We start from the raw sequence: 144,179 nt of genomic DNA, 5'->3' as shown, positions 1-144,179 counted from the left end.
GTAATAGAAACAGAACAAATATCTTCAAAATCAGTTCAGAAAAAAAAAAAAAAAAAAACTTCCTCTTAAGAGATACAGTTTAAGAATAAGGACCAGGAAAGAATAAAATGAGAGGAAGAAAATGACATGAAAATATTAGTCAAAACAAACCTGGGAAAATTGTGCTAGTAATAATCAAAATAGAATTTAAGAAAATAAAACAAAATGTCCTTGTGAGAAATTAAATGGGTCATACCTAATCATGAAAGCAGTATCTCATCAACAAACATACAACTGTTGTAAAATCTACTCACTGAATAACATGGTCAAGATTAGAGCACAGTGAACAATCTTTTAAAACATTATCCAAATAATTGATTAACCAGGTCACATCCTCCAACTTAAATGAAAATAAATTAGGAATAAATAATTAAAGATATATCTCTCAAACAAAAACAATTGAGACTTTCCAAACAATTTATGGGTCAAAGAAGAAATAGCAATCAAATTAGAAAAATTTAAGATCTGAATATTAATTAAAAACTACATACTAAATGTTGAGACAGACAGCTAGATTAGTACTTAGAAGGAAAAATATAGCCTTATATTAAGAAAAACCTTTAAAAATTATTGCAGATAATATAGAAAGTTAATGTTTACTATTCAGCAATAGAGGGGCCAATAAGAAAAAAAAAAATCATGAACAGATAATGAATAAAATAAAAGAAGCTCAAACTCAACAGAAATCAGGGAAATGCAAATTAAAACCAAAAGGAGACACCATTTCCATTCCTAAATAGACAAACATTTAAATGTTTTAAAGTAGGAATATCAAGGATGTGGAAATGAGAACTCACATATTTCTGGTGGTAATTAAAATTTGTATAAACACTTTGGAGAGCAATTTGGTAGTATCTACTAAAGCTAAAAATGAAAATTGAATGTTCAATCTAGCAATTCAAATCCTAGATATATATGCCTAAGGAATTCTCATACACGATAAAAGATATTTAAAAAAATGTTCACTGAAAGAGGTTTTATGATACTGAAAAATGTAAAATAACTAAAATGCTCATCAATATGCTAAAGTAAAATTTAAATTCTTACGTACTTGTTAAATGCTTTATATAGCAAAATACTATTCTATACTGAAAATGAGTGAATTAAAACAACATGGTTACATTTCACAAATATGATACTGGGCACAAAAAAGCAATACTAAAATGATTCACAAATTATAAAATCATTTATGGATAAATTTAAAACACAAAACAGCACTATATACTGTTTATACACAGAGACATAGTAAATATTTGAAAAAGGAAAGAGGCTTGAGTGTTAAGTGGGCACAAGGGCTTTGATTATATTTGTAATTTTTTAACTAATAAAAGATCTGAAGTAAGTTTAAAATACTATTTAGATCAAAATTTGTTGATGAGTACATGAGTGTTTTTGTAAGCACTCCCTTTACTTCCCTGTGTGATGAAATAACAATAATTTCCTAATAAAAAATAAAATAAAAAAATAATAAAATAAAGCAACAAATTTTATGATCAGCTAGTACAGAACTATTATATTCTTCTCAGACTCTGAGAAAATATTCTATGTGTCATAAGGTATGTATTTTAAATTAAAGATATGTGTATTGCCTCTGCCCAAAATATAATTGAAATTATTGACACAGTTTAAAGATAAGTGAAGAATTCAAATTTGACACACAAAAATAACGATATCTTTTATTAAATTTTATAATGAGGTAAAGTGTAGACAATGTGAGAAATTTCACTGTGAGGTAATTCATCTTCAAATCTTTTGTCTAAAACTAGTCTGATAAAAACAATGTTCTGTTCTTGAGACTGAGCTTTTCGCTTGTGAAGATCAATCTGACACCCTTCTTGCACATTATTCAAACACTTAATCCAATATATTCTATGCCACTGATAACAAATGTGGTTAAAGAGTCCATCTGACAAAACATTTTGTACAAGTTTGAATTAAGCTCTGCCTCAAGACACACATATCTGTCTTGCTTCCTGATTATCCTCTTGTTTTTCAAATTATTAAAGCACATAAACCAAAAGACCAATGGTTGCAAATAGGAGTTACAGCATCTGTGACAGATTTTCGTCATCTGCTTCAGGCTAGTTCTTCAGATGAGCTATTAAATCATTGAAATTTGGGTCAAGTGATTTCTGTTCAAGTAAATTGTTAGCCCAAATAAGTACATTGGTGCTTTCTGGAGGAACTGCAGAAGATTAATTATTAGAGCACTTCTAGATTTTTGCATCCTGTCTAAAACATACTTTTGCATTTATGGACTTCAGGGCTATCTTAAGTCACAGTGAGGTAATGGATATGTTGACAGGGACAGTAACAACTCTTCCCCAGAGATACAGGGTTTCTGTCCACCTCAGTGATGGAGCAATGTCTCTGGGCAACATACACTACACAGATGCTATGAGTTCAAAGGAACTAGTAAGCTGTAAACAGAAATACAAACTCTGAGCCTGCTTGCTGCTGTTGCTGCTTAGTCGCTGCAGGCATGTCCAACTCTGTGTGACCCCATAGATGGCAGCCCACCAGGCTCCTCTGTCCCTGGGATTCTCCAGGCAAGAACACTGGAGTGGGTTGCCATTGTCTTCTCCACTGTGCCTGCTTACACATGGCTTAAAATCTATTGATTCAAAAAATTGTAATCATTTTTTAAAAATATAGATCTTATTTGTATATTAAACATTGGTAAAGCAAGTACACCATCCGTGCACTGAGCACAGACATGGAGGGATGGGAAGACCAAGGGTCATTTAACACCCATAATATATAAATATACAGCAGTCTCCTGAAGTGCCACATATTCTTGACACAGTAAATGTACATAAGGCATATGAGGTATTCAAAATGTAAGAGGTTGTGATTAATCAAGGGCTTCCCTGGTGGCTCAGTGTTAAAGAGTCTGCCTGTCAATGTAGAAAATGTGGGTCTGGTCCCTGGATCAGGAAGATCCTCTGGAAAAGGAAATGGCAACCCACACTAGCATTTTGCCTAGGAAAGCTCACGGACAGAGGAGCTGGGTGGGCTATAGTCCATGGGGTCGCAAAGAGTCAGACACAACTTAGTGACTGAACAAGAACAAACAACAGATCAAATGTTAGTGACACTCATCCCAAATTCATATACATGCAAATAACATCCATAGCTGTTCATCCAGAAACTGGCATCTACAGCAGTGTGCACATGCCCCTTAGCATCCTAGATAGAGTATATTGCCTTGGACAACTTTGGTATCTTAGGGACCCTTCCTTAAACCTCAGTTCTGATGCTCTTAACCAAGCCATTGGTGGGGAAGGCTAATCTACTCAAGAGGGAGAAACTACAGATATGTTCAACTGAAGATTAAGTACTAAAGTCCATCTAGCCCGCTTGCCCTTTGTTCTAAGAAGAACATTAACTGAACTCACTCTTTTCCTTTGTTTCCAATTGAATATGCCAGCTGATTTGAGCATCTGAATTTTGTCTGTATGTCTCTTTGTTTAACGACCTCTGGGAAAGTTAAGACAACTCCCCATGTGACATTCAACTGCAGAGAAAAAGTACCATCTATTGGTCACTAATTTAGATCATACATCTTATTATGAAGGACAGAGCCTTCAACCTCTAAGTGAATCTTCTCCCAAGTGGTGCTGCAACTGAGTCTTCATTGGTTCATTCAGTTCAGTTCAGTTCAGTCGCTCAGTCGTGTCCAACTCTTTGAGACCCTATGGACTGCAGCATGCCAGGCATCCCTGTCTATCATCAACTCCAGGAGTTTACTCAAACTCATGTCCATGGAGTCAGTGATACCATCCAACCATCTCGTCCTCAGTCATCCCCTTCTCCACCCACCTTCAATCCTTCCCAGCATCAGGGTCTTTTCAAATGAGTCAGTTCTTTGTATCAGGTGGCTAAATTACTGTAGTTTCAACTTCAGCATTAGTCATTCCAATGAATATTTAGGATTGATTTCCTTTATGATGGACTGGTTGGATCTCCCTGCTGTCCAAGGACCCTCAAGAGTCTTCTCCAACACCACAGTTCATTGGTTTATTATACTGTCTTCAAAGGCGGGTTGCTTCAGGCAGCTAGTTTCCCATGATACACAAGTGAATCCTATTGACCTGAGTCCATTTTAAAAATGTCTTCGTGTCTTATAACTGAATCTACTCTTCAGACACCTTGTCGCATGAATCACCATGATGGTGTACCGTAAAGTAAATCAGAGGCATGGTAACAAGGAAGACAAATCCATAGGCAGAATAATTGTCTATCCCACAATGAATAGTTACAGCTCCCATAAGGGAAAGAATACCATGTCTTTATCTGTCATCAGATAAATTATTGTTACCCTGGGCATGGTTCAATGTATTAGCATTTATACCTGGGGTTGGCAGCTTGGGTACTCAGTGTCAGTTCAGTCACTCAGTCTTATCTGACTCTTCGTGTCTGTACTCAGCATTGGCCATATCAAATTTGCCCTGTTGTTTAACCTGTGCTTAAGTTACATCATTCCTGTTGTGAAATCTTTTTCATGACACCATTGAGCAAGCAAGAGATGGTACCTGATTTAAAAAAAAAAAAAAAATTACTTAACAGTCATACAATCGGTAATTGTATTCATGAATTATTGAGCGGTTCCTCATCTAGGAATGTCTTCTAAGGAGAAATCACTTTGGGACAGGAATACCCCACGTAGGCTCTGCCAGTTCTGAAAGCTCCTTTCACATATCTCTTCCCTATGCACACTAAGTCACTTCAGTCATTTCCAACTCTCTATAAACCCAGGGAATGTAGCCCACCGGGCTCCTCTGTCCATGGGATTCTCCAGGCAAGAATACTGGAGTGGGTTTTATGCCCCCCTCACGGGGATCTTCCCACCCAGGGATTGAACCCATATCTCTTATGTCTCCTACATTGGCAGGTGGGTTCTTTACCACTAGTGCCACCCGGGAAGCTCTATACTTCTTGTCCCTCTACCTCCTTATTATCATTTCTCCAAATTGCACCCATAATTTGGCAACCTTTGTTCCCAAGCAGAGTAAGCAAACAGATGCACCACTCAAATTTCTGTGCACTTGAAAGACTTCTCTCTGCTTTAGCTATTCTGGGAAACGGGTATGACTAAAGTGGCAATGCAGCAAAATAAAATCCATTGAGCAGGTAAAAAATTGCTCGAGTGACAAATTTGAGCATTCAGCCAATCTTATATATTCCATTTCCAATTGCTGTAGGTGGTTTGTAGCCCGAGCTCAAATTTATTGAGTTGATAGAAAAAACATGATCTTCACGGTTTCATGACCACGTGGGAGTCCAATGGTCAAGTGTTTGAGCTTTTTCAGCATCTTTCAGCAAGGAAGGATCTTTTCTTCAAAAGAAGATTAATAATTTCAGGAAGAAGACATGATTTTGTTTTAAAACCCCAAAGATCTACATTATTCTCTCAGATACGCAAGATTTTCCAAAACCCATGACCATCTGCACACACACTTTAGGCACTACTGAGTTTGCTGAATCCTTCTGTCGAGTGGCAGAGAGAACAGCTTGCACCACAGCCTGGATAAGGTGTAGAATCTCCTCTTGTTCTGCAGCAAACCGAAGACCCACAGCCATAGTGATTACTCTGTAAACGTTTTGAGGAAGCGCCTTCAAAAATGGCGCCTGTTGCTTTTAGACATCCAAGATGGCGGAATCCAAGATGGCGGCCACCCAAACGGGGACTGTTTCTTTCGAAGGGACTTGAAGACGTCCCCCACTGAACTCTCAGGATTTTTAAAAAGATGACAGGTCCTGAATTTTCATGGGGAGGGGGGATTTATCCTACTTTCTGTCATTGTTGTTGTTTAATTGCTCAGTTATTTCCCACGCAGTGTGACCCCATGCACTGTAGCCTACCAGGCTCCTCTGTCCATGGGATTTTCCAGGCAAGAATACTGGCATGGGTTAATATTTCATTTTACAAGATCTCACATGCTGTGGAGCAGCAAAGCCCTCGCACCACAACCATTCAGCTTGTGCTGTGGAGCCGGAGGGAGGGCGGGGGTGGGCAGCACAAGTACTGAAGATCCTGCACTGTAGAGCCTGTCTCCACAAGAAGAGGGATCATGTCGATGAGAAGCCCGAGTGTAACTGGAGGTTACTCCCTGCTCCTCACAAGCAGAGAAAAGTCCACGCAGCGAAATAGACGCAGCACAGCCAAAATAAATACATACAATTAAGAGAGAGAGAGAAAAGAAGCTAAAATGAGTCAGATGATAAACCACTTCTAAAGTTTTATCCCCCAAGTCCCTGATTCTATAGATAGGCTGAGGAATTTCTTGCATCTTGACTTCATTTTGTGTCAACAACCCATCACTTATATAAGCCCTCTTGACTTCTTAGGCCAGCATATTGGATGCAGATTCTGGTATGTGCAGTCATACTGGTTAATTTGGCTCAATATGTTTATCCTTTTTCCCGTCTGGTACACCTCCTTTCAAATCTATTTGCCACACACATTCCTCAGGTCTCTGCTGATAATGAAAAATAACCAACTATTGCCATTTTTAATGTTTTCAGATTTTCCTCCTGGCTCACACTTTGTATTTGACCTCTACTCACACACTGGGAACCAATTCAAACCTTAAGTCTGGAGGCAGTGAGGTGGTAATGACAAGCTATGAGGAGAAATGACGTTCCTTACACATTAGGTACTTCAGGTGAGTTAGCTCTCCAATAAAGGAAAAATCAGTCTAATAGAATAGAGATGAGGAGGCATCCGCAGATTTAGACATGCAGTGTGGTTATGAGAATCTAAATCCGTCTAATATTCCCATTCAAATTCTCTGGGTTCTCAACCTTTCTCATCCAATGCTGTCAATTTCAGAGAGAGCCTGGTAAGGCTGTGATTCAGCACTCATTACAATTTAGCAATAAACAAGGTCAGACACTGCGTGCGTGTTTTTGCCAACTTCAGCTACGAGATATAAAAATTATAGTAAGTAGTCATGGACACTTCCTGGGCTCCTGACTTACCTTGAGCAAAGTATTTAAAACTCTGAATTTGTTGTTTTCCTTCTTTACAATCTTCAGGCAAGTCAGAGAGAGCCAGCCTACCTTACAATTATTATATTTATATTTCCATCATAAAATTCTATTGAAGAAATCACAAAACCTAGACTTTCATAAGTACTTCATTCCAGATGACCTCAGGTAATAATTACAAGCCAAGAATCAGCAGTGTTTTATTGTGCACTGACAAGATTGTCTCTTTCATATTGAACCATTTTTTGCTTGTTTGCTTTTTGTTTTTTTGCATGCACATGTGTTTAGCGGTGTCCTACTGTTTGTGACCCTATGGACTGTAGCTCACCAGGCTTCTCTGTCCACGAGATTCTCCAGGCAAGAATACCAAAGTGGGTTGCCATTTCCTCCTCCAGGGCATCTTCTTGATCCAGGAATCGAACCCACATCTCTTGCACCTCCTGCATTGGCAAGCAAGTTCTTTACCCCTGCACCACCAAGGAAGTCCTACTCAGCAAGATTCAGATCAGATCAGATCAGTCACTCAGTCGTGTCCGACTCTTTGCGACCCCATGAATCGCAGCACACCAGGCCTCCCTGTCCATCACCAACTCCTGGAGTTCAATCAGATTCACGTTCATCGAGTCAGCAATGCCATCCAGCCATCTCATCCTCTGTCGTCCCCTTCTCCTCTTGCCCCCAATCTCCCAGCATCAGAGTCTTTTCCAATGAGTCAACTCTTCGCATGAGGTGGCCAAAGTACTGGAGCTTCGGCTTTAGCATCATTCCTTCCAAAGAAATCCCAGGGCTGATCTCCTTCAGAATGGACTGGTTGGATCTCCTTGCAGTCCAAGGGACTCTCAAGAGTCTTCTCCAACACCACACTTCAAAAGCATCAATTCTTCTGCGCTCAGCCTTCTTCACAGTCCAACTCTCACATCCATACATGACCACAGGAAAAACCATAGCCTTGACTAGATGGACCTTTGTTGGCAAAGTAATATCTCTGCTTTTGAATATGCTATCTAGGTTGGTCATAACTTTCCTTCCAAGGAGTAAGCGTCTTTTAATTTCATGGCTGCAATCACCATCTACAGTGATTTTGGAGCCTAGAAAAATAAAGTCTGACACTGTTTCCACTGTTTCCCCATCTATTTCCCATGAAGTGATGGGACTGGATGCCATGATCTTCATTTTCTGAATGTTGAGCTTTAGGCCAACCTTTTCACTCTCCACTTTCACTTTCATCAAGCGGCTTTTTAGTTCCTCTTCACTTTCTGCCATAAGGGTGATGTCATCTGCATATCTGAGGTTATTGATATTTCTCCTGGCAATCTTGATTCCAGTTTGTGTTTCTTCCAGTCCAGCATTTCTCATGATGTACTCTGCACATAAGTTAAATAAACAGGGTGACAATATACAGCCTTGAAGTACTCCTTTTCCTTACAATGGTATGGACCTAACAGAAGCAGAAGATATTAGGAAGAGGTGGCAAGAATACACAGAAGAACTGTACAAAAAAGATCTTCACGACCCAGATAATCACGATGGTGTGATCACTGACCTAAAGCCAGACGTCCTGGAATGTGAAGTCAAGTGGGCCTTAGAAAGCATCACTCAACAAGATTAGACAATTCCAAATTTACATCCTCATATAAAGTAGATCTGCAACCAGTTTTGGAATTAAGTACTTCATCTGATGAGATAAAATGCAAGAAAATGATAGCTTCAAGTTGTTGGATTCTTGCTCTCTGACATTTGGCTTTGGGACCAGGGACCAGGCTTGATCACTCAAGAGCTTTTGTGTAGCAGAGTTTTATTAAAGTATGTAAAGGGACAGAGAAAGCTTCTGACATAGACATCAGAAGGGGGACAAAGAGTGCCCCCCTCGCTAGTCCTAGAAAAGGGAACTATATACTTTTTCAATTGGCTATTACAATAAATCAAAAGAATGTCTCAAGGTTGTAAAGATCTTACTAGACCCATTCCCACAATTTACATTTTAAAATGACAGGATTAGAACTAATAAGAGAAAGATCTTACCAGACACACTCCCATAATATGAATTTTAAGATGACAGGATTAGTCAGAATGTTCTCAAGAAGGAAAAACATGTCTTCCAGTAGGATACTTTGTTGTCATTGGTACCGAGTTTAAGGGAAAACAAATCCTTGAGCAAGGTCAGTAGTTTTGTTGTGCAATCATTAGCTCTGGGCTTAAAGGGGAAAAAAGTTTGTCCTTTCCTTCTCCATGAGAATTCCAGACCCCTATCTCCTCTTTGAGAGCCTCAGACCCTTTTCTCCTCCTTGGGGACCCTGGACTTCTTATCAACCTGCCTAGGAATTGACACTCTCAAAATGAAAAGGATTCCAGGTATTTTAAGCAAGAGAGGAGCTAATACAAATATGAAGTGTGTATAAAATCAGTTAAAGAGCCTGGGGGGGTGGGCGGTGGTGGGGGTGAGGAAAGAAATCCACAGCCATTTCTTACACTATTATTTACATTGGTGCAAAAGTAATTGCGGTTTTGGACCCTGAATTTCAAATCATTATAACTAGATTCAAATATACCTTTATTAATAAAATAGGAACCATTGCAATCAACACATTTTTGACAATGAGAAATAAGTTTGTTTATTCCTACAGCATAAAAATCCATGCCTCAGGATTTGATGGACTCTCGGAAAGCGTTTTATGCATCAGGCTGGTTATGAAAACGTTTTCCCTGCAAAAAGTTGTCAAGATACTTGAAGAACTGGTAATTGGTTGGAAAGAGGTCTGGTGAACATGGCAGATGAGGCAAAACTTTGTAGCACAATTTGTTCAACTTTTGAAGTAATGGTTGTGTAACTTAAGATTGGGCATTTTCTCAGAGAAGAACTGGGCTCTTTCTGTTGACTCATGTCGGCTGCAGGAATTGCAGTTTTTACTGGAGCTCATCAATTTGTTGAGCACACTTCTCAGATGTAATGGTTTCATCAGGATTGAGAAAGCTGTAGTGGATCAGATGGGCAGCAGACCACCAAACAGTGACCATGACCTTCTTTTGGTGCAAGTTTGAATTTGGGAAGTGCTTTGGAGCTTCTCCTTGGCCCAACCACTGAATCAATCATCACTAGTTTTCATGTAGTGATGACTGTTGTCACTTTTCATCACAAGTCACAATCTGATCAAGAAATGGTTTGTTGTTGTTGCATAGAGTAAGAGGAAGACAACACTTCAAAACGATCATTTTTTTTTTGGTTTGCACTCAGCTCATGAGACACTGTCATGAGCTGGGAATCCTTGATAGCTAACTCAGTTGGTAAAGAAGCCACCTGCAATGCAGGAGACCCCGGTTCGATTCCTGGGTTAGGCAGATCTGCTGGAGAAGGGATAGGCTACCTACTCCAGTATTCCTTGGCTTCCCTTGTGGCTCAGCTGGTAAAGAATCTGCCTGTAGTGTGGGAGACATGGGTTTGATGCCTGGGTTGGGAAGATCCCCTGGAGAAGGGAATGGCTGCCCACTCCAGCATTCTGGCCTGGAGAATTCCATGGACCATATAGTCCATGGGGTCACAAAGAGTCTAACATGACTGAGCGATTTTCACTTCTCTTCACTCCATGAGAAACATACCAAGCTTTTCCACCATTCTAGGTGCTTCAAATGTCTAACGATCATAGAATGGTCGACGTTGAGTTCTCAGGCGGCTTCTCATGTAGGTGTAAGAGGATCAGCTTCAATCATTGCTCTCACTTGGCTTCTCTGATGGTTCAGATACTAAATAGTCTTCCTGCAATGCAGGAGATGTGGGTTTGATTCCTGGGTCAGAAAGATCCCCTGGAGAAGGAAATGGCACCCCACTCCAGTATTCTTGCTTAAAGAATCCCATGGCCAGAGGAGCCTGACTGGCTGCATTCCATGGGGTAGAAAACATCAGCTACCGATGGGGGGCCACTACGCTTCTCAACTTCAAGGCTCTTATCTCCTTTGCAGAACCTCTTGAGCCACCAGTGCACTGTACATTTGTTATCAGTCCCTGGGCCAAATGCATTGTTGATGTTGTGAGTTTTCTCCACTGCTTTACTATCCATTTTGAACTCAAATAAGAAAATTTTGCTTGAATTTGTTTTTTGTGTAACATTACCATAGTCTAAAAACATATATAAACTAAACAGCATGTAGTAAGTCATTGGGCTTCCCTGGTAGCTCAACAATGCAGGAGGCCCTAGTTTGATTCCTGGGTTGGGAAGATCCCCTGGAGAAGGGATAAGGTACCCACTCCAGGGACTTCCCTGGTGTCTCAGATAGTAAAAATTCTGCCTGCAATGCAGGAGACCTCAGTTTGATCCCTGGGTTGGGAAGTTCCCCTGGAGGAGGGCATACAACCCACTCCAGTATTCTTGCCTGGAGAATCCCTATGGACAGAGAGGCCTGGCGGGCTACAGTCCACGGGTCACAAAGAGTCAGACACGACTGAGTGACTAAGCACACACACACACACACACAGTAAGTCATTAGCAAAAAGCATAAAGCAAAAATTTCACATTAAAATGGTGTATAACACAGCCACATTTATTTAAGAACGTATTCCAAAATCAAATGGCAAATTTCAATAATGCAAAACTGCAATTACTTTTGCACCAATCTAATATATCCAAGAACACTCTGCTGTAGCCTTTATCCTGAGAGCAGACCCTCCTGCTACTGCTTTTTGACCTCAGTGAAGTTCATGACCAGACGCTGGAACACTGAGTATGGCAATCATGCCTGACCTCTACCTAAGCCCAGACATCCAAAGGCAGACTTCACTTCGACTTCACTTCAGCCTTGGAAGGTGTATAATAAATTGAGAATGATGAATACCACACCAACTGACCATATTTAGGACTTGTCTAAAAGAGTTGACTCTCAGAACTTGCCATGCCAACAACAATCACTGTATTCCTTCTTTTATCCTTCAAGGCTCTTATGTATTTTAAAAGTCTTCTCTACTTTTAGTTTTTACTTTAGTGGGTTTTAGCAGAAATAAATTATAGACTAAATACATTGTAGAAGGGAATTAGAGTATTGCCACCCCCGTGATAGAGAATTGCACTAGGTATCAAACGAGCTTTACCTGTATTTAAACTCATTTAGCCCTTGCACCAGATCTACTAGGAATGCTGGCTACAGTTTAAACAACTTGCCCAAAGTCACATGATTAGTAAGAAGCCAGGTCAGGATTTCCACACCTCATCTGTGCTATAGATAAGCCTAAGGTGATCTCTACACTTTAGAAATATTCACACTAATTATCTCACGCTCTTTGTGATAAAGACGAGGAGGCAGCTTGTCATGAAGTATTTGCCAGGTCATTTCGGTTGTTTGCTATGTTCTAATCAAGGGGCTTCAATGTCTTTGCGAAGAAGCTAGACTCTAATAGAAAAGACTGAGCCTGATCACTGAGAATCCAGAACATGTATAAAGATGTAGTAATATTCACAAGACACATTATTTAAAAGTAGGAGATTTATGGCAGCCAGTGGTTCTGGGCTTCCCAGGTGGCATTAGTGATAAAGAACTCGCCTGCCAATGCAGGTGTCCTACGGTGGCAGGATCAATCCCTGAGCTGGGAAGATCTCCTGGAGGAGGGCATGAACACCCACTCCAGTATCCTTGCCTGGAGAAATCCCATGACAGAGGACCCTGGTGGCCTAGGGTCTATAGGGCTGCAAAGAGTCAGACATGACTGAAGCGACTTAGCACAGCACAGCACAATGGTTCTGTGATGGCAAAGACCTTAATGAGACAACTTAGTCTTCATTATCATTATTAGTGAATTCAGCCTCTTCTAATTTGCTACTGGAGAGAAACCTGTCAGTGGCTTTTCCGAGGATTAAATAAAACAAAATCTCAAGGTATCTAACACTTGCTACACATACACTTTTGTGACTAAATTTTACTTCCCAGGGGAATCTGGGTCATGATCTTCATTAAAAGCTGGTAATTGCATGACTGCATGTACCCAGAAGGATGGTTGGGTCATTAATCCTTGGAGTGCCTTGCTATACTGATAAAATGTATAATTTTGGAAATAAAGAGATCAGGTTGGTCATTTTTAGATTTCCTTGGTTTTATCTGCAGAACGGTCCACCACCTTACAGTGGGCTTCAGTTATCTCATCTTTAAAGTGGGTGATGCCCTTGATGATAGCAACAGTCTGTAAATATGGATTCTCAATATTCACTCTAATTCTAGCAATAATCACGAGAAAACTCAAAAGCTCTCCAACAGGGGTGGAGGCAACCCATTCACTGCTACCATTCTTTGGGCGCCTTAAAAAGTAAGTAGCTGGAAGTAAATCATAAGTTTCAGAATTATTGGTGGGGCCCCATCTTCTGTTTGTGTTATAGAAAGCAAATGTAGTACCTTGAATACCTGATGGCCTTTAATATTCATCTTTCCATCCATAAGGGTAAACTGCTATCAAGAGGAGTAAAAGTATAAACCACTTTAGATAGGAAATTCAATTTGCTTTCACTCCTGTCAAGATTTTGTCGACCTAATGAGAAGCTATGTTCGTAAACAACTTGCCATCTGCTGAACTGAATTTGTCAAGGAGTATTGAGGCTGGAAGAAGCAAATAGGACAATGGTGAATGAAAGGGGCCATTTTCCCAGTTTCCAGAGGTTGATTGAGAAAATCAGGGGATCCTGCAGGGATAGTTAAGAGAACATTGTTGTTCTACATAATATAAGAGAAATGTAGAGAAAATTGTTACAGAGTAGCAGCTGCCTACTTTGGGAATTCTTTTTATTTCATTTGAGTTTTCATCTATTCACAGGAGACACTTCTCTTAACACAACAATCATTTTTATTATCTTTTTCATAGATATTTTTATTTTCTTATAGAATTGATAAACTTGGTTTCACATGGCTTCAAATAATTGAATGCTGACTATTTTTGTTTCTTATACTTTGTGTTTTTAAATTTTCACTCAGGGTACATCAGGGTGAGTTTCTTAGAAATTTGGCAGTCATCAGAGAAGGGAAAACACCAAATACTGATTAATCAAAATAAAGTTGCTGTAAAAATAAAGCAAAACTTGGGCCATGCATAGGTTCATGGACATCATTTAAATATACAGAATTAAGCAGTCAGAAGTTATAACATGAAGTTAGTTATACTTTACGTTTTTCAACAAGTAAGAGACACCTTTAAGTTTAGCCTCACCCTTTCATAAAATGATAGTCGGACCTGCAGTGAAATTTAAACCTTGAGCAGGAGGCTCAAGAAGGAGGCTGCCAGGGAAGGCTGCCAGATTAGCATGCAAAAGACTTATTTGCAAGGACTCTTGCAATCCGCAGCTGTGAAAGGGATGAATAAGAAGGAAGGTCAGGGTAGGGGGAGAAGTGAAGCTGCTATGAAATCTTAAATGAAGCCTAAACTGAACCTGCAGTCCATTTGTAAGAAGACTTGACCACTCTGAGCTGATCCAAGTTGCAGTAAAATACCCAGACCAAGACAACAGTCACCAGGCAATGGTGCTGTTGACCTGGAGAAGAGGATAGAGGTGAATATTCTTTCTTGGCTGTTGTTTAGTCACTAAGTCATGTCCAGCTCTGTTTGCCACCATCTGGACTATAGCCCACCAAGCTCCTCTGTCCATGGGGTTTCCTGGGCAAGAATACTTGAGTGGGTTGCCATTTCCTTCTCCAGGGATCTTTCCAACTCAGGGATCAAACCCACATCTCCTGCACTGGCAGGCAAATTCTTTACCACTGAGCCACCAAGGAAGGCCCCCTCTCTCTTTAGACTCAAGCTTTCCACCAACAGCACTGAGCTCTTTCTGGACAGCTGGCCACACAGGCATATCTTGCTCTCCTTAATGTTGCTCTCTAATTTGGCACCCCTTCTGGTGGCTATTCATCTTAGTGGCCTCTGCTCCAAACTTCTCCATCTTTCCTCTCTCCATCTATACTCAGTTGTCTTGTTCCATCCTCTACTGCTAATTGTTATGTTGGGATAAGACACATATCCCCAACTTCCATCATAATAGCTAGTAAATGCTCCACTTCTTGAAAATTTTGGCAGCATGAAATCCTTTTAGTAATGATGCCTGGTATCAAGGGAATGAAGACACTGGTGGCAACTCCAAGCAGAGTGGAGGATGATGGAACAAAGAGGAAAAACAGGGAATTTAAACACCTTTTAAATGGCATAACTATGGGCTGCATATGGCTTCCCTGGTGACTCAGAAGCTAAAGCATCTGCCTGCAATGCAGGAAACCTGGGTTCGATCCCTGGGTTGGGAAGATCCCCTGGAGAAGGAAATGGCAACCCACTCCAGTATTCTTGCCTGGAAAATCCCATGGATGGAGAAGCCTGGCAGGCTACAGTCCATGGAATTGCAAAGAGTTGGACATGACTTGAGTGGCTTCACTTTCTTTCTTTTATGGGCTGCCTAGAGTTAAACTTACTGATACACCATTGAGAGATTACATCATGTGAAATTTGCAAACATGCCTCACCAGCTCTCCCAGAGACATCTACAGAAATGCCAAAGGAAATGACTATGTTTTAAATCTTAAAGTAATAATTCAAGCAATAGATGAGCATACCCAAACTATGGCAGCATTGATGGGTCCCTGCTCAGTTTCATCACTCCTGGATTCATGAGACAGCATCTCTCTCTAGCTGAGGATTTCATAGAAGGGCATACTGTGAGCACACACAACAGGAGTACAGGAAGGCACTTAGTTCTACCAGAAGGGATAGCAAGGGAAAGGAAAGAGACTAGAAATTACAGGAAGAGGTTGGATGCGGTTAGTATAACTAAATGACTGCTACGAACTGGGAGCTCTTCTTGTAACTTTCAAAGAATTCTCACAGCAACACTATGGTAGATGTTTTTATTATATCTTTAAATAAATATATATATATATATATATATATATATATATATATATATGAAACAAACAAGTATTAAAGAAGTTAGTTATTGGCTAGGGAAAACAGCTGGTAAGTGAATGAACAAAGATAAGTTCAAAGCATTTGAACTCCAAAACCAAGGCTTTTCCCATCATCTAACACTCTCATATATCTTATGCCTTGGGGATTCTTAACCAACCTTTTTTTTTTTTTTTTTTAATTTTGGCAGCGCTGGGTCTTCACTGTGCTGCATGCTTTCTCTAGCTGTGGCATTGTGTCCTGTGGACTTAGCTGCCCAGTGGCCCGTGGGATCTTATTCCCAGAGCAGAGATGGAACTCCTGTTCCCTTCACTGGAAGCGGGACTCTTAACCAGCAGACCCCCAGGGAAGGCTCTTAAATAAATTTCAATAACAGCAGTTCAACTTTCTAGTACTTAGAGGATTCATATTTTAAACGACTTGTTAATATTTTTAATAACTTCCTGGCTGAGATGTAAATATTCTCATATTTTCTAAATGAACCCTGATTATTTTAACTTATATCCATGCCATAAATGATTCATATATTTAAATATGTTTACTCTTATGTCCATAATACACATTGCCTCTTTTTCTTTAAAAAAAAAAAAAGTACTTAACACCATTATTTCCTGGTCTGTACTTTGATCACTCTGCTGTAAAATACATATGTTTATGTTTTTTATTTGTGTGTGTGTGTGTGTTTGCCTGTTAAAATAGTAGTAATGTAGTATAATCATTTTGTTTTCCTTTCTTTCTTCCTTATGCTGTTTTTGTTGGTTTGCTTTGGTTTACTTTTCAGATCACCTTAGCTTTTTAAAATAGACTCACTATAGTAATTCTTTCATTAATAAATTCTATCTTTATTAAAATAAATGATTTCCAAAACATGTCTCTGAAATTTTGAATTTCCCTCACTATGGAAAAATAGTTAAGATTAATAAGAATGTGTTTTTCCTTGAGGTGACTCCATCTATGATTTATTTATATTTAAGTAGTATTAGAGATGTTTCTAAACTGCTAGATAGAATTTTAATGTTTGAAAAAATACTATTAAATACTTGCATAATGTTTAGTTTGATAAATCATTTTTAAAATGCTATTTTGGTCTTTTATAAAGGCAGAACAATATTTACTTAACTAACATTTAAAAATAATTATTTTACTAATTTGGTTTCATTTGATTACATTCTAGAATTAATGGACTTTAAAAATTTGATAACAAAGAGCTAATGAATAAAAATCATAAATAACAGGTTGTAAAAAGGTAAACAGATAGAGATGCCTCAACCTGAGCTCCAAAGATGACTTTCCAAACATACAATTAAAAGTCATTCATTTAAATCCCACATACAGCTGATAACACGTGGTGCCCGTCTTTATGGGAAAACAATCTAAAGAAAGAGTGGACATCTGTATCTGTGTCGCCGATTCACTTTGCTGTGCAGCTTAGACTATTGTGACACAACGCTGAGAATGAGCTATGCACGGGCGCGTGTGTCTGTGCTGCCACACTCGGCTCTTTGCAACCCCACGGACTGTATTCACCAAGCTCCTCTGTTCATGGAATTTTGCAGGCAAGAATACTGGAGTGGGTTGCTATTTCCTACCCCAGGAGAAATCACCTAAGTGCTCCAATAAAAATTATAAAGTCATTTATTTAAAGTATCAATCAGTCTGTTATAAGCTATTAGAAAGTCTGCATTAGGGAACATCTTTAATAAAACAGTATATCATTATTAAATTCAGATGTATGATGTAATCAAATAAAGGTACTGTTTACTGTTTACTGCAGGGATTCTTAGGTAATGATATTGAGGCTAAACATTTTGAAATTAATATCCCACTGTTATCTAAGCAGTGGTTTTATAAATATATTGAAGGTCCTGAAAAGAAGCATTTTCTAATATTTGACATTCTTGTCCTTTATTTTTTTTAGACTACAACTGCATACTTTTTGAAGGTTTAAAGATAAGAAATGGCAGAGTCAGGGATAGAATCTGTTTCATTTCATCTAAAATAAACATTTATCAATCATAATTTTCCTGGATATTCTTCTCATAATTTTCTGTTGGATATTTAAAGTTTAACAGCTATTGTATAAAAGGCCGGCAAAGATACAGATGAATTTAATGTTTTAAGAAACAATTTTGCCTTATACAATTGTAGGGAAATCTACCTTTGATATTTTTCATTGAGATAAAGTATTTTATAAATGTGTCTACTTAGTAATATTGCTTGAATTTTCCTGTTTTAAAGGGAAGGTAATTGCATTAATCAGAAAGAGCTTTGTTCCACTTTCTTCTCTTTTTATTCATTTGTAATTTTTCAGCAGTAGTGGTTAGGAATGAATCCCTGTCACTGTACTGAGCTCTTGAAATAAATTATCTCACTGAGTCCTCATATGTTTTAGTACCCCATTTCACATAGAAGGAAACTGAGGCTCAGGGACTTTAAATAATGTTACACAGGTACAAAGTGAGAGTTGTGATCCCACAACTTATTCTTTAAGTGACTGTGCTTGTTGCTTCCCAGACATACTGAGTTTACTCTTGTTACAGCTAATGGGAGACATGCCTGTCCTTATGATAAAATTAAGGAAACTGAGGGAATGCTCCCTGATTTCCACTCCATCCACATTTTTTGTAAAATTGATAAGAACCTAGGACATAAAGCAGTCCAATTAAACAAAGCTAAACTTGAAAGAAAAATTAACAAGGATGAAACAGAATTTAAAGAACTTAAAAAGTCAACCAAATTCTGATGCATTCAAATGTAAAAGAGAAGCCTGAGAAGTGAATGCTCTCACTCAAAATGCAAGAGAGACTTGAGCTATGTAGCCCAGAGTCTGGACATTAATTCCATATATTTGCAGAAAGTAAGTGACAATTATTGAGCACTTGGTATGTGTCAAGCATGGCGCTGAGTTGTTGCTGAGGTAAATTTTGCAATTACCCTTTGTACATATGAGAGAATGGAAGCACAGATGTGTCCAAGGCCCAAGCATTAGTATGGGCTGCAGCAAGGATGAATCGGGCTCTCGACAGCTTTGAACTCAGAATGAAAGCAATTCACCATCTTTCAGTAATTTAGCTTCCCACCCAGCAGGCTGTATAGAAGCTGCTGGTCTCTATCAGGTGTAACTGTTCTCTATTACAAAGCAGTGGTTTTTCCCTTACTTCAGACACACTTCCGGAGCATCCTATATCCCAATTAACCAGGGCCACCACTATGTGAACTATTTAACAATAGAAAGAGCTGTGGGCCGATCTATCAAAACAGACACTGGCCCAAACAGAAGAGAAATTGGCTCCAGACCGTGGGATTGGTGGCATCGTCTTACAACTACCAAAGAATTGGCCTGAAAACAATTACACTCTGCAGTCTAGGACTAGAATAGAAAGTATTTATTTTTTCTTCCCTTAGCATCAGAATATTTGACCTTCTGTATTTATTGATCAAGGAAAGATGGGATTAAAAAGAAAATAAGGCTGATATAAACCCCGGTGAGGGAGCTGCTTTGAGACTATTTTCACAACCATGAGCAGAAAGTATACAGAAGGGAAAAAAGAAAAACAACCCAGCTGAGGAGGATGCATGTTTCTTAATTACAACTAGATTACGAAACCAAGAATGGTATTGATTGCAGAAAGGAACTGTGTGACAGCTGGTAGACTATCGCATCTGCACTGCAGAGCCATTACAACCCTCTTCCGTTCGGCTGTCAGCGGCCCACTCTCAATCAAGCGTGGATGCACACTGCCGTAGTCTGTGGTGTAGCAGAATGAAATACACCTATGCCATTTACCATTATAGATTTCTGAAACAGAAAGTTATTACCTTGATTTTTTGTTAAGCGTTTCAATTTCTTGATGTCTTTGGAACACTCGTTTTGATACTCACCCATGTGAAACAGTTCCTGAATTAATTTCAGAATAACCATGCCTACATGTCCTCTGCAGATCAGAAAGGGGAAAAGGGGATAGCTACTCTACAAAGAAGTCAGTCCTCTTTGTAGGACAGTGTTCTATCCTGTTCAGTGGATCCCACTCACCAATGAAACAGAAGACCTGGTATTGCTTTGTGTTACACTAGGGAATCTCCTTTTCCCCAGCTGTTCAGGAAAGAAGAACGTGTGTGCGTGTGTGCTCAGTCCCATCTGACTCTTTGAGACCACATGGACTGTAGCCCACCAGGCTCCTCTGTCCATGGAATTTCCCAGACAAGAATATTGGGGTGGGTTGCCTGTTCCTACCAACGGCATCTTCTTGACCCAGGGATTGAAGCCAAGTCTCTTGTGTCTCCTGCACTGGCAGGTAGATTCTTTACCACTGAGCCACCTGGGAAGCCCGGTACAAGAAGAAAGAACAGAAGAAATAAACAAACTGCCTGTCAAACTTGTATTGAGAATGGTTATACACAGTGATGTGGGATTTTGAATGCTAACTACCTCTAAATAGATGACTCCTTACAATCTGATTTTAATAATTCTAATAATTATTCTGATCTTAATCCTCAAGAAGCTTCATTTCACCACGTAAAGTTGGCAACATGTCTCCCTGTGCTTGTGAATTGGGTGTCTGGAAAATACAGAGGCTGAATGTCATTTATTTCAATCCCAGATGATGCATTAACTACTATGCTTGTGTGCTGGGTTGCTTCAGTCATGTCTGACTCTGGGATCCCATGGACTGTAGCCCACCAGGCTCCTCCATCCATGGGATTCTCCAGGCAAGAATACTGGAGTGGGTTGCTACGCCCTCCTCCAGGGGATCTTCCCAATCCAGGGACTGAACCTGAGGCTCTTATGTCTCCTGCATTGGCAGGCGGGTTCTTTACCACTAGCGCCACCTGAGAGGCCCATTAACTACTTTGTGTGCCAGTCACTCAGTCGTGTCCAGCTCTTTGCAACCCCATGGACTGTGGCTTGCTGGGCTCCTCTGTCCATGGGATTCTCCAGCCAAGAATACTGGAGTGGATTGCCATTCCCTTCTCCAGGGGATCTTTCTGACCCAGGGATCGAACCCAGGTCTCCTGCATTGCAGGTGGATTCTTTATCAGCTGAGCCACTAGGGAAGATGACTGACTGCTCTACATGCCTCCAATTCTGTCAGCCACCACATGTGTTCATCTAAGGTAAAAGAAACTGATAACCCTTCAAAGTGTAAGTTATTAGCAAGGCCAACTGGCAGGTCAGTGACAGAGGCAGGTTCAAAAAAAAAAAAAAAATCAGCCTGATAAAACTTTGAATAACTATCACTCTCCACTGCTTCCTTCTTTATGGGAATATAATTTCTAGGAGAGACTATTTACTATCATGGTAATAACCAAGATAATACAATGTGAACCTTTAAATGATATATGTTGTATTTTTGGTACAGGATGTGACACAGTGAATAATGACTGTCCCTTTTGATATTGCTGATGGAAACAAACAAAAAAAATCTAACTCTGTTTTTTATATGTGAAGAATTCATTCTGACTAGCACACTGTCAAAATGTTTTTTTCTTTGACTCTGTGTTGCCCAATACTTTGCATATTTTTCGTGGTGGTGACATTTTGTTGTAAGAAGATTCTTTAAGATAGCTCTTTATATCCCTTTTGCAAGCTGCCTCAGTTTTGAGGCTGTGTGTAAAATATTCTTCAAATCATTTTAACAGTTCTCTTAAACATATCCTGAGTCCATTTCAAGCTTTCAGTTAATGTATGACAAAAACAAAATTCTGCAAAAAATAGCAATGGGTTACCAAAAAATATTAAAGAAAATATGTTTTGCTTTTGAGCAAAACTTATTCTACATAATTCACAATTCTACAGCTCTTTCTGAGGCTTAAAAAAAAATTTTTGGCCACAGTAGATTGACTGGATATCTATTTTCTGAGATGCTGCTGTGTGTGAAGAGCTGATTCCACAGAGAGCCTGACGTCACCGCTGGGCCCCCTGTCCTCCAATCACATTTTCTCCAGAAGCACGTGTTGGGTATGTGCCATTGGCTGGACAGCGTACTCAGCACTGGACGGGACACAGCTGTCAATAGAATACGTGCTCCGTCTCCCAGAACCCAGAGCACAGGCATGAAACAGACCCAAGCAAAGTTCAAAAATATCAGTGGCACAAACAAAAGAGTAACTGCTAGAGAAACTGCACAGAGAGGTCACATCTTGGGTAGGTGTGACCCAAGCTTTCCAAGTCAATGCTTGGTGGGGGTGGTGGTGCATTCAAATTGTATCTTAAGGGAGCAAAATGTCACCAGACAAGGTGTTTGAGATCTTTGGAGTTAGACTTAAAGATTTTAATTCATTTGGTCCTTTAAAATATATATATATATCTGATCCAGAGTCCATAACGCATGAGGAGGATATACTGGTAAGGAGTATCAGGCAGCAATGTGCGGCAGGACACATATGTTACGTAAAGAGTTTGATTCCTCTCTTAAGGTCACATTAATGACACATTTTGAAATTCAGACAGTGTCACACCGGGTATTCTTTATAGATTACCCTTTATCCCTCTGGCAAGGCTGAAGTGGAAAGAGAGGAGAGGAAGGATCTTGACCGTGTCACACATTTGAGAGATTAAGTACTGGAACTAGGATTGTTAGCTGATTGTTTTATAGGTGCCTGAACTCTCCAAGGGCTTCTCTGGTAGCTCAGATGATAAAGAATCTGCCTGCAATGCAGGAGATTCAGGTCTGATCCCTGGGTTGAGAGAAGATCCCCTGGAGAAGGGAAGGTCTACCCACTCCAGTATTCTTGCCTGGAGAATTCCATTCACAGAAGGAGGGGAGCTCTCCAAGAAGGCAAAGAGAGGGAAATAGCCTAGGCTGTGAGTTGAGCACTAGCAGCTTCCAGGAAAGATTTTTTATGATGCAAAGTTAAGTCTTCTGGAAAACTGTCTTACTCAGCACCAAAACTTACCTGGTCTCAGCGAATATTTGCTGAATGAAAACAAAACTAACAAAGACCCATACTAAGCCAAAACAGGGAGTTTAATAGACTCTCTGATCAGCACAGTTTTATATTTGATCGGGGAAAGATGGACTCATGATGGAAGCTTATTATGGCAAAGGATAAGAATTCCCCTAAAGGTACATTGAAACGTTCACCTAGTTTAGACCTCATACCAAGAACATGGACAAATGAGATCATCAGTTGGTGTGTATGTTCCAGTGACACTCGGTTTGGAGTTAAACATTAAAAATTCTTTACCCTTGACTTTCTGTAAAACTAATGAAATAAAGCTTGTATAATAGCCTCTAAAGCAAACATTCTATATTTGTGCTATGAAAAACAGGTCTAACTCCAGAAGCCAGTTTGCTAACACCCTAATAGATTCTGACATATGAGCATCTTCAGCAGGATTTACAAAATATTTAAAGCAACCTCTCAAGTATGAAACAAATTCATTACCCAAAATAACCTGACTCAAGTCCTTTTAATACTTCTCTCAGCTCACCCTGTGGATATACACAGAGCTTGATTCCATCTGAAGCTTTCAAGTCACATCAGTGTGCAGACATCAAATAATCACAAAAACAGAACTACTGTTAAAATCTAGGAGTGGAAGACCAAGGAAATTCAGATATTTGGAGGTTTGTAAAAATATTCCTTTGATTTGTCAAAAATAGTGAATGTGCCCACTGCGTGAAGTTGTGATACCTCCATCATTAAAAATTTTAAACACTAAGAATTTGTCCTGAGGACTAGCCAGTCTTAAGGCTAGTTGAACAATTTAGAGGCAAGAAAACACTTAAGAAGGATCCATGGAGTCAGGTGCCGTTATTATTATTATTTTGGATTGATTTCCATTCTGGTGCTCAATGGGACTGTAAGAGGTTGTTGTCTGTAATCACCAATTCTGAAATTTTCAATGACTTGGTGTAAATTTGAAAAGTTAACTCAATTAAAGTCTGATTTTATTAAGGCCCTGTCACTTTGCTTCATCTACTAAACACCAAGGTCATCTATCATTTTTCTATCTAACATATAACTTTGATGTGTTATCACATTTATCAACAGGTATGTACACCTCTCGTATCTTAGATATTCCATTGAGTTTTTAATGAGAGAATGTCAAGTTATTACATGAGCTCTGAGACACTGGGATGTGTTAAAAAAAAAACAAGTTTATTACACAGTCTGTGGGCTTCTTAGCAGAGGAGTCATGTTTTTCTCTGAATCCCCAGTAGAACCTAACAAAGTGCTCTGTAAAAAGTAGATGAGAAGTAAATGCATGGGATGAACAAATGAAGTTCTTTAGAAACATGGCAGAGGGGAAGACAGTCTTGACTTGGCCACACCTGTATTTATTCTTCTATCAAACCTCTGAACTCAGACCAGTGCCTAGGGCAAGGCCGATGTCTCCTAAACCTTTTTGAATTAAAGATATTCCTTGACTAAGGATCTAGTCTCCATAGAGTAAAGTCTGTACCTCTTGGAAAAAGTAACCAAGAATATGTAGATGTTGTATGTAAAATCTCCCAAATTTAATATGGATCACCCTCTTGCACGTTCATAGTTAATTCCCCAACAGAGATTCTGCAAATCATTAATACTTATAACTGTCATCATTTTATTTCCTGGTTTCATCTCTGTCAAGTACATTATTAGTAAAATGGCCAAGAGGGGTCAGAGAAAGGGGGTCCAGGAAAAATCAGGAGATTAATCCCGAGTTGAACTTGAGCATAGGAATAAACACGTTTTCATGAGTGCTCAGTGAATGTATGGGTGGATGAGCCATAAACAATTCTGACGTAGAAAGTACCATGAGGATTCTTAAGGGAAATGACATTTTAGATTGATATATTATGAAATAGGGAAAATGACTATTCTGATGAGGTGACTACATTGGTATTTATCTATATTCTAAACACAGATTTCACAAACATAAAATAATATGCTCAGGTACGTGTGTATATTCAAAAGATATTCATAGGAACATAACAATTTAGCCAGGAAGTAGAAAAGAACATGAAGATTTCATATAAACCCCTCACGCAAAACAGGAGTCAAATGGCCTTAAAAACACAGAAGCTGTGTTCAAGGAAAGAGAAAGTGAAAAACCTTATTATCTCCTCCACCCTTCTCAACCTCCAGCATCTGGAAGTGTCTCTCATTTCTCTTTGACTTGAACCCAGAAATGATGGGCAGTAACCCAATGAATTTACTCAGATAAACACAATGAGGTTTCTTTTTAAAATAAGCCTTTACTGAATATATCAACAAGGTACTGTATAGTGTAGAGTGAAGCATCTAGTTAACAAAGTGTGCGACGCGGTGGGTCTCAGAGGATGTGTGATGCACGCTCCCACCCGCCTTGCAGCCCCTTGTCAGCGAGGACACACTACACGGAAACCAGGAGCAAATCGGCATGTGGCTCAGACGAAACAAATCATCAGCACTAACATTGGTGGCTATATACTGGTCCTAGAAGGGGCACACAGTGGCGGTGTCTTCACCTTGCCTCAGAAAGGTTATACATCTTCCATCCCATGGATGTAACTATAAACACCCCAGTGTGTGCGTGTGTGTATATGTAAGTGTGTGTTACACTAGCTTAAAAATGCCTTGCTTTGTGCTCTTCTGGTGAGTGTGCTGCTAGAAAAACTAAAACTATAGCAAGAGAAGGTGATATTTTGTTATAACAGGATCCCATGTGTACAAAGCTTTCTCCCATAATCAGGGACAAGCACCCCCTTTGTCGGCTCGCTTTTCTCCCCCCCACCCCTGGAAGAAATTAGAGAAGGGGGGCAAACTACTGCTCCCTACATGACTTAAAGAAAGTGCATCAAGCAAGGCTGGACAAGACTGATAAAGAAGGAGTTTTGGGGTTTCTTTGTGTATTTCTTCCTCTTTGGGAAGCTCTTTTCTGTTCTGCTTTCCCATGAAGTTGGACAGGTAAATCAGGAACAAAATCATTATGCTCATATTCTAAAGTGAAACACTGTCTCCGTTTCCTAGGGTAGTGAGAAAAATGTTACAAGCAAAGAAGTAATGGAAATTGATGACTTCTAGGTCTAAGGTTGCAATGGATGCTGCAAGTGAGATTAGCTGACCAAGCCATCTGCTTCCCGTGGACAGCAAGCATATCATCTTGTGTCTGGAATGGATACTTTGCTCACAACATTCGGAATTTGTCCTCCTCAGTGGGGAAGAAGTTCCGATTCCTGTGGAATGACTAGGACCTTTATGATCCAGTAGGAAATGGAGCCATAATATTAGCTATTTTATTCATCCTTTTTACCAGACTGGTCACATTATACCTTTTTTTTTTTTCTTCTTTTAAATCTCAGGGAAAACATCCAATAAATATTCAGCAAACATCCAGATAACTAGAAACTGCATGGTTTCTCACGATAGACTTTTTTCCACTTTTCACACAAGAAAAATAGGGGAACACCCTTTTCTCTCTGCTTCTGCTTGTCCCTTGTGATGAGCTGCTAATGCATTTGACAGTTTGAAGGAAGCTAGGGGCCTCTCCACGTTCAAACACGTCTCCCTAAATAAGTAGGTATCCATGACAACCCTGGGTATGAATAATGGTCGGCAATATCTGTATGCTCCCGGTTATGCCTTTTCCTTTTGGAATTTTTTATGCACAGTAACAGTTACTATCTCTAAAAGTAGACACATGGTATCTGACATCACCCCCATTGGGTCACACAAGCATCAAGCTCTTTATCAACTGGAAAGCACGGCTTTGTTCATGGTCTTGTCCTGCACCTTCAGTTTTGACTCTTGGTAACCTCAAAATGCATAATACTGATGAGCGCGAGAGAGGTCCAACATAGAGATGATGTATCAGCAAAACATTCCCAGGACAAAAGCACCAATCAAAGCAGAATCTGTCACTGACGGTCCTTCAGCGGTTTTCCTGAGACAGGTAAGGCAGTGCAGATTCCATGATGTGCTTTCTATTCTGGTGTGGGTGAGAGTCCCAGGTATGCTACTACAAACGGGAGACCAGTCTTGATTTGAGCAGTCTCTGTCATGTTGTACCCAAGCTTAGAATTAAGCCTCTAACTAGATTCTATCTCTTCAGGAATGCCTTCGAGCAAAGGAACCATTTCAGATCATCCTAATCTTTTCACATGATCAGGTCTCCATCATAGGACTTAAGCTCCAGAGAATTCTGCGAATCTCATAAGACATTATAGAAACCTCTCTAAGCTTGGTTTTCTTGGCTCAAAGCAAAGACATTTGTTTCAGCCGCCACATATCCCACTGGAGGTTATACACACAATACAAATAAATGAGAATGATTGTTTTGTAGATAAAAGGAAAAAAAAAAACTTCAAAAATCAAAGTACCATCATTTGAACACATAGTTTTATCTACACAGCCAAGGAGAAAAGGACAGTGGAAGGGAATTATCCAGTTAAATACACAAAGCCCCGTGTCATGGTCCTGCATTTCAGATGGCTTACTGCTACACTAATCGTTTTCACAGATTGTCTTTTCCCTTCACTGTGTGGACCTAGCTTTAAAAAGGCAACAGTCAAAATGAGCTAGCTAATAGACTAAAATGAAAACCAAAGTCACTTTAGAATTAATTCAAATTAATTCATAGTTAATTTCAGCTTGACTGCACAGTTTCGATTCTTGTGTCTGCAACATTATAACTTCAGTTATATTTTCGGCTTATTCTGAGGGACAAGGGAGATTAAAACATACTACTTGGGGATATATTATTAAAGAAAATAAAGCTCTTACTATAAAGAAAAACTTGCATAGCATTTTATACCTAAACTTTTACAAAGAAGACACATCACAGTTCTATTTTGTTAAAAGTAAGAGGGACAGAGAAAGCCAAAGAAACATGACTGTGACGTTAACGTCATAGGTTCCTAAAATAATGACCAGTGATCAAGGAAATATGCAACACAGACTGAAATGCCTAAATCTGATTTTCTAAACAATTTCCCAGGGTGTACTTTTTAGATAAGGTGTGTGTGTGATCGATAGCCCTTCTACTTCTAAGGGATGGGAAGGAGGACATTATACATGCTTTCTGAAGACAGACATTGCTTCAGAAAATATCTAGAATTAAGCCTGGACATCCTTCTCTTCTCCATGCCCTCTGCTCAATGCCCTGTGCTGCCAAGATTAGGGGAACAAGCCTTCCCTCCCAGACTTGTTCATTTTTCATCTGTTATCCTGTTAATATAAGATTGATTATTCCTCACAATTCCCAAAGAAGAGGAACATCCACAATTTAAAAGGAATAAATGAAATTTTAAAAAATGGAAGCAGATCAAAGTCAGTTCAAGGTGGAAACACAGTATTGCTTTAAAAAAAAAAATATGATATTTTGCCAGCTTTGATGTGTCCTTACAGGATTATTAGCAGGGAAAATTAGTATACATTTTAAAGTGAGTATGGATATTTTGTGCAACCAAGACTGGCATCCATAATTTTCTTTCAAATTTTTAGCAGAGGGGTGACCAACAAATGTATCATCAACAGCTAATTATGAAAATATACGTGAGGTGATTGGAAGACAAGAATTTCCGAGGGGATAAAGGTATTAATTCAAGCTATTTCAACATGATACTAACAAAGTTAGTTGATACAGAATAATGGGACCACTGATTACATGCTTTTGTCTAAAGGGTATCAATAGGTTTTAAATATCCAGTTTAGTATGTTCCAAACACTGATCCCTTGTTAGTCTAAATATCATGTTGACATAGCTGCAGTGAATCTACCCAAATAATTCTCATTATCAAAAATAATTCCATTCAATATAATTCTTCCCATTATTTTATTAGCCTCTTCTAAAAAAGTATTCTAGAATATATCTCTGTTGAATGTGATTCAACCTGATGTATAATTTGAACAGTAACACTTTTAAAGGGACTTTTCTTGCTGGGGTATCCTACCTGCCCCGAAGATGACTGAAACCAGACTCAGGCTTCTGTTTCACATAGGGCCAGGGGAGCCTGAAGGGTGATTTTTCAAGTTCCCAGTCAGAAAGCCTACCCCTGGATTCAAAGGTTTTTTCAACTCTTGTCTCATTTTCTTGATTCTGCCAGGATGGGTTAACTTCTCTCATAGGAACTGATTTCCTCCAGAGATGCCTTCTGCATTTCCTCCTTTGGGTCAAAACAGGGTGACTACCTCCTTTCTTAGATTGTACAAAATTTCACTTTTCTTCCAGAACCGGAAGTATATAAATAGTATGAAGATATCTGGGGTGCATTTCTTGTTTTATGACTATTATCTGCCCTACTCTGATGAGTCCACTTTAACCTGCCCTTTTATCTGACCACCAACTCTAGGAAACGAATTTGTTCTGAAGCATCAACAGTAAAGTGGTAAATTGCATCAGGAGGAAGAATCACTCATTCTTTCGCCCTGGCATTGGGTTCTCATTGTACAACCCTGTACAGTACTTCAGCAACTATTTTTTTTTTTTTAAGATTTAAAAAGCAAAGAGTTACAAAACTGTTTGTAATTAACTTGGAATAGAAAAGATAGCACTTTTTTTTTAAATCCCATTATATAGTACACCGTATAAATTACAGAGTATTCAAATGCACAAACGCATTTGTGTAACATTTATCAAATGTAACTCGCGTGTCTTTACGTGCACACACGTGCATGTTCTCGAAAGTCTCCATGTCTGTCCACTCGGTAGCGCTGGGCCTCTGTCTGTCACGTATGGCAGTGCTCCAGGTCTGGCACGCTGCTGTTGCAGTATCGCATGTTGTTGGGGATATGGCAGTCTGTGTAATTAATGCCCCCATTTGGGGTGTAAATGGGCTGCAGTCTGAAATCTCCTTTAAGGAGCTGATCGTTATTTAAGGAGACGATCTGGAAACTGGTCTCTGTCATCTCCAGGATGGAATTGTCCTTCTTCGTGCCCGCCTCACAGTAGTCATCTTTCCGCCTGCCTCGGTTGTATTTCCACTTCTGGGAGGTGTAGCGCCCCTTTCTGTGCATGTGCCAGCAAAAGACACTGAGCAGGACCACAAGCACGAATATCACGGCGCCCCCGATCAGGCCCGCCAGCAGAAAAGGGGAGCCCAAGCTGTGGGAAGTCGTCTGTTCGTGGCTGGAAGCCGTGTTGCTGCCATTGTTCACATAGGAGTCATGGGTGGTGGCCTCCGAACAAATGGTGTCTTCTACAGCTCGGTAGTTAAACGCATCCAGGGGCACTAAACAAATCCGATAGGTGGATCTGGGCTCCAGATTTACCAGGCTCAGATGCTGCTTCTCGCCGCTGACGATGCGTTCCTGAACGATGCCCCCCACCAAACTGTGGCCCATTTTCACCCACGTGAGCTTGTAAGCCATCACAGTGAAGAGAGAGAGCCAGCCGACTTGGATGGAGGTATCATTCACGAAACGGATGGAGAGTTGGATCCGTTCAGAAAGCGGCGGGGTCACCCTTTCTCTGCCGTCCCATTCGGGAATCGTGGGGGGCTTGGATGCTGTGGGACTCAGGGGTGTGTAGCTTCTGCTGGGGATCGGGGCGGAGAATGTGGTGGGCTGAGTCACGGGAGAAGCTGAACTCGGGGCTGGGGTGAGGGGAGGCAGGCCAGGGGTTGTGGTGGGGCAAGACAACAGATTCATATTCAGCTCCCGCACGGCCATGCCCCTGACTTGCTCGGGACCTTGGCACATGAAACCTCGTACGTTGAGCGAGGCAGGGATGTGTCTGAGCCACTCCGTGACCCATTTAATGCTGCAGTCACAAAACCAAGGGTTGTTCCGAGCGGTGAGCTGCTTCAGGTTGGAGAGGTTGTCGAAGACCCCTTGAGTCAACATGCGCAGCTGGTTGTTGGAGATGTCCAGCCGTTCCAGCTTCCGGAGGTTGGAGAAGGCTGTCAAAGGGATGTGGTTGATCTGGTTGTCCTGCAGGTAGAGCCTGACCAGGTGTGTACCCGGGAGGTCAGGAGGCGGGCGGGAGAGCGAGTTCCGGACGATGGAGAATTCCTTGAGCTTGGTGAGGTGGCCGAAGGTGCCCTCGGCGATGCCCTTGTTGGTCAGGAGGTTCCCATCCACGATCAGACGCTCCAAGCTCGTGAGGTTCTGGAAGGCCATGTCTGAGATGACAGCGATGCGGTTCTCATCCACACGCAGCTCCTGCAGGTCCACAGGGAGGCCCACTGGCACACTGCTGAGGTGGTTCTTGGACAGGAACAGCAACTTGAGGCTCAGGGCCTCGCGGAAGGCCCCGTCTTCCACGCCCACGGTGGAGATGGAGTTATCATCCAGGTGCAGCTCCTCCAGCTTCAGGAGCTGGGCCAGGGCCGCCCGTGAAATGGTCTGAATGTTGTTTTCCTGCAGGTGGAGGACGCGGACGTTCTTGGGGAGGTTCATGGGGAATTCGTCCAGTTGGTTGCCGTAAAGGTAGACGGTGTGCACAGACTGGACGTTGTGCAGTTCTGCAGGAAACCCAGCATTATTAATTTGGTTGTTATGGAGGTAGAGTACAGTGACGCCCTCCGGGATCCCAAGAGGCACTGAGGTCAAGCTTCGCTCGTTACAGTAGACAAAGTTCCTGTCACAGCGACACACACTAGGGCACGCCAGGAATTTTGACACTTGTGAGGAGAGCCCCAGGGAAATGAGAAGCCAAGATTTCAGGAAAAAAGCCCGCTGGCCGGGCCCCTGTGTGGTCTGTAGGCCCATTTCTGAAGTACAGAAATCAAACACAATGCTGTAGGGAAAAGAAAAGTAAAAACATAAAAAAATAGAAACAGATAGCTAAACCAAAATAATTGAACAGGGTTCTCAAGTCCAGAACTCCAACTAGAGGAAATGTCCTGAAGGCCAAGGTCACAGAATATTCTTGAGGCCTCTGGTCTTCTCAGCCTGTGTTGGCCTCTTTGCTGCTCTCCTCCATGTGCAAAAATATTTCAATAGGAAGAATTTTCCACCCAGGCAACAAGTGAAGCCAAGAGGGGCCCAGCCAGGCCGACAGAACCTCTTCCGTGGTCAGGCAGGTCAGCGTGGATCAGCCCACGAGCTTCTTGGTTAAGCTCAATCTGCAATCTGTTGTAGGAAAGAAGAGAGAAAAGAGTCAGTGACGGGTAGGCAATGGAATAAGTGCTGATCTGACTGTAGGCTTTTCAAAAATGCTGTGATTGGGACTAAACACCCAGAGGCTAGGAGTTGGCATTAAGTAATGTGTTAAGTAATAATAATTCACTTGAAAAGGTATTCAAGAAATGAAAATGATTTGTCTTCATCGTCAAAAGAAAATCTTATTGTTGCCTCTCATTGTCAATGATCGTGCAGTGAATTTTACATCACAGTCCGCATCTTCTCTCAGAGATCTATTTGCATATCCAAACAGAGGCATAAGAGGCCTGGGGCTGAGTCTGCTGAATCAAGGATGACTATTATAAATGCAACTGGTTACAGTCATATTTCACCATGAAACGACTGACAGAGCAAAAAATACAACTTAAGGGGAAAAATGTGAAACCCTTTTCAGTTACAAACAAATTCAAAATGGAGACTGATAAAGTTCTTTGGAAAGATGCCTTTTTTCATTTGCCATTTTTTAATATAAAAAACGGAATCAGTACACCTGAAACTAAAACAACACTGTAAATCACTTGTGTTTCAATGAAACAAGTAAAAAAGTGACAAACGAAAAAGATGCATCTTTGTAGATAATTTTATCTGTCCCCATTTTGCATTTGGCTTCCCTGCTGGCTTTTACAGTAAAGGGTCCATTTGCAATTCAGGAGACCCGAGTTCTATCCCTGGGTCGGGGAAGATCTCCTGGAGAAGGGAATGGCTACCCACTCCAGTATTCTTGCTTGCACAATACAATGGACAGAGCAGCGTGGTGGGCTACAGTCCACGGGGACGCAAAGAGTTGGACACCACTGAGCGACTAAGCACATGAATACATATCAACTATATATAAAACAGAAATATGCATCCTTTTGATCTGACACTGTGATGAGGCAATTTAAGACGTACAGATGCATGTGTGAAGGCAGAGAGAAGACTTCTTTTTCCCTCCCCTCCCTACCTCCTCTCATCTCTGTCTGCCTCCCACATAGCTCACACTTGGGTTACCACCCAGAAAGACCAAACTCCAGTCCATGGCACATTTCCACTTTTCCCCTCTTTTGAGACCTCTAGGTACAGATGAGACACACCACTGTGATTCCTTTGAGAGCTGACAAGCTCATGACCAGGAATATATTATTTTTCAACAACGCAACCTTCCTCCCACCTGTGAGTGTTTTCCTGCTTCTAGAAAAGGTCTTTCAGCAAACTTTGAAATGACAGGAGACACATTTGGGGAAGTAAAGGCAATCTGAAGATACTAATTAAAGCTTCTTACTCCAGAACTCTTCCATCTATTTGTATACTAGAGAGGTAAAGACATTAATTGAAAGGTGTCAGATTTGATTTCCCTATAAAATAAGCTAACATGACAGGACACGGCAAGCTAGAAATCACTTAATTCTCACCAATACACAGTAATTGAAACAACTTGCATCTAATGCACAGAGGAACTGTTTGAAATTGTTTCCTTGGCTGTCTTTACACGCATGAGAACTAAGTCACTTCAGTTGTGTTCAACTCTGTCCATGGGATTCTCCAGGCAAGAATACCAGAGTGGGTTGCCATGCCCTCCTCCTGGGGAATCATCCTGATTCAGGGATCGAACTCTCGTGTCTAACGTTTTCTGCATTGCAGGTAGGTTCTTTACTACTAGCACCACTGGGGAAGTCTGCTGTTTATGTTTTTAAACATAGTTAAAAAAGAAAAAAAAAAAAAATGTAACCTCTACTCAAGTGTCCAGAATGTTAAATTTATTCTACCATTAAAAAGATTGTGAACCATCTAAAAAATGCCTTTGCTGACCAGAAATGGTAATATACATTTTCAGTTGTTCAGAAAACGTTAAAGAAAAAAAGGAGGTTGGTCGAGAGAGTCTCTTTCCAGGCAAAAAGGATGGGTGTGATACTTTATTAAAAATCAGGAATTATTTAATTTGTTAAAAATTACAAATGTATGTTTTGTCACAGGAAACAGGAGCAATCCCCTCTAGCAAAAATCTCCCTATAAGCTTACCGAATAATTTAGGGAAAAAAAAAAAAACCTAAGGTTAGTGAGGGAAAAGTGAATTCAATGCCATCAGCTTGATGCCATCCCTAGCTTAGGTTTCAAATTATCAAACCATCCCAACATTCCCTCATGGCTGCTACTGAGTGTGGTCTTTGGTCTGACAACATGAACCTGACCTGGGAAGTTGCTGGAAACACAGAGTGTGTGCTTTAGCAAGAGCCTAGGGCTTGCACAATACAACTTGAGGAACACTGTCCTAAACACAACGCCGTCTTACTTAATCATCCAAATGCTTTAATTTATTAAATGTAAAACAAATGCAAGAGTATATCAAGTGACTGATTTGAGAAGAGTAAAAGCCTGAGGCATACTAATCACTTTGGTCCCGGGGAGACGGTCTCAAATTACATCTTATATGTAAATGACATCTTATAAGTAGAGTAGTCCAATGACCAAATATATCACTTGGCTTCGACAGATCCTTGGAAATGTATGTTTGCATCACGGACGCTAATATCCAGTAGGAGCTGAAAGAGTTATTTGTAATCAGAGGAACAGACTCTCATAAAGCGTGATTTATTTAAGAACAAAAATCTGTTTGATGCTATTAGCATTTCCTCTTCAAAAAAGGTGGGAAAGTGAGACTAAAAGAATAGAATCTAACACATTTTTGAGGATTCCACAGGAATCTTCCAAGTGTGAAAGTGGTGCACAAGGAACAGAATTTTCAAAGGGAGAAAAAAATAACTTCCCCAGGGCCTTTAAATTCTTATGTAAAAATAATAGATGCTTCTTAACTGCATTTACAAGCTCAGTTTTAAGGTCCTAGAAACAACAAACCAATGTTTCCAGATAGTAGGATTTGTTTAGAAACTTTATCCGTGAATAGCCTCAAGGCACTAATGATTGAAGCATCAACTCACTGGAAAAGACCCTGATACTGGGAAAGATTGAAGGCAAAAGGAGAAGGGGACCACAGAAGATGAGATGGTTAGACAGCATCACTGACTCCATGGATGTGAATTTGAGCAAACTCTGGGAGACACTGCAGGACAGAGGAGCCTGGCGTGCTGCAGTCCGTGGGGTCGCAAAGAGTGGGACATGACTTAGCGACTGAAAAAAAAACCGTGATAATGATTGGGTGCCAACAAAATATTCAGAAATGGGGCTGGAGGCCATCACTGTGCATCCAAATGGCAAGTATTCCACTTGCTTCAATCGTGTTCTCTGAAAGGGGAAAAAAACACCCTGAAGGCCAACCCTTTGCCCCAGGTCTTGCTCTCTGGCAGGTGTGCTTTACTTATAAGTGGTTCCTGTATAATTACATAAGAAGAGGATGTGGTCCCGAAGAAAGCTCCTAACGGGATTACATGGGGCAAACTGTCACAGTTTATCCCCCTCAACAGGAGAAAAATCTCGTCTGGATCACACTGTGTTGATCAGCTGTGACAAGTTCAATGTTGAATGAAAACAAACTCTGAGGGTGTCCTTTGTGCTTCTTGGGGCTCCCACAAAATAACTGTGCATGGGAGACTTGTTCTAATTCTTGGACCGACAACAGTCTATATATTATGTCAGCCAGTAGACTGTATCTTTGTTCAAATCAGTGCAAGTGTTAAATCGCAGCCACCTAGGCAATAATGATTTTTAAGTCAGGCAGGCTGAAATCTCCATATTTTTAGCTGTAACTCAACTATTAAATACTAAGGGGCGAAATCCTTCTTTGGAGAAGTCTGTCTTGGAAATTTTTTAAGAGAAATCCTAAGCTAGAGACTCAATTTATAGAGAAAGTAGCGCAGTATAATGGTCAAAAGCATAGGCTCTGAGTCCTCACTCCACCTCTGGTCTCTTACCTGAAAAATGAGGATAAAATAGTTCCTAACTCAACAGCACTGTTGAGAGGATTAAATAGGATAATATTTGTGAAAAGCTGTGTGAGGCCTGACACGTGACAAAGACATAACATATAAAACTGTTATTCTTGGTGTACTTGTTATGATTCATGATATCCAAAGAGGTGGACTCCAAAATGTAGAGTAAAATAAAAATCACCTTTGACCACCCAGGTTCTCCTTACTGACACCTACTCCATGATTTCTCAACATCAGCACTATTCAAATTTTGAGCCAGATAATTCTGCTGTGGAGCTGCTCTGAATGTACAGAGGTGTCTCCAGATATAGGTATGTTCCCTGGGGAGGCAAAATGCCTCCAGTTAAGAACCAGTGACCTACCCCATCTTACAAGTACCTTAAAAGCTTAGTATTTTTATTCTGATGTTATAGAGGAAATTAAAGATGCATTTCTAATAAACTGAGGCTAAACGTGCTTCATGCCATGGATACCAAAAAAGCATGGAAACTCAGTATGTTTTTCATCTATTTATTTAGCCAATATATTTGGTGGGGGGCACTGGAATGAGGGTACCTTCATGCAGAACTGATACAGTTTTTGACTTTGTGAGTCTTAAAAATGTAATGAGGGGAGAGCAGTGAATAAGCAGGGAATTATGGTGCTGTGTAAAGGTTTCCAGCCTCAGGGCATCAGGGAACTGCGGTGCCTTGTAAAAAGCTCTGGTCTAGTCCATGGGGTGACAGGAAAAACGCAGTGGCAGGAGGATTGCCTTTGTGAGGATCTGAAGGATTGAAGAAGGCAATGGCACCCCACTCCAGTACTCCTGCCTGGAAAATCCCATGGACGGAGGAGCCTGGTAGGCTGCAGTCCATGGGGTCGTTAAGAGTTGGACACGACTGAGCGACTTCACTTTCACTTTTCACTTTCCTGCATTGGAGAAGGAAATGGCAACCCACTCCAGTGTTCTTGCCTGGAGAATCCCAGGGACGGGGGAGCCTGGCAGGCTGCCGTCTCTGGGGTCGCACACAGTCAGACACGACTGAGACGACTTAGCAGCAGCAGCAGCAGCAGGATAGGAAGGTGCAAGCCAGGGAAGAGATTTCAGAAGTTCTGTCCAGGGATGGCCGTAACGTGGATCCAGAGGTGAAACCCAGGCCCGCTCAGAGACGGAATGGAACTTTAACCACACAGCTCTTTCTTCCAACTCTATCTACTTCCCGCTGACACCATGCTATTTCTAGAAGCTAAGAAACAAACCTATGTTTCAAAATCATTAGCCACTTCATAATGGTTGGATATGAAAAGATTCTACTTCACAAGATGAATTTAAAATACTGAGAGCAAAAGTTGTGCTTCTTTTCTTTTTCTTCTTTCATCTTTGCTGTTTGTTTGAACATTGCTCTGACTGTGTCTCCTCTCCAGGAAAGGAGAGATTATGAAGAAAGACTTAATGGAAGATTCTAGGTAAAAACAGACATTTTCATTTATATCAGAAAACACAGTTTCAAAAGCCTAAGTATAAATCAACATGCAACCAGTTCTCTTTGGAGATAGCAAGAACCTGGTCCTGCCTGTCTGTTAAAGATGACAATAACGGCAGCAGTTATCCCAGGCTCCTGTAATTTAACTCTTTCCATAGAAACTGAGACTTAAAAGATATAAATCAGGTAAAAGCTTTCTGTAAAGTGTTTCTCTCCTAGTGCTACCTACAAAGTGTCTTTTTTTTTTTTTTTTTAATTAATTCCAGGAGCTTGTATTCCAGGAGCCCTTAATAAACTCAGACTATAAAAATCATAGTACAGAAAATAGGGATTGTCAATAAGTACCGCGGATTGCGTAGTATAATGACATCAGGCCAAACCTAATAAAACCTTAAATGGTTTGGCACTGAATGGATCATGCCAAGAGACAACACAGTGCCTGAAGTGATGCTACAAGTGAAAAAGCTAACTTGACAAGGAATTCTCCTGGAAAAGTGTCCCTGGGTACATCAGATTTAGAGCTTCTGGAGTTAAGTTTGTGCTTAAAAATCAGACACACACAGGTGCAGAATCCATAGGCCCAACTACACTGCAAATGTCTTTGTTACAATCTGGAAACACTAAAGCAATTTATAGATCTTGTGCACATTTCCACATTCCTCCAGATAGGTTATAAATACTGTCCCTGCAACAATCAGGAGAGTTCTATAGTTAGCTGGCCAAGATGTAGGGATTAGCAGAGGAATTTGGAGAAAAATATAACAATAGCTACCCTCTAACTTGAAACCATTTTTCCATCTCATTCACTGAAGCTTAATCAAGCCCCTTGAAGTTTTTCTCATTAGACAAATATTTTTCTTTGCTAAAACAAAGAGAGAGAAAGAAGGGAAAATGGGGGAAAGGAGGCAAGGAAAGCAAGGAAACACTTTATTTAAACAGTTGACAATTTTCTGGCTCCAGTCAGTCTAGAATTGAAAACATTAAAATTGGACCAAAAAAAAAAAAAGAAGAAAAACTATTCTCCTGACAAGCGTAAAATTCTCTAACACATTTGAAGAGTTGTTCTCACATGGATTTCAATGCAGTTGGTTTAAATAATAGGGGTAAGTTTAGTACTAGTTACAACATTACAAACTCAGATGCATAAACTTTGAGGACACATTTATTACTGCCATACGGCTGCTCTCAATCCACTGGGGAGCTCCCACTGACCATCCATGGGGTTCATATAAATCTGCATAATCGAGGGCTGCAAGACTAAGTCTTTAGGATATTTAATAAGCGCAATGGTGAACAGACACTGATAGAGAAGAATTTCATTGAGGCATCACCAATAGGGGGTAAAAAGTAAAAGCATATGGTCCATAAAGGATGGAACTTGCCATAGCTCATGTCTATACACTTTTCAACCTATTTTAAAGGGAGGTATTTCAGTCATTCATTCGTTTGCTCAGATACTAAGGATCTCATGGTTCAGGCAGGGAAAAAAAAAAAAAAAACAAACACGCTGGTATTTTTTAGACTCATCTTTTGGAGAGATTTTCCCATCATCTGATCCAGTGATTTCCCACCACCAGGAGTCATCAAAAACACTTGGGGAAGGTGATGAACCATTAGGTTTCTGGGTCCTATTCCTGTAGTTTCTGGTTTGCCTGGTCTTCAACGAAGTCTGGGCAGAGACATTTTGCCAACTTTCCCCAAATGGGTCCAATGATCAACCACTTCAGTGTCCGACCACCCAGACACGCGCTGATCAGAAACTGCTTTCAGGAAATTGAGACAGCTGGTCCTTCTTGTGTCCAGACCAAACCAACAAGTGAGAGGTAGAAGTGAGGTGGAGGCGTGGAAACACCAAAGGATGTCAGGACTTCGTGGAGCCAAAATTCAATCTGACCTCAGCTCAGAGTTCCAGAGAATAGCAAGCAGAGATAAGAAGGCCTTCTTAAATGAACAATGCAAAGAAACAGAGGAAAATTCCCATTCTGGAATGGGAAAGGCTAGAAATTTCCAGAAAGTTGGAGATATCAAGGGAACGTTCTGTGGAAGGATGGGTACGATAAAGAAAAGATAAGGACCTAACAGAAGCAGAAGAGATCAAGAAGAGGTGGAAAGAATACACAGAAAAAAGTCTTCGTGACCCGGATAACCACGATGGTGTGGTCACTCACCTAGAGCCAGACAACCTGGAGTGTGAAGTCAAGTGGGCCTTCAGACTAGCATTTCTGTGAACGAATTTAAGAAGACAGAATTCCAGCAGAGCTAGTTATAATCCTGAAAGATGATGCTGTGAAAGTGATGCCCTCAATATATCAGGAAATGTGGAAAACAGCAGTGGCCACAGGACTGGAAAAGATCAGTTTTCCATTCTAATCCCAAAGAAGGGCAATGCCAAAGAATGTTCAGACTACAGTACAATTATGCTCATTCCACATGCTGGTAAATTCATGCTCAAAATCCTTCAAGTCAGGCTTCAACAGTACATGAATTGAGACCTTCCAGGTGTACAAGCTGGATTTAGAAAAGGTAGAGAAACCGGAGATCATATTGCTAACATCTGTTGGATCATAGAAAAAGCAACAGAATTCCAGAAAATAAATCTACTTCTGCTTCATTGACTACACTAAAGCCTCTGTGTGGATCACAACAAATTGTGGAAAATTCTTAAAGAGATGGGAATACCAGACCACCTTACCTGCCTCCTGTGAAACCTGTATGCATGTCAAGAAGCAACTAAGAAGCAAGTTAGAACCAGACATGGAACAACTGTCTGGTTCCAAATTGGGAAAGGAGTCTGACAAGGCTGTTATGGTCACTCTGCTTACTTATCTTCTATGCAAAGTACATTATGCAAAATGCCAGGCTGGATGAATCACAAGCTGGAATCAAAATAGCCAGGAGAAATATCAATAACCTCAGATATGCAGATGATACCACTCTAATGGCAGAAAGTGAAGAGGAATTAAAGATCCTCTAGTTGAGGGTGAAAGAGGAGAGTGAAAAAGCTGGCTTGAAACTCAGCATTCAAAAAACGAAGATCATGACATCCAGTTCCATCACTTCATGGCAAATAGATGGGGGAAAAGTGGAAGCAGTGACAAATTTTATTTTCTTGGGGTCCAAGATCACTGTGGATGGTGACTACAGCCATGAAATTAAAAGATGCTTGCTCCATGAAAGGAAAGCTAAGACAAACCTAGATGGCATATTAAAAAGCAGAGACATCAATTTGCTGATGATGGTCCATATAGTCAAAGCTATGGTTTTTCCAGTGGTCATGTATGGATGTGAGACTTGGACTATAAAGAAAACTGAGTGCTGAAGAATTGATGCTTTTGAACTGTGGTGTTGGAGAAGGCTCTTGAGAATCCCTTGGACTGCAAGGAGATCAAATCAGTCCATCCTAAAGGAAATCAACCCTGAATCTTCATTGGAAGGACTGATGCTGAAGCTGAAGCTCCAATATTTTGGCCACCTGATGGAAAGAGCAGACCCGTTGGAAAAGACCCTGATGCTGGGAAAGATGGAGGGTAGGGGGAGAAGGAAGCAGCAGAGGATGAGATGGTTGGATGACATCACGAACGCAATGGACACAAATTGGAGCAGATTCCCAGGGACAGTGGAGGACAGAGGAGCCTGGTGAAGTTCATTCCATCAGGTCAAGGAAAGTCAGACAGAAGTTGGTGACTGGACAACAAGAAACAACAGCTCAGCCACTTCCATTAATGGAAGGACAGCGGACACTAAACCTCTTTCAACATGGCTGTTTCTATGTCATTAGGAGATAATAAGCCATGGGAATCGCTGAGAACACTAAATATAATTCATATGAAGTAAACCAAAACCACTAAGTAGGTATTCAATAAACTGATTTAAAAAGGTAGAGATTGCTTTGGGTTGACCAAAAAGTCTGTTACATCTTATGGAAGAACTTGAATGAACTTTTTGGGCAACCCAATATAAGAGAGAGAGAGCCTGTCTCTGGGGGCAGCTGACTTGGACAGCTTTTCCACAGACTAGCTGTGCTAACTTGGGCACATTACTTCATTTCCCTATGCCCTAGTTCACCCATATGCAAGATGGGGAAAACGATGATACTAATCTCATGGTTGCTGTAGGACTATAAATCACTTAGAATTTTATCTAACATATGGAAAACATGCATTCAGTGTGCCATTCCTATTATAAGCATTTTGAAAACTAACAAAAAGCCCTTGTTTCAGGGAGCTTTTGTCCCTAATTTAGTAGAGAGGAGGTTCTTTTGAATTCATCAAGTTTTATTTTCCTCTGATTTTCATTCCCTATTTTTACCATAGTTCTTTCCTATCTAGATACATACACCTTTCCATACATTAACCTTACAAATATGTGAAGATATTTATTGGGTCTCTGAGCTCTTCTCCTTTCCTGTGTAAATGTCCCTTCTATTTCAAGTGTTCCAGGATCTCAGCAATGCTGATGCCTTCATTGGTAATGCCTTTCTTGATATGCATTGCTCAGAATGGAAGATAAGACTCATAATGGTCTGACAAGCAGCAAGCACAGCTTAGCAAATACTCAGGAAACAACCATTCCCTGCCAGGCACAGAGCTGGTTACCATAAAGACAACTCTGACACAGACCTTACTATTGAGTGAGTAAAAGTTCATGTCAGATCAAGTAACTCTTTGTATAGGCTCTTTATGGGGCTTCCCATGTGGCTCAGTGGTAAGAAATCCGCCTACCAATTCAGGAGACACAGGTTCCATCTCTGGATCAGGAAGATCCCCTAGAGTGGGGCATGGCACTCCACTTCAGTGTTCTTGTCTGGAGAATCCCATGGACAGAGGAGCCTGGCAGGCTACATACAGTCCATGGGGTTGCAGAGGACTCAGATACTACTTAGCGACTAAAAACAAAACATAGACTCTTTAATATGCAATGCATTTTAATATGTTTTGTTTTATCTAATCCCACAACAACCCGTCGGAGATATTTTTATCAACCTCAAATGAAATCCACGGAGATGACATAATTTGCCTGAAGCCACACAGACAGGACAGAAAATCAGTATGATCAATTTTCTACGTGAAAATGCAAGCTTCAGGTATAATTTTATGAATGGTGTTACAATGGTATTGAAACCAGTACCCACCTTCCTGCAAATCTAAAGCCCCTCCTCAGTGCTGAAATGTACAAAGCTAGCAGCAGCCTGGCATTTCAGTAGGTACCACTGGCAAGCAGCACTGGGACATAAGTAAAGGATAATTACACCAGGGGGCCCTTTACTGCTCTCCCTAAGTGGCTTCAGTGCTCAGCGGGAACGGAAATCAAGGGCTGCCCAGCTGACGAGCAGCAGCAAGGTGCCAAGGATTGTAGGCACTGAAGGTCAAGTGGCTACTGATAAGCTGGTAGCAAGACAGACAGCAAAATCTCCTTGTGTGTTAGTTGCTCAGTCGTGTCCGACTCTTTGCGACCCCATGGACTGTAGCTCACGAGGCTCCTCTGTCCATGGAATTCTCCAGGCATGAATACTGGAATGGCTTTCCATTTCCTCCTCCAGGGGACCTTCCCCACCCTGGGATCAAACCCGGGTCTCCTGCATTGCAGATTCTTTACTCTTTGAGCCACCAGGGAAGCTCCTTGCCCCCTTCCTAGCCAAGAGTCCCAAATCTGTCACCACTACAGTCTACAGTTTGGGAAAATCTTTATGTGGGGTCACTATAGGAAACGTAAGAGATGTGGGTTTGATCCCTGGGTCAGGAAGATCCCCTGGAGGAGGGCATGGCAACTGACCCCAGTATCCTTGCCTGGAGAATCCCATGGACAGAGGAGCCTGGTGGGCTATAGCCCACGGGGTCGCAAAGAGTCGAACGCGACTGAAGTGATTTAGTGGACATTCAAGCACGTGCTGCAGGAAAAGCCACTGAAATGATAAAGTAATTGACAACTGTCTGTCATACAGCCACCTTATGTACACTCTTTAAATGAGATGTTGTAAGTGCCCTGAGTTCCTTGAATTCCAAGTGAAAACATCTGTAGAAAGTGGGAAATGTAAGCTACCAAACAGTACTTTTAGGGAAAATCTTGCTCCGTCTTCTTTTACTCTACAAGAGGCTGTGTTCAGACAATCCCATAAAAGCACCTGATGCCAGGGAGTCTAAAAGGTTTCCTCCCCCTCCTTCCACCGGAGAACTCAGCATGCAGCGCTCATTCTGAATACGTGTGCCCCTTCCCATGTCGTCCCCCAGGTGCAATCTGCCAGCGTTGACCTGGAGGAGCGGATGAGAATGAGAATTCATCCTCTTATCCTGATTCCTGCCTCTCTCTTTTTCCGAAGGCAAGCTGTGCAGTGCTAGAACAAAAGATTCGAGCTTAAATTTTAAAACAGTACCTGATAGTTCAAAAGAAGGAATAAGCAAATAACTCTACCTGTATTATTCACTAGTCTCCTGTATATAGCCAACTTGAGTTCAGATTCAGCTAAATATCCTAATACCTACTGACCGCTAGCCACTACTAGCCTCGTGAAATACCTTACAGAGGCCTGAGAAATAAGTCATCACAAATTTACAAGTAAGGAAACAAGGTTGGAGAAATCGGTGTCTTCTACTCGTTCAAATAATAGCATATCTCAGAAATAGGACTGGGATATGCAACTCACTTTTCCTGGCTAAAAAACATCAGTGCTCCACCCACGACACCACGTTTTTCCTTACCAGTTTAGGATATATGATCTCTCATTTAAAAATTCCTCTGCCAACACCCCAGGTTCTCTTATGCTCAATTCTTTCATAACACTAATCAAGCAAGCACTAGACTCCCATGTCCTCCTGAGTTTCAGAGTCCCACCAGAGAAAGTTACTTAACACCACAGGCTAGGTCTGTCTTCAAGAAGAAATCCCGGGGACTTTCCTGGTCGTCCAGTGGTTAATAATCTGCCTTCCAATGCAGGAGAGTCAGGTTCGATTCCTGATAGGAGAACTAAGATCCCATATGCCATGGAGCAACAAAGCCCTCATGCCACAGCTAAAAAAGCCCATGTGCTGCAACTCGAGAGAAGCCTATGCCCCACCTAGCAATTTTATTGTATTCATACTTCTCTGGAAGGCACCCTCTCCCATTCTCCTCAAAGATGGCATTAACCTTCAGTCTCTTTACACCTCCACTCGCAATAAAACAATGCATTTTCTACTGCTATGATCCCCATAGAGGGATCCAAGTTCTTAAGTAACTTCTCCAAAGCAGATCGGCAGAGAAGAGACACGGACGGACTTGAACTCAGGCATGGTCTGCTGGGCATTGCTCCTAACTTGTGTTCTGTCTCCCTGTAAACTCCACACAGTCACAGAATGGTCTGCTTGTGCTCACTATTGCCTCCCCAGAGTCTAGAGCAGCACGTGGCAGGCATTCAAGAAGTGTCTGCAGAATAAATGGACATATCAAATGGCGACCTTCAGATGATTACTTTGTTTGAAGAGGCAGTCTGTAAAATCTCTTCCACATCTTCAATCTGAGGTCCCATAAGGAATCGTGGAGATAATATTTCAGAACTGGCTTCAAGAGTTTTATGCTACACTAACCTAGCTAGAGAGATTGATGGATAAATAGTCCCCAAACACAAAGGAACTAAATGACCTTAGGAAAAGACACAGACCACGCAAGTGGAAAATAATTGTAATTACTACAGCACTGTGCTTGTTTTACAAAATGACATCAAATTCTCTGCTCTTCTTCAGCAAGAGTACCACTCACATAAGATCAGTGTGATCTATATAACTACAAACTCTGATGAAAGGCATGTTTGATCATGCTAGCTACTTAACACCTCAGTTCTAAAATGGTGATGATCTGAACACAGGTAAGTCTTTACAGTCTAAGCAAATATGTGTTTGTGCTCATATATACCAACAGCTTATAAATATTTACATACATTCGGTGTGACAGTTCAAATGTGTTTTAATTGTGCATCACTTTACCACTTCACATAGTTAGCATCGTCACGAAATAGGCCAGTTTGAGAGCTATAAAAACACTTATGAAAAAAATAAACTGAATCCAAAAGTATAAACATGGCCTCTTTTCCCACCAAAATACTGCACCCCATATGTGACAGATATATAATGAGACAAAATCTCGTGACTCCTTCACAAGGAGAATGCAGATGTCAGGCATGATATTGATTAGGCATGTGAAATGAAATTATAAAGTGTGTATTTCCAGGTAAGTTATCTGGTTCTGAGTCTAAAAAAATGAAACACTCATTGCTTAAGCCTATTTCAGTATGATAAGAATGGCTCTGAATGTAAATGGTGTAAAATTTCCTCACTGAATAAATAGGCTTTACAATGCACTTTCTCATCTTCAGAATACCTGTCATGCAGATGTGTCAGGCTATGTTCAGGGGACTATTTCTGGATTTGGGAGATGAGAAGGGACAAGAAACAGCAGAAAGACGATTATTTCTTATCCTTGACACTCTCCTTCTCTCAAGGACATTCTCCCTTGCCCCTGACCCTGGATCACATTCAGATAGGGGCTAAGATTAAATCAAGGGATTTCTGAGACATAAAATAAAACCTCAGATGAGAGGCATCAATACCATGTTCATTACGGCTACAGAATTCAGATAAGAAACAGTTCATAGGAAAGCAACAATCATAAAAAACCTACACAACAGATTTTGAAAGCTACCTTTAAAAAAATCTATACTGGTGGCCTTTCTCATCTGAATGAATTTTGAAATATGCACCCCCACCCCGCCTCCCCGCTGCTGCTGCTGCTAAGTTGCTTCAGTCATGTCCGATTCTGTGCGACCTCATAGATGGCAGCTCACCAGGCTCCCCTGTTCCTGGGATTCTCCAGGCAAGAACACTGGAGTGGGTTGCCATTTCCTTCTCCAATGCATGAAAGTGAAAAGTGAAAGTCAAGTTGCTCAGTCGTGTCTGACTCTTAGCAACACCATGGACTGCAGCCCACCAGGCTCCTCCATCCATGGATTTTCCAGGGAAGAGTACTGGTGTGGGGTGCCATTGCCTTCTCCACACCCCATCCCCAATTCTTAGCAATTGAAACATACAAGCAGATCCTTTTATAGGTTTATACACAGTCAGAGTCCTGCTTTCATTTATAAACTCTGCAGGTTTCCAACTTTACCCCCCATGCAAAAAGCTTGTATTCTCCAAAGTATATGCTGCCAAACAATTTCAAACACTTTAGTCTTTGTTTAAATAAATAAATAAATAAAAGAGCTTCCACCAAAAGAAAAAGAAAAAAAAAATTTAGGAAAACCTGGTAACATTTCTTTTCTTTTTTAAGAAAAGCAAGCCACAGCCTGACTTGGTCCATGCCACCCAGCCCATGTGAACAGAGCTGGCACCAGAGGGAGGCAACGGAGCTGCAAGATGACCCCAGTGAAACACACACACACACACACACACACACACACACACACACGAGCCACAGGAAAAGAAAGTTTTGACTGGCTTTTCATCTTTGTCTCAGATACTTTATATTTGTTCAGAAAAGAGTTCCTATCTTCCCTTGTAAATAAAACTAAAATCCCATATACTAGAGAGTAATGTGAAGTTTGGGATGATAAAGCAGATTTTAAAGATCATGAATGGGAAGCAGGGCATCATGTGTTTGAAATCAGATCGTATTACTCATTCCTTCCTTAGCTACACTTTCACACTTGACTGAAATGCAGGGGGCCCTGGTCCTTGGGAGTATTGTGGTGGGTCTAACAACTTTTAACTTCTAAAGTATTACATCTAAATGGCAGGTCTGCTCTCTTAGACAAAACATTCAAGAAACAGATCAAGGAAAAATACTCATGGGTGGGCAGCCACTTAATGCGACATGGTTTCCCAAGGGACCTCTGTTTCCTCAAAAACCTTTTTACACCAGCTCTCTGACACAATTTCACAATTACAAACTAATTTCTTTGTACTAGAATGTTATCCTCTCTAGAAATCCAAATATCCTTGGTAGACATTCTAAATCAAGTGAAGTGTACAGACTTCCTCATAAAGCTAGTATTTCTCATTCATTCATTCATCAAACAAGTGTTGAGTGGCTATTCTGTGCCAGACACAGCTCAAGGCCCTTGGGATACAAAGATGAACAAGACAGATAAAGTCCCTACAGTCAGAAAGGTGATACATTTCAAAGGCAAGACAGAAAAGAAATATCAAATAACAACTACAAACCTGAGACTGGAAATGATAAAATCACGAGCAATGTCATGAAGGACATAAGGAAGTATGATAAAGAACACTTGGGGGCTGTGAGTGCGGACTTAAATATGGTACACATGGATGGCAGCTTGGAGAATGGGATTTCCAAAAATGAGCAGTTGATACCCACGGGGGAACTGGGACCAGGGAGAGCAGAGGTTAACCCAGCAGGCCAGGTCTTAGTGTGAGCAGGGGCAAAGTCAGAAGGGAAGAAGTCTGCTCTTTCCCGGGAAGTCAAAGACCAGTGTGGCTGCGGATGTTTTTGGAAAGAATGGGGTGTGTAGGGGGGCCAAGGGTTCTGACAGGCCTGGACACACAAGGCCTTGGGGCTTTGGTAAACTACTTGGATTTTTATTTTAAGGGCAATGGAAAGACTACAATTAAATGGACTAGAGCAGCCAGGGAGATTGAAGGTAAAGATGAAAACCGACGGTCTGACGCTGTACAGCCTGGAGTGGAAAGAAGTCTGGGGGGAGGGGAAGTAAGGATGAAGCAAAAGAGGCAGTTTTATCAACAGGAGGAGCCAGGGGCGGGGGAGGGGGTGGGGGGAGAAAAGCACCTCCAACCTGCTAACGTCTGAATTGTTGCCGCAAACGTCCTTTTTCAGAGAACCCCCCAAGGCTGCCCCGCTCCCATTTTTTCATATCTCCAATTCTCTTTGGAAATAGACGCTGCCTACATAATGAATAAATAAAAGAAACACGGCTTAGCCTGAAGAATCTGGAAGACCAAGCGAGGTACCCATGTGGCGTAAAGATACCACGCCATTCATTAGAGAGCTCTCCCCAGTCATTAATTAGAAAGCTCCCCCCCGCCCCAGCTTTCATCGTGATCCCTGAAGCCTTTCACCCTGCTTGGCAGACTATCCCTTCCACCGGGAAAGATGCAGACCACCCACTGTTCCTGAGCAAGCCAATGGGTTCCTCACTATAAATTATCCTATGTGTTGAAGAAAAGCATTGGCTTTTTAAAATGTTTTCCTGAAGCTATGAACATAGCCCGGCAAGTCACCATAGGTAATTCTGAAAACGTGGCCTTTCACGGCCCCGGGGACACACGAGTGGCTCCTGTGGTCAGGTCTGGCACCCACGAGTGGTCAGGCCGCCTCATGGGAGTGCAGATGTGCACCACTGCCCCGGCTCCCTGCAGGCGATGTGGGCACCCCGCTTCCTGCCTTTACCCGAAATCTGTTCACACGTTTCCAGACCTGAATCTCCTCACAAGGAGCGAGCCAGTCTTTGGAGAGACTTCACAGGTGCAGAAACTGTGGGTGTTTGGCGTCAGGACGTTATGAAGCAAATCCCCACATGAAACAACCACTTCTGTCTGCTTCATTTGAATGTAGCTAAGCCCTGACCTTGGGCTTCCCTGGTGACTCAGGGGGTAAAGAATCCACTTGTCATGCAGGAAACCTGGGTTCAATTCCTGGGTCGAGAAGATCCACTGGAGAAGAAAACGGCTACTCACTCCTGTGTTCTTGGGCTTCCCTTGTGGCTCAGCTGGTAAAGAATCCACCTGCAATGCGGGAGACCCAGGTTTGATCCCTGGCTTGGGAAGATCCCCTGGAGAAAGGAACGGCTACTCATTCCAGTATTTTTGCCTGGGGAATTTCATGGACAGAGGAGCCTGGCGGGCAGGCTACAGCCCATGGAGATACAAAGAGTCGGACACAGCTGAGTGACTAACACACAAGCCCTGACCCTGGTGTTTTCTCAGAAAGTTCTGATTGCCTGACTCTCCTGCTCATGCTTCAAGGAAGCCAGAGTATGAGGATAATCTCAAAGCTCGTGTGAGGTCCTGAAGGAGCTGAAACTGATCAGAGAACCACCCTCAGACTACGACCCGCACCCTCCCATCAGGGCAAGGAGTGCACAGGGCCAAACACCATGCCCGCCTGAAGGCTGGGCAGCATCTTCCAAGCTGCGCTGTTTGTAGCCACGTCCAGAATTCCCTGCCGCAAACCTTCTCCCAGGGCTGGGAGATTCTCTCATGGGTCTGTCCTCTCGAGGTTCTGACACCTCTAGGTGTTGCTTGCTTCCCTCGGGGAGGAGAGTGCAGAGCTGGTATGCGTGGGCCAAGCCCCTCGTGGTTCAGGGTGGAACCCCAGTGGAAACAGAAGAGGCTTGGGACCAACTCTCTCTTTTGCTACTTTCCATGCAGCACTGGTGGAGACAGACTTCTAAAGTCAAACCTGCCTGGGCTTCCAGGACATTCTGAAAGACAGATCAATCACAGGTCTGAGGTAGGAGGACTGTGCACACTTTATGAACAGTGTGTTAATAAGAGATAACTTTTCAAAGATTAGATCTGTGGCCGGCTTCTCTCTAACCCTTGCTCAGGGGTCTGCGAATGTTTGGGGCAAGCCTGCTGATCGCAGGGGCTCTTCACATGATGAGACAAGCTTCCTGTGTGAAGAGTGGTGAAGAGTTACTGAATAAATATGAACGTCACCTTGGGATTTTACTTCCTAAGCCTATCTTCAGGTTAATAGAAATATAACAAATTTAAGAAACTTATCAATAACTCACACGTATTGCTAGAATTGCTAATTCTTCAAGTAGCAGAAATATGAATAAATAATTCATTTGTAGGACCTCCCTGGTGGTCCAGTGTTTAAGACTCTGTGCTTCCATTCCAGAGGGCATGGTTTCTATCCCTGGCCAGGGAACTAAGATCCCTATGCTGCATGGAACAGCCAAAACCAACCAAACAAAACAAAATCCACTCATTCATTCATCATCAAATTCCCACTACCCAACTGGTAATGGATTGTTATGAACTGAACTGTGTCCTTTAAAACTCAAATGTCAAAGTTCTAATTCCTAGGACCTCAGAATGGGACATAAGGTCTTTAAAGAGGCATTGAGTTAAAATGAGGTCATTACAGTGGGCCCTAATCCAATATGACTGGTCTCCTTGTAACAAGAGATTATAGGACATGGACACACCCAGAAGGAAGGCCATGATGTAAGGAAGCCTCAGAACCCTGCCTTGATTTTGGATTTCTAACCTCCAGAATTATGAAAAAATAAATTTCTGTTGTTTAAGTCACCCAGTATGTGGTACTTTATAACATCAGTCCAAGCAAACTAATACAGAGATATGCTCAGTTTGATGATTCATAATACAGTGGAAAAGAAAGATATGCCAAAACTAATCGTAAGACAAGGTGATTAAAAACAGCTCACTTACATCCAACTCTCAGAGCAAGACTGCAAAGCAGACTTGTTTGTAAACCGAAGGAAGGTTTTTCTTCTAGACATCCGCTTTAAACCTAATCTCAGCTTCTAGAACTCCCCAGAAGGATTTCTGATTCTTGGAGCTGAAAACTTTCTTTTCCCAGGTGCCATGGTCATGTCCCCAGCAGATCCAAGAATCCACCCATCAGATTATTTTCCCTTAAGGGTATTAAAACACGATGCATATAGTTCCCTGTGCTATGCGGAAGGTCCTTGTTAGTTATCTAGTTTAAATATAGTAGTGTGCATATGTAAATCCCACCCTCCTAATTTATACTCCCACTTCCCCTTTGGCAACGATAAATTTGTTTTCTAAGTCTGTGAGTCTATTTCTGTTTTGTAAATAAGCTCATTTGTATCTATTTTCAGATTCCACATATAAGCAATATATATGATATCTGTCCTTCTCTATTTGACTTACTTTACTTATCATACTTTCGTATGATAATCTCTAGGTCCATCCATGTTGATACAAATGCCATTATTTCATTCTTTTATATGTCTTAGTAATATTCTACTGTATGTTTATAGCACAACTTCTTTATCCATTCATCTGTTGATTAATATTTAAGTTGCTTCCATTATAAAGAGTGTTGCTGTGAACACTGAGGTGCGTGTATCTTTTTGAATTACCATTTTCATCTTTTCTGGACATATGTCGAGGAACGGGATTGCTGGTCATACAGGAGGTGTGTGTTCAGATTTTTAAGGAATTGCCATAGCGTTCTCCACAGTGGCTGCATCAAATGACATTCCCACCAACCGTGCAGGAGGGCTCACTTCTCTCTGTACCCTCTCCAGCACTTTTTATAGGCTTTTTGATGATGACCATTCTGACTGGAATGAGTTTTAATTTGCATTTCTCTAATAATTAGGGATTATTCAAACTCTGTATTATAATTAATAAGAAAAAAAGTATAATGCAATAAAATAGGGAAACAAAAAGGAGCTATTTAGTGTATGAAAAACTACTTGAATGGCTTAGAAACATTCATGAAAGACAAGTTAGTCAAAGTTTCTAGCAAATTAGGGGACATAGAAGTAAGGAGAGGGCAGAATCTTAAAAATCTGGAATAATTCTACACTCAGATTACTCTCCACATGCCTACTTGCTTATATTTTAATATAAGAAACTGGAAATCAGAGTTGATGCATTAGGGGAAGGAAAATAAGATTAATTCAATCAGTGGGTCCACAGGCAAGCAATAACTTGGACCCTACATTAAAAGATTGGCAAGGTAGTGTCCATTCAGATAGTTTAGTGTTTCACTGATCAAATATTTTTATGACTTCTTTAACTGCAATTACTATCAAAATTATGTCTAATATTAGATTACTTGTACACTATATACATTTTCAAATGTATAACATGGTTCTATTAGCCCTATAATCTGGGGGCGGGAGGTGGAGGTGGGAAGACCTGTAACAATTTATTGAGGCAAAAGCTTAAGCAGAGGAGCTGAGCACCATCCAATGGAGAGAGTTACCATTACCGAAATAAATGATGCTCCCTACTTCCAGTTATATTTGTAAGTTATTGAAAGAGTAATGTGGCCAAGAGATAAAACAAGGGACTTTCTTGACAAAAGACAGCTGGAGACAGAGGCAGTGAAATAGAGACAGGGACAGAGGAGTGACAGAGAGAAACAGGGAAGCAGGTGAGGGGGGAAGACACTAATCAGATGGAAAGGAGGCCAGGGATAACATGAAAGGAAAGGATGAAAACGCACCAAGTCCTCAATACCCAGGCACTCTGACTACCTGAATTATTTATCAGGTTCACTGCAATTAGGCCCCCAAAGGGCTGTGAATTCTTAGTGGTGTCTTCTTTGTAACCTGTGATGATTCTGAAACTTTGCTAAGAGTCACACCTTCGCTGAACAGCAGTGACGGCAGAAGAGGCTGAGAGGGCCACTGTGGTCTTCCCATTTTCTTTCCTAATCCCCGCATCCCCCCCCTCTGGGCAGAAGCAGCAGGAAAGACTAATTTCTTCCCATTTTCTAAGCACTCTTTGAAGGCATTTCCCTAGGACTGCTCTGAACCGCAGCTATTTGGAGCAATTTAGTTTATCTGCATCCCTTGATTCCTGCTACCATTAGTCCAATTTCAAAAACAGTAAGAACAACAACAACAAAAATCTTCTCAGTTTTAAAAACAATCTTTAGGCTTATTTGTTGTGCTTCTGATTTTTCTTTTTCATTTTGGTGGAGCTTTCCACCTCTCACTCAATTTCTTCATCCACAGTAATTTGTGCAAACAAATGCTGCCCATAGCAATCATTAATCCTGAAAGGAGGACCTACTGTGAATAATAATGTTCAAAGACTTGGGCTTGGTGGTAAGAGGCCAAAAGAAGTCAAAGAAACGATCTGAGTCCCTGAACCATGTACATTATAGTTCCATAAACAAAATATACACATTAGAGGAGATTACCAAGCAGCAGATAAACACGTGAAATATAAATGAAATAAGGTATAAGTGAAGGAGGATCCGGATAAGTGTTAGGAGATAAATCATGACTTTACTCCTAAACATTCCACTGATACAGGCAAGTCACTTAGTTTCCCTGGGCATCCTACCAGGCATCTTTATGGAAAAGGATGGACTCCCCATTATATCTAAGCTCCTTTTTTTCTGTCCATCCCACCCCCCAAAAAAAATCAACAAAAAACTTCACAAAAATGTTTTCAAAAACTCATAAACTGAGGCAGGGTTAATTTAGGTGGGACCAGCTTTGACATTCTTGAGTTCAGAGAAATACACTATTGAAAGCAACAGATGGGGGTTTTAACCAAAGCAGCACATTTTAACATTGTTAAAATGGTCCCATTAAGACACAATGAAAAGTCACCGTTTGCTACCCAGAAACCTGTACAGTTTTAATCTCCGATCCCTTCTCCCTTCTTCATTCAGGACTCAAATACCTGCCAAGATTTGACAAGAAAGAAAAAGAAGGAAAAATAGAGAGGGAACCCTTTCATCTTCTATCAGAAATTATCTGTCCTTATCTTGTCCTCAGCAGAAAGTATCACTCATCAAGGAACAATAAGAAAGACAGGGGCGTTTTTTAATTTGCCAGTTTTAAGCTTATCAGTTATTCGGTCAACCCTGTTTTTTCTAGAAAGAATTATGACACGTCGTTGTTTTTTTTTTTTTTTTTCTTTCCTTCCTTCCTAAATAATCAAGGCCCAGATCCTCAGCTTTCCTCTCCTCTATGGGTACAAGTAGAGGGGTCTCCATCACACCTGCCTGGAGCTCACCTCACTGGAGCAGCAGCAGTTACCAAGTGAGCTTGTATGAAGCACAGGGCTCGAGACTAACAGCCTTCAGGGAATTCAGAAACGAATGAGTCCAAGTCCTTGCCTGCCTGTTACTTAGGAGACCGGAAGACAAGGAAGATGGATAAATGAATAATTGAAGGCAGAAGGTCATAAATGCCATAACTGGAGGTATCAACACAATTATATACAGGCAGAAAAGAAAGGGAATATTTGATTGGGAGTATCTGAAAGACTTGGAAAGTAAGTGGCATTTGAGATTAGCTCTAGCTCTAACTCCTTACTGAGTTGTAAAGAAGAAAACTCCCTAAATAAACCTGAGCACAGTGATAATAATTAATATGGGATTAAACAGATTTTTCTCTGCAGTGTATCTTAAAAACAGTTATTAATTTGTTTTAAACAGGAATGAAGAATCCCCACATAGAATTCACATGCATCAAAGGATATGCTATAAACTTAGAATATTCAAGCAACTTGTTACCTAATAAATAATTTGCCAGATATATTCAGCTAAAGGGCAAATAATGTGATGTGAAGGTAAAGTTCCTAAAGCAAAATTATGCCCACTCTTTCTATTTGACTCTCCATAATAATCAGAGGTTTTGTGAAATCAGAGTTTTCTGTACTGAATGTAGAACTCCATCCATTAAGCTACTCTGGCTTTGAGAACTCTAACGTGGCTTTGAACAAATACTGACAAAGACAAAGAGAGCACAGAAAATAATCAATCCTGATTTCTCCCGTTTGTTCCCTGAGCTACAGGGTGCTGTAATGAAAGCGGAAATGCCAACTCCCTGCAGTGAGGAAGGTAGACGGAAAGAAGAGCCAAGAGTGGACCAGGGATGACTCTTGAATGATAACAACAAATCTGCGCCCAGAGACTACTTCAAGGTTGTTTTAGCAAGATGGTTAACTTCGAGAAACTGGAATAAATGTATCATTATTTGAAAAGACAACTTTGTAGGAGAGAACAAAGAAAATAAGGTAGTTATGTATGTATGTTCATGCAACAGACATATAAATTTTTATATGCATTTTGCAAGATGAGATCAAACTGTCAATATTTGTTGGCTCATAGAGAAAGCAAGGGAATTTCAGAAAAAAAATCTGCTTCTGCTTTCTGGACTACATTAAAGCTTCTGAGTGTGTGATCACAACACACTGTGGAGAATTCTTACAGAAATGGGAGTCCCAAACCACCTGACCTGCCTCCTGAGAAACCTGCATGCAGGTCAAGAAGCAACAGCTACAACTGGACATGGAACAATGGACAGGTTCAAAACTGGGAAAGGAGTACATCAAGACAGTTCATTGTCACAGTGCTTTTTTAACTTATATGCATAGTATAATATGAAATGCCGGGCTGGAACCAAGATTGCTGGGAGAAATATCGATAACCTCAGATATGCAGATGACACCACTCTAAAGGCAGAAAGTGCAGAGGAATTAAGGAGCCTCTTCATGAGGGTGAAACAGGAGCATGTAAAAGCTGGCTTACAATTTAACATTCAAAAAAAGAAGTCATGGCATCAGGTCCCATCACTTCATGGCTAATAGATGAAAGAAAAAGTAGAAGCAGTGAGACATTTTATGTTTTTGGGCGGTGGATGGTGACTGCAGCCATGAAATTAAAAGACTCTTGCTCCTTGGAAGGAAAGCTACGACAAACCTAGACAGCATATTAAAAAGCAGAGACATCACTTTGCCAACAAAGGTCCATATAGTCAAAGCTTTGGTTTTTCCAGTAGTCATGTATGGATGTGAGTTGGACCATAAAGAAGGTGGAGCACTGAAGAATTGATGCTTTCGAATTGTGGCATTGGAGAAGGCTCTTGAGAGTCCCTTGGACAGTAAGGAGATCAAACCAGTGAATCCTAAAGGAAATGAATCCTGAATATTCATTGGAAGGACTGATGCTGAAGCTGAAGCTCCAATACTTTGGCCACATGATGGGAAGAGCCAACTCATGGGGGGTAGGGGGGGAAAACTTGATGCTGGGAAATACTGTAGGTAAAAGGAGAAGGGGGTGGTGGAGGAAGAGATGGTTAGATAGCATCACCAACTCAGTGGACATCAATTTGAGCATATTCTTGGAGATAGTGAAGGACATGGAAGCCTGGCACACTGCAGTCCATGAGGTCAGAAGAATTGTACACGATTTAGTGACTGAACAAAATCAAGATCAGTGTGTATATGTATTTATACACAAAATACATTTATACCCTCAAAATCTACTTCCCTATCCTTTCCTATAAATATTTCATGACAAATTTCAGATGTGGCTTTTAAAAAAGTGTGTACTGCAGAAAGGGCCTTCCTCTATACAGACAAAGAGATCCTCTTTTTCATGGACAAAGAGATCCTCCACCTGAACTCCCAGAGCAACCATGTGTATAGCCTGGTATTCAGAACACTCCACAGTAGACTCAAGGATACCACTCCCAAACGTGAGTACTGTATGTCGGATATGGGGCAAGCCTTTTGCTAGCAATATTTCTTAGCCATTCACATCTCTGTGGCTTTTCCAACAATAATGATGGTTGTTTAAAAAAATTAACATTTGGATACAATTTAAAATTTATAAGAGACCCTCCCATACATCTCATTAGATCTTCACAACATCTCTATAAGTCTGTAAATGCAGAAGTGAGGCTCAGGCAGTTTCAGAGATTTGCTCAAACTTATCTAGGTAGCGGGGGCCTCCCTGGTGGGCTCAGATGGTAAAGAATCCACTTGCAATGCAGGAGACCTGGGTTCAGTCCCTGGGTTGGGAAGATCCCCTGAAGAAGAGCATGGCAACTCACTCCAGTATTCTTGCCTGGAGAATCCCCATGGACAGAGGAGCCTGGTGGGCTACAGTCCAGGGGGTCGCAAAGAGCTGGACACGACTGAGTGACTAAGCACATCTAGGTAGTAGGTAGCAAGGCTGGGGTTTAAGTCCCAAGTGTTCTGCTTCCAGAGCTGTGCTCTTTGCTTTGGGGTGGGAAGAGCTTTAGAGCTTTTCTCCCCAGGCCATTAATCTACTGCAGCCTGTCATTCCGCAGCTGCTAGAGCAGCCTGCTGCCTTCCATTACCCGGAGACCTGCAGTCTCCCTGGGGCATGGGTGATGTGGGGCATCACCAATTTAGTCCTGGATGTCTGGCTGTGCTCCAGGACCTCTTTATTAGGCTCACACTGTGTCCTTCAAAGTTCAGTAGGGCTTGTGAGCAACGCTGACAAAATGGCTTACTGATGGTCTCTGAGTCCACGCAAGTTCAACCCAGTCCTGATGGATCTGGGCTGCCGGTACCCCGCCCACCTTGGGCCACATTCTGTCGGTGATTCTCTTCCACATTTTTCTTCCCTCCAGGCTCATCATATCCTCTTTCCAGTCCTTCTGTTCTGTCTCTGCAGCCTCACTGCCTTTCTGAGCCTCATCCGCACCTGGCCATCAGCTGAACCTGCTCCTTTCTGATGTTAACCTGTGTCCTTTATCCCACATCCTCCCCATCATCCTGCCTACCACAGGACATGGTTTCCATTGGCTTCTTTGAGACCATGATTTTTCAAATGTATAAAATGAGGGCAATATCTGTCTTTCTGGTTGGATAAAAAGTCGAATTAGTCATTCAACAAACTGGGGTGGATGAGACCATGGATAGCATCTTGAACTAGGTCTTCGGTGATGACAAAGATGATCAGGTCTCCATGATTCCAAAAACTCGTTCCCAGCACCGGGAGTCCGTCAAACTTCTAGTCCATCTTTCTCCTTGCCTTCTTGTACGTTATCTTACGTCTGTTTCTTACCATCTGGGTCTTTATAATTCAGTTCACACTATCCTTGAACAGTTTTGAAACTTCTTTCTCAGAAGTCCACATTATGATTTCATAATATAGAACCCAAAAGTCTTCCTTCACCCTGACTTTTCTGCAAGGAGCAATACTCCTGACCACCTTTCCTTTCCCTAAACTCCCCCCTTCTTCAGTTTCTCTGATATCCCATCAGTTTTCCTCTTACTTTTCTGAACCCATTTGTTTTTGTCCCAGTCTCTAAATGTGGACAGTCCTTACAGTTCTGTCCTCATTCACCTTGTATTTGGTGCATGATTAAAAAATAAATAAAATGTTACTGCTTTAATCGTATGAGTCTGGATCCCCAGTCTCCAAAACAGTTCCAACACCCCATCAGAAATCCAGTCCTACATTTCCATGCCCACAGACATCAACAGCCACACATCAAATCAGGACCTTCCTCTGACTTCTTCATTTTGACCAGTGGCATCAGCATCCTCTTAGCTACACACAGTGAAGAGGTCACCACTGCCTCCTGCTTCCTCCTAACTTACCAGGCAAATGAGTCACTGGTGAGGTCAGGTCTAGCTTTACATCTCCCTCTTCCGATACTTACTGCTAACTCCATAAATAAGCCAAACTGCACTTGCCTCATATCTTCTTGTCACCACTTTCTCTTTTCTGCTAAGTCACTTCAGTCGTGTTTGACTCTGTGTGACCCCATAGACGGCAGCCCATCAGGCTCCCCCGTCCCTGGGATTCTCCAGGCAAGAACACTGGAGTGGGTTGCCATTTCCTTCTCTTTTCTATTCACCCTCAACTAGTTACAGGTGAATATCCTGAAAGTATCATTGTATTGTTCTACTCAAAACTTTATTTCTACTGCCTGTGCAGATACTACAATTTAAACTTTTCTGCAGCTGGATGCAGTCTTTATATTTGGGTCTTGGCTTTAAGTCCCAGATGTGTCATTCCTGGCTGTGTGGCCTTGGGGAAGTTTAATTTAAACTTCCTATGGTTGCCTCATCTGTAAACTGCTCATGCGTTTGTTTCTGATAAAAGAAAGCAAGGATGAATGATCAAACTGAATGTCTAAGGTGCAAATTAAGAAGGAGAAATTCATGTTGTTGTGCATGGCATCATTAGACTACTTAATATTTTTTTTTATTTTTAATTAATAAAATAAAATTAATTTTTTATTTTTAATTTTGTTGGTCCATTGTGGTACAAAGGGAAACATATAAACTTTATAGTTAGAGAAACCAGTGTTCAATTACTAAATATTCTATTGAGTATTTGTATGACATTGCGAAAGTCATGAGTCATAGTTTTTTCCTAGTAATTGGGAATAACAATACTAACCCTACAGAATTATTTCCAGAATTAGGAATAGCATCACATTATATCTATGGTAACTACCAATTCGGTGGTAGCTACTAAGGCTAGTTCAAGAATGGTTTAAGGAGGGATATTTAGAACGTGGCCATCTATAATGCTAGGAAGTATTTTTCATCCATAGATTCAAGAATCTTTCATGAAGTCAAAAGCTACTTGCATTTGTCATTTGAATTTAAAGCAAACAAACAAACCCATGTCTGCATTTTATCCTAATGCATAGCTGCATAAAACTTGATGTATATGACTAAATCTATTACTCAACACTACTTTTTAACAAGAGGCTGTCTAAACAGTCAAAAGAGGTAAAGTCATGGATTCCAGAAACCTGGCTCTTTGTCATTGTTTTGTCACTAACTAGCTGTGTGGCCTTGGGGAAAGTCATTTCATTCTCTAGGCTTGAGTATGAAAACCGTAATGGGAAGGGGGTTTTTATATTGCCTAAGGTCTCTTTCCGGCTGAAAACCACATAAGTCTCTTGGATAGAGTGCCACCCATTGGCAACTGGGATGTGGTTTCAAGATTTGAAGGACTTCTCTGAGTACCTGAATATCCCCAGAAGAAATCAGGGCTGAGAATGAATAGAGTGGACATAAAGCATCGAGGAGGATGACAAAGAAGACTTGATTTCTGAATTCTGTTTCTGGTAAGCGTCATCTGTGTACTACAACCAAAAATCACATGAAAAATCTAAGGAGGTTTAGAATTCCAGTAAAATATCTTTACTCAGTTGAGAAACCTGCTTAGCTCCAAGAGGAATACACATAGTCAGAGAGACTTGTGTGTCCGAACACTTTCCCTGTCATTAATGAGCTGTAGGCAAATATTCAGCAAATCATTTAGCTTCTCTAATCCAAAACTTCCTTACAACACGGTTGTAAAGATTAAATGAGGGCATTTATGCAAAGCTTTTACTTAGTAAATGGCCTGAATGCAATAACTGCTCAATAAATGGCATTCATGATTTTCATCATTTGACTTAGACTGTGTCTATATGAAGGAACCAAATTAACAGTTTTGAATGAAACAATTACACTGAAATAGTGACAAGTGTCGAGAAGCCATTAAAGAGAGTCTAAAACTCAGGAGATCAAAGGTTTATTTTCTAACCATAGACAATTGTGTTTATGACTGTAAATAAGTCTGTTTTGCTGGTGTAAAAACAAAATATGCCACCAGAGCATATTATCTCTGGAGTCCCACTCAGCGGTCACATTCTGTCAGTAAGTAATTTTAAGTCACACACTTTACCGTGTAATTCACCAGTGACTGAAGCATAGAGACACAGCATCTCTGCGAACAGACCAGACTTCTCACAGGTTGTTTAACTCCCTAAATATCTTTAAGTTGACTGCATTTTAGCATCTCCAGCATTCCGTTTTAACAATGAAAACAGTGTGATTTAAGAAAAATATCACCCCGTAGGCTTTTAAAAAATAAATTGGGGAATAACTGCTGTACTGTGCTGTATTCATTTCTGCTATAGAACACTGTGATTCGGCCGGAAGTGCACGCACATCCCCTCCTCGTGAGCCTCCCTCTCACCCCCTCATCCCCCCCCACCCAAGGTCATCACAGAGCACCTTGAGAAAGAGTAATTCAAAAAGATACCCACATTGAAGCACTGTTTACAATAATCAGGACATAGGAGCAACCAAGACGGCCACTGACCGAGGGATGGATAGAAGTTGGGGCACATAAGAGCACAACAGAATGCTGTCCAATAGGCTTTTGCCATCCAGCTGGGAAAGACAGTCGGCAAAATCTAACAGAAGAGATTAAGAAAACAACTTCCAATGGTACCTCCAAGTCTTTTCCCATAAAGAGATCAAATGTCTCCAAATGACTCATTTCATTGACCCACATCTCTCTCTCACTTAATAGGAGACGGTGTAGTGGGTCATATACACACCTGTTGTTCATGCCTAAATGCCTAATATTTCTCTTCATTTTGCTTTCACACCCTGCCACATTTTCTCTCATTTTCCAACTCCTTAAATTACATTTTTTTTATTATATTTTAATTGACTTTTCATTTTCTACTTTGCTGGAAAGGCTGATCTGAGTTCAAAAGCACCAAGTGCTGTATCTTTGGAGCAGAGCCTTATGTCATATTTAATTTGATCCAAACTTGGATAGTAAATTCTGGTTTTCCTCTTCCTGTTTTTCTTCCCCGCACAATACAATATGATGAAGGCAGAGCTAATAATCATAAAGATGGAAGAAGTAGTTTCTGTCATTCAAACCCTCCGATTTCACCTTGAGTTTCACACTAGTGGAACTCTATCATTTTAAAATGTTTGTCTGCTTTCTGAGAATCAAATCGTTAAAACCATATGCTGTCTCCCAGCCTGGCATCCTCATTACCATTTAAAGTGTGCTTAAAATCAATTGAAAGTCAACACATCACATAACAAGGCCCAGCTAACATGTTCTGATCTGTGCAGCTGCAGGATAACTGCTTGCCTATGAAACATCTGAATTCTCCCAGGTATCATGGTGAGAGACAGAAAGAGCTTAAACAGTGAAAATGTTTAAAAGAGAAGCAAAAAAAAAAAAAAAGAAAGAAAGAAAGAAAATCTCCCGAAAGATGACGGGCTCAGTTACTTTAGAAATTCTAAATCTGAAGTTCTTTTATCTTCTTGCACCTTGGACAAATCCAGAAAATAAATTCTCACATGAAAGTCCTTTTCCCCTTAAGAAAAGAAAAAAGTTACTTCAAAAAAAGCCTGCCTTGTGTTCCTATCTAATCTCTAGTTTGGTCCATGGCTCAACAAGGCATAAACATGACAAAGAGCAAATAAATGTGAGGGAGCTTCTCCATAGAGAGAAAACAAAAACAAAAAACCACATGAAAAGCGCGCGTCGGACGTCTTTAATATTTGCAGGAACATCTGACTCCTGTGAGGATTCTTGTGACGATGAGGGCTGGTGGTTATTGAACTGACCCCACCCAAATCTGAGAGGATAGATTCTGTGTCAGTCTCCAGATCTGGAAGAGAAGATAACCTGTGAAAACAAACCGTGGTGAAAGTTCAGAGGAGTGTGTTTCCTGGCCCCGGGTGAGATGTGGCCTCCCTGCCCCGTGCAGGGAGAGGCTGTTTGTTTGTTGGAAGTCAGTATTTTCAAAGGCCCTTCCTGAACAGTCAAAAACGAACTGTAATTTCCTGAGAGAGGCAGCCACAAGCCTGTCCGAAGATGAATGAAAAAAAAAATGCCAGTTCCGACAGCAGAACTCTCAAAACCCTCCACCTCCTTCCCAGGAGACTCACAGAAGTTGACTCCAAGCGACAGACCAAGCAAGGAACATGCTTGCCTCTTGCCAGTCAACTGAACCGTTCTAAGGCACCAGGAGAATATACACGTGAAGACAGAAAAATACAGCAAGACAGATATGGACGAGTTGTCCCACAGGGCCTGTTACTTGATATTGAGAACTTATCTCCCTTAGAAATAGCTACGGGTTTCACTTCCAGGCCTTTCTGCATTAAGACTTCAAAGAAAATTCGGAATATTAATCCTATTGACGCTATTTGAACATGGTAGGCACTTATACCTTGGATAGCAGCAGGACATTAATTCCTAAGCTCTTTTCATACAGACTTCAAAAGGTTCTTTCTTCCCTATCTTTGAAAGGAATCCATGAGTTCTCCTAGCTCTGTGCATATCCACATACAGAAATAAATAAGCATGAATATACATTCAAAATGTGTCTAGGAACTACAGACACTGTCTCCAGGCCAAGCACCTTGTCGGGCATTTCTTCACATCTTATCGCTAATCCTCAGAAAACTCATACAGGTACCTCATTACTGGGATTTTTTTTTAAATCTAAACTTAATTAAAGTGAAATAATTTGATCAAATTCATGCAGATTACACACATCAGTTTTGAACCTAGCATGATGTGAATACCAAATCCCAGGGTCATTCAGACATATCACAGGCTTTCCGTTAGGTAACGACCAGGGCTGTGTATGAAGCTGTGGAGAAAACGGTTGAGTTCTTAGCAAGATTATATGAAAACGGAATGGGAGGGCTTTGAATCCAATGTGCCAGAAGATAAAAGCCTTTTGTATGTTTACAGACTGAAAATCACCGAGATGAGGACAACATTTTTTTTGGTACAAATTCAGTGTAATATCTCCACCAGAAGCAAATAAGTTTTAATTAATTAACTTTTTTTGGCCACGCCTCACAGCATGTTGGATCTTAGTTCCCTGACCAGGGGTCAAAGCCATGATCCCCTGCAGTGGAAGCAGAGTCTGAACCACTGGATAGCCAGGGAACTCTCAGGGACAACTTTTAGGGTTCAAGTTCTTTCAGAGCTCAGGAAGAACATGTCTCACTGCTTATCAAGCACCTGCTAAGGTGAGAGGGACTTAAGTTTGTGGTGAAGGGCTGAGTGGGTACAATTTTAAATAAGGCATTTGAGCTGAGGCTTGCAGGAAGGAAGGAGCTGGACACACAGCCACCTGGGGAAAGCGATTCAAGGACGCTCTGCTGTCTCTCTCACACACACATACACACTCAAAGCCACACTCTGAAGTCACACATTCACACACCATTCCAGAGGCAACAAATTCTTCTTCTCCGGAGTAGCGATTGCATCCGCATTTCTCCGTCTCTCCCTCTACTGAGGACAAGCTAGAAACAGATAGAACTTGAGCAAAACTCTTGCACCCATTTAAAAAGTCACTCCACCACACAAACCACATCTCCAATCCCCAGACAAATGTGCAACTTCCTCATATAGACTTGCAACTAGCCTTAGGGTTAAGCCCCTGCTTCTTGACATACGTGGGGAATGTTTGTGGAATTTTGTCCCCTTTAATTTCTTTTCTGTGTCCTTCAGTCCGATGGTTTGTTCCCTCTGTCTTTTCCTTTCTAAAATCACGTCTGTGGGCTTATTCTTATTCTAAGTTAGAAATCAACCTCGTCCCATTTTAAGGGTTTATTTGTAGTAGGAGAACCCCCTCCAATAAAGACAAACTTTTATTGCAAAATGCATTCTTATCTGAAGAAAAACCCTGGAAGGGTTCACAGGAGGGAAGTCACGCTGATGGGTGACACGGGGCATCCAGCCTGCTGTGTCCCCTGCCTCCAGCCCACATTTCATGTTCTCAGCCATAGAAAGAGGCTCATCTCAGTCACATCTAGGCAGAACCTAGTTCATTTTTCATGTGGCTGTGGAATTACCTAGGCCTACCAAGTGTAATTTGAATTTTCTAGAGAAACTGTCCTGAGGAGCTTAAACCTAATATTGGTTCATTAAAATATTCAGAAGGCCACAACTGCACAGACTAAAAATCTCATTTCTGCTGAAAATCTGAATTTTAGCTTAGGTAAATTATTTTGGGTTAAAGAACATTATGGCCATTCATCTACTGATAAAGTTTCATTATTAGTTTGTTTAATATTATTTAAATAGTCATATCTAAGTAGTATATTGTTGTTGTTCAGTCGCTTAGTCATGTCCGACTCTTTGTGACCCCATGGACTGTAACACGCTGGGTTTCCCTGTCTTTCACAGTCTCCCAGAATTTGCTCAAACTCATGTCCATTGAGTCAGTAATACCATCCAGCCATCTCATCCTCTGTTGTCCCCTTCTCCTCCTGCCTTCAATCTTTCCCAGCTCCTCCTGCCTTCAATCTTTCCCAGCATCAGGATAAGTAGTATATACTTAATATTAAATACTGTTTTTAGATGAACTCGAAAACAAATTAATAGCAGATACTTGTGACTGGCATGTTCTTAACAAGCAGATGGATGTTAGGGTCTATAGTATATAAGATGGATAGAAACTTTTAAAATACTATTTCTAGAAATCGGATATTGAGATGTTTTAATGTTTAGAACCAGGCATAAAATAATTTCAAATCAAGAAACAACAAACAAAAAAACACAGGTAACTAAGAGCCCTGTAAACAATGCTAAACAACTGCTAAACAACCAAAAGACACAGTTAAGGGTCGGCAGTGCTGTAAAGAGTTCACAATCTATAAAACTTTATTAATTGGTTTTCAGATAGACTATAAAAGATCCAACAATATCCCTCAGTTCCAATCCCCAGAAAATACACGACATATTTAAAATCCTACTGGCACCTACTGATTTTGACTGAACACGTTTAACCTTATCAAATCAACAGGGTTTCAACTGTACTTAAAAAGGCATTATATGAAAGGCACGACAAGCCTTAAATTAACCTACTGGCCATGAAGTCCAGAGATGAGCCGCAGAAAAATAGAGCTTGAACATCATAGGAAGAATCAGCTTTGAGTTTCATGGAATGTGCAGCACAGAATGGGGCCACACAGACATCACAGAAAAACTTAGAAATGTTTAAAATAATTAGGTACTGGGAGCCTGTCGTATAGCAGAAGGAGCCCAGCTTCATGCTCTGTGATGACCTAGATGGGTAGGAAGCAGGTGGGGGTGGGAAGGAGACTTAAGAGGGAGGGGATATATATATACACATATAGCTAATTCACTTCGTGGTACAGCAGAACATAGGAAAGCAATTATACACCAATAAAAAAAGGAAAAGTCTAATAACTCATTAATTAAGCATTAATCTAGAGTTAGTCTACATACATCAAGTCAAGTACCCCTTTTCTGCTTTCTTCTGAAGAGGCATCACTTCTGAAGTTCTTAAATATAAGAGGGAAAGAACAAGTTACCCTTATCCAGATGTGTACTGAGATTTAGTGTAGGGTAGATGGAGATGTATTTTGTGTATTTTCCACCCACTGATTTGAAAATGTTATGCAAAATATTTATGTAATTTGTAAACAGTATGGAATGACTACAAAGAGAACCCTGTGCTTTGTAGACAGCCAGTGGAGCATGTTCTGTGCGTCTGGAGCCCCCACAGCACTCAGCAAGGGCAACCTGCAGAACAGGCGCAGAATTAATGTGGTTACAGTTTCTGACTGAGCAAGTGATACCAGTCCTTCACTGTACACACCAGATTCCACTTACTTTCAGAGCTGATGCACTTTTATCCTGAAAGGTTAAAGGATGTACCCGTTCTTATCTGATGAAGAAGCAAGGGAAGGAGGAGGTCTCCATCCACCATGTGTCCTTCAGCCCAATGTCCTATACAGTTGGGCGGGAAACCATGCACGCAGCTACTAGGGTGAGCAGCACAGAAGAACGGAGCCACCTCTGTCTTTCTCTAGGGCTCTCTCCTTCCTTTTCTATTGTGTCCTCCATCAGAGGACAGAATATAACGATAAACTCTAAGAAACCAGAAAGTCATCTTCATCCTACCACTTTGTTGTTGCTGTTAAAAAGAGTCTTATAAAATATTTTTGCTTTCTTTGCATCACATCTGTTTTTAATGACCCATCTCAGACAGAGTTCAGTGGTAAAGAATCTACCTGCCAAGCAGGAGACCCAGCCATGATCCCTGGGTCGGGAAGGTGCCCTGGAGAAGGGAATGGCAACCCACTCCAGTATTCTTGCCTGGGAAATCCCATGGATAGAGGAGCCTGGCAGGCTGCAATCTATGGGGTTGCAAAAGACTGGGACACAACTTAGCAACTAAATATCTCAGACAAGGTGAAATCAACTACCAGGCAGGGGTAGAGAAATATTTAAGTTGACACTTAAAAGTCGATTTGCAATTTACTTTGCTGTTTCAGTTTACTGGAGTGACTCATTCATTTCTTGACTGTTCCTGTGTTTGAAAAGCTAAGATAAATGCATACTAAGTTTATATAGCATTCTATGTACATATAACACCCCTTTACTTTCCACATCCATAAGAGTCAGGGTTTAGCTCATGAAATATTTATTAGCAATAAAAATGCTATATATTCAGCAAACAAAACTCCACCTCATTTATAAATTAGATACCCATGTATACTTGTCACACAATAAATCAAAATCAATTAAAAAGAATTACATTGAGTTGCCTGCTAATCTATAAAGATTTACTTTACTCTCACCTAACTATTTTATGTGCTCACTGGCCAAAACAATTTGATGGCTATCTTGGAAGCCTGGGATGATAGGATTTCTCATCACCTAAGCGTTTACCTTCCACTCCAGTACTCTTGCCTGGAAAATCCCACAGACGGAGGAGCCTGGTAGGCTGCAGTCCATGGGGTCGCTAAGGGTCGGACATGACTGAGCAACTTCACTTTCACTTTTCACTTTCATGCTTTGGAGAAGGAAATGGCAACCCACTCCAGTGTTCTTGCTTGGAGAATTCCAGGGACGAGGGAGCCTGGTGGGCTGCCCTCTATGGGGTCGCACAGAGTCAGACATGACTGAAGTGACTTAGCAACGACTTAGTAAAGCCTTCACCTGAGTTACCTTTTAGGAGCTATTGGAACCTGCCCCATACATTCCTCAAGCCAGAGGCGGGGGTCTGGTCTGTCCTCTGCCAGCGTATCTTCAGACCCTCAGGGTGCAAGCATTTTATAATTTTATTGATTTATTTATTTTCCTCCAGGCTGGGTCTTCCTTACTGCTCGTGTTTTTCTCCAGTTATGGAGAGCAGGGGCCACTCTCTAGCTGTGGGGTGTGGGCTTCTCCTTGCGGAAGCCTCTGTTGTTGCAGAGCTGGGGCTTTAGGACGCTCAGGCTTCAGTGGTTGCGGTGCCTGGGCTTAGCTGCTCTGCAGGACATAGGATCTTCCTGGATCAGGGATCAAACCCTTGTCTCCTGCATTGGCAGGTGGATTCTTTACCACTGAGCCACCAGGGATGCCCCCAAGCACTTTCTCACTGCAGACTTTCTAACCTGGAGAATAAATTTACACAGGACTATATGCACTTCAAATGCACCGACACTGAAAGAGGGCAAGACACACCCTCCGCTCCTGTGAAATGAACACAGACAGGGATATCAGGACACCACCAATGTGTGCTTTTACCACCTTTTTCCAAAATGGTTTTGTATTTATACCCAAATCCTCAGCTACAAGAAAGCCTGAGGAAGTGTCTACTCCTGAGGAAACTGAAACCAGCGATGACTCGGGAAAGGTGTGCGTGGCTACTTCTTGGCTTTCTTCTTAAAGTATTTTATTCTAATGGCTGACCAGTGGACTATTTCATCTTGAAAGTCAGTTATCTCAGTGAATGAATATACTTTTCCTTTTCAAAAACTTTATTTACTTTTCAATGAACCAGAGGTCTTAGAATTCCTTCCAAAAGGTTTAGGAGTGAACACACCACTCTCCCAAGTGAAAGGTAAAAGGCATTGTGATGGAAGGATGGTTCTCATTTTCTTAAAAAGAAAAAAAAAAAAAAAAGAGGAAGCACAAATGATTCAGTGACTTGCTGAAGGCCACTTAGTGATTCAGAGAAACAGTGATAGAAGTCTGACTCAGCAGACACACACTCAGCAAGCAAGAGAGATGAATACTTAAACATTTAGCGTGTGGCTCTTCATGCGTGCTGCTACGCCCATTATATTGCCCGCACGAGGCACAGACCCGCCACCATTTCACACTGACCACACCCACAGCGAGAACAGGAAGGCGTCTGTCAATGCACTCAGTCCATCCTCAGGATGAACGAGCAGACGCTAACCTTCACTTGCCAAGGGCTAAATCTCTATGTTCAGAAGAAAGACAGGAGAGAGAAGAGAGAAGAGAAGCTGATCACTGTTGCTATGTCCTATATGAACAGGGAGTGGCAACACAGGAAGAAGAATGAGAGTGAACTGAAAGTTGCTCAGCGTGTCCAACTCTTTGCAACCCTATGGACGGTACAGTCAATGGAATTCTCCAGGCCAGAATACTGGAGTGGGTAGCCTTTCCCTTCTCCAGGGGATCATCCTAACCTAGGGATTGAACCAGGGTCTCCTGCATTGCAGGCGGATTCTTGACCAACTGAGCTATCAGGGAGGCCCCCAAAGAGTTAAGAGGAAGGGAATCCATCTAAAACATCCCCAAGCTCTGCCACGTAACTAGTACAGTGATTCTCAGTATGGCAATTCTGCCCCCCTCCCCAGGGGACGTTTGGCAATACTGGAGACTTTTTACTAGTCATGGTTAGGGCTGCAACTGGCATTTAGTGGGAGGAGACGGTGGATGAGACCATGGATGTTGCTCAGTCTCCAAGAAGGCAGAGTGCAGCTTCCCACAACAAAGAGCTAATTTCAGTTCAAACTGTGGATAGTGCTGCAGTGGAGAAACCCTGAACCAGTGACACGACATTGAACAAGTTATTGAACTTCGGGAAATGCAAGTCTCTTTATCTGTATAATACTATTAATAATACAGCAGCCCCTACCTTGATGGATGGGTGAGCTACTGCAAGAGATAATTCAAGTGAAGTCCTTCATTCTGTTATTGGAATGTTTAGAGAACTGGAAGTATTTTTTAATTATTTTTTGTTAATAATAAGCCCATGTCACTTCATGTAACAGCACATGAAGAAAGGAAAATATGTGGGCACTAGAATAATGCAACAGTTTAAGCTTAAAGATAGTATTAAAAAATAAAATTCAGAATCAAACAGTCTCATTTGGTTCAGTCTAGACTATTTTAACGGAGAAGGCAATGGCACCCCACTCCAGTGCTTTTGCCTGGAGAATCCCACGGACGGAGGAGCTGCAGTCCATGGGGTCGCTAGAGTCGGACAGGACTGAGCGACTTCACTTTCACTTTTCACTTTCATGCATTGGAAAAGGAAATGGCAACCCACTCCAGTGTTCTTGCCTGGAGATTCCCAGGGACGGGGAAGCCTGGTGGGCTGCCGCCTATGGGGTCGCATAGAGTCGGACACGACTGAAGTGACTTAGCAGCAGCAGCAGCAGCAGACTATTTTAATTTAATCCCATCTCCACCAATAAGAAAAACTATAATGGAATCAATCCCCCAGAACATTCCTCATCATTTACCCTGTGAGAGTTCTAGAGATTTCCCTAAAAGGATGATTCAGACAACCCAGCCTTACAGTTTTGTGGGGAGTACTTCATCGAGAGAAATTTATGCTAAAAGGGGATGTTTAAAATTATTATCATTTTAATATCCTCTTTGAAATCCGAGCTTTTATTCCAAGAATGGTTTTTTATTTCAAGTCTTCAGGGTTTTGATTTCATTCTTTTGAACTGTCAACTGTGAGCACATCTAAAGAGACAGTTTGCGTTTGTCTGCTGAACTCATCGTAGGGTTTGAGTAACACAAAGTGTTCACTTAAAAAAAAAAAAAATTCCACAGTCAAGTCCTTTAATTTGTTGAAACAGTTAGAAGCTGAGCGAGACCTAAGAATCGAATATGTTTTTCTGCTTTAGGTGGTGAAAGGGGCCAGAAACCACAAGATTATATGTCAAATGAGCAAACAAAACAAGTCTGGAAGATCTCGGACCGTGGAAGAAGCTCTTCCTTGGGTGCTGTTGGCACACTGGCGTCTGCTGTGAGTGACAATTAGAGACCAAGAGAAGGTCTGTTACTTTTCATTCCTTAGCCAGATACAAACCTGATGACGAAGCAGCTTCAAGGCTGGGTTACTTGTGCCCATGTCCTGAAATGCTGAACGAATGCAAACATGCTTCTTTCTTAATATCATTTTGAAAACAAAGTAAAAGTGAGCTTCCTCCTTTGATGGTTACAAATACTTCCAGTTCTCTAAACATTCCAATAACAGAATTGAAGGACTTCACTTGAATTATCTCTTAAAACCTCCAGTTGGTGTCTCATGTTGATGTATGGCAAAACCAATACAATATTGTAAAGAAAAAAAAAAAATTAAAAAAAAAAAAAAAGAGCCTTCTCAAAAAAAAAAAAAAAACGAACACAAAAAAACCTCCAGTTGGGAACTGCATCACCTTTTCGCACATAACCAAGGGTCAAATATTAAATAAGCTATTGCTTATATAACACAGTGTAGATTTGCCTATAGCCAAGCTGGAGAATACTAGTCGGTAAAGGAAAGTCAACTCAGAAAACCTGTACTGTCTTTAACGTTCATATGCTACCTGGGAAAGTCTTTGACTCATCTAAACTCCATAAGAACCAACATACCTTTCTGCATTGATCTCTTGGATTTGAACATTTTTTCTGATTTTGAGAAATATCACGGCCCCATTATATAAATGTTGGGATCATTACTAAACTGATGCCATGTCTACCATGCCCATGAGAATTTGCCTACCAGTGTTCTAGCTTCAAATGCTTTTATTTTTTTAATTAAACGAAGACCTCCTTTTACTTTGATACCCACACATATAGATAGATATAAATATATAGGTATATATAATGAACATCATATTTCCAATTTCTAAACTGTGGAAAGATTGACACATAAAGATGAGTTTTACCAAGACTGTAAAATGCTGCTTTGGGGCATTATTTCATTTCATTTATTTTATTTTATTGTGGTAAGAGCACTTAGCAAGATGACCCTCAGCAAACAAAGTGCAAAATGCAGCAATTGTTAATATAGACACAGTGCTGTAAACAGATCACTAACACCTACTCATCTTGCATAAATGAAACTTCATGCTCCTTGATCACTATTTCTTACACCAGTATTATCAGTGCAGTGAGCAGAACAGATGAAAAGGTCACGCTCCACAGCACCTGGGGCTGAAGCTGGGCTCTGCTGTTAGAAGCTGTGTGGTATGTGGGCAAGTTACTAACCTCTCTGGGCCTCATTTTCCTCCTCTGTAAAGAGAATTAAATAAATCATATTGTGTATATGCTATATATATATAACACATAACATGTATGTGTGGGAATATATTGGTATGTGTGTGTGGCATGTAGAACTAATGCCAAGAAGATAGATAACATATTTGCAATCATTATCACTATCAGCAAGTTGAAGCACTGGTACACCTAAAGAACATCAAGAAAGGAAAATGTATATGCCTTTGTATTCTCATTCTAAAATGAACAAAATCCACACATCCTCGATCTCAACAAACTTTACATTGCAGAATCCAGAACACTGAATAAAATACCCACCACATACATAGTCTCATACCTATAACACACACACACACACACACACACACACACACACACACATGTGCAATGATTCTGTGTACTGAGATTATAATTGCTGATGATTTCACTCTTTTAACTTTGAATTTTCCAAACTATCTACAAATAAGCTCACCTCACCTCTTTAATTGGAAGTAAAGAGGTTCACATTTTTCAAAGGAGGATAGTTGTGGAATTCTCATTACAACTGAACAAGACCGAACCCTGTTTGAGTAAGGCAGGCAAGGTTAGCAAACTGATAATACAGAGACTGCCCTGAAAACATAATCATCTGGCATGAAGCAGGTGGGAAAAAGAACAGTAAAAGAAATAACACATTTGAGTGATGTCTTGCTCTTTGAATGCAGAGGACAGATCTCGAGTCAAACCTGAGGAGGGGTGGCTTGGAAACGCTTGGGCGCTGGAGACCTTATTGAATATTGATGACGGATAACTTGACAAACATTATCTCCCTCAATCTCACCTCCACCTGGTAGGTCGCTATTTAGACCATTTTACAAATATGGAAACCAGAAGTCAAGGTCACATCGACTGTCAGTGGCCATGACAAAAGGCCAGTCACATTCCCCAGCTCTGTTACTTACCCTTTCAGGATACCACGGAGGCCCTCGTCTGCATTGCGCCTCTCCTCAGCCCTGATACCTTTTGTCATTGCCCCTACCACAAAGCCCCTTCATGCCCACCCTGTTCCTGGCTTTTGGGATGTGGCCTCATTTGCAGTGAAGAGTCCATAGGACTAAAAAGCCTCATATTGCTCCCAGGCAGAAGGCCTAAGGTAGGGCCAGAGGTGTCTGCACCCACCAGCATCCTCGCAGATGAGCGGCTGCAGGCATGGACACTGACTCCGTGAAGCTTCGGAAAGCATGTTTCAGCACCATCTAGAACCCCCTGTCAACCGGCATCTGAGGAGGAGGCTAGGTCCTGCACAGCAAGTGGGTCTCTGCTGAAGTTGGGCAGGCCTGCACGGACCCCAGAGAAGGACGTCTGTCTTCTATGGCTCTGGGGGGCACACCGTCCTGACCTGAAAGACCCGAAGGGGAGAGAGAGCTGCAGAGATGGCTTAGGACGAAACTCCAAGCCCTCCTGCACCCGGCCACCGATTTCGGCACGGAAAGTCTATTGCTCGACAGAAACGCAGAATCAAGACCTCACAAAAAATACCTTTTATGATTCTAATTGACCGTCACATTTTTTTTTTTCATGTATGCCTTTCAGCTTTTTTTTTCCCCTCGTGTAATTTCTCCTGCTAATTATTTAAAGAAGAAAGGAGTGCAATGCCCAAGTCAATACCGTAAGGCCTGGTACGTGCTCACGCCATTCCTAAAAGGCATTTCCCAGTCCTGTACAAATACTAATCAACTCCTGCATTTTGTGAGGCAAGTAGTGAAGAAGCCCCAGTTCATCAATGTTTAAACAGGGGTTAGGACAAGAGAGTAATGTAATTGTGGAGGCTTCCTCGGACTGAAAACTCACAGGTAACAGACAGGGAAGTCCATATACCCTGAGGGATAAATAAATAAATCCTATTACAGGGGAAAAGACAGTCCTGGGAACCACAGGAGCCCATCAATAGCAACAACCTAGAGCCAATCTCTTCCCATTCTTAAAACCTCCATATACCCATGGTCAGATTCTGATTAGCTTAAGAAAGGCGCCTTTCTCTCCTCCTTTTCACCGATTTCCAGGCCTCACAGCACAGTACGATCAACAGGCAGCGCCTGTGTTATATAAAGTAAGTTGTATTTTGTCCCTTGTACAATGCCTTGAGGAAATATTCTTTAAGTAAGCCAGGAGCGCTGATCTAGACTGTATCCTTAGGAGCCCTGGGATGTGCTGGGAGGTTCTCCTCATGGCATATACTGCCTGATTCTGGGGGTACCCAGGGCTTTGAGCCACTGTTGCCAAAATAGGAGTGTTCTGCTCCCAGAATTCATTGCTTTAGCCCATATCTGAATCCTGTTCATCGGACACAGTGCCTTCAGTTACTCCAGGGATTAGCTCCTTGACTGTTACCACTGGGGAACTCTGCCCACTCCAGTTTACCAGCAGCATAGATTTCAGGCTTCACAAGCATGAGGCCCCGGATTCAATCCTCGGTACCTCCAACTGAAACTGGACTTCTTGTGTGGCACTACTTTGGTGCTAACCAAAAATGGTCCTTGGTTTTGAGGACTTCCCTGGTGGCTCAGTGGTAAAGAATCCACCTGCCAAAGCAGGAGACACAGGAGACTCAGATTTGATCCCTGGGTTGGGAAGATCTCCTGGAGAAAGGAATGGCAACCCACTCCTATATTCTTGCCTGGAGAATCCCATGGACAGAGAAGCCTGGCGGGCTACAGGCCATGGGTCACAAAGACTCAGACACTTCTGAGCAATGAACATTTTCATCTTTCTACTTCTTTCAGTAGTATGACTTAGCATAAAAAATTAAATGAATCAAAATTAAAAACAAATAAATGCTCTCAAAGTATTTACTACCAGAAGGACTGGGACATTCTAATGTTCAGAGTTGATCCCTCTCAATAACTTTCAGAGTCTTATAGAGAGTATCTTTCAAGGATTTTCTGCACACAGTTTCTAGAGCCCTAACTTACCTTCACAAGGACAATTTCATTCCTCACATGGGAGCTTTCTCTAGGTCTATTTTTTTTTTTTTTGGATCGGCTGATTTTCTATTTTAGAAAAGGGCTAGGAGAGGAATATGAAGGAAGCTTAGCTTAACCTCCAAAGACGTGCAGTGAGACAATGTGTAACTCTTACTCTGAAAACTTGTGCAGAATATAATGGAATATAGAACAAACAATAAGATTGATCTAAGAGACAGAATCCTGTGGAAGGGTGCCCTTTTTTCATAGTTACCACTTAACATCTCTCAAAATTAGGTGTTTTCATTCTAAGTTAATAATAAAAAGCAGCTAGACCTTACTGAGCACTTTCTTTGCAAGACAAATTAATGCATAACAATTGTATGTAATCCCTACAATGAGTACATAAGATAAGTAACTCTTATCCCCATTACATATATCATAATAATGATTGTAACAGCAACAACAGCTAGGATTTATCTACTTAGTGCTTAACTACATGCTAGACCCCTTCCGGGTAGCTCAGCTGGTAAGGAATCCACCTGCAATGCAGGAGACCCTGATTCAATTCCTGGCTTGGGAAGTTCCCCTGGGGAAGGGATAGGCTACCCACTCCAGTATTTTGGGGCTTCCCTGGTGGCTCAGATGGTAAAGAAATCCACCTGCAATGCAGGAGATCCAGGTTCGATCCCTGGGTTGGGAAGATCTCCTGAAGGAGGGCATGTCAACCCACTCCATGTCCTGGAGAATCCCCAAAAACTATGGCAGGCTATAGTCCACAAGGTCACAAAGAGTTGGACACGACTGGTTGACCCCTTACTTAATCATCTTTATTTAATCCATATAGTAGTGTTATGAACCTAATTCTCTGGTTGTTTCCATTGTACAAATGAAGAAATTGAACCCACAGAGGTTAAGGAACTAACCAAGATCATTACCAATGAATGCCAGCATTTCAACCTAGATTGAAATCACTCTAGCCTTCTTAATCACTTTGATCTATTGTCTCAAACAAACACAAAGTACAATGAAAATCAATAAGTGGGATTGAGGAACATCTCTACGAGTTTTTGTTTGAGGCAGTAGATCAAAGTGGTTAAGAAGTCTAGAGTGATTTCAGTTTCAGGCTCTTTGTCACTTTCACAGAGGTTCCTAAATCAAAAGAAACTATGATTACCCATTACACACACACGCACACATCACACAGTCATAAGGCATATGTATCAAAATAATGCTCATCTTGCTGTTGATAAGAATACAAAAACTTTATTTTATTTTGCTTTACTACCAGCCTGTGGATCTAAGAGTAGGACCTAAGTCACCTTAAACAGGCAGATGCCTCACAAAATGGGATGGTAGGTGATTAAGTAAATATCTTCCACTGTTAGAGTTACTGGTTCCTCTAAGTAGCTTCTTTAGCTTCATCAGAACATGGCAGAAAGATTTCTTTTGTACAATTTAGAGACATGAAAACTTAGACACAGAAAAATAATGAATCACACAAATACTTAAGATGAGTTCTTCCTCCAAAGCTGGTACTCTTTCCATGAACAGACAGGGTGAGCTCCCCACTTGTCACCCCCTCCAAGAAAAAGCAGCCAGTGTAAATGATAAACTCTGTGAGCAGAGAAGTCCACTATAGTAAGTACCTAAGTTGACACCAACTGCCTCTGTGTTCACAGGTACAGCTGTCATCTGTAACCAAGTCTTCATCCCTTCAAAAACTATGGCCCGGGTTGAAACAAAGTAACAGAATCATATTTATCACACATCCTAATTGTGGACAAGATGATATGGAAAAATAGAACTGCAGAAAGATCGCAAATATCAGGCCTTTTTTTCACTCAAATGAAATGTGGCAAGGGATCTTTGGACCCTATCCTGTAACCTTGAGCCCACTCTCCCAACAAAAAACCCTCATTTTTTCTGAATAAAAATAAAGAATTTTATTATTTAAAATCTATTTTTGCACATTAAAAACAATGGATACTGTAAAACAAACGTTATAAAATACACGTAATGTCACTGTTGCAGAGGGAGAATGCTCAGCCTTTCGCCCCAGTAGACAATGGAGGTCTTCACCCTCGGGTCAGGCTTCAGCACCAACATGGCTGGATTTGTGACTTCAGTTGTCACCCACGAGGACTGACTGGATCTTTGAAACAAAGGAAGGGGACAGCCACCATTTTGTCCCAGGAAGAGGAAAAGTGGTAGAATTTCCTAAACCGTTTGAACTAGGACTGAATGGTCCTGTGGAATTATTATTTTCCTTTCTTTGACCGCCAAGCATAGAGGCTGGTCCTCTCTGGGGGTAAGTGGCATCCTGTAAGGAGCCAAGCGAACCCACCGGCTTGCCATTCAGGGCACTGCCGGCTCTGTTCTAGAATCCTGGAACACCCCCGCCTGCCGCTGCCTCCTGACCATCTCCAAACAAATGGGAAGCTGATTTGCATAGACCTCATTTCCATTTTATTCATCCCCTGCCCAAATCTAGATCAGAATGTTTAATATCATCCCCACTGTGGGAGGTCTCGTGAATTCAAAGGCCATTCGTGGTCAACGATGAGAAGGCCTGGATTCCCAGATGTGGGTTTATATTTGAAATTAAAAGCAGAAACAAGAGAAAGTGTGTTGCCAGATACAGAGCATGGAAAACAAAAGGACCAGCTAAAGGATAAACGTGGCAGAAACCAGAAACCGCTGCTAAGGTCACCCGTTTCTACTGATGAGCTAGCAAGTCACCATTTAGGGATGCCTAAGATGACACCCGGCTCTTTACTTGCATTTCCACATTTAACCATTTTTTAACTCTCAAATATACAAGGAAAGATCCAGAGGAAAATGACAACCAAAAGCAAGGAGGTTTTCTCAATGTTAAACACCCTCTAAACAGAAGAAGCAACATTCAGACTAGTGTCTGGCTGTGACCTCATTCCTTCACACATCACCGCAGCTCCCCTCTCTTCCACTGACCCTTGGTTTTCTGACATTAGCCCAAAATACAACAGAAAAATGTCCTAATAAGGGTAAACAAAAACTGGTGATTCATTCAGTATTTGAGTGTTTTCTTCTCCTTGAACATTAAAAGGACAAACTGTTAAACTAAACTCTAGGTTTATGAGTCAGATTTTGAGAGTGTGTATGATTACTGGTTTCCAAGAATAAATCTGCTTAATGTTATAATAAACACATACACACACACATATATGAACACATAATTTCTTGAGCAAACACAGCCGCATTAGAAGGAGAAAACACAACTACTTGTGAAAACTCTGCAAAAATCCTGCAACACAAACAGCATCTTCACTGGCTCATTAATTCTGGCCTAAATTTGCTACTGTCAGGCAAATCAGGCACACTGTCCGGCAGACACCCACCTGCTATTAGGCTGAATGTGCCTGGCGTCTTGACATTCTATTGATTCCAATCCAAAGCTTATGTAAAAAAAGTCAGCTCAGAGTCCAAAAGGAATTTTAGCCGCAAATACTTTGGGACAAATCCAAACAACTAAAAACAGAAAGGAAGACAAGATGCAAATCTGAGTGACAAAATTGAGACAACCCAAACCAGCCCGGTAGAAGCTCAAGGACAAATCAACAAAGGACCCAGCTTCCCCTTTTGACAACTACCGATTTTAGGACATTCCAACAGCCACCGCATTGAATGGGACTTCCCAGGTGGCTCTGGTAAAGAATTCAACCGAGAATGCAGGAGATGCAAGAGACTTGGGTTCGATCCCTGAGTTGGGAAGATCCCCTGGAGTAAGAAATGGCAGCCCGCTTCAGTATTCTTGCCTGGAGAGTTTCACGGACAGAGGAGCCTGGTGGGCTTACAGTCCATAGGCTTGCAGACAGTCAGACATGACTGAGCAACCGAACACCCACGCTGGACGAATCTGCACTATCACTACCCACAATGCATTTCGTTACTGCGCCACAGGTGCTGCTTTCAAAGAGGATTGCCATTTCTGCCCCCGGAGCCCTGTGAGTCTTCACTAGAAACTTGCTGTACCGTCCACAGGCTCCTGATCACGACAAAGGTTCTGAAGCTGTTCCGAAGAACCAGAAACCACTCACAGTGCTTAAGAATACTGCATACGTTAATCTTCAGAACAGCCCCATGAGCTAAGAGTTTTATTGCCACTTTACAGATAAGGAAAGCTGAGGTTCTGAGAGGTAATTTTCTCCAAGTGACTGAAAAAATGAGAGACTAAAGAAGAGAGGGCATCAGGATTCATTTCGAAAGTTTCTGGCACCTCCCCGGCCTCCCTCCACTCCTGAAATAACCTCAACCTAAAGGGAATGGGTGTATGTCCAATTTCCAAGTCCTGGCACTCGCGGCTTCGGTGGCAGCTGCTTGTCACAGTCAACTTTGCATGAACAGGCTGGCTCTGGTGGTGTTCTTTAAAACCAGAATAATTCTCTTTACTTTAGCCAAGGGAAGACATGCATTTCAAAATAAAAGTGAGGATCTATCTGGATAAAGAGGCAAAGGAGAAACTTGCAGTCCCACAGAGCAACACGGCTCTCAGCTGGCCCCCTGTCCTCCCCTCCACACACCTCCCGGCTGCCATCAGCCGCTGCAGGGCGCCCTCTGCCTTCAAAGACAGCTCCGGGGGAACAGAAGCCCGAGGTTCAGAGGCCCAGCTGGCAGGGGGACCGCACCCCTCGGGAAGGGTGGAAGAGGAGCGGAGATTCACCGCAGAGGTCGGTCAGCTCAAAGCCAAGAATTCAAAGGGTTTCCAAAAGCTGATTTCTATCAGGACTGCCAGGGCAGATCAGAAGGTATGAGGTTCCAACTGAGAGGGATGTGTTTCTGCTGCTCAGATGCCAGGTTTGCAAGGAGATTCCGGGATTCTGAGCGCCAGGCTGGATTTCAGGAGCAGGGGTGGCCATCAAGGTGTCCATCAGACTCATTTCATCCCCACCACAAGGCAGCGGAATTTCACCCACCAAGAAAGCTGTCTGTGACTGAGCATTTCTGTGAGTTAAAGCAATCTGCTTTGTACAAGAATGCTCCTGAACTGAGCTAGATAAGCCACACACTTGAAATGAAAGTTCCTTAGGATAGTCTGTAGCACGCTCGACCCCCACCTCCCCTCCCTTTGCTGCAGTGTCACTGTCTTTGTCCCATGATCGGAGTTGGAGCCCCTGCCTGCAAGTCAAGCCAGCGCATCCTTCCCTTTGCTCGGGCCTCTGATTTACAAGGTGACTCTTCAGAGACAGCCGCGTAGCCATCTATTCTTGGTTTATCATCCATCGGTTATCATTGTTACTGCTGCCATTTATTCAAAATGATTATGGACTTATAAAGATGTTCTTCTCTGATAATAATGTTTGCAATATGCTTTCACACTGCCTAGTTAACACAGTGTGCCTGTGATTTTTTTGTTCTGGCACAAGTTACAAAAGCTGCTGCAGTGGAATGTTTCGTAGCTTTCAAAATGGTTACCTGTAAAACTGGTGGGGAAAAAAAAACCAGGTGCCTATGTACCTATCTATCCATCTATCGATATCTGTATATCTGTAGATAGATAGATATGTATATACATACACACACACATATTTTAAACAATGAATTGTGTAACAGTGAGAAAGTCAGCACCGCATGCAACATTAAAAATATTGGCCCTTTCCTCGTCAACTTAGTGCGACAGACTGACGGTAGTGACGGCCACTTGCTGAATCAAGGCCCAAGTCTGCCCTTGACCCTCTCCCTCAAGTCCTACTGACAGTTGGGGATGTAGAACAGGCATGTTAAAGGCAGAGCATGGTCCTCAGAGGCTAATAAACTGAAAAATGGTATACTGGCCAGAAAGCAGAGTCTCAAAAGGGAGTGTGGCTGCAGGAAATTAATAAAACTCCATGCATATCTTTTTAAAGTCAGCAGCAGTGGGCTGTGACTGGAATTCACCTCTTCAGTCATGCACTCGCCTCCCCTCGATATGGACAGGAGTTCTATAAGAGCACTGCAGGAGAAAATGGATTCATACGTCATTTAAAATGAATCATTTCACTTCCTCTCCTCCATTTTTATACATATTGACAAAAAATAAAAATACATTTTAAAAAATCGATTCGCCTTTGTTGTTTTCTACACCAACACCAAAAAGAGACATCAGAATTATAACACTTGATAGTCTCTGAATAATTATTTAAATGGGGTCACCCATTCCGAGGGCCTCAGATGGGCCAACCCCAAACGAAAAACAGGCAATGCATTACAAATCGCGTCTTATTTATTTCAAGATTTGAATTTCCATTTTATTTTTAACAAGAGCTTCACAGTTCGCTGACAAATGTCCTGAGCTATATTTAGAGGAATAACAGTATTTAAGATCAGGAGCTCACATGGACAGATTCAGCTTTTCACTTTTCTAAACAGAAATACACAACATGTGGGCATTGTGTGAATTTCACGTCAAGGATTTGGATTAGTTATCAGCATTTTTGCTCTCCTCTAAGCGTAGTGTGTCATTGCTCTTGGGGGTATATGCGAAGGGCTTTCGAGGGGTGTCTGTAATGTCTTTTCTCTGATGCAATAGAATATTTCCACCACCAAGCAAGCAATCGTTTTAATATGGCAAACTGCGTCTGAAACATGTTTGAAAACAAAATCAACAAATGAGTTGTTAGGCTACTCACAAAAGGTACAAGCCGTTTGCACTGCTGTTGCTTTAGGAATTAGATTTTCAGAAGTTGGAAAGCATAGTCTTTGACTTTCCTTGAAAGAATGCTAGAGGCAACATGCTGATTATTTTTCAAAGAAGGAAAAGGAAGTGTTGAAAGCTTTTAATAACATGTACAATTCTGAATTTGTAAGCACCGAACACAAAACAATGATAATGTTTTATCACTTTATAAGTGTAAGGGGCTCTCTCTACTGTTTGGAGACAGCAGATACTTGTAGACAAATTATAACATCCCCGCTTCTATGCCCAGATAGAGGAAAACAACCAAATACGAGGCACCAGAAGATAACTATGGGGATGAAAATACATAGCTGTTGGCATATTTAAGATAGTAGCAAACCTGAAAGCAATCCGAATAACTGAGGGTTTGCTCTTAAGTTTCTGAGACTGTCTCTGACAGCCAGAGTTTCAATTACAGCATAGACTGCAAGAAAAGAAAGACTGTTTTACCTCTAGACTGGTCACTGGTGAACTCAATGGCAGATCATTAATCAGAGGAAGTACAGAGTATGAACATACAAGGCTGTGAATAATCTCTTAAAGACTTAGTGCAATAAGCCTCCTTCCCAATTCTAGAAAATGCCTTCCCAAACAGTTTTACAGGCAATAGAGAAGGAAGGTTTACTGAACACCTTAAAAGCCACGTCCCTCCCAGACACCGTGCTAAGCACTTAACATATATTCCTCGCTTTAATCTTCTGGATAGTACAGCCAAGGAGGCGGTATCGTCCCTTCTTTACAGATGAACAATTTGACACTCAAAAGTGAAGGCACTTAGCAGCAGAACCATGGCTGGAAAACGGTTCTCTGGAACAAAGGGGCCACCTCTGTCTTCCCTCCTGCACCCTCTTGCTCTCCACAGCCTTTAGAGAGGCTGCAAATTGCTGCTGCAGGTTGTTCATTAGCTCTTCCGCCCCGTGGGAAGAAGCACAGTTTAGGGCAGGGTTTCCAATACGAGCTCTAAACAGCTTTGATTCGGAGCCTCAGGCATTCATCCTGTTCATCTCTCCTTATTCCATTTAGCTACCCAGGTGTCTCAGTGGTAAAGAATCCATCTGTCAGTGCAGGATACACAAGAGATATGGGTTCGATCCCTGAGTCGGGAAGATCCCCTCAAGGAGGAAACGGCAACCCACTCCAGTATGCTTGCCTGGAGAAACCCATGGACAGAGGAGCCTGGTGGGCTACAGTCCATGGGGTCGCAAAAGAGTCAGGACACCGCTGAGCACAGCACGGCAGCAGGAGATTACCCTTGTGGGGCCCGATAAGCCCATTCAAGAGAGAGAACTTTTGTTTCCCCACTTCCAACCTAACTTCTATATACTTACAAACAAGGAGAGTCGGTGTGAGGACATCTCTCTTTCTTGAGCTGCAGAGCGCCTTGTTGTGGCACTGTTTACTTGCTCAGTCGTGTCTGACTCCTTTACAACCCCATGGACTGTAGCCTCTGTCCATGGGATTTCCCAGGCAAGAGTACTGGAGTGGGCTGCCATTACCTTCTCCAGCCCAGGGAGTGAGCCTACATCTCTTGTGTCTCCTGCATTGCAGGCAGATTCTTTACTGCTGAGCCACTGAGAAAGCCCACAGATCCCGTGAATCAATTCTAAAATTTGTGTTTTTTTTTTTTATATCCACCAATAGAGGTATTGGTGGATATTTATTGAGTATCAAGAAATATTTCATTAAGAACAAATTGTCCTCAGCTCCAGAAAGTGGGAAACGGAGTTCTAAGTCACAGAGTCCCTTGTTTCACCCACATTCACTCCACTCAGAGTTACCCAGGAGTATCAGATATACACATTCAATATTTACCTTGAGCCTCTTTTAGACTAAGGAATGTGTAGGATGATCTGGGTCCAGGTTTCAAAATCTGAGAGAGATGATAGAAGTCCAGGAGCAAAGGCTGGGGATAAACAACCTTCAGATGGTGAAGGCTGCGTCCACACAGCTGGACCACCGCCTCGGCAATCACAGCAGCTAAAGGCACCACGCTAGTACTGCCATACTCATAAGATAGGTATGCCCGTTAACTGTACCTGAAAACTTATTAAATAAAAGCCAAAGTGAAAACATCTGCTCACCTAGTGACGACAGGGTTTTCTTTTCTTTTCTTTTTTTTTTTTTGCTGAGTCAGTCTATACGAAGCATGGACGGTACTCAGAGATCAATTTCAGTGGAAATGAATCCCAGTGGTGTTGACCATGACCTGATCTGCTCTTAACAATGGCCAAGGCCTTTGTTTCCTACCTTACCCAGTATGTCTTGGGTAAATTTTTTTTTTCCAAAGTAGACTAAAGAGATGCAATTTACAAACACTGGAAAAATATTCCACTTGGAAGAATAACTATTTGGATAGACAACAAATTGGTCAATGGAGAGGTCTCAGATTCCTCACACATCTCATCAAAATAAAGTTCTGAAATTTAGGAGATGGTAGCTGTATCCATATGCGAAACGTTGGAACAGATTTCCACATGAAGAGATGGCTTAATAGGAGCTGTGTGGCTACCTTCCTTTGCACTCGAAAAGAAACTCTTCAATTTATTTCAGGAGTAAAAGTGAATGCAGCACTGGCAAAATGCAGCATTAAGGGAAGGAAACAAATACAAGATTTTAAAAAGTCACCTTCAAGTTTCTTTCTAATACAATGATCCTCCAAAGGTTTAAGATACAAGTTTGCAGGCTATACCAAAGCCTCCACAAATCTATTTTTGTATAGGGATCCTTTTTGACCCCTTGGTATTAACACCTGTGAAAGAGTCAAGACTCTTCTGGCTTTCTACGCCATGAAAAGTTGCCAGGTAAAATAAGATACTTCGAATACAGCATGGGACTTAGACATGCAAACAAATATTCACTGCTTATCAGAAATTCAAATTTAACTGGGCATCCTCTATTTTTGTTTATTATATCTATTAACCCTGTAATAAAGAAATGGCAACACACTCCAGTATTCTTTCCTGGAGAATTCCAGGGACAGAGGAGCCTGGCGGGCTACAGTCCATGGAGTCACAAAGAGTCGGACACAACTGAGCCACTGACACACAGAAGGCTTCCCAGATGGCTCAGTGCTAAAGAATCCACCTTCCATGGAACAGATGCAGGTTCGATCGCTGGGTCAGGAAGATCCCCTGGGGGAGGAAATGTCAACCTTCTCTGGTACTCTGGCCTGGAGAATCCTTTGGACAGAGGAGCCTGGCAGGCTACAGTCCATGGGGTTGCAAAGAGTCAGACAGGGATGAGCAACTGAGCACACAACCCTATAATAGAACAATCAAGAAGTCATGAGCAAATTGTGAATGAACTATTTTCGAGCTGGGTAATGGCACAACCAGAAGTCCTTAATCAGTGGCATTTTTCATGCTTTCCTGGGAAGCTCTTTGAAAATGCAGACTCCTGGGACCTTGCCCTAGAGGTGCATTCTCCTATGGGTTGAGAATGACTGTTTTAACCCAGACTAATAAAAATAAATGAGGAAGACGCAATAAGCCAGATTTCTCTGATGGCTCACATCACTCCACTATGGCTTTAGAGGTGGCTCAGACATCCTAAATCTTAAGATGGTATGAACTTGAGAATAGCCAAGGTTACAATGTAAAACAAATACTGGTTAAGAAAATACTGTCACAAACCACTTCTTCCTTAGCCACATGAGGACACCAAGGGAAAATCACTCACTAAATTAGCAACCCAGAAGCGCAACCTAAAATAGCATCTTTGACACCTGATGCCAGAATCCACCCCATGCTGTCATTTCTAAACAGTTCCTCCTTGCATCGTCTTTCTCAGACAGCTGAAAGAGCTGGCACACCCAACAGAAGGAGCTGAGACATTCTTCTCCCCTGAGCTAATGTGTGAGCTCCTTCGCCCCCGTATAATATGTCCAATCGCTGTATAACAGAATAATATCCACACACGAATCAGGAGCTAGTTCAATAGACGTGTCTTCATTGTATCAGTAAATGCTAACACAACGTTAACAGCAAGTAAAGAAAAATCAAATTGTTCTTTGCTGAAAATAAAGTTCCATTACTTACTTTTTGTTTCCAAGGATATGCCGTTTGTGTGTATGTGTGTGTGTTGCCTATGAAGGGACAGAAATGATGGAGGAGGGAGTGTTCCCTTCTCTTACCATCAGAATTTTTCCCTCTGAGATACGTGTGTATGTGTGTGTTAGTCTCTCAGTTGTGTCTGACTCTTTGTGATCCCATGCAGTGTAGCCCACCAGGCTTCTCTGTCCATGGAATCCTCCAGGCAAGTATATTAGAGTGGATAACCACTCCCTTCTCCAAGGGATCTTCCTAACCCTGGGATTGAACTTGGGTCTCCTGCATTGCAGGCAGATCCTTTACCATCTGAGACAGCAGGGAAACCTTCTCTGGGGATATACTGGTCATTTACATTAGCTCCCTTCCCATCCTTCTATTTACAATACATAAAAACTTTCCTTCCAGCGAAGCTATGTTTGACAATCCTGGGTTGCTAACTGTGAGGTCCAAATGACCAAAAGGATGACTCAGCTAAAGAAAGATGTTAACACAGAAACTCTGGTGCATCAGTGATTAGGATGGTCAAGAGCTGGAAAGCTAGAACTGAAGCGTGGGTCTGGGTGCAGGAGAAATTCAATGGACTGAAATTTAGGGGTTAAAGCTCTGTCTTTAGAGCTTTTCAGATTTGCATTTAAGTCCGAGTTCTGTCCTGACTGGCCCTGAGACCTTGGGCAGGTCACTCAAATTCTCTGTGCCCCTTGCTGCTGCTGTCGCTTCAGTCGTGTCTGACTCTGTGCTACCCCACAGACAGCAGCCCATCAGGCTCCCCCGTCGCTGGGATTCTCCAAGCAAGAACACTGGAGTGGGTTCCCATTTCCTTCTCCAATGCATGAAAGTGAAAAGTGAAGTCACTCAGTCGTGCCCTACTCCTAGCGACCCCAAGGACCGCAGCCTACCAGGCTCCTCCGTCCATGGGATTTTCCAGGCAAGAGTACTGGAGTGGGGTGCCATTGCCTTCTAGGCATCTGGAAAATGTAAGGCAGCAGATAATTCAATGAGCTCCTATAAGGATTAAATACACGAGAATTTGTGAAGCACCTACCGCAGGGCAGGGCATGTTCTCATTAAATGGGAAGAATGAGAAGCAAGGGTGTGAGTCTCTGTGGGCCAAATGGGTCGGCCCATAATCATGTATTCGCCAGCATTTAGGCACAGACTCAATCTAGCTACATACAGGACAAACGAGCAACACAAGAACATCAAAACCTATTTACTGTCTACACATACTTACATTCAACCTACTTACATGTCTGCATTGTCTTATAATCACTGAACCAGTATTTGCTCAATAACAACACCGGCCATGAACTTGGGATCTGATTAACTGGTGTAACCAATACAACACATCCTAAAACACGCTGCCCTGTGCCCCTGTCTTGGTTGAGGAGATAACATACATCTCCTGAAGAAGTTAATAAAAATGATGGTTGGATAATAACAACAAAAGGACAACATAAAAGTGCAGAGGGCAGTAGCTGAATCTCTGATGAGCCTTCAGACAAGTGGTGTAACTGATAACGCCCCTGATGACCTCAGAGGAAAAGAAAGCTGCTGTGAGTCACAACAGTCTGGGAATTCTTCATGGAAGATAAGTCACTTGAGACTGGCCTTGAGAGAAGAGTAGGATTTAGATAAGCAGAGAAGAGGAAATCCTAGGGTTATGACACAAAGAAGAGGGCATGGCAACCCACTCCAGCAGGCTTGCCTTGAGAAGCCCGTGAACAGAAGAGCCTGGAGGGCTACCATCCATAGGGTCGCACAGAGTCAGGTACGACTGACGTGACTGAGCACACACACATGCATGACACAGGAAAAGCCACAGAAATGAGAAAACACAGGGCTAAGCGATAAGCCATCCAACCAGTCCGTCCTAAAGGAAATCAGTCCTGAATAGTCATTGGAAGGACTGATGCTGAAGCTGAAGCTCCAATACTTTGGCCACCTGATTCGAAGAACTGACTCATTGGAAAAGACTCTGATGCTGGGAAAGATTGAAAGCAGGAGGAGAAGGGGATGACAGACGATGAGATGGTTGAATGGCATCACCAACTCAATGGATGTGAGTTTGCGCAAACTCCAGGAGTTGGTGATGGACAGGGAGGCCTTGTGTGCTGCAGTTCATGGGGTCTCAAAGAGTCGGACACGACTGAGCGACTGAACTGACCTGAAAGCGATGCCTTACCGATATGCAGTCCATTATCCATGCTGTTTGCAGCACTGAGTTCAGGACACGAAAGTTGGACCGCTGCTGTGCAGGCCTGTGGGTGTCAACATTTTATTATTTGTCTTACCACTCTACATTCTTGGGGCTCCATCCAAAAATATTTTGGTGGCATAGATAAGACTGATTACAAATTAAATAAAATCTTAGCAAACTGACGCTAGTATCCTCCCCACTCCAAACACACACAGACACACACAAATTCCATTTCACTGAAAGCAAAACGACAGCCTCTCAACACATAGTTTACTGGCTGTCTTAGGACAGGAGCCTCTAAGAGCTTTGCTCAGCCAGGTCAAGAGACACTTGATATGGCAAGAAGGTGCTCAGGACTGCTATGTACACAATGCTGTGTTGAAAATGGTTAACCAACAAGGATGTACCACGTAGCACAGGGAACTCTGCTCAATATTCTGTAACAACCTACACTGGAAAAGAATCCAAAAGAATAGAGAAATGTGTATGTACGGTTGACTCACTCTGCTGAGCACCTGAGCTACCAACTCTCACAATATTATTAAGCAACTTTACTCCAGTATTAAAAAGTTTTTCTTTTTAAATTAAAAGAGGGAAGATCTGTATACTTATGTCCATATCACATCTTAATAATGGACGTCACAATGTCCATATCACATCTTAATAATAAAAGAATGACCCAGAAGCCTGAACAGAGTAATGGAAATTTTTGTTTTAAAGTTACTAACAAAAATGTCTAATGAAGGTGAAAAGAAAAATAGAGATGCTGTGTTCTTCAAACATCAAGCACTCTGAGTCAGAAGAGGGTCCTTCTACGGCTCTGCCCCTGTGGCTACACCCCAGTACCTTGTTACAATTTCTTTCACTCTGCAGTGGTAAGACAGTTCCAGAAATACTCAATACCAGATGAATAAAGAGTGGGCTTCCCAGGTGGCGCTAGTCATAAAGAATCTGCCTGCCAATGCAGGAGACATAGGAGGAGTCAGGGTCCATCTATTCGGGGTCAGGAAGATAACCTGGAATAGGAAATGGCAACACCCTCCAGTATTCTTGCCTGGGAAATCCCATGGACAGAGGAGCCTGACGGGCTACGGCCCATGGGGTCACAAAGAGTCAGACACAACTGAGAACACTTGATTCTCTGTTTTGGAATTACACTTTGATGGAAATTCTACAAATTTCAGTGAAAGAGAAGAGCCCAGAGATTAGATAAGACATTTCTTCTTTCTTAGGCCCAGATCAATCACTCCAGCCATTGAGTTATACTTTTTAAACTGCAAACTGTGAATCCTTGAGTTAAAATGTCATAATAGGCACTATTTGGCCATCATCTTTCAATATCCTTTAGGCCCCATAGGGTTCTTTATAGTTTGTTAAAGTTTCTGAAACTAATATTTAGGAGGGTGATAATTTCCATTTTAAAAAGAAATTCTAGAATATAAAACTGTTACAGCAGGTCCAAATATAAACACATTATGTGTTTGTGCATGCTAAGTCGCTTCAGTTGTGTCAACTCTTTGCAACCCTATGGACTGTAGCCCACCAGCTCCTCTGTCCATGGGATTCTCCAGGCAAGACTACTGGAGTGGTCTGTCATGCCCTCCTCCAGGGGGTCTTCCAGACCCAGGGGTCAAACCCATGTCTCCTACATTGGCAGGCGAGTTCTTTACCATAGCACCACCTGGGGATCCCACACGCATTATAGCCAACCCTAAAGCTAACATCATTGGCTCTTAAAATCATGCACTCTTCTAGAAAAAAAAAAAAAACCTTAGCAGAAAGCGTTCTGTGATAAAATAAAAGTATATCCATTTTAAATTTCAGCCTTGAAATCAGATGAAGAAAAGCCCTGAGATCCAAATCCTTAGGATGTCAGCAGGGCCAAAGACACACTGTAATCACCTTACACCACCCAAACCCAGGACCACTGAGAGCCGTAAGCAGGTATTTTCTTAGGAGATAGTTCTTACAAACACGTGAAGCCACAAACACTTTAAAATCTAAACTCTTGATTCATTGCAGACTGCAATAAGTGCAATGGTATATATTAAGACATTGGGACAGTTTTCAAGGAAATGATAAAAAATTAAAGGAAAACACAAGCAGAAAGAATGCCTTTAAACCATGTGCTTCACTCTTAAGCTCTTTCATTAAGAGGGTAAATTAAAGCACATCTATGCAATGCTAAATACACACACACACACAAAACCTCTAAATGCAAATTCATTTAGCTGCTTCCAATACTGTGGTCAGGCTGAGGTAAGAAAGTCCAGCTATGAATTCTAATGCCTAAAATGGAAAGAGTTCAGTTATTGCACGTTCGATTTTTGTAGGTATCCACTTAGCTATTCAGAATATCCTCACATAGATTACAACCTGGAGTTGGAATTTGAAACCTACAAAACCAAGGGCTTTCACTTTCAATATTCAACACAAACTTGGCTTTGGAATGAGAGAAAATCTTCGAAGGAGCCAAGGTATAATCTGGAACAAAGAGGGTAACTTGACTCTCGTGGGTGATGACTGGTAATACCAGAAACTAGAGAATGAGGAAGGAGGTGATACACAGTCTTAAATAGTGTGAAAGTTTGTCACTTTCTCTTCTTGATTTTTTCCTAAGGTTGAAAGATGATATGTCCATTTGGAGAAAGCCTGTTTAAAAAGTATAGATTAAATGGACATACCAACATACCACCAATGCCACTAAGACTCTCTGTCACATTTCATTAGCATGATCCCCAAACTGAACTGGCCAAAACTTTTCAAAGAAAACATCTTGGTAATGGCAGCACTTGGGATGATTTTTATCGCTAATGCAAAATCCTTCCAAAGAGACAGGAAAAAAAAAAAAAAAGATGCTTTAAAAAACCTTATTTTAGGATTGGTATCCTGCCATTGTCTCACTGGTGTTCAGCAAGATAAATGTATCTTTCAGCAGCTCTGATAAGACCAAAATAAACTGCTACAACCAAAGGGCTCAGAGACTAAACAAACTTCATCGGAAATTCTCAAAACACACTCCTGGTTGTGACTTTCTGCAGAATTTTATGAGAACTCTGAAGTGCACTCACTATTGTCCTGGCTCCTCCTGGTTCCTTGTCCCCAGCATTCAGCTCTAAGGGCTGAGCTCAGGGCATCCAGGGTGGTGCTTGCTGCAGGAAATGATTCCTTCTTCCTGCTAACCTTGCCTGCTCCAGCCCACAGTCCTGGCACAGAGGTCTGGGTTCCACGCTCCCTGTTGCCCCTGGTGCCATTTCTTGGTCAGTTCAAGAAATAGACGAGCCCAGTTGTGCCCTTCTCACCTCCCCAGGCTCATAAAAGGAAACCTGTGCTAACAAGGGTCTCCTTAACAATAGATGCTCAGCTGGAAAGGAAGTGGGATAATGGCGGAGCTGCTTGGGCAGACACAGCTCCTCTTTTCTTTCTAGAGGGAATTCAAGAACATTGCCCAGAGGCAAAACGATAACCTCTTCTAGTGGCTGAAGTGCCTTCTTTCTCCCTTTGCAGAGCCCTCAGTGGTTTGTCACCATGTCCCAAAGGTGCCTCATGAATACAGCCCTTCTTCTCAGTGAAGCGTCGTGGTTGCTAGGAAATTCACGTCACAATGTTAGGACTTTTCATGATGGGGTTTGCTCATCAACTGGTGTCATGGCTGGAATTTCTAAGATCAAAATTGAACTGCAAATCCGTAAGACAGTAGGATAAGAGGAGACGGGAAGGGATGGAAAGAAGGAGAAGCAGAGAGAAGTGTCTAGCACAGCAGGCACGGTGCTAGACACACGGACCATGTCCATTAACCTCAGAAATGATTCGAGGCTTCTCCATGTTACAGACAAAGAAAATGGGTTTCTAAAGTCAAGTAACTAAGAGGTGAGAGGTAAAGAGAAGAGGAGGAAGTAGCCAAGGTGGAGCCTGCGATGGGATATCTTCATTAACTGGTGGGGAGTGGGTGTTGGATGGCAGGATCAGGACACTGGATCCCTGAGGAAGTTCATGGAAACAAAGACAAAAGAAATGACAGGTAAACCAAGTGTGAAGCTCAATTATCATCTTGTGTGCCATTTGCTCCAGAGTCGCTCCAAGCTTCCTGAACATGAGGATACTTTTTTTTTCTTGTTCTTTTTTTATTTTTAATTGGGGGATAGCTGCTGTACAGTGTTTGGCTGGTTTCTGCTGTACAACAATGGAAATCAGCTATAAGTATACATTTATGTGTACTTCCCTGCCTCTCCTTCTCTCTTGATCCTCACCAGAGTACCAAGTTGAGCTCCCAGTGTTACACAGCCACTTACCACTAGCTACCTATTTTACAGATGGCCAATTAACACATGAAAAGATGCTCAACATCACTCATTATTAGAAAAAGGCAAATCAAAACTGCAAGGAGGTATGACCTCACACCAGTCAGAATGGTCGTCATCAAAAAATCTACAAGCAGAAAATGCTGGAGAAGATGTGGAGAAAAGGAAACCCTTCTGCGGTGGGAAATGTAAATTGATACTTGAGAACATTTTTAAGAAAAAGTCCCCATCTATATCATAAGAAGAAGGAAAATTAAATTCAGTTGGAAATAATACTTAGCAGTGACCACTACTCAGTACTAAGGTCTCCTTCACACGTAGTTGTTAAAGTTTTTCAATCATATTTTTTTTAATTCTATTAGAATATAGTTGATTTTTTAGAGCCAGTGTGGCTCAGATGGTAAAGAATCTGCCTGCAATGCAGGAGACCTGGGTTCGATCTCTGGGTCGGGAAGATCTCCTGGAGAAGGGAATGGCAACCCACTCCAGTACTCTTTCCTGGAGAATCCCATGGACACAGGGTCCTGGCGGGCTACAGACCATGAGTCAGACGTGAGTGAGCGACTCACACGTTCCCTTTCACACAGCTGATTTCCAACATTGTGTTAGTTTGGGGTGTACAGGAAGGCGACTCCGTTATACGTATATACAGATTCATTCTTTTTCAGAGTCTCTTCTCAATAGGGTGCCACAGAGTACTGAGTAGCGCTTCCTGTGTGAGACAGTGGGTCCCGGTTAGTTACCCGTGCGGTAGACAGTAGTGTATGTCAGTGCCGAGCTGCAGACACCTGGATCTCAGCGCTCATCCTCCTTACGATGACCCTTTCCATTGCCCATGCAATTCATTCCCTTCAACAGGAAGCCGAGTGATCAGCCTAGGGACGACCTGGAACAAAAACCGAGTGCTCTGCCTCACAGACCCACTTTCCTCCCCCAGTAGCCCCTTCCCCAAGTCAGCAAGGTTCTGTGAATAGAGACAGTGTCTGCTGCCCTCTCACGTCTTTGTCTTTATTTGTCCCCTGATGAAACAGGAAAAGGGGCAAAGTTTCAAAGGACCCGCCATGAGGAGAACAGAGCTGATGACTCTCCAAATAAGTAGGAAGGCCCCTTGCTCTACAGAGGAGCTGTGCAAGCCTTCTGCAGCCCACCCGCTAAAGAAGGGCAGGTCATGCTGTTCATAGAATTTGACTGGCTGCTTGATCAGTTCCCTTGATCACGTTCTCTTGATCGCTTTAGGAAAACAGAATCTACTGAAAAGTCCTCTGCCAGGTGTAGAGTCCATCCTAAGCACTTTACAGATAGGATGTCCTTCAATTCTCCCAACAACCATGTGAGCATGATGCAGAGACAGGTACTGAGGCAGAGAGAGAAGGGGCTGTGCCCAGCTCCTAGGTTAAGTAGTGACAGAGCCAAGGTATAAGCCAGGATGGTGAGCTGAGACTGGTTCTGGAATCCATACTCTCAATCCATATAATATGGCAGCAAGGCAGCACACATACGACATAGACACAGTGTATTGCTTCCTAGAAAGCTCCATTTCGGTCTAAGACGAAGTGTATGGAAAGAAGCGCCAAATACCTTTGGCGTTTCTATTATGTGCAGGCACCATGCCAGTGACGGGAATACCATAACGTTCAAGACATTCCCCAGATGCCCAAGTGGTTCTGGTTCTGAGGGGATATTATCAAACATGGCAGCTAACCCGGGCTGGTTGCAGCCACTTCTGCAAAGCTCAAATCTACTATCCCGCTCCCAATAATGTATGTGTGAGCACACACCTTCCCCAGTTCCTCTGAAAAAGATTACCCCTGAACAGGGCGTCAACACAGTTTTCATTTAAATAGATTCCAAGAGATGTGTCCTTCTTCCAACTTTCATTGACACTGGTTGAATCATGAGGAATTTTGGTGACCTGTGGAAACTATTTTCATTACTTTTTAGACCAACACAAATATTAATACTGCTGAAAGTTCTGTACTGTATTACCCTTCATCTGGCAGAAACAGACTGTTTTTTTCATCCTGACTAATTCACAAACGACCAAACTGAAACATATTTACGCTTGCTTCATTCCTGGGAAGTTGATATACTGAAGGGGTCTGTTCCTTTTTAGTCATGCCAAAGATTTGATAGGATGCAATGCTGAAACTATTTTTTCAGCCACCGGATGACATTTTTTCTCCCTGCAATGAAGCCAGGAATATAAACCCTGAAGAGTCTACCATACATATCTGAATCAGCTATGGAACAATTCTAAATATTGCATTTTCCCAAATGCTTTCACCAAAATAGCAGCAGAAATCTCCATCTTACACACACACACACACACACACACACACACACACTCATGGTAGTAGTAAGGATGGTTTCTTTAGGATTAGACTTGAGAAACTGCCAGGTGCTATCTTATGGGTTTAAAAATCAAAATGATCCTCTAGATACCTCTACAAAGCAATTTCATTCTTGGAAAATTGCCCCAACTTCAGTCTTGAATGTAGTAACAATGTGCGGTATTCATTCTTTGAATATCATCTTCCCTGACCCAGGAGTGAGTGGCTCATCAGGGTACTTAAGGCCACAATCCTTTGATTTTTTTTTTCCCCTCTAATCCGTCTAGAGACTACTGTTTGCTGACTCATGTGCTCTCGCTAGGGCCCTCAACCAGAGTGACCTGGGCAACTGCCAATAGGAAAGTGGATCTCTGTCCAGGTACATTCAACTTTGCCTTCTAATCTCCATTGTAAGAATCATCAGGATAATTCATGAGAAGACTGCTGCTGGCGCAGCAGCAAATTTCCCTAAACTGGTTGTTTTCCTCTACTGGTTTATCTGTCAGCATGGCCTAGTCCGGCAGAAAGCAGAGACCCATCTTTCTTCTGCTAATGATTGGAGGTATGGGAGAATCTTACAAGAACTGAAGCATTTTGCTTACTCATTCTCTACTGAAAGCATTGAAGTTTCTGTCTGGAGGACTAACAAAGCAGTGGCTTTTCTCCCTTAAGATATGGCCTGTCGCTAGGCATATTATAATAAATTTCATTACAGGTTCTAAACCTTCCCAAGGCCCCATGGATTCAATAAGTAGGAATACATCAGTGTCACACGTCAAGTACACTTTCCCTCATGATTTGCAACGGCTCTTTCAATCTAGGATCTTTTTATGCTATTTCCCAGTGTCTTTTAAGCATGACAACCCAAAATAGTAAATTTTTTTTTTAAGCTAACAACATGTATTTTAAAACTAAGAATCTGAGCACAAAGACCCTCAAGCATATACACCTTAATATAACTCTTGTGAGTTTGGCTCCTGAAATCATTTGAAAATTAAAAAAAATAAATTTGGTCACTAACTGCACATGTACGGGAGAAATGCTGACATTCCTATTTATCAGATTAGGAAACTATCAGGGTTCCAGATGTTACATAACACTGCAAATAGCTCCATCAAGGTCATTATTTTTACACCCAGCCCATTAAAACAATTGCAGATTCCCTTGTCTCATATCCACATTTTAACTGAAAATGGATATGACAGATTTCTTATGAGAAAAGTAATAGCACACAAGTGACATTATGACAAAAGCTATTTTTATGACTCCATACAACCTGGGAATATTAATATCACTTCTCGTTTACAAAAACAACTGTCTGACACTGTGGACTGCACGTCTTTTGGGTCTGGAAGAATTTTGTTTTCTTCATCTCAATAAAAATAAAAACAAAACAGTGTTTAAAGTAGGGCATTTCATTTCATTTCATTTTTCCTAAGATTCCTGAAAGAAATAGAAATGACAGAAATGGAAATCTAGTATAAAATAAGCCTTCAGGATTTCTGTGGCATTGTACCTTGCATGGTCTATATAATATCTTATAAATTCTGTTTCTGAGACTGGTATAGTCCATAACTCCACGACTCTTTTCCTGCTGTCATAGAAATGGTGAGACAGAAACAAGATAAAACCAGTGTTCATATGATAAATATCTTATCTCCTTCATACTATGAAACAATCAGAGAAACTTCAACAATTTCCCTTTCAATATCATATAAATTGGTTGGAACCCAATGATTCAGGAGTTTATATTCTCTTTCACATAGAGGAAGTAATATTTTAAATTCCCAAAGACTTGATTGAATCATAAAATTAAATTGTTTGCTTTCTGGTAAGACCAGGAATGCAATCGAGAACTAATTCATGACTCTACAGGAAATATGAGGAGAACAATTTCATGAAACAAAAGGAAATAAATGTAAATGGGTATTATTATGCAATCATAAGACGGGACAAGATAAGCCACATGAAATATGTCTTAATGTACAAACTATCCCATAGAATCAGAATAACAGACACCACTGGGACTTACATGAATAATGCTCGTCAACTTGCAAGTCATTTTTTTGATAGAATCTCACACCTGATCACTACAAAAACCTTTGAGATCAACACTATTATAATGCCCATCATATAGATGAAGTTGATTTGCAGATCTACACAGTTTAGAACTGTTACAGTAAATTACATATCATTTGTTTCAATCACAATAGGTTCAGTGATATTTTCCTGTGATAGTGTTAACCATGCCTACAAAAGACTCAGAAAAATGGTTCATACTGCAGAATCTTAACTCACAAATGCTTACTTTCTGTATTATCTGTGAGTCTAAAAGGACATTCAGAAAACTAGCCCTTTTTTCCAAAGTCAAAATGTCTTCACATAGGTCTTCCATAAGTGCATTTCAAATGGTCATGTTCGGCCCAATGGACATGTAATGATTCAGGCTCTTAATTACCTAAGCATGTTTCTAAACCAGGTCATTAGTGATGGTTTTTGTTGTTGAATTTCTGATTATCCTACATCTCTCTAAGATAATCATTTTGTATGAAAACAAGGGAAACCAGTGTTTTTTTAATACTCCCAAATCGGTACTCACCAAAGGTTTAAAAAAAAAAATCAGTAAAGCTTCTAAACCTATCCATCCAACTCAAGCAATGCATAGTCATCAGTCACATCAATTCATGAGACATGAAAAGAAAGTCATTTGGTTGTAATATTCTCCATAAAAAGGCAGAAAAGCGCAGATTGCCAAGTACCACTTTGGTTTTCAACCATGTATGTATTGAAAATGCACTGAAGACTGAACCCCTGCCTATCTGATACTGCCCTTGATAACATCATCTTACGGAGCAGTTCGAGGAAAGAAATCAATGGCCAGACTTGCAGCTGTGTATTCTAGTGTCAAACGTATAAGGACCTTATCACGCTCAGACTTTTACTTGCATCAACACTGTCTTCCTTTTAACTCTAGTATCTTCACAGATCTGGAGTCAACTATCATCTATGAAGTTATACACAAATATCAGACACATCCTCCACCTAGGAATAAATGTATATAATAGTTCGTATTTTTGAGAGAGAAGTCCAAATTGCTCTGTTGTTTTTCTTTCTCAAGGTCATATAGAGTACTGGGGTTTGGAGGTAACAGAAAATTTGAACCATGTCAGTCACAAAAGAATTGCCCCTGGCAGGGAGGGCAGTGGCATTTAATTCATCTGGCATTTGTTAAACAGCATAGCCTGCAGTCACATAGAGCTGGTCCCATTCCAACTTCATGACTTCCTGATTGTGTAGCCCTGGTGACAGAGGTAACGGTTGTGATATTACTGGGGTGTAACTGTGATAATCCATATTTCATGAAGCTTCTGTGGTAGATACATTAAGTAAGGCAACAGTGTCCAGAAAACCATAATTCTCAAAAACAATGGCAGGTGTTTCTCTTAAGGACCTGATGTCCTATAGATGCATCAAGCTATCGAAACTCACTTAAGAAAAAGAAAACAAATTAACATGTCTTTATTATTTATCTTTATACTTAACACAGTGGAAACAGCCTTCAAAAAGCAAAACAAGAAGCCGGAGTTCTAGTCCACACACCCCTTCTCAATCACCTCTGGGTCTCTGGGACTCAAGAGCTTTGTCTCTTCTTGCCGGGTTCTATTACAATCCATTGATTTTTCCTCACAGTATAACATTTCCTTTGTTTAATTTCATTGGGCCATTTCCCCTGGGTCACTCTGACCGCTTATGTTCCTTGTTGTTTATACTGTTCAACCTTCAATAGATTTCATTTTGAAGAACATGACGCAATCATGTGATGGCATTCTTTCCTGTTATTGACCTGTTGTTGCCCAAAGAATGTCCTAAAGAACAGGAAAATAATTGATGCCTATAAGTATCACAATCATTATGATAATTGTGAAATAAATTAGAGAGCCTGCATCTTGATTTAGAAAAAAGGTGGAGAAAGGACGGGAGTTGGGAACTAGCCTCAAGTAGCTGACATTATATACCCATTTACTCCCTCTCTCAGATCCTTGTATCACCTCATCTGACTCTCAGAACAAGGCGTGACTTGGTATTATTAATGTCAGTTTACAGAGGAGGAGACTGGATTTCCAGAAAGCCAATAATCTGCCTCCCAGCCAAAAGATGGTCGAGATTGCACTCAAACTCAGTCCTCTTGATGCCAACTGCCACACATCCTCCGTGGCAAGTCCAGGAATCACATTAAATATTTACCTTATTTACGTTACATTCCAATTTCTTTTGGCTTGCATTTCAGAAATATCCCTTTGGAGACCTGAGTCAGTGGGACTCAACAAGCTGGCCAGCTGTGCAGAACTTTCAGAAGGAGACGATACCTTTCTTCCCATGAACACTCTTCCCCAGTTGTTCAGTAGCTGCTCCAATGACCTGCATTTAGTCCAAGGCTTTACTTATAGTCTGAAAATGCAAATTCTTTCAGGAAATGAATGTTGAGCATCAGTGTCTGTCATGTTTACTGTAGTGGGAGTGAGTTCCAGCTTTTCTTGAGACAGGTTGTATTGGTAAGATAGCTTGAGGACGGAAAAGAAATATGGTGATGGAAGTGTTCCACTGAGGTGAGGCTCAGCTCTGGAATCACAGGGGCACTAAAGCCAAACAAGCAACTGCTAATACAGAGAAAACAAGAATCATGATGAAAACAACGGTACTTTTACTCAAGTCTGGGGCTGTCATAAAGAACTAATGATTCTCAGGGCTACATTACTATTCATTGTACAACAGCGGACATTTACCATTCTGTTTGGAAAGGTTCTGGTGTGATCCTACGTGATCTCATTCCTACTTTATCACTGAACACTAGGCAGCCTTCTGAAACTTTACTCATTGTCAACAATGTCATCCACTGTAATAATGGAAGGAGAATTTCCACGAAGGCAAGGACCATATATCAGGATGCCCTGACTTCCACCTGCCGGGGCTCTGGAAACATTCTAGTATATTTCCAGCACCCATTCTGCACAATACATAATCTAACAGATGGCACCATTAAGCAAGCATCCCTTGCAGTCAAAAATGAGGGCAAAGAAATGCAGAATAAAAATTCCGTTGACTTGAAGAAACCGCATCCTTATTCCTTACGGTATGTTGACAATGGCTGACAAATTCCTAGCGGATATAATCTTGCAGAACATGCATGGTAACGTTTTACAACAACATAAACTGAGATTGTAAGATACCTTGATAAATAGCTACTTTCTCACCCCGGGCTGTGCACTCCCCTCTCCAGACACATGCAGCTCCTATTACCATCCAACAGCCAGGGGAGAATTACATACTTCTCAGGAGATGGCTTCTGAAACGATGAGGAGATGTTAAAAAGCCACACTGAAATCACAGAGTGGTGGAGCAGAAGGATGCTAGGCAGAATGTAATAGCAGCTTTGGAGACAAAGACATAGCCACTCTGCAACCGCAAGGTAACGGGGAAAAAAAATTTAGTGCTCAGCTCACTGACACCGAGCCGTTAACAAGGTAAAACTACCAAATATTGGTGCAATTTGGAGCTGGCATTTTCTGTTTGGGGAATTGTGATAATGTGACAAGGTTATCGTGATAATTAGCTGAGTAATTAAAGCAGAGGAGTAAGTGCTCTTCTGCATTTTTTCACAGTCAGAAACATCACACTGCAGAAATATAAAGAAGAGAAAAGACCATTCTTCACTCATTTTTTAAAATTTCTCACGAGCATCTCAGAACCCAAGAGCAGGTAGTCTAGAAACACTACCTAGCACTTTTCAATTTTCTTCTCTTGAACCACTTTTTTTTTTTTTTTCCTAGCCTTTACAAATTACTTGTCACATAGCATGGATTCTATGTGTGAAGACTGTCTTTACTGGGAGTCGGGTTTTGGGCTGTGTGAGATCATTTCTAAACCTGATGGGTTAGGATGTCTCTCTCCTTCGTGCTTCCCAATTCTGGACTTAGTTTCAAGCAATCGTATGTTCACCCTGTATCACCTATAAAAACGAGGACAAATACCATTGTTTCACCCAGGCGGGTACAGGTCCACATGCAAAGAGAGACGAGTCAAACTTTAGAAGGAAAGAAACCTACCCGTCCCTGCAGAGTCAGAGCTGGGACAGACAAAGTCTGCTGTTTGTCTGGCAGAACCACTTTCAAGTACGGAAATGAAGGAGCAGCATGAAGAGATCTGGTGAAATTCCTGGGGGGGAGAAGGGAGCTGCTCTGGCAGAGGTACAAGGAAGTCAACGTTTCTGCTCAAATCTTATGGGCTTCTTGAGACAGGTCAACAGTCCTGTCCATTCAGCATGAAGCGATAGCGATGGAGCCAGGAAAACCACTGAATGGTGCTGATGTCAGGGGAAGCCTGGGATCCAAGAGGGAACCTGGAACCTGCCATCCCACCTCTGGGTGGCAGCGGGCAGCACACACCTGGGGAAAGGTGGCTGGTCCCAAGAATGTTCTGGGAGGGAAACTGGGCCACGAGATCCCGTGCAAGACACAGAACTTCTATGAGCCTGCCTTCCCTCATCTGGAAAATAATGACCCTATCCCTCTAACTCATTGAGCTGCTAGGAGGTAAAAGGGGTTGGGGGGAAGTGTAAAAAGACATCTGTATTACATGTACTCAAATGTATCTACATTACACATATATGTGCATATACATATATGACATAGCACATATAATCTTTACTGTGTGCAACTATGGCTTAGCTCCCTGACTCCCTTTCCTTGGGGCAGTGCATTCAAAGGACAGCTGAACATTTTAGAAACAAAAGAACTCATACTCATTTTGGTATAAATTTAGCCCCAAAGTGCTCACTTACTTTGCCTGGTAGACCTCAAAGTGCTTATCTGCTTAACTAAATTCCTGTTTGTTCATCAAAGATCAGCTCAAAGGTTATTCCTTGTGGAGCCTTCCCAGAGGGGAGGTGAACCCCACTTCTCCTCTGCCCCCAGGCCTCTGTGTGCCTCCCCAGCCATCACAGCCTACCCCCCTGACCATCCACCACCAGACTGCGAACAGCTTGAGACGGGGGTTGAGTCCCCAGCACGTCTGTACCATTAGGCTGAGCACGTGTTCAGAAAGCATGTGGTGGCTGGGCTGAATAACAAGTTCTTCGGCAAGAGTAACTACGACAGTTGTGTGTGTGCATGTGTGCACATATACATATACATATATACATGTGTGTGTATGTGTATGCATAGGCATGTGTACACATCTACCTGTTTAGATGTGTGTTTATCTGGCCACATGACTATATCTTAAATACAGGTTTCTTTGATGAGGACAAGAACCGCTTAGGAAGCTGCTAGCCACCCATATTGCCAGATCCAGAGAAAGCGGTGGGAATAACCGGTTCCTTTATTTCAGATCACCTTATTTCCTAAAGGTCTTAGACTGCTCTGGCAATTGCAGCATCATAGCCATCACTCTATAAGAAGACAGTGTTCAAAATCAGGAGCCAAAAGCACTCAAAAATCAAAACGTTGATCTAGAAGGGAATCTTGCAGCGGGAACTCCCCGCTAAACACCTCAACACCAATGCTCCGGCCGCTGTTCTGAGCAGCTGCCTCTCCCCCTGTCCTTTGTGATGTGATTCTAAACTGAAAGCATTAGGTAGCAAGCAGCCCTGTAATTAAAGCTTCAAACAGAAAAAGATTGAGGAAACACTGAGAGAGACTTCTCTTTTGAAAGTGCATTTCAATTCTCCCCGTGTCTCTGGAAGACAAACGCTTCTGACAGTCTATATTTTACCCCTATTTCATTTAATAATGCAGATTGACGTTTATCCAGGAGCATCGGCCGTGGCTTTACTTTTCATTTTAATCAGCTAAGCACCTGTCCATTCCCATCTCCCCCCCAACCCCCCCACCACCTCCACCCATCCAGTTTGCTTTTCTCTGATTGTTCTCATTTACTTACTTTTTAAATTAATTTTTGAAGCAAGGATGTATGTTTCATGCTGAAAACAGTAATTCCCTGAAAGATCTGAGTATAACTCTCAAGGCAAAGGAGAGTCTCTTGCCTCCTGTTCTGCTTACAAAATGACAAAGTCATAACACACAGTTGAACACACACACACACACACACACACAGAGGATACACACATTCCAAGAAAGAGGACCAAAGAGAATACACAGAGGCTTCCTTATTCTTCTGATCTGTGCTTATAACATAGTAAGAGATTTTTTTTTCCCCCACAAAATTCCATTATGTGCTTTATTTCCTAAAAAGGATTCCAAGTTTACTATTTCTATAATCACCACTTTCCTTCTAATATGAGCTCATGTTATACATGAGTTCTGAGAAGCATCTTTCATACTTTGCTTTTATTTTATACTTTCTGGGTCTGTGTAGGGACATTAATTCGCCTATCTCTTTTTTCAAAATTGAGGTACCCTTCTAATAATACCTCCTATCCATAAGGCTATAAACTTGAAGAGGAAATCATTTAAGCAAATTTATTCCTCACTTCAATACTCCGTCAGGAGATGTGGAGACATTTCAAGATGCATATGATATGAACTTGCTCTCAGAGAATCCGAAAACTAGTAACAGAATTTCCTCGTAAAAATGCTCTAAAAAGAGCACTCTAAAATAGTTACGGCTTTAGGCTTCCCATTGAGTAAGAGGGTCTGTGTATTTTGACGGGTTTTATCACTTAGAAGACAGAGTTCACGTCATTTACTAGGTAAATTATAAAAGGTAGAGGAATTGAGCTAGTAAAGCATTATTCGTAAGCAATCATCATAGTTCTTACTTTAATGGGTATAAACTACGTGCCCGGTACTGTATGAGCATACTCTACCAATTCATTTAATCCTCCCAACAACTTATGCAGTAAACCTTATTTCCATGCCCAAGTTGAGAAAACTAAGGCCAAGAGAGAGAGAAGCAACTTATTTAAGGCAACCAAGTACAAGGAGGAGAGGGGATGTGAATCCTAGGGAGTTTGCTTCCAGGACTAGCTTAATCATTTCCTAGAACTGCCTCTAAGCCTCCGCGCACCCCTGCAGTGAAGAGCACACACAACATATTGGGTTGAAAATGGATTTTCTCCAAGAAACATGTGTGGTCCCCAGACCAAGCTCAAGCTCTGATTCCATTTTTAAAGCTACACTACTTTTAGCAATAGAATTTTATCACCTGCTTTTAAAATTAATAGAGCACTACTTGCAGGTGAATTTAGGGAAAAATTAGCAGGATATCTGGGTCTGAGTCAGATATCTAAATCTCAGTCTGAGTTCAGTCACTCAGTCGTGTCTGACTCTTTGCAACCCCATGAACTGCAGCATGCCAGGCCTCCCTGTCCAGCACCAACTCCCAGAGTTCACCTAAACCCATGTCTATTGAGTAAGTGATTCCATCCAACCATCTCATCCTCTGTCGTCCCCTTCTCCTCCTGCCCTCAATCTTTCCCAACATCAGGGTCTTTTCAAATGAGTCAGCTCTTCACATCAAGTGACCAAAATATTGGAGTTTCAGCTACAATATCAGTCCTTCCAATGAACATCCAGGACTGATCTCCTTTAGGATGGACTGGTTGGATCTTCTTGCAGTCTCAGGGACTCTCAAGAGTCTTCTCCAACACCACAGATCAAAAGCATCAATTCTTCAGTGCTCAGCTTTCTTCACAGTCCAACTCTCACATCCATACATGACCACTGGGAAAACCATAGCCTTGACTAGATGGACCTTTGTTGGCAAAGTAATGTCTCTGCTTTTCAATATGCTATCTAGGTTGGTCATAGCTTTCCTTCCAAGGAGTAAGCGTCTTTTAATTTCATGGCTGCAATCACCATCTGCAGTGATTTTAGAACCCAAAAAATAAAGTCTGAAACTGTTTCCACTGTTTCGCCATCTATTTGCCATGAAGTGATACGACCGGATGCCATGATCTTCGTTTTCTGAATGTTGAGCTTTAAGCCAACTTTTTCACTCTCTTCTTTCACTTTCATCAAGAGGCTCTTTAGTTCTTCTTCACTTTCTGCCATAAGGGATATTAGACTAGAATTTGTCAAATAGTAAATTAAATGTCTAAAATTAAGTTTTACCAATAACACTATGCCACGCACACACCCATGTACACGTAATTTTCAACCAGCCAGCAGGCATCCTCTTTGAATGTTGAATACTGCAGACGAAATCCATACGGCTATTTCTAGGATGTGGTGGTTTAGTTGCTAATTTGTCTGACTCTTTCGAGCCCACGAACTGTAGCCCACCAGGCTCCTCTGTCCATAGGATTTCCCAGACAAGAATACTGGAGAGGGTTGCCACTTCCCTTCTCCAGGAGATTTTCCCAACCCAGAGATTGAACCTGCATCTCCTGCATTAAAGGTAGATTCTTTACTTCTGAGATACCAGGGAAGTCTGTTAGGATTCTAAACTTTCAAAAAAATTATAAACATCCAGAGAGCGCTGCTTATGATTGCTTTAACTTTAAGGAAATCACCTGTATATTCTAGAGAGTTTTATGGAAGTACAAGTCCTCTACATTCACAAGACTATATTTAGCAACTTCATTTCTTTAATTACATGCTTTCTATCTATACTATAGTAACATCTCACTACTAGAAAACAAAAACCATGCTTACATCTTTATTCCTATTTCTTCTGCTAATTATTAAAAGTGTTAATAGTTATCAGCTTTCTAATTTTTAATAGCTGGGTTTCTTCCTGTGCTTCTCTCCTCACCAGATACATTTTAAGATTTTAGACAGGGAAGAAATACTTATGTTGCTGACTGTAGCATCTCATAGGAGTGTAGGCAGATTCTGACATACTGATTAGTTCATTTCTGAAGGTGCAGCAAGATTATTAGGACTGCTAACCTCCTTTGGCCTTAGCTCAAGATCTGAATCTACTGTGAAATCTGACGTGAAAAGACTTCAATACCTTGCCACTCTTAGACTTTTCCTCCCTCTCTTTCAATAAAGACAGCTTTTACACAAAGAGTAAAATCAAATTTTGAACTAGCATACCACGTCTCTAAGGACCAAAATTGCATTACCAGGATGATGCCTATCTCCATTAGAAAGGCATTATTAGATGATGTTATAGGTCTTTAATCCACATCAGTGCATTCCGTGGTGGTGATGTATACCCGATGGGTGAGGGCATGTGAATCTGGTGTGGTACCAAGGAATACCTCTGACTGCAGGACAGCAAACCACCTTCAGGGAAAAAGCACCTCAGAATCAGACCTCAGCAGGCACCAGGAGTGATGAAGAACCGTTCTCTTAACTGGGCTGAGCTGATTGAAATTCACAGCAGCAGTTCTCCATTTTTGAATTCAGAAAGGAATGGCTAAAGAAACGTAACCATGCCTCGGATTAGTTAAACACCACACTCATATTCACCGTGCTAATTGTTTGGTCAAAGCCAATGAATTAAATTTTACAAATAATAGATCAAGTAGAAATATCACAATCTTGAGAGGGAGAGAGTCTCAGCCTGATTAGGTGAGTGGAATTCATTGTCAGCTCTAACTGGAAGTCAGGATTCAGTTTAAGAAAAGAGATGGAGGATTCAACATAGGTATTCAAACCACATAGAAGGGGTCTGATAAAACCTGAGTTATCTGTATGCCACTGGCAAGCTTTGAAAAAAGAAATGAAAATGTAGTACATCCTGGACTGTGTTTCTTAGGCGCATTAATGTATCAGGAAATAAAGCATGTAATACTTCTACTCTGCAGCCAAGGCGTCTTCACCCTGCGATGGCTCACTGACGACTGTTTCATCTTCTACGACGTATTTTTTGCTAGATGACAATTTATTAAACCACCCCAGAGAGAACACTAAAAACTAGTACTTAGAATGTTCTAGTATTTGGGACTTCAATTAATAATAGTTGATCACTGTCTCCATCACGAATTTTTTTTTTTAACTTAAACATATGTGGTGCCATGCAGAGCATGATGAAGCCCCCTAATAAGTTCACCCCTTTGAAAAAGAAAAAAATAATAAAATGTTTTCCCCTTTCTTCTACAGAAGAAAGTGAAAACAGGAAGGGAGGCTAGAGTTTCTGTTCTTGATGAGATTTTCCTTTCAATGGAAACCCTCACAATCACATTTGAAACTATCTGCCCTACTTTACAAGCTGATGAATGGAAAATTGAGTCGATGCTGGTTTTTGGATAACTGTGTCAAGTGCATAGGCAGAGCTGTACTTTAATTCACTCCAAAGGTCCTCTATTATGCTGTGCCTTTAATAGGATAAAGGGACTCTATCCACTTTCCAAAACTACAATGCCGAACCACCACCACGGCCAACGAAACTTCTTATCATCACTTATTGAAGGAAAGCTCAAACCATCTTGATTTTTACCATGTCCCGCCTTCCTTCCTCCACCTTCTCACTCCTTTCTGCCACAAATATTTGTTGAATCCCTACTATATCCCTGATCTGTGCTCCAACCTGAGGATAAATGGGAGATTCAGACAGCCTTCATCTCAAAGGATTCAGTAAGGGAGAGGACTCTGAGATGCTCCTGCTGGCAGAACCCACTGAGGGAGAGGAAGAGACAGAATGAGGATCCCTGGAGGCAAGCCACTCTGCCAAATATCATGTCTGCATCCTTAACATCATGTCATCACATCTCATCCTGATTTCACATTTTGTGGCCATCACTGCAGATGGTGATTGCAGCCATGAAATTAAAAGATGCTTACTCCTTGGAAGAAAAGTTATGACCAACCTAGACAGAATATTAAAAGGCAGAGACATTACTTTGCCAACAAAGGTCCATCTAGTCAAGGCTATGGTTTTCCCAGTGGTCATGTATGGATGTGAGAGTTGGACTGTGAAGAAAGCTGAGCGCTGAAGAATTGATGCTTTTGATCTGTGGTGTTGGAGAAGACTCTTGAGAGTCCCTGAGACTGCAAGAAGATCCAACCAGTCCATCCTAAAGGAGATCAGTCCTGGGTGTTCATTGGAAGGACTGATGTTGAAGCTGAAACTCCAATACTTTGGACACCTGATGTGAAGAGCTGACTCATTTGAAAAGACCCTGATGCTGGGAAAGATTGAAGGCAGGAGGAGAAGGGGACGACAAAGGATGAGATGGTTGGATGGCATCACTTACTCAATAGACATGAGTTTGGGTAAACTCTGGGAGTTGGTGATGGACAGGGAGGCCTGGTGTGCTGTGGTCCATGAGGTCACAAAGAGTAGGACACGACTGAGAGACTTTATCACTGCAGTGCCTACTGCATGCTTTGGCTCTGTCTGAATGCTGCAAAGCAGAGCGGATGTGCATTTCATAACAATGACTGGCGCAGGTACCTGTCCACTCTTACCCAAATCAAAGGAATGAGCTAACAGGTGGGGGGTGGCTGCCCTCCCAGTATCCCCTGCCTTCTTTACCATCTGTGGTGCCTGAAAGTAATTCACAAAAAATTCCATACTGAAAATTTAATGTGAGAGTCCTAGCCTGAGCACTGCACCCTGAAATGCTATTTCCCTTGTGGTCTTCTAAACTGAGATCCTACAGGTTAGGCTGGTAAAATTGTCAGACATAATGTTGTGGCAGAAGCATCAGATATACGAGTAGCAAGACTCATTACTTACAGCAGTACAGGCCTCTTAGAAGGATTTCTGGAATAGCTCCCTCACATCAAAGGTTTCATGATCAGCCCTCCAAGTATTAGTTTCTCAGTTGTGTCCAACTCTTTGCAATTCCATGGACTGTAGCCCACCAGGCTCCTCTGTCCATGGAATTCTCCAGGCAAGAATCCTGAAGTGGGTTGCCATTTCCTTTTCCAAATCGCTTCATAAACCAAAATGTCTCTGTGTCTTACCTGTGTGCACCAGGAAATTCCATGCTACGGCAGAATCATCAACTGTTATCTTTGTGAAACATCGGCTGAGCTCCTAGAGGGAGCGAGAGGGACCACACCTCTTCCTGAAGAGGCGATGAGAAGTTCCTCTCTGATTACCCTCTGATTACTTGGTAGCTTTGAAGAGGATGACTTGGTCTGCTGGGTGAGTAACACAGAGACACGTTAAGGTCTACTGCTTTCCCCAAACCTCCAAACTATCACTTCCAAAGTGATACTTGGCTTTTTCTTTTAAAAAGCCATGTTGGAAGACTCGCCAATATTTACTGAGCACTTAACTCTAGCCAACACTATGTTCCATGTGCATTACCTCATTTAATCCTCATGAAAACTCGTTTTCTAATAGACATATTTAATAGAATTGCAAATTTGAAAAAACACATGCAAATATTAGTGATTGTTACCAGTATTTGGGATTATACATGACATATTTTCCTTTCTATAATTCCAAGTGTTTAGTTTGTTTTCTGGATTATCAGATGTTGCAACTGCTCTATTAATTATTTTTCTTTGCTATCCTTCTGTTTTACTGTTGCTGTCAATGGTGGGGTTACTGTTGTTTGTTTGCTTTCTTTCCTTTCTCTTTGGGTAGCATAATCTCCTGTTCTTTTATTTTAGAACTTCAGGTATAGTTTTTTAATAGGATTGAGATGTCTCTTGTAAATAGCATAATACTTGCTTTTCTCCTTTACCAAACATGGAATCTCTAATGTGTAAATTAAATCTACTCACATTTATTTTGATTAATTATATATTTATTTTGCATTTTATTAACATGCTTTTTCTTTGGTTTGTTTTTTACTTGGCCTTTTTTTGACAGTTTAATTTATTGAATACAGTTGATTTATAAGGTGTTCATTTCTGTTGTGCAACTAAGCAATTTAGTTACACATGCATTCTTTTCATAGGCTTTTCCATGAGGGTGTATCACAGGATAGTGAATACAGTTCTCTGTCCTATACGGTAGGGCCTTGTTTCTCCTCGTGGCAATTTTTTAAAGGGGGTTTTAGTTTCCCTACTGCAGAGATGAGAAAGGTGCAGCTTATAGAGATGAAGTACTGTGCCAAGGTGCCAGAGCTGTGAAGCCAGCTAAAAGCCCAAGCAGACAAGATGCAAAGCCTATCCTAACCTCTAATGCTGGCTCCCAGATCTGAGAATTAGAGATTTATGTAACTATCTAGTCTTAATCAAATGAAGAAACTGAGGCTCAAGAGGGCTGAGTAATTTGACAGAGATCAAAGATTTTTTTTTTTTTAAGACAACAAAAATTAGAATTCAGACCTTCTGCCCACCAGCCTATTGATCTTATTTTCTTAAACTGCGGTCTAGTTGCTTACACTGTTGTGTTCGTTTTTGCTGTCAGTTTTTCACGAAGTGAATCAGCTATATGCATGCATCCAGCCCCTTTCTCTTGGACCTCCCTCCCACCCCTCCAGGTCATCACAGAGCACCAAGCTGAGCTCCCTGGGATTCATAGCAAGTTCCCACTGGCCATCTTTTTCACACATGGCAGTGACAAATGTCAATCCCAACCTCCCAATTCATAGAGTCTGTCATACAGAGTGAGGTAAGTTAGAAAGAGAAAACCAAGTATCATATATTAACACATGTGTATGGAATCTAGAAAAGTGGTCCAGATGAACCTACTGATCTTTTGATGATCTCATACTGCTTGTCTAGTCCAATTCATGGCACCGATTGCTGATGACTATTTGGTACCCAGATACACAAAACAGAAACGGACATGAGTTTCCCAAGTCATCTTCCTCTCTAGGAATCTATAATACAGCAGTAACTGCACACACCAACTACAGACATCAGAAAGTAAAATGATAAAACAAACTGAAGGCTTTAAGAAATTAAAGAAGTAAGAATTACAAAAATGGAAAGTATTAAGAAAAACAATTCCCATCTTCAACTTTACATTTCACACCATGCTTTCTTTCTGGCAATAATTAAATTAAATCTTTAGTTATTCCATTAGGGTCCACTGCAATTCTAAATAAAATGAATCTTTAGAGATTTCAAGGCAGAGTATACAAATGCATCCATCCATGTATGCACTCAAGCATCCATTCATTAAAGAACTTAAGATACAGTGGTGATTAAACAAACACACACAAAACTAACAGTAAGATCCTACTATGCATAACATTTTGCATAACTTATTTAATCTTTATAAGAACTCTATAAAATTTTAATGTCTCCATTTTATACAAAAGGTTGAGATAAAATTTGTCATTTGCCCAAAGTGTCACAGTGAGGTAGTAGCAGAGCTGGGATTCAAACTCAGGGTCACCTAATTCCAACACTGAACAATTGTGTCATCCTTGACATTCCCTCTATCTTGAGTCATGCCTACAACCACAAAGAACTAGCTCCTCCCCCTTCCTTCTAATTAAACGAGTGGAGGTGACACAGGTGGTTTATTGCTATCACTGGGGCTCCAGAGAGTTAAATCACAGAGTGACATGAGAAAAGCAAGCACTGCATTTTTGAAAACCAATTCTCAATAACTCTCCATTGGAGAAGGCTAAGAGCTACTGCAGGCAGAAAAGGAGATTCTAGACGATTATCTCTACCAGGGGCATGCCCATGTTCTTCTAAAGCTTCCAGCCCACCTCCACATCCTACTGTTCCCAAACAATCCCATTCCTTGTATCACTTCCACTGTGGCATCATGGTTCTGTTCACCACACTTCACAGATGCCAACTAGCTCTCCACCATCAGCAACATGCTCTAAATTTTGAAGAGAGATATGGGACTTGAAGCTTCAATCCTTTCATCTTCTTATTAGGAGTTCTGATAAAAAGGTGGAACCTCAATCACACCCAAGCTACCATTAAATGAAATTAGAGATTTCCCTCTTCATTTCATTATTTACAGGTCTGTCTGTCACTTAAGGATGAATAATCATCTGAATACTCATTTCTTCTGGAATTCATTTGCCTTGTGTTTTCACAGAAATGCCATTAATGATCTAGAAATAAAGAATTATGAAAACGAGAGGGGGCAGTGACAAGCCAGCTTGTGTGCATGCCTGTCAAAGAATATCAAATTTAAGCTCAGATATCAAGATAATTATTTGTGCTATCTGAAAAATTGCTAATGAAGGAAACACTACAATTTTCCCATAAAACCCCTTCCAAATGTCCAAAGTATTTTATATAAGAAGATCAAGATTTCCACACAAAGAAAAACATAATCAAGGGCAAGCTCAGATATTGGTTTATTAAGTGTAAAAAATGTTGTATAGATCCTTCTTTATCTGCTAACATGTGTTTCCAGACTATGGACAAGCCTTTAAAGTGAAATCTAAGTAAAGCTGAAACAACGCTGACTTTTTACCAGATAATAAGTCTACTCATATAATTTCACATGGCTACAGGGTTTTGATATGAAAAGCACCTTCGTAACCCTGGAACTAAACAGCATTATGCAGCAAAAGAAAACATATTCATTAGCCAATTATAATTACACTGGTCATTCGTGCTAAATGAAATGCCTCGCATCCATCATATTTTCCACAGGGTAGACTGGCCACAACAGAATTATTTACTTGGTTTGCCTTCGTTGCGTCCCTCTTTGTAATAGCTTTCATTTCACTGTTTACCTGCTTCCTAATAGACGGTCCCTGGAGTTCTTGAAGAGTTCATAACGTTCATTCTTAGAAGCTTTTAGCTGAGATTTTTACATGGCGGCAACACTCACAGCATCATCCCCACAGAATATATTATGAGCATTGCTATTTTCGTGCTTATAGTGACAAGATCAAATTTAGTACAAAGATTCTCTTCTTTTTGCCTGTTGATAAGCCAGAGTCCTCTGCGGGCAGTTGTTTTTAAGAGCACTCTCTTTGGGTAACTCTTTTCTAATAATTCATGATCCCCACTGTTTTTCAGGTGATAAGACTGCTGGAAAGATTTCTTTCTTTCCCAGAAAGCAAAATCATTTTAAGAGTTCTTCGACAGTGAGTGTCCTAATTGAGACAGAGTGATAACTATTTCTAAAATCTCGTTTCCTCTTCTGGACCCCAGAAATAAATACTGCTAAGGAGAAATTGGGCAAGAAGTCCTATGACTGCACAGAGAGATCCTTTAGGGAAACAATGACACAATATTATAGAACTGACTTGCCTATGCAGGACAAAAATAGCCATGTATAAACCACAGCATTCATGTTGTTGCAGGTTGGAGTGCAAAAAGGAAAGAGCTAATGCTTACTAGTACTTGACATGTGTCGCGCTCCATCAGTCAGTTGGGTTCGATTCTTTGTGACCCCATGCCCACCTGGCTCCTCTGTCCATGGGATTCTCCAGCCAAGAATACTGGAGCAAGTAGCCATTCCTTTCTCCAGGGAATCTTTCTGACCCAAGGATTAAACCCAGGTCTCCTGTATTGCAGGGGGATTCTTTACCATGTGAACCACCAGGGAAGCCCCACTTGATGTGTGGCAAGCCTCACTTAATCTATTCATGACAGTGATCCTATGAGATGTGTATTATTTGTCCTCTATTTAAAAACTGAGGAAGTAGAAACAAAGAGGAAGAAACACACTCAAGCTACTCTAGCAGAACCAGATTCAAATCCATCTGCATAATATTCCACTGCATGTATGTACCACGTCTTCTGTCCATTCTTCTGCTGATGGACTTTAGGTTGCTTCCATGTCCTAGCTACTGGAGACAGTGCTGCCATGCATGCTGGGGTGCCTGTGCCTTTTTGACTTACGGTTTTCTCTGTGTATATGCCCAGGAGTGGAATTGCTAGGTCATATGGCACAGGGAACTCTACTTAACGCACTGCGGTCACCCGAAAGGAAAAGAAATCCCAAAGGCAGGGGGTATAGGTGTATGAATGGCTGATCCATTTTGCTGTATGGTAGACACTGGCACAACACTGTGAAGAAACTGTACTCCAATAAATAGTAATGTAAATACTAAAAAATTAGAAAAAACAAACAAAAAGTCCATCCATCTGAATCCAAACCCCACGGCCTTTATACTACCCTCACCCTCTGTCATTACACGGCTCCCTTTCTAAGAGAATACAATTATGAAGATAATAAAATGCATGTGATTGTTGTCTTTTTTCAAAACATCCAGATGTCTTCAAAGATTCCAGCAAGCTGGAGTCTATGGGGTTCACAATACCGCAAGCATCTCTTTCAGTATAAACCAGCACACCACTCATTTTGGCTATCAAGCCTCAGTTATAAGAATCCAATTCAACATCATCAAGTCTGATGCCTCCGACTATTTCTATTTGCTCTTGCCTAGAGGCTTGGAAAGACTACAGATTTTACAAATATCAACAGAGCGTTTGTGATGCTGCTGGAATGTTCTACCTTCCTGTTTTCAAAGCAAGAGAGCACTGCTTTGACAGAGTGTTCCAGAGAGGGAACAAAGGAAGCTTCTATTCGACAATTTTACACTTCTAATAAGCAAGAGTTACTTCTGCAAACTTTGCTAATATTAATCTGCTTAATACTGAAAATGATGGAGAGCAGTATATGTAGAGGGAGACAGGAGATTTGTCCTGTGAGTTTTGGAGGTAAGTTGGAGTCGGATACCTGAGTTCAACCGAGTTCCTCCAACATTTATTGGGGACAGCCTTCCCCTAAATGAGTTCATAGACAATGGACACAAAGCATTAGGTAGGATTTCACAGCGCAATGAGACTATTATAAAGATAAAAGTGAGAGCTCATCCTAAATTTAGTTCAGAAGAGAAGATGAACTTTTCTTTGGGAAAATAAAGGAAAGCCACAGAAAGAAAGACCTTGAGTGTCGAGCTTAAAAGTTTAGCCTTGACCTCGTGAGTAATGAAAAGTAGTATCATCTGCAGGAGAATGACCAAGAGTAGCTATGGTGTGCAGGTCAGGGGAGGAAAGACACACCTGGGTTCAAATGCAATGGAGCCAAAGTCAGGCCAAGACGGACAGCATTTTTAAAAGATGCATAAAACTGGTGATGGAACAGCTGAAAATGAGAGAAAGGGAGTAATCAAAGATGAGTCAAACTCCTGGTTCTAGACAGTACATTTTGTTTAATAAAGAAATAGGAATTACACAGAATGAAATTGTGTTGAAAATGAGCAGCTCCCCTTAAAACATATCGACATTGAAGTCTAACAGAAAATCCAAGTGAATGCAGCACTTGGAGTGGAGAGGGAATAAGGGACCCAGGGTTGCAGGTGGATGCTTTAGAGATGCAGGTGGTCCAGAGGGACCAGGCAGCCATTTTCAGCAGGACTGACACAGGTATGTTTCAGCGTCTTTCATGCGGCCTGATCTCTTCTCAGTCGCCAACTGCAGAGAGCAAATGTTTTGCTTCCACTGTATCCAGCTAGACCTCCCACTGTCATAGACAGAAATAATACAGAATCCACCAGAGAGCTAAACAGAGCTGGTGTTCTCATGCAGCCCTGGAACTGAGGGCCACTCACCAAAGTGGACAGAGCCTGCCTGCATAAACAACCCCATTGACAAGTCCATCCAGATTGACCCAACTCAGAAATCATTTTATGCTGCCCCATCCACAGTGGTCTCATGACAGATGATGGGCATGGGGTGGCAAAAGAACATCCAAACAGCGACAGCCATGGTCTAGATTAAGCACGGGAGCTCTTAATTTAGACAGCTAAGAATATACAGGGGCTTTCCTGGTGGCCCAGCCGTAAGGAAACTGCCTGCAATGCAGGAGAGTCAGGTTTGATTCCTGGATGGGAAGATCCCCTGGAGAAGGAAATGGAAACCCACTCCAGTATTCTTGCCTGGAGAATCCCATGGACAGAGGAGCCTGGCAGATACAGTCCATGGGGTCACAAAAGAGTAGGACATGACTTAGCAACTAAACAGCAATATACAGAACTAGGAAGGACACATAATTGGAGAGTCTTAATTACAGTCCCCAAATTCATAAAACACAACGCGCATGCATGCAGAGATGAGGACTCAGTGAAAAGGGTGAAAAGGGATGGATGGTCAAAAATCAAATTCAGCTGGTTGAAGACTGTAAGCGCTGGGCTTATTTCAAATTATCAATGTGGAACAGCCTTTTCCAGCCCATCTCTGGGTCCTTTTTTTACCCAACAGGGTTGACCACCTGAGCAATTACATAGATTTAGAAAAGGAGGGAATCTGACCTATTTATAATACAGTCAATTGCTCATCATTTCCAGGCTGTCTCAGAAGCCTCTGACTCTATGCTATTACATGCCCTCTGGTCACTCTATGGCCCATTATCACCTTCCACAGGGAAAAAAAGAGGTGCGTCTCACATCAATCCATTTAACTATGTTTTAGCAGTGTTGGGAACAGGGTAAAGACAAGAAATGGAGACTGTGCTCTCTAATAACTGACTCCTTCATCCCTAGATACTTAACACAGACACTGGTTACTACTGAAAGCATGCTAGAAGTTGTCACACTATTTTTTTTTTAATGACTCTTTTCTCATTTTATAAAAATATACTGCCTGGCACTAGAACAGTTTTCATTCAAAAGTGGCAAAGAACAAACAGTGACTTCTTAGGTAATTACCTGTAACAAAGTTAACTGTGGAAAGATGGCCCACACGCTGCCCAGGGGACAATGAGCAATCAGCCGAGAATTTGATTTTAAGACACGGGAAAATAAATTTGGAGTGCATTTTGGAAATTACCTAGTGCTTACTTATTCTATAAAACTAACAGCAACTACAAAATAAGATGGGTTTCCCTGGCGGCTCAGATGCTACAGAATCTGCCTGCAATGCAGGAGACCCAGCTTCGATCCCTGGGTCAGGAAGATCCCCTGGAGAAGGGAATGTCTACCCATTCTAGGATTCTAGCCTGGAGAACTCCATTCACTGAGGACCCTGGAGGGCTACAGTCCATGGGTCTGCAAAAGTTGGACATGACTGAGCAACTCTCACACACACACACACACACACACAGATAAGCGATCTGATGCAATTCTCTCTTCTTCAGTTTCCCCGTATATTGTTGTTGTTTAGACTCTAAGCCCTGTCTAACTCTTTGCAACCCCATGGACTGCCACACACCAGGCCTCCCTATCCTTCACTCTTTCCCAGAGTTTGCTCAAATTCACATCCATTGAGTCAGTGACGGCATGCAACCCTCTCATCCTCTGTCATCCCCTTCCCCTACTGCCCTCAATCTTTCCCAGCATCAGGGTCTTTTCCAATGAGTCAGCTCGTTGTACCCAAAGTATTAGAGCTTCATAAAATGGAGTTACTAGTGGAATTTCTAAAACAGAACTACTTATCCAGGATTTTCGTGAATATTTAAACATGATAATATACATGAACTGCATAAGCAGCACCCTAAACAAATTCCATTACCATTACCACTGTTAACTATCACTATTATTACTATTATTACTAACCCCCCTAAATGAGAACGTGGCCTTACTGACACCCAGCATGATTCAAGAATCAGGAAAGGGTATTTTTTTCTAAACAGCCCCATAAATTAACTCTGCAAAATCCCTGGGCAAAGGCAGCATTCAAAGTGTTGCCAGTCTAGAAATGGCCCAGGGGGAACCAAAGGCTAAAGTGGGGGCATATGAAAATGTGCTCCACAATCTTCTAATCTTGTCGGCCACTGAAAATTTTGCTTAAAAAGGGGGAAGAGGGACCAGATATGTTTCTATGTGCATATACCCGCCTCACCGGCAAGCAAGTCCTCTCTGTCCATCAATCGATTATCCACCATAAAAGCGGCAAGGTGTTAGAGCTGTCTCTTGGCCAACAAGAAGGACCTGAAGTCCCTGAAGTCCGACTTTTCTGTCCCTGCCACGACCACGTTAAATCACACACGTTTAGAATGTGTTGTACCCTTTGCACGTGCTTTGCTCCATTCAGTGTGCAAATCGTGAGGACAAGGGTGGGTCCTACTTTGTGAAGGTAGAGCGACTAAGGTTCTGTGATTTCTAGTCTTCTTTTCTCCTCTCTGGAGGGCCCTTGCTCCTCAGATATCACCATCAGGAAATAAAGTGCCCAAGACAAAATAAACAAGGAGCAAGAACCTGAAAAAGAACAAATGCAAAACATCATCACAAGTTCTTTGCTCTTTTTAATTCTGCCAGGAAAGAGACACAAAGTTAGCACTGTGAGTTAAATTTCTGATTTTATGGAAACCACATCTGCGTGGATATCGACTTAACTGATGGTTTAACTCGGTGCCAAGAAAGATGTTTCATCAGGCAAAAGCATTCCTTCTTTAAACAGATCTTCCAGTGTGACATCGGAAATCGGAAATCGCCTCGTGTGAGGTTTGGAAAACTTGATGCAGATCAAGGTTGGGTTAACCAGAAAGCTTTTGCCTGACAAACCTGTTTAGAGTAAGGCAGAAGGGTGGTGGTTGCGTTTTTTTCCCCCATTGAGCAACCACATCTACAGGAATGGAAAAGCACTTCTGAGGAAGAGGGCCCTATTACTAGATGAGGAATCTTCTTGTTTTCCAGGAGGGTACAGCATAATTACATATGTATTCATTCAGTTACATTTATGCAGAACCTGGGGCACTGAGCACCATTGTTCATTTTAATACCGGCCAGACAAAGGAACAAATGAGCCAAGGTTTTGGAGTCCAGAAGGGAGGACAGATATGGGAACAAATGCATTACAATACAACCTCAGTGGGGAACTCACCGTGGGACAAACAAAATACTCTAGAAGCACAGAGAAAGCAATGACGAATTTTGACAGGGAGGGAATGTGTCGTTCTTGTGGGTCTTAAGGGAAAAGAGTTTTCCAGATGGAGAATGAGCAGGTAATATGCTATCTAAGAGATAAACAGCACGAGCGAGGCTGTGTATCAAGAGGCCTGGCCTCACCACCTTTGGAGCATTGGTGCTGAGGATGAGGCCTGAGAGATCGTCGGAGACCCAGACTGTCGTGGACCTCATGTCATGATAACAAGCTTGGATAAGCCTTATCCAGAGGCACAGGAAATCCAGGCCACAGGTGACTAGTAAGTCTGAGCAAGCTCCGGGAGCTAGTGAAGGACAGAGAAGCCTGGCGTGCTGCAGTCCACGGGGTCACAAAGAGTCAGACATGGCTGAGCGCCTGAACATCAACCACAGCAATATGATGTGATTTGCTTTTTTAGGGCACTAATTCTGAGGACAGCAAGAGTGGTAGATAGATGGTGGAGACACCACACAGGAGACTGCCCTGATGTTTGGTCACTTCGAAGGTTCCCCTGGCAGAGCTGGGTTAAATGGAGCGACATTTCCTAGGTGGCAGAATATATAGAAAAAAATACTTTCAGAAATTCACAAGTGACTTTAGCCGGACAACTATAAAACCACTGAGCCTCTGGCTTAGGAAAAGTTCTAAAGATGATCAGTTAGTGATCTCCAGTACCGGGAGCATCCACATTCCCAGGCTTCACCACAGACAGAGGATATCGGCATCTCCAGGTCTCAGGTTGAGGACCTGCATTTTTAACCATCCCCTTCAGTTCACTCATGGCTGAGTCAAGTTTGGGAAGGGAGAACTCTAGGTCAGGTCCATCAGATTTCCTGGTGAGGAAGGACAAGGTCTTCTCTGCAAGAGTATCCCAAAGCTGGGTACAAAACTTAGCATGGTGCCTGGCATGTGGTAAAAAAAAAATTAACCTGTGTCAAATCCCCAGATACAGGCTTGTGACTTGAATGGATGTCTGCTTTGCATTCCTTCAGGACTCAGAGATTATGAGAACTGAGCTTTGAATTCCATTGCTCTCAGCACTATTGGACTGGTTCCTTACCTATTTGGGTAAGAAAAAATATTTTAAACCATTTCCCAAAGAATTTTAATCTCTCTAATACGTTCTAAAGTAGCAAAACAGGGTCTTATTGTTTTATGTTGGGTGGAATGTTGGTTCAGAAGCTACTTACTAAGACGTGAAGAGCTTGGCAAGTACAGTCGAGTGCCTGGTTCTCTCTGCTCCAATATGATTGATTATATGCATACATATTACATATATAGGATGTGATTTTAATAGGAAAAGCTTCTGCATTTCCAAACTTGGAAGTTAGGGGTTCCTAACATCTTTACAACCTTCCTACATTAATTTACAGATTCAGAGTGTCAAAAAAAAAAAAAAAAAAAACAAGTCTCCATTGTTCAGTAGAATGCAGAAATTATACTATACATACATGCAATCATAATGATAAGTGCAAAATAATCCAGCAGTGTGTACTTTGACCAGTCTTTCTGAGCGCTCTTAGGAGGCTCCGACACAGGCACAGAAGCTCCTTTACTTAAATTAACTGAAAATGGCTTTTCTGAAAGAAATATTTCCAACCAGAAGTGCTTACCCAGAGGCATCATTCCGATTTGAACATCCATCATTATACAAGCAAGGCATAATCATTCTATAAGCACAGAATAAGCATGATATAAACAGAACAATGATTTACGTGTTAATATTCTGCAATAAAATATTTTCTTGACTCTGCCAAGAGTCAGGTGTGAGATGAGTTGTGGGAAGCCAGTGCTTAAAATGCTTTCTGATAAAAATCTCTGTAGACCGGCAGAGATACCATAGCCATGGTTCACTGCGTCCAGGGTCACAGTCTAGACGTAGGACTTGTTGCAAGCTGCAGGTACCGTCTCCATGGAAAGGGACATGGAGGTGAGTCAGGGTTGGCGTGCCAAAGGCGATGCTTTCAATAACCAAAAAAACTACCAGTTAGGCAGGACCCACTGATGTCACCTTCCGGTTCCCCAACCTGGGACAGGCTTCTTTTTTTTTTTTGTCTCTGTTCCTTCTCTCTGGGCCTTCTCACACCATCAGTCCACACTGTACCCCGCTAGCTATGAGCTCACTCTGCCATTGAGTGGCGGGCCCTTTCCTCTGCCGTCCCTTTCATGCGCTGTTACCTGTATAGATCACAAAATTTTCTTTTGTAGAAGAAGCTGTAACCTGTTAGTGAACAGGTTCAAGAGGTCACAAGGCTTCTTTGGGATTCCAGGGAAATGCAAAGGTATTTGTAGAGGGGGAGAATAACATAATGGAATCATTATCATTTCAGGGAGAAGGATCTGCAGTCAGCATTTATTAAGCCTCTACTGTGTGCCAGACAGGTAGACGTTTTACATAATTATCTCAATCCTCAGAAGAACAGCTCTGGGAATAGAAAGAATTCCCTTCTATTTTTCGACTTGAAAAGGTGAAGACTAAAAAGCATGTTTAAAATGTGCCCCCAAAGTGAATGTGCTAAGTCACTCAGTCATGTCTGAATCTTTGTGACTCCATAGACTATAGCCCACCAGACTCCTCTGTCCATGGGATTCTCCAGGCAAGAATACTGGAGTGGATTGCCATTCCCTTCTCCAGGGGATCTTCCCGACCCAGGGATCAAAACCCAGTCTCCCCCATTGCAGGCAGACTCTTTACCAACTGAGCCACCAGGGAAGCCCCAAAATATGGTTTGCAAAATTCACAAGGGACAGAGCCAGCATTAGAACCTGAGACTCTCTTCAAATGTAAAACTTTTTTCATTAATATTCTGGGTTCCTGGCACTGTTTTCAATCATGTATAAAATTGCTTTGCCGTTCGGTCTTATGTCTGCTTCTGTCCTGGCTGGCCTGGGTAGCCTCAGGAGGGATTGTGCGTTATCTACATTGACCTCTCCGGTCTTACTCCATGCCTGGCCCATGGTAAGTGGTAAAAACCATCTCCTGAATGTATGGAAAAGCTTTCTTCATCATTGGATATAAACCTTCTGCCTCTACAAAAATAATACCTCCTCCATGAGTACCATCCCATGCACACAAAGGAATAGCCCCTCATTACAGTGTGTGTTTATCTATGTAGAGCTTCCCTGGGCTCCCCTGGGGGCTCAGTGGTAAGCAACCTGCCTACAAATTCAGGAGACATGTGTTCAATCCTGGGTCGGGAAGATCCCCTGGAGGAGGAAATGGCAACCCTCTCTAGTATTCTCGCCTGGAGAATCCCATGGACAGAGGAGCTTGGTGGGGTGCAGTCCATGGGGAAGCAAAGAGTCAGTCACAACTTATTGACTGAAAATGCTCTGCACAAGCCTTATTGTGCAAAACCAAAGTCTGAAAAAGGCATCATCTATTCCAGTAATGACTGTGTTTTTGCAAAAGGTTAACTTGGATGGCTAATGTATAAAGCCAGACAAAAAGAAACAACCTTACTTCAGGGAATTCTGTTCCCCACCCCCAAAAGATCCCCAGTGGAATCCATTTGTGATAAATTCAGTTTCCAACAACAAGCCAAGCTGTCAGGGAAGGAAAGTTTGGCCTTTGCACCCAACTCACCCTGATCAGAATACTTACATCAAAATAGAGCAAACTCACCCATGGAAATGATGCACCATTAAACGAAGGGATGGAGTAATGGAGAGGAACACCAGGCACTTTATTGGTGAGTGATATCTCAGAGAACTCTCAAAAAGCAAAAGCTCCGGGAGGGCAGGGCACTCTGACCTGGCTGTGTGCATGCACACTCAGTCACTAAGTCGTGTCCAACTCCTTGTCATCCCTTGGACTGTAGCCCATGAGGCTCCTGTGTACTTGGGATTCTCCAGGCCAGAATTCCAGAGTGGCTTACCATTTCCTACTCCAGGGGATCTTCCTGACTCAGGAATAGAACCGGTGTCTCCTGCATCTCTGGCATCGGCAGGCAGATTCTTTACCACCATGCCACCTAGGAAGCCCTCTGTCTTGGTTATCTTCCTATTTGCATAAAACTTAAAACTATCCTAGCACCTGACAGTCCTTCAGTGATAAATGTTATCAATTTGACTAATGCCTCTTCATGGGAATATAACACTGAATTATTAGTAAGGTATTTTCACACCCATTAATCTTATTTGACCCCACAACAACCCTGTTGAACTCTGCAGAGAGGAAATTAAGTCTCCAGAAGATGAAGTAATTTGTCCAAGGTCATCACTGTAGAAAGGAGTGTGCTGACATGAGAACACAGATTTTCTTTCTATTAATACATCTCTTCTTTCTTCCAAAACAACCTCCCTATTTCTCATTCCCCATCACAGTACAAGTCCCAAAACACAAAGCTGACATCATAAAATTACCCCTGGGCTAATAGGCAAACATATATCTAGCATGATGGGGGAGAGGCAGTGAAAGGCTCTTTTTAAATCTAAATATTTACACGATTGCAAGATTTTTTTTAAGAGTTTTAATTTTTTTTTAATCCACCTCTGATCATTTTGGTTGAGTTTGTAGAGAAGGAAGTTTCTGAACTGTATCAGAGAGTTCAACATCTAGGTAATTAAACGTAATCTTCATGATTCTGTACAAAGTCAAATGGTTTAAGGGAGGAGTCTGTGCAACCTGAGGTAGCCTTCAACTTCCTTCTGGCTCCTGTTACCCAATGAGAAGCCAGGTGGGTGAGGCTTTCTGGGACCAACTCACAGAAGAGGAAGTTGTGGAGAAGATGGTGAGGGCTGCACAACAGAGAGACTGCGGCTAGTGCCACTCAACTGTAGAGTGAAGGATGGTTAAAGTAGCATGCTTTGTATTATGTGACGTTCACCACCATACAAAACCCTTAAAAAAAGAAAGAAATCAATATCATGCTTCAGGGTCTAAACAGAGTTTTCTGGAACTTCCATGGCAAATGCTTGTCCGTCTACCCCCTGACCTTCACCATCTCTTAACCTAATGCCCGTGAGGAATATTAAAAGCCCGTGCATAATCTCCGTCTTCAAACCACGCGAGTCCAAGCTCTGGAGCCAAGTGGAAGGGAGAACTCACACAGGTTATCCTGACACTGGACTTTCATGAAAGTGACGCGCGCGGGCAGCTGAGGCTTGAGAGTGACACCGGCACGTGGGCCTATTTTGGGACCGATGTGAGTCTGAAGTTTTCCATTCAGCCCTATGACCTCTGTTGACTCCAATGGGCCGTGTATTTGTGAACCAATTTTAGGAGCCGCTGTTCTGTCGCTCCCCGTGGAAGGAGGGGTAGGTGTTCTGAGATCTAATAGCCCTGATGAACCTGGAGACCTGATATTTTTCGGTGGGTTTAAATCGGAAAGCCCTCGGGTCCTTAAAAGGTTCAGTTGGAAGATCCTTTTATCTGTGTCTTGAAAGCTCTAATAAAGAGAACTGAAATACAGCATGTGACCTGTGAATTGAGCAGAAACAGAGGAACTTTTGCCAAGGTTCTCACTCATTCCCTTAAAAGCAACCTGGGAAGAAAGTGAGAAAAACTGCCCAGTTCTAATGAGCGCTGAACGGATAAGAGCATCCCAGACTGATTTTGTAAATGCCTCAAAAAAAAAAAAAAAAAAAAAAAAATGGCTGAGGTTTTCAGCCACTAAACTGTTGGAAAAACAACGTGTGCCCTTATTAAGTATCTGCAGAATAATTGACAGGTATTTGAGAAACACGGCTGTGTCCATTTGACCTCCCAAATTATACAGGAATATTTTTGGTGACCTTCCCTTATGACAGGTCCATGAAAATGACACAGCTTTGTTCAGACGACACATGGCGCTGCACTCTTCTGCAGAAACACCCCCCCACCCCCATTAAATTAAGTTAGAGGTGGTATTTGAAAAATAAATAAATATCGGCGTTCCAACTCACTGCAAATGGTACAGGAGGCCAGTAAATGGGGAGTCTGCAAGAGAAGGACTTCTTTTAGAAAGATGTTTTACAGGACTTTTTCTGCATCATTAACTCCTCTGGAATCCTGAATATAACATGATGAATTTCCCAAAAAAGTAGCTACTGTTTAATTTTGAATCACTTCAAAGAGCCACAGTAGAAAGAATCAAAGTAAACCAAAAAGACCAGGAGATGCGAAATTCGCCAAGGGGAAAGGAAAAAAAAAAAAAAACCAAGAAGGTTCTAACAGATTTGACCATGTACTGAAAATACCACTGATTATTTTACTAATACAGTGTTTTACTGTTCCGTGCGACTGAAATAAGTTTCTGTATTCATCAGAACACAGGATATTTTTATTACAATATTTGTGTCAGAGTCTTTTAAAAAGAAACATATTTCAAACCTTGAAAAGAATCTCTGTCTTAAAACGGCCCTTGACGTGTACCTGTGTATGTTTCACTAAAACAGATATTTAAATGGAAGTCATGTTGATGAAAGGAGTAAAAAGATACTGATAACCTTACTCTGATCCCCAACATACAGTTTTGAAAAAAAAAAGAATAATTTTTAAAAAAGCAAAGCAATTTGGAGGGTGGGGAAAAGTAATAAAGTTGGGATATTATAATAGTTGTTTAACTTTAAAAATAATAATGATAATAATAATTGGTCTTTAAAAATGTCTTTGGTATAAAACCTGCCCAGGGGAAAAGAAAGAAAGCCTCCTAAAAATTCTATATTCCCAAATACCAAAAGATCAAAAACCATCTGGAAAATGTCAGATAATGGTATCCACCCACCTAAGAAAGTCAGTAAACTTTGTCTTCAATTACTGTTGAGGATAATCAGCTCAAATGGAAATTTTGATTCGAAAATGCTCAGAAGACAAAGCTGGATTAGGAACCAGATTTTAAAAGTCTCCTTGAAAGACCATCTGTTTACAGACACCCTTCTCACACCCCACACCTCGCCCTTGATTTGGACCATAAGTTCACAGCAGAAGCACCGCTGAATTTAAAGACATACACGCACTGCTACTATGAAGCCTAGTTCCCACATATATGTTCTGAGCTTGTCTCAAGTTTCCCTTGTTATGTAAGCACTCCGGGGCAATAAAACTTCACTTACATCCAGCAGTTTGTGAGTCTCTAAACATTAGTCTACCTAACTGTACAATTCTTTTATTGGCAATGGACAGCACTGGTGTTTTATTTACATTGATCACATTGTCGATGCTATATGGAATAACCATTTAGTAGCCTATTAGCCTGTAACATTTTTATTACTGTTGTTAAATATCATTACCCATACTGAACTGTGCAACAGAAAAATCAAGTCAGAAAATCTAAAAACTGAGAACTACAGAGCTGTTACTCACCACCCCCCACCCCTGCCCCAACACACCCATGTAATCTGTAGATTCCGATGAGAAGAAAGGAAAACAATGAGTTTTCACTTTTCACAGATAGAGGTCACTAATGGCCTGGATTTGAATCGCTGTGGCAGAAACCACAAAGTTATTAAAGTAATCTAGTGAAAAATGAACTTGAATAGAAATTAAAGATACTGAAAGACAGTTATCCAGAAAGGTCTGACCTGAATGGAAATGAAATCACATCACCTTGACCTTTGTTGCATCTTCTAAGCAGAGCAAAACCAAAAGAGAGCTGCCAGGCACCCTTGCTGTTTTTTAACTTCAGACACTGGGGACCGCGGAAGTGGCAATTCTTCCTTGCAGAGCATAAAGCTGAAGAGTCAGGAAGAGGAGATGTTCACGGTCACCAGGTCTCTACAGAATAAGGCTTCTGCACTTCTATATGCTTAAGCCTTTCTTGAAACCAAGCTTCAGACTTGGAAGATATAAAGTTGCTTTCGGGAGATGTGTCTAAATCCTAAATCAAACTCTCCAGCAGGCCAGAATATAAATGTAATGGTATCAAAGGAGGTTCAAATTAGATCCAGGCGGTCAAAGGCAAACCCGGATAAGATCATAGTATCTGAAACCCGGCATACAGGAACAGCGATGCCTGTTTGGGGAAACCTGAGGCAGCCCAGCAGGGTATCATTTGGAAATCTACTTTCTGGTGTTAAAAGCGTCCCCAGGAATTTCTAAAACTGCAATGAAGCTACCGCAGTATTAAGACACAGGCATCTTCAACCAACCAACAAACAAACAAACAAAAACCAGCATTCCTTCCATGCTAGGTTTGTAATAGGTCTGCTACAGTGCAGATAGCTCAATTCTTTTTCCAATTTCTTGTGCCTACTGCCATGAGACATGGAGTGATGCTTGAAAATGCATTTTCCAACCTCCTCCAGTCACAGACACTTGCAATTCAACATGACAATATCGTGTTGCATGGTCACTCATGTGATTATTAATAATCCATAAATGGTTTAACCCTTCTGATGTGGGGCTTCTGATGAGGGGAGGCAGAAAACTTGTACTGGGGGACTAGTGACATTATAGGCGAATAAGCAACTTTTCATGGCACGCCTGAAAGACTCTTCAGTCAAAGACTGATTCTCATCTAATATGGTGGCCTGTCAATCTTACGCATCTGGCATGTTGCTCAGTGATTAAAAAAAAAAAAAAATAGCCCAGGGCTAACACTTCAGATACTAACCTAAAATTGTACATTTCATACTGATTCATACTGCAAGGACCAAATACATCCCCAGACACATGCCAACCTGCATTCTATCTACCTCAAAATGTTTGGGAGTGGGGGGGTCATCTTTTAGCTGGAGATGTAATAAGGTCATACAGCTGAAGTCCATAGACAATATCGGCGGGAGAAAGAAGGTCGCCATCATATTAGCTTTTGGCTGGGAGAAGTTAGGCATAATAAATTTATCAAGAATCCTGTGAGCCAGTGGACTAGCCCCAAAGCTCCCTGACCCTGGGTGTTTAAAGAGTCTCCCAGCTGAGGGGGGAGCAAGAGCTCCCATTTAGAAAAGGCTTTGCATACCAAATGCAGCATGTAAAGAAATCTAATCAGCATCTTGCACTTCTGCGAGAGCATTTACACGGATTTGTGCCTTGTACTTGATTAGCTTACTGGAAGCTTTACAAGAGATTCCCTCCACTAAAATTAATCAAGAGCTCTCGGAGACTGTTTTCCATTTACAAGAGAAGGCAGGAGGAGTTTTCCAGGTGAATAAATAAGGATCATAATAAAGATGATGGAACAACAAACGCCGAGATGCTTGGAAACTGGAAACTCGACTAGGGGAAAAGGGACGTCGGGGAGTTGGGTCTGGACCCTTTTTGCTCTCAGGGTGAGACGCAGGAGCTGTTTGACCGGCATAAGAGAGGTTGCAGCTCAGGAAACGTGAGTCCGCTTCCCGCGGCTCGGAGCACACACGCGACCACTCACTACCCTCCACGCCACTGTGCATCAGGCCACCGAGGAAAATCGGCCTCTCTGCAACGCCACTCACCCTCCACACACACTCACACACCCGGGCGGACGATCACTGCATATCCACACCAACAACGGCTAACATGGTTCCTCTCACCCTTCTGCAATCAAAATGAGCCTTCCAAAGTTCCTATTTTATGACGCCAGAAGGTGAATGGAAGGAGGGAGGCAGGGCTCCGGGTATGCGAAAGGGTGAAAAATACATGTTCCCTTTGCTTCGTATTGTCGCACCTCGCCCCCTCCCTGCCAAGTAGCTTTCTGGCATCAGCTCAACCGGGCAAGCGAATGAGGATGGGCTCGTACCGTTTTTAAAAGATACTAAATTGGGGTGAGAGAGTAGGAGGGTGAAGATGGGACTGAGTGAAATCTACGCAGCATTTCCCTGGACTGGAGAATACTAAAAGCCATTGAAGAAAGATTGTAAATGTCCTCCGGGCTCCAAAATGAGGCACCATCTGGGGCCAAGGGCTCCCACCCGTCCTCAGGGGAGGCTGGCCTCCCAGCCCAGCTGCCCACCCGGCGCGAAGAAGCGCCAGAGATCTCGCCCACGTTCCAGGAGACCTCCCCGCGCTGGGTGCCCACTCTCGGGGATCTAGAACTTCGCCTGGATCTGACTTTCCGCCGGATCGGGCGAGCGTCTGAAAAAGCGCTGAGGGAGGGAGCGGGAGCCCCGCGGACCTGCCGGGAAGGAGAGGGTCGGGGGGTAAGCGTTACCTGCGAAGGTTTTGGAGGTCTCCTGGCGGCCCCGGTAGGAATTCCGCTCGGCGCCGCGTCCTTCCCCAAATCCAAACTTTTGCTCCGTCCTCCAGGTGGCGGCGGCGGCGGCGGCGACGGCGGCGGCTGCCGGAGCCCGGCCCTGTCGCCCGCAGCGTCGGGGCGCGGGGGTGCGGAGGCCGGACCCTCGGAGCGACACGCGTCTCCCCGCAGCCGGCGGGCGCCCGGGCGCCCGGCTCGCCTGGCTCGCTCTCGCCTTCCTCCCCTACGGAGCCGCGGCATCGTCTCCCCGCGGCCGCCTCCGCCACCTCCGCCTCCAGGGCTCGGGCATGCCACTTTCCTCTGGGCTCCGGCCGCCGCGGCCCCCGCCTCTTCTCCCCGCCTGCCTCCCCCTCTCCACCTCCGCCGAGCCCACGCGCCCCGCAAGCAGGCGGGGGAGCGGGGCACCGCGGCGGAGAGCGGCCCCGCAGCGCCCGGGGCTCCTCGGAGACGGAGGAGCCCGGGGGAGGGCGGCCGGAGAGCCGAGCGGGCGGGCGGGCGCGCCTCCGAAGCCGGGGAGCCGATCGCGCAGAGCCGGGCGCGGGGCGCAGCGCGGGGCGCGCGGGGCGCTGAGTCCGGCGGCGGCTCCGACCCGACTGCCGCCTGGGCGCAGCCCGGCCGGGCTAATGTAGGCGCCGCGGCGCCCACCCCCAGCCCTCCGGACACCCCCAGGAGGTGTTTACTGGAAGGAATTCGCGGGATCGCCTCCGCCGCTGCCGCGCTCCTCCTCTGCCTCGGTCCCCGGCGCTCTGGCGCGCTCCCCTCCTCGAGTCCTCTTTCTCTCCCTCCCTCCCTCCCCTCCGCCCTCCCTCTCGGAGTCCCTCCCACATTTCTGGTTTAAAGAATGCTCGGGAGGCGCGGCTGCAACCCCAAGCTTTCCAAGAGGCAAAGTCAGCCGCGGCCGTTAACCCTGTCCTCCCTGGAGCGCGTGGCACGGCGAGCGCCCGGGCCAACCCCGCGGGTGCCGCCCGGACGGCGCCCGCCCTCCCGACTCACTTTCTTCCCTGCACCCTCCCACCCCAGCTCTGAAGGATGTGGCCACCGTCGGAACGGCCGAAAGTTGATTTCCCCCCCACTCCCCGCCTTGCCCGCCCGGCGTGGTCCTTCTAAAACCAGCTGATCTAGGATTTAGACGCTGAGGAATGATCGAAACGGGAGATTAGAGGGTAAAAAAATACATCTTTCAACCAAGATGGCGTAATTTCAAATGCAGGCAACCTTGGTGAGTTGCCCCCTACCCCACCCCTAGTTCCCTGATCCCGGATCTTCTTAAATAATTTAACCGGAAAATAATCCAAAGTTTAATATAATTAATTCAAACACCCCCATTTTCTCGTTACACCCTGGCCGCTGGAAAGAGCTCGTTCATTTGCCCCCACAGATGACAAGAAACGACCACTTTCAGACACATGGTTTAGGGAACAGGTTAGACAACGGGGCGGGGGGCGGGGGGAGCTTGATTTGCACACAGGCTCAGTTTCCACTCGGCGATCTCTTTGCAAAGGTTAAAGAGGAATGTAAGAAAACCAGGTCCACGTCTCTCTTGGAAAAAGGGGGAAGGGAAGCTTTTGCTTCTCTCCTCTCACTTCATTAAGGTTCCTCCTGCCTCCAGTAAGTTGCTGTCATGTTTTAACAAGTCTGGAGAGAGGCTCAAGCTGAACAGAAGAGGGAGAACGAGTTCGCGCCAAGCGCCGGGCTGCGCCGAGACGCGCCGTCGGTGGGGCCGGGCGGGAAGCAGCCCGCGAGCTAGAAGGCGGCCCAGGAACAGCTCCCGAGGGACCCGCTCGGCTATCGCGGCAGAAGAGTTAGGCAGGGGCGGTGACCACCGCCAACCCGGGTTTGATTTCCCCGTCCTCGGTTCGGAGTCTGAGTCACTTGGCACCACTTTCCTAATTGTTTTTATTTCCTTCGCATCCCTGTTGTGTCTACCGCCTTCACGTTTTGTGAGCGCCTCCATCGAGTTAAGCAGACTTGGAGGAAGGCCCAATGTGCCTCGCAAGCACAAGCCGCGCCGAGATCCACCCAGACGCATGCTCGAGACGCACGCTGGCACTCGCGCTTACACACACACACACACACACGCACACACGACCCCAGGTCGTGCCCGTGGGCCGCTGCTCCCGCGTTGCCTTCTGAGAAGGTGGCCCCGTAAAATGCGTTTGCCTTACAGATGACAAAGCCGCTTTCCTCCCCCAAACTCAGTGTGTGATTCATACACAGCCCGGGTTGGGGGTTGGCTGGGGGAGTTAAGTGAACCAAGGCTGACAGTGAGTGCCATCTTGCTGGGAGGTGCCAGCATCAAAGCCCCAGGGACCACAGCAGCGGTGGCCTCCTCCTCCACCCGCCGCCGCCGCCGGCCGGAGCCTCAGGCGCTCCAGGAGTTTACCGGACATCAAGTGTGGGTTCAGCCCGTCCCAGGCACCCTCTCCGGATACTTCCTTTCCTTGGTTATTGTCCCGACCTCAACCCACAACCTTGATCTTGGGCCTGATTACAAATGAGAAGTGACCGCGCCGGCGCTGAAAGCGCGGGGACAAGCCCGAGACCGGTCGGCGTGGCGGAGGAGGCATCTTTCCAGCCTGGGGCGCGGTGGCGGCTGGCAAGGCTCCACTCGCGAGCTCCTCGCTGTCCGATTCGCCTCTCAACCCAGTGCTGGGAGGCGTTAACCGCTCCCCTCCCCGCGCCCCGCGCAGCCGGAGTCGGGAACACAATCCCAGTTCAGCCCGGTGGGCTGCTCCCGCCTTCGCCGTCCCCACTGGCGCGCCTAGAAGACCCGCTGGAGGGAACTCAGTGCCAGACCGCTGAAGTCCTGCACGGCTGGAGAAAAGACTTGCTTAGGTGTGTGTGGGGGTGGCGTGGGGGAGTAACTTATGGCCCAACTCGAAGGAAAAGGAACCAGCACCCTCCGCATCTTGTTAGCCACTCAAGGATCCCCGGTTGCGGGCAGGGGGCAAGCTGGTGGTTTTAGATGCAACGGCTTGATGGTAACGCTGGTGACAGTACCAGCAGACGGAGCGTGCGCAGGGGTGGGGGCCTAAGGGAGCGTTGCTCTCTCAGAAGTTAGCGTTCATCCTGGGGAAATGAGAGGTTGGATTCAGGCAAGGTTAGTGGATCTAGAAACCCCAATTTAGGATCGATGCTCCGAGGGGGACTAGCTCACTTGCGTCTTGACCCAGAGCTCAGTTATAAAACTCCTTAGAGGAGGGAGGTTCGACCTGCAGCTAGATTTCTCTTCTCTGAAATCGGGGGATAGTTAAGCAGTCTGTTCTTTCGGCGGATGAAAGATAAAGCTTAAAGCATCCTATCCCAAAGATCACCCCCAGCGGATTAAATAATAATAATAACAATCCCCCTTAAGAGACCGCGTGGTGTTGGCAGAGCGGCAGCCAGGTCGGTTCTGGCAAAGTCCACCTGGCACCTCAGCCCCTTTACCTGGCGGCCGCAGCTCCTCGCACTGCGCTCATCCGAATCCGACAGGGTCGGGGAGGTGGGAAGGGAAGGAGCTGGCTCCACAGCAGCGGGGCTCCCGGGGCATGGTATTATTTTAGGGGTCGCCGCCAAGGTCCCTCCTGCCCATCGTTGAGAACTGCCAACCCGATCCCCGGGCTGGGTGGACGCGGCGGCGGGCGCGGAGCTGACGCGTCTTGGCTTCTGGACGCGCGGGACCGCAGGCCAAAGACCACCCCCCCGGGGCAGGGACCGCGCGGCCGCTGGAATGCTCTCCTGGCTCCCCGGTTCCTCCGCGGTGAGACTGGAAGATGCCACCCTCGCAAGCGACGGCGAAGGGTTTCGAACGTACAACTAACTCGCAGGTACCTAGCCTGAGACTGAGAGCTGCCTTCCCCCTCCGCCGCCTGTCCCTCCTCCCGGGGAGGGAGCTAACTTAACCCTGTGCGCGCCCTGCTCTCCTCCCTGGAGAAGCTGTGATCCACGAGGAAACCGCAGGCGGAGGCTCCCGGGCAGCGAGCTTTGTTCACGTGCGTTTCCAGTGGGTGTGTTCCTGTCTGGGGGCACTCGCGTGGCAGAACGCCAGTGGCAGGCTTCCAGCGCCCGTCTCCGGCATGGGAAGGAGCCCTAGCGTTTCATCCGGACCAGACCCAGCCCTCCCTCGGAATCTAATTTTTTTTTTTTTTTGCCAACAGTTACTAGATTTATTGGAGTTGCCAGCGAAGTTGGGTTTTATTCCCCCCCCCCTTTTTTTTCCTGCCCCCTCCCCTCTCCTACTCGGGACCCCCGGATTATTTCCTTTCCTAGACCGTGCTTTGAAGTTGTGGAACTCTCTGCTCCTTCTGACTCTGGCTTTTTAACTGGCGTGTGCGAGACGAATTGTAGAAGGCACCCACCCACTCACGCCAAATTGAAACGAAGCCGCAAGGGTCTCCCAGTCACCCAGTGTCTGCAGCAGCCCAGAGACCACAACATATTCAAATAAGATTAAGAGATCGGAAGGTGGGGGCGAGGGGGTGGTGAGGGATTTTTGAGACCTGAGTGGGGAAAGAGGTGGGGGGTGGGGGTGGCGGGGAGACACAAGAGAGCCCGCGCCTTAAAATGGAATCAACAAGGCGAACACGGAAGAGAATGACGAAGCAAAAAATATATGAGTCCCGACGTGGAAAGCAGTCAAATTTGAGAACCTGGATTTTAATGCTTATTTCCCCAGTTTCTTTGGAAGCGATAAAAAGGGAATATGAGCCTCCGCCTTGGCCACCCAGATGCTTCGCATTTTGTAAACATCTTCCAGTAAGTGCTCCGGACTCCCAAGAAGTTAACTGAAGTTGGAGGCGAGTCATCCCATGGAGGCGGAATGGAAGGTTAGACGAGAGAAAACGGAGAACAGAGCGCCTCGCTGTCAGCGTCGGCCCCCAAAGGGCCACTCAGAGCGCACACTCAGACGTCCCCAACCGACTCCTTCCTTCCCCATCTCCATTTCGAACTACGAGAGACCGAGCCTTTAAAAGCCATTCAGAGAAGAACACTTGAATCTTGCCGAACCCGAGTTATTATAAATAGAGGAAATCCACCGGAGGATAGATGTTCCCAGATTCTCTCTGCTGCATAAAGGCCGTTTCAACCGCCTCTCTGAGCCAGGCCAGCCCGCCTCGTCAATGGGAACGCTGTTTCCAGCCCGCTGGGTACAGAATTCCGTTGTAAATCCTTCTAGTTTGCCAAGGTGGCAGCAAAGCATAGGAATAACTCCTCAGGCTGCAGCAGCAACTAGGGAGACCACAGTTTAGGAAGAATATTCATCTACCTGCTTTTAAACAGCCATCTTCGTGTGTGAGAGTGTACATAAGTATCCGCTCGAGGTTCTTTGGAAACCTCAGTGTGATATGACAGTATAATTATTTCATCTTTAAGGATGCATTTTTGTTTCAAGGCAAAACGGAACCCTGTTCAGGTTTTACTTTCTGATGTATGCTACTGGAAAATGAATGTGACTGAGAAAGGGAGAGGGGATGCTTGCAGATGTCCAGAATTTGCATATAGATGATTGCTGTTTCTAAAGTATAAGAGACTGTCCTGTGAACATACTCCCATTAAAGACTGCTGGTGCTGTTTAATCCAGACAAGGAAAATGAAGTATGGAAAATACCACACCAAATATATGAAATTTCTTAGGCACATGACCCATGAGTCAGCTCTAGAAAAGTATGATGGTGAGGCCAGAGGAAGCAAAAAAAAAAAAGTTAATGTGGTTCAGGGGCTCCAGAGTATAGTAGTTTTGCAGACTCACAAAACTGTGATAATTAGGTTATTTTTATATTTTATATTTATATTTTATAGAGAAACTATCACTAGTACATGAGTATTGACATGGAGAGAAGCAAAAAGCAAATTTGTGAGCTTCAAAAACCAGAATGGCTGTTAATTGTGCTTAGGACTTCAATCTCCAGGAGAGTTTTCAATTGAAACTTAATGGTTTCAAATCCGTTAGTGCCTCCTCTCCATGTTTCTTATTCCCCTCCCCCTCTGCACCTGTGCATTGACTTTTCTTTCTGATACTCGGTTAAAGTAAAGATAACATAGAATTTGGATTCATAAGATCATGGTTTAAGCCCAAAGGCACTAAAAATTTTGATCCTGGGTAAATTCAGCTTCAAGCCACTGTCTTATGAAATGGACATCCCAACACCTGTTCTACCAGCCTTATAATACTGTCAAATCATGAGTCAGTGTTTGTGAAAGTGCTTCAGAAATTTCAGTTGCTGTTGTTGGTAACAGTACTATCATTACATCACACAGTGTCAGCCTTCAGAACATAGGAAAGTTACATCAAGCTAAAGGTAGTTTCCTCTGATGTTATCGTCTTAGATCACCTTGGCCCATTTATCAAAAGGAAGAACCAACACTGCTGCATTGCTACTAACTAAACTCAAGACTTCATTCCAGTATTCTGGCCTGGAGAATCCCATGGACAGAAGAGACTGGTGGGCTATAGTCCATGGGGTTGCAAAGAGTCGGACATGACTAAGCAGCTAAGCACAGAACAGCACAGCAGTGTGTGACACATATTTTATGAGTGTGGCTTGGTTTTTGTGATCCAGTGACATTAATAAAATGAACATCTTTCTGACTTTGGAACACCACACTACAGTATGTGGTTCGTCTATTCATCCAACAGACGTCTGTAGAAAACAAAACAGATAGCAGGTATATGCTGAGTAGACTCAGTTCCAAACTTGTCAAAACTTTCAGTCTGGTAGAGACACATTGCCAAATAATTATACACTCATGAGGTAAATATAACAATTGAGGTATATGCAAAGTACTTCAGTGTCCTGAAAGAGATTCTCTCTCGAGGGAAGACCTCATGCAAGTGATGAGGAAGATCTTTTGACAAGGTCTTGATTTTAGAGGGGATTCTCTGTCTTTCTTTTATATCCAGCTGTCTGCATACAGCAGTCCCAGGCACCAACTCGACTCTCATGTCTCATGGAAAACTCTTTGGGCCAAGAATTGAAAAAGCAGTGTGGAAGTAATTGATTGACTATCCATTTCTCCAAGCCTTGGTTTCTTTGACTTTCCATGTGGGTTACAAGATGATTATAAGTGAACAAAAACAGAAGGTGCATACTGACTGGAAACAAAAGTACATTAAACCACGGAGATTTCCTCTTACAAAGACCTGCCATTTGTTAAGCAGTTGCTCTCCGTTCCAAAGGGAAGCTGGCAAACACCCTGAAGCAAACACTCTCCAACAATGCTGGGATAGAGTAAGTAAGGGAGACGCCCTTTTAGCAATGCTACAGGAGTGATGTAAAGATATAAGCCATTTTAAGAAGAGATGAAAGATCTACTCAGGGATTTATTCAAACCTGGTCACAACCATTGTGGAAAGTGTTCCCCAGCCTTCCATATCTGACAGTAGTCTTGATGAAGGCAGAGGTGCTATTTTAATCTGAGAAAACAAACTTAACTGAATGAGTATATAGGATTCTGATTGGAATATGTATTTGCATACATTTATATTTTCTTACATATAATTTCCCGGTACACTGTACATATACATGCATGCACATATATGTGTACTTCCTACAGTCTGGTAACATATTAGAAAAATAAAATTGCATTCTTTAGAAGGTCAGAGACAGTTTTTAAGACTGAGGGTCTTTATGAGAACAAATATCTTATTGCTTAAGTTTTTTGTATAGTTGCAACAGCCCTGAACTTGGATTTGTAAGATGGTACTCTAAGCCTCCAGATTTCCCAGGTGACTCAGTAGTAAAGAAGCCACCTGCCAATGCAGGAGATGCAGGAGACAGGAGTTTGATCCCTGGGTCGGGAAGATCCCCTGGAGGAGGAAATGGCAACCCACTCCAGTATTCTTGCCTGGAGAATCGCATGGAGAGAAGAGCCTGGTGGCTACAATCCATGGGGTAGTAAAGAGTCTGACAAAATTAACGCTTCATTTTACACTTCATATTTTACTCTGTATAGCCTTAAGCCATGAGTTTTACTTGTGTTGTAATTTTTGCTTTTCTGGTAGCCTTGTCTCCAAGCTTCAACATAGAGAACTGCTAAGTTTTTGTAAAGTTGTTCTAAACAATACTTTCTGGTACGACTGTTTGCTACTGAGTTGAACTACTCAAAAAATAAACTTTCTCAGCCTAGGAAATTCTTAGCTTATCTTTGCATTGTATCATTAAAATGTTTCCATAAAATTCTGTTGGCCAATTTTCTTTCAGAGTTGTTAGTTTCCCCACTTAACTAATAGAGGTAAACTAAAGTTTTTCAAATGATTCTTTTGTTTAGTCATTCCCCCCACCACACACATTTTATGGCTGGATTATTTCAGTTCTTGACTTTCTGGGTTTAGTCATCTCATCTGCTTATTCAGTTGGAACAACTTGGATTTCATGTTTCCACTTTTCCACTTAAAACATTCTTGAAATACAAAATTAACAATAAAACTTGATCATAAACAAAGTTAAAGAAATACTTTGTCACAGATAAAACTAAAAAATCATGTATCATGAATGTAAGTAAATTTATCAGAATTTGGTTTTTACTATTTATCAATAGTACAGGGACAGAAGATAAATTCTACTTCCTAAAAACTGAAGAGCCATCATGGTTCACCAGTCCGTTTTGTAGGTAGACAAAGGTCATAAAAAGATCCTGATGCCGGGAGAGACTGAAGGTGAAAGAAGGGGGTGACAGAAGATGAGGTGGTTGGATGGCATCCCCGACTCAATAAGGAAACTGCAGGAGATCGTGAAGGAGTGGGAAGCCTGGCCTGCTGCAGTCCATGGCGTTGCAGAGAGATGGGCAGGACTTGGCAACTCAACAACAGCACAGAGGCCATGAGGTTCAGTTCAGTTCAGTTCAGTTCAGACGCTCAGCCGTGTCCGACTCTTTGCGACCCCATGGACTGCAGCACGCCAGGCTTCCCTGTCCATCACCAACTCCTGAAGCTTGCTCATACGCATGTCCATCAAGTCAGTGATGCTATCCAACCATCTCATCCTCTGTTGTCCCCTTCTCCTCCTGCCTTCAAAGGCCATGAGGTTAGTTTCTCCAAAGAAGTCATTAAGAGCTTGAGTTTGAAAGGTCTTCCCATTCCTTGGCATTTTGATGAGATGTTTAGTAAACCCCAGACATGATGTCAAACCACAGAAAGACCTAAATTCTTCTGTTCTTGGATAATGTATTAATTTTTATTTTTAGGGATTCTGATGTATTTTCACATTTATATAGTGGGATTTCTTTTCCCTTTCACTTTAGTGCTTTATAACTGTTACAGCATTAGATTATTAAGTGCAACAGATACAAGAATAAAGATTATCAGATGAGACTTGGTGGAAAGTCAAGCAGTCAGCATAAAGAATACCTTCATTGCTTAACCCTTTATCCCTCACAGCATTTCTAAATTAACTATTTGCATAAGAGAATTCCCCACCTCCCACCCATGTCCCAGGTCACAGAACCAGAGAAGCACCTATTGATACATTTCAGGTCTCGAGAAGCCTGTTCAGAGTTTAGCCCCTAGTCCAGCCCAACTGTATGCTATATTCTCTCATAAGCAGGAAACTTTTTTTCTTGTCACTTTGGATAAAATCAAAGATTATTTAAAAATTTCCCTATGATTTAAAAGCCAGATTCCTTTAAAGACACAGTGTATTCCTCACATATCTGTCCTAAGCAGACAGACTTAAAATTGCAGGAGTAAACTTATAAAAGCTAAAGAATCCTCAAATCATTAAGGAATTTCAAATCATAACCACAGTGAGATACCGTTTCACTCCCACTATAACAGCAAAAAAAAAAAAAGCAACCTACCCCCATTCCAATTCTTCACTGTCAGTCCAGTAGTTAAAACTCCATTCTTCCAATGCAGAGAGTGTGGATTTCATCCTTGTTTGGGGAACTAAAATGCCACGCTCCTCAAGGTGTGACCTAAAAAACAAGCCCCAAACCCCACAATAAGCAGTTGGTGAACAAGCAGATAATTTGGAAGTCTCATACATTGCTGATGGGAATGTAAAATAGGACAGCCATTTTAGAGAACAGTTTCGTGTGACAGTTTCTTAAAAAGTTAAACATAAATGTACCATGTGACCCAGAAGTTCCACTCTGAGTTATATCCACCCAAGAGAAATGAAAACATAGATTCACACAAACACTTTCACATGACTGTCCTTAGCAGCATGACTTGCAATAACCCCAAACTGGAAGCAACTAGCATGTCCATCAGCTGGTGAATGGATAGCCCGACTGTGGCACGTCCAAGCCATAGAACACAGTTTGGCAATAAAAAGAACCAAGTGGGGATACATACTAATGAATGAGTGAACCTCAAAAATATCTTGCTCAGTAAAATAAGCCATACTCAAGAGATCTCCTATTCCATGTTTTAATTTATAATAAATAGAGAGAAGAGGCAAATTTGATGAATGCAGAGAGCAGATTAGTAGTTTCCAGAATGAAGAGGAACTGGAGGAAGGAGGAAGAAATTGGGGACGTCACGGGTGGCCCAGTGCTTAGGACTCTGCCCTTCCACTGCAGGGGGCGTGGGTTCAACCCCTGGTCAGGGAACTAAGATCCCACTTGCTGTGCAGTGCGGCCAAGTAAATTAGATTAAATTAAGATTTAAAAAAAGAAGAAGAAATGGAGATTGGCAGTAAATGCACAACTGATTCATTGTTAAGAGATGCATAACTTGGTAAATTTACTGAAAATAATCAATGAATCGTACACTTGAAAAGAGTGAATTATGTGGTATGCAAATATGTCTCAATAAAATTATTTTTTAAAAGCTAAGAGGGTTGATGTCAACATCCATGAATATTTAATCTTATAAATATTCTTGTTAGATCCTCAAACATCACCAATAAATAGGACTTGAATTATCTCGAGTGATAAATAAAGAACATGATGGTATTAGAAATAGCGAACTAATAGTCAAGCTTCAATAATTCATTCTCCTTCCTTCTTTAAAACAGCAAGTCATTTGCAGTCTGAGTAAATCTATGCATGTGGTCCATAAAATTCAGAAGTAGAAAAAACAAAATGCTGAGTGATATATCCTCTCCACTCCCTTCTCTGGGGAAAAAAAAAAAAAAAAACAACAACTAACATTTGAAAAATGTCTATGAATCACTATGGAAAAACAAATTTTCTTCTTTGTATTAAGTTCTCTGCTTACAGACTCCTCTGCCAAAAGATTCTATTTTCACAACCCATAATATATTTGTTTACTATGGTTTAAGGAAACATGATTTTCTATTAATAAAAACCTATCTTCCACAATAGAATTACCAATTAGTTTAACATATCTCTTTAACAGCTAAATTCCTTCAGATATTCGTCAATCAAGAATCTTGTTTCTCTCTGTCCAGTTGCAGCAACATAAATATCATTTTGTGGAGATGTCAAATTTTTCTTTTTTTCTGGCAAAACAAGAAAGCATAAGACAGATGGGTTAAGAAGAAAGTCAGACACAGTATTGGCTGCCAAAGGGAAGAAAAAAATAAAAGAAAATAAAGATAACATCTTGTCCATCAAGTAGCTCAGATCAAGAGTCTCTCTTTTCTCAAATGGTGACAGCTCCAGACCTGTGCTCAACCAGAAAATAAATAAGCAAAACCGCTGAAAGTGTTTCTCCATGGGTTCCACTGTAATGTCTGGAATAGATACACCTGTCATTTTACTAGGAGGATTACCGGGGGGCGGGTGGGGGTGGATATATATATATAGCTATAGGAAGGGAAAGAAAGGAAACACAAAGAAAAAAGAAGAAAATTGAACAAGAGCACGCCATGTGCATTACACTGGGATAAATTGTCATCATGCTTTTCCGGGTACCGCTGATGAACATGCTCAGAAAAAATAATCTACCCCGAATAATACAAAAGGATCCAAAGGACAGATAATCTTCACGTGGGGAGCTTCAGGACAGCTGACGTAGTTGCTCTCAGTTGAAAACGGGCCCTGATGGGTATTCTGCCTTCCTTTTGCTCAAACAGGAGTTTGCCCACCAGATGCGGTGAAGTTGAGTCTGTGTACTCTCTCTAATGGCCTTTTTTTACAGCCAGGAAGACCTTGTTTTTCAGGCCTCAGGAAGCTGTTGATAGAGTGAAGGAGGTTAGAACTGTGACTAGATCCCCAGACCTGTGGGCCATCCATCACCCGTTCACAACAGCGTCCCAGCTGGAAGGGAGGTGAGGATGAGCACATGTAATGAGGTCTGAGCTTTGAAGGGAGAGAAACACAAGTCTGAGGGTTTTGAGATCGACTTCTTGAATGGATGCAATGAGAAATATTTAAAATATTTTATCATGGCTCTGAATCACATTTATTTATTTATTTATTTTACATTTTGCACTCTCAGGCTCTAGGAAAAGCCTAGGTTTTGAAGGTATTAAGAATGTTTCTTAATGGGCCAGATTCTTTGCCAATGCCTCATAGGAGGTGTTTAAGTCTAAGAGCGGGTTGCAGCATATTTGGATTAGAACCAGGCTGAGTTCTGGTATCAAATATGTTTCCAACTAGCTGAGTATTTAGGAAAACCACTCAATTTTCATAAGGCCCAGATGTCTCATCTCATAGGTGATAATAATTTCTGGCAAACTTGCTTTACATCATTTTGTAAGCATAGAATAAAATGATAAATGTAAGAGTATCTCAGAGAAAAAGCATTTCCTTAAGTTAAGGCATCATTCTTAAGAGAAAATGAGAATGTCTTCTCTTTAACCCCTTGGTTTGCTTGGAGATGAAACCCAGGGTCACTCCTCTAGGAAATGATCAGTTTCTGGTTTGTGCTTCTTAGGTTATAAGGGGGATAAAGGGCTGATCCTCAGCTGTGACAAGTACAAAGTCCTATGCTTGGCCTGGTGCTTGGAGAGCCTCATTAATCATGCTCCATTGTGCTGTAAGTTCTGTAAACAGTGCAAAAGCATAAAGCACAGCCCTTTCTTTGCAAGGGACATCTTTCCAACCTAGCTCCAGGAAGCCTTTGAGATTTCCTCAAATAGCTGGGTTTCGTTTCAGTCATTAGTTAACCCTGCCTGGTGGGTGACTCTGAACCCCACCAGGCAGGAGTAAGAGGATATGTATTCAAACAGTACAAGCATGGCTTGTGCTCGTCACATCACCATTGGGAACAGTAGGGGGCTTTCCTTCCTCGGGATAAGTCAAATCATTTATGCGGATCCCATAATATTCCACATTATTATTGCCTTTGAAAACTCATGTCACAAAGTTACAGTTAGAAAAAGAATGCTGACCATCCTTCTTACAGATACTTTGGGTAAGATTAAAAGGCAAGTGCCATTTCTTACAGATTTATATAGTCTATTGGGAAAGTCTTTTCTTCAAATAAATGAGTGACTATGAACAATATAGAAACTCAGATCACCTTTGGGACTATGAATCAGAGAACACTGAGGTATGTTCCAGGACTCATCCACTCAAAGTTCCTTATTATATTTTGGTTACACTTAGCTTCCAAAGTCTGTAAAATCCTCTTGTTTCTAAAGATTTTATGGTTTCTTTATTAATTAATATTTTATTAATAGTTTCCTTCACAGAAATGTTTTAAAGCATATCTATCCATTGGAATGTAGTTCTTTTTAGCTGTGAAAGCAAAAACCCAACAGAATTAATGCAAACAAGATCATCTAAATAGTTCTTTGTGTGAAACTGGTACAGAAACGCTGTTGTTTAGATGCTAAGTTGTGTCTGACTCATTTGCAACCCCATAGACTGCATCCCACCAGGCTCCTCTGTCCATGGGATTGCCCAGGCAAGAATACTAGAGTGGGTGGACAGTTCCTTCTCCAGGGGATCTTCTGTACCCAGAGACTGAGAACATACATCTCCTGAATTGGCAGGTGCATTCTTTACCACTGATTCATCAGGGAAACCCAAAGAAATACATAGAAATGTATATTTTAATACTATTAGCTTTACAATTTAGTCGAGGAAGAATTCATTGAAGTCCCAGTTTCCAACTTGTTTTGGAGATCCAAATACAGTAAGTTGAGTAAAAACACTTAGTTCTGGCTCATTTTCTTGCCTTTGATGCCCACTATTCATTCATATCCCAGGAAAAGCCATGACTATGGTGGTTAGACACTGGTTTAATGAGGCAAATGCTGGAGTCTACATAATAAGCAAGACATTATCCCTCATTATAGGTAACATGGAAAACTTTATGAGCCTTACATTAGGGTGACATTTTGCACAAGGAAAGAGCATTTGGCTGGATCTAAGATCGTCTATAAGCACAGCTCAAGATAGAAGATATTCCCATAATTAATAAAATGTTTATGAAAAATGAAGCATGTATTTACTTTCCCTATAACAACGATTTTCTTCGTCATCAGTGCTCCTAATATTTCTCCTTCTCTGACTTCTAAATGTTTTTTCCCTTTCATATTAATACTTTGCATTATTTCAAAATAGTGAGATTCAAACTAAACAATTATTAAGAGTAATAATAATTTGCAGAGGGTAAGTTAGAATCATTAATAACAAGATAAATGGATGTGATAATGTCAACATGCTTAGAATAATGGACTGAGAATTGTGAATTACAACTATGGAATTTTCTGCTGGTCCTTGTATATTATAACCCAGTAAATATGTTGAGTTATTCCATCATACTTTCTCATAGAATATTACCTGTACAAATGTAGCTAATTTCTCAACAAAAAAAGAGTCTATATTCTTTCTATTACTCTTGGATTTTTTCTGCATTGCTCTAAATTTGGTTGTTCTCTTTGACTTTTACAAGCTTCCTGTCATAGATTTTTTTTTTTTTTTTTGGTAAGTATCTGCATGGCGTCCTTGTTTTATTGCTTAGGTTATTAAATACTTCTGAAGCCCTACTGTGTGCCAGGCACTTCATTTGATCCTGGCAACAGTGGCAAGAAGTAGATTATTGCAGAGGATTCAGACAAGTCAGTGGAATTACAGTGAAATTGTGTTCAGTGCTAGCCAGGGGAAACGTGATGTTCTGTGTAAGAGCATAGAATAAGTAAGCACCTAACTCAGTCTTTTGGAGTCAAGCATGCTTTCTGATAGGGTATGAAATGTGGCAGAAATATGAAGCTGCTTACTTTGCTTGGGATATCTATTGTCAAGGAGAGGAAAAACAGAAGAGAAAGAATTTAATAACAGGGCTTGCAACTTGTGTTTAAAAAGTTGAGTTTTATACTGAAGGGAATAGGGAGTCATTGAAGGTTTTTAAATAAATCATAAGATCCAGTTTGTGCCTTTGCTGTTCGACCCTGCCATAGACAGCATGTCAACAAATGAACATGTGTGCTTCAATAAAGCTTTATTTGCAAAACAAGGAAGCTGGCAGGAACTGACCCACGGCCACAGTTTGCAGAACTAGAGTGCCCCTGCTGAGGCAAAATTACAAGAGTTTGGTCACTGGCTAGAAATAAGGGATGGGGGACAACAAGATATTGGCTCAGTCAATGTATCAGAGAGAACTACCAGTGGATGACAAAAAATTGGTTAGAGGCATATGAAATTACATATCATGTAGGATATTGTAGAAGAAGGCAATGACGCAGTAGAAGTGATTACAATTTGGAAGATATCATTCAATGGCCATACAAACATGAGTTAAATTAAGCACTGTAAAATCAGAGTGTAAGCTAGTAACTATATTTGTAAAAAACTGTGATGCAAGTTTATACCTGTAAAATGAATAATCATTTTTAAACATAGGAGTTAGGAAGACAGCATTTGAACACCAATGAGTTCTAAGAATAATAGGTGCTAGATACTGGCAAAGTATTATGACGCAGGAACATGCAATATTTTGAAAAGCTTAACAAAGAGTCATACATAAGCTGCCGAGAGGGGAATAAATATGGAAACAGTTAAAGAAAGGATGTGACTCATAGGAAGAGAGCCAATCTGAAAATTCAGAGAAACGTAGGGAGGAGACCAAGGAGAAATCCAGAGTGAGATGAAATAACTGTTTGGGGAGCAGATGGTGCAATATCTCATTCTTAAGAGATAAGACCAGTGAAGAGTCTGCCTTTTCTCCTTAAAAAGTTACATTACTTATATTTTGTATTCCACTTCTTTCCTTTTGGGAGTGATTTCCTCTGTAATTCATCTTTCTTCAAGATTGGAATGTTATCAGTATCCCATCTAATGTCACCATTGTTACCTTAAAGACTTAAGATTTTCATGCCATTTTATTTTTCTTACCCTCTCCATCACCATTTTTGCTTCCATCCTATATGTTCTG

General features: G+C 42.1%; 1 protein-coding gene across 2 annotated transcripts; it reads right to left on the bottom strand.

Moving 5' to 3' along the window:
- Positions 1 to 24,034: 24,034 nt before the first annotated feature.
- Positions 24,035 to 131,944, bottom strand: FLRT2 (fibronectin leucine rich transmembrane protein 2). 2 transcript variants are annotated; one of them, XM_027552589.1, is made up of 2 exons: positions 131,396 to 131,944; positions 24,035 to 31,924 (listed from the first exon to the last, which is right to left on the bottom strand). In XM_027552589.1, exon 2 carries the CDS (start codon positions 31,559 to 31,561, stop codon positions 29,579 to 29,581), a length of 1,983 nt encoding a protein of 660 aa, XP_027408390.1. In that variant the 5' UTR covers positions 31,562 to 31,924; positions 131,396 to 131,944; the 3' UTR covers positions 24,035 to 29,578. The 2 variants fall into 2 exon arrangements, with proteins under 2 accessions (XP_027408390.1, XP_027408389.1); XM_027552588.1 differs by lacking the exon at positions 131,396 to 131,944 and adding an exon at positions 127,925 to 128,294.
- Between the last annotated feature and the right edge of the window lie 12,235 nt (positions 131,945 to 144,179).

This window comes from Bos indicus x Bos taurus, chromosome 10 (assembly GCF_003369695.1).
Source record: "Bos indicus x Bos taurus breed Angus x Brahman F1 hybrid chromosome 10, Bos_hybrid_MaternalHap_v2.0, whole genome shotgun sequence".
Classification (NCBI taxonomy): Eukaryota; Metazoa; Chordata; class Mammalia; order Artiodactyla; family Bovidae; genus Bos; species Bos indicus x Bos taurus.
The sequence above is the reverse complement of the archived record's forward strand: the minus strand, read 5'-3'. Positions and strand labels throughout refer to the sequence as shown.

What these genes read in the sequence shown, in the direction of transcription:
- FLRT2 (XM_027552589.1), bottom strand. Translation starts at nt 31,561, where the DNA reads ATGGGCCTACAGACCACACAGGGGCCCGGCCAGCGGGCTTTTTTCCTG.